This window comes from Aythya fuligula, chromosome 27, assembly GCF_009819795.1.
Source record: "Aythya fuligula isolate bAytFul2 chromosome 27, bAytFul2.pri, whole genome shotgun sequence".
In the NCBI taxonomy this organism is placed as follows: Eukaryota; Metazoa; Chordata; class Aves; order Anseriformes; family Anatidae; genus Aythya; species Aythya fuligula.
In genome coordinates this window covers 4,750,279-4,881,891 of record NC_045585.1, presented here as the reverse complement: position 1 = coordinate 4,881,891, position 131,613 = coordinate 4,750,279, and the positions used below count along the sequence as shown (strand labels likewise).

The 131,613-nt window shown below is 55.6% G+C and overlaps 16 protein-coding genes across 19 annotated transcripts in view; 11 read left to right on the top strand and 5 right to left on the bottom strand.

Annotated features, from left to right (window-relative positions):
* The window catches only part of NSD3 (nuclear receptor binding SET domain protein 3), a 37,852-nt gene extending 3,354 nt beyond the window's left edge, over positions 1 to 34,498 (top strand). Inside the window, exons 2-24 of one of the 4 annotated variants that reach the window (XM_032204030.1) lie at positions 1,799 to 2,526; positions 5,600 to 5,668; positions 6,166 to 6,325; positions 6,757 to 6,911; positions 7,681 to 8,184; positions 8,972 to 9,098; positions 12,292 to 12,392; positions 14,835 to 14,880; positions 15,430 to 15,560; positions 16,118 to 16,246; positions 16,665 to 16,791; positions 17,202 to 17,399; positions 17,762 to 17,932; positions 21,364 to 21,513; positions 23,841 to 23,997; positions 24,582 to 24,784; positions 25,241 to 25,353; positions 25,780 to 26,049; positions 26,531 to 26,647; positions 27,299 to 27,440; positions 27,890 to 27,996; positions 28,351 to 28,555; positions 29,404 to 34,498. In XM_032204030.1, coding sequence (XP_032059921.1) covers positions 1,843 to 2,526; positions 5,600 to 5,668; positions 6,166 to 6,325; positions 6,757 to 6,911; positions 7,681 to 8,184; positions 8,972 to 9,098; positions 12,292 to 12,392; positions 14,835 to 14,880; positions 15,430 to 15,560; positions 16,118 to 16,246; positions 16,665 to 16,791; positions 17,202 to 17,399; positions 17,762 to 17,932; positions 21,364 to 21,513; positions 23,841 to 23,997; positions 24,582 to 24,784; positions 25,241 to 25,353; positions 25,780 to 26,049; positions 26,531 to 26,647; positions 27,299 to 27,440; positions 27,890 to 27,996; positions 28,351 to 28,555; positions 29,404 to 29,645 — 4,308 coding nt within the window. In that variant the 5' untranslated portion in view covers positions 1,799 to 1,842 and the 3' untranslated portion in view covers positions 29,646 to 34,498. Of the gene's footprint in view, positions 1 to 1,798; positions 2,527 to 5,599; positions 5,669 to 6,165; positions 6,326 to 6,756; positions 6,912 to 7,680; positions 8,185 to 8,971; positions 9,099 to 12,291; positions 12,393 to 14,834; positions 14,881 to 15,429; positions 15,561 to 16,117; positions 16,247 to 16,664; positions 16,792 to 17,201; positions 17,400 to 17,761; positions 17,933 to 21,363; positions 21,514 to 23,840; positions 23,998 to 24,581; positions 24,785 to 25,240; positions 25,354 to 25,779; positions 26,050 to 26,530; positions 26,648 to 27,298; positions 27,441 to 27,889; positions 27,997 to 28,350; positions 28,556 to 29,403 lie in introns of those variants that run through there. The other 3 variants (XM_032204031.1, XM_032204032.1, XM_032204033.1) reach the window with 3 other exon arrangements.
* Positions 32,814 to 36,827, top strand: PLPP5 (phospholipid phosphatase 5). The gene is made up of 7 exons (XM_032204025.1): positions 32,814 to 32,818; positions 34,786 to 34,894; positions 35,251 to 35,341; positions 35,472 to 35,535; positions 35,858 to 35,982; positions 36,297 to 36,467; positions 36,582 to 36,827. The coding sequence occupies exons 1-7, from the start codon at positions 32,814 to 32,816 to the stop codon at positions 36,749 to 36,751; spliced, it is 735 nt and encodes a 244-aa protein (XP_032059916.1). The 3' UTR covers positions 36,752 to 36,827.
* A 952-nt stretch (positions 36,828 to 37,779) lies between these two features.
* Positions 37,780 to 47,791, bottom strand: DDHD2 (DDHD domain containing 2; the record flags this gene model as incomplete). The annotated part of the gene is made up of 17 exons (XM_032204164.1): positions 37,780 to 39,316; positions 39,478 to 39,596; positions 39,862 to 40,024; positions 40,299 to 40,475; positions 40,550 to 40,652; positions 40,730 to 40,885; positions 40,984 to 41,091; positions 41,441 to 41,536; positions 41,745 to 41,864; positions 42,012 to 42,082; positions 42,244 to 42,452; positions 43,041 to 43,176; positions 44,345 to 44,434; positions 45,449 to 45,569; positions 45,962 to 46,051; positions 46,775 to 46,965; positions 47,638 to 47,791. Coding segments are annotated over 16 exons (2,076 nt in total), but the record flags the coding sequence as incomplete, so codon positions are not given.
* Positions 47,792 to 52,138: 4,347 nt separating this feature from the next.
* BAG4 (BAG cochaperone 4) lies at positions 52,139 to 54,967 on the bottom strand. The gene is made up of 4 exons (XM_032204112.1): positions 54,911 to 54,967; positions 54,144 to 54,395; positions 53,615 to 53,848; positions 52,139 to 52,789 (listed from the first exon to the last, which is right to left on the bottom strand). The coding sequence occupies exons 1-4, from the start codon at positions 54,962 to 54,964 to the stop codon at positions 52,304 to 52,306; spliced, it is 1,026 nt and encodes a 341-aa protein (XP_032060003.1). The 5' UTR covers positions 54,965 to 54,967; the 3' UTR covers positions 52,139 to 52,303.
* A 148-nt stretch (positions 54,968 to 55,115) lies between these two features.
* On the top strand, positions 55,116 to 57,284 carry LSM1 (LSM1 homolog, mRNA degradation associated). Its single transcript, XM_032204237.1, has 4 exons — positions 55,116 to 55,221; positions 55,641 to 55,709; positions 56,115 to 56,230; positions 56,784 to 57,284. The coding sequence occupies exons 1-4, from the start codon at positions 55,176 to 55,178 to the stop codon at positions 56,952 to 56,954; spliced, it is 402 nt and encodes a 133-aa protein (XP_032060128.1). The 5' UTR covers positions 55,116 to 55,175; the 3' UTR covers positions 56,955 to 57,284.
* Positions 57,285 to 58,424: 1,140 nt separating this feature from the next.
* On the top strand, positions 58,425 to 64,969 carry LOC116499485 (G protein-coupled receptor kinase 5-like). Its single transcript, XM_032204236.1, has 16 exons — positions 58,425 to 58,476; positions 61,268 to 61,363; positions 61,552 to 61,664; positions 61,896 to 61,973; positions 62,089 to 62,189; positions 62,292 to 62,384; positions 62,476 to 62,539; positions 62,611 to 62,751; positions 62,816 to 63,006; positions 63,096 to 63,133; positions 63,296 to 63,385; positions 63,473 to 63,681; positions 63,764 to 63,901; positions 63,985 to 64,122; positions 64,201 to 64,332; positions 64,422 to 64,969. The coding sequence occupies exons 1-16, from the start codon at positions 58,425 to 58,427 to the stop codon at positions 64,539 to 64,541; spliced, it is 1,794 nt and encodes a 597-aa protein (XP_032060127.1). The 3' UTR covers positions 64,542 to 64,969.
* A 935-nt stretch (positions 64,970 to 65,904) lies between these two features.
* Positions 65,905 to 70,498, top strand: STAR (steroidogenic acute regulatory protein). Its single transcript, XM_032204139.1, has 9 exons — positions 65,905 to 65,922; positions 66,327 to 66,388; positions 67,109 to 67,262; positions 67,743 to 67,856; positions 68,131 to 68,258; positions 68,336 to 68,494; positions 69,083 to 69,267; positions 69,494 to 69,587; positions 69,678 to 70,498. The coding sequence occupies exons 2-9, from the start codon at positions 66,353 to 66,355 to the stop codon at positions 69,783 to 69,785; spliced, it is 978 nt and encodes a 325-aa protein (XP_032060030.1). The 5' UTR covers positions 65,905 to 65,922; positions 66,327 to 66,352; the 3' UTR covers positions 69,786 to 70,498.
* A 36-nt stretch (positions 70,499 to 70,534) lies between these two features.
* On the bottom strand, positions 70,535 to 79,684 carry ASH2L (ASH2 like, histone lysine methyltransferase complex subunit). The gene is made up of 16 exons (XM_032204168.1): positions 79,655 to 79,684; positions 79,469 to 79,538; positions 78,760 to 78,905; positions 77,873 to 77,961; positions 77,450 to 77,544; positions 77,213 to 77,308; positions 76,879 to 76,974; positions 76,670 to 76,745; positions 74,510 to 74,603; positions 73,940 to 74,157; positions 73,562 to 73,729; positions 73,009 to 73,202; positions 72,494 to 72,586; positions 72,073 to 72,171; positions 71,684 to 71,743; positions 70,535 to 71,186 (listed from the first exon to the last, which is right to left on the bottom strand). The coding sequence occupies exons 4-16, from the start codon at positions 77,943 to 77,945 to the stop codon at positions 71,079 to 71,081; spliced, it is 1,470 nt and encodes a 489-aa protein (XP_032060059.1). The 5' UTR covers positions 77,946 to 77,961; positions 78,760 to 78,905; positions 79,469 to 79,538; positions 79,655 to 79,684; the 3' UTR covers positions 70,535 to 71,078.
* Positions 79,685 to 79,795: 111 nt separating this feature from the next.
* On the top strand, positions 79,796 to 82,379 carry LOC116499339 (nodal homolog). Its single transcript, XM_032204024.1, has 3 exons — positions 79,796 to 79,811; positions 81,329 to 82,116; positions 82,227 to 82,379. The coding sequence occupies exons 1-3, from the start codon at positions 79,796 to 79,798 to the stop codon at positions 82,377 to 82,379; spliced, it is 957 nt and encodes a 318-aa protein (XP_032059915.1).
* Positions 82,380 to 87,407: 5,028 nt separating this feature from the next.
* Positions 87,408 to 90,289, bottom strand: EIF4EBP1 (eukaryotic translation initiation factor 4E binding protein 1). The gene is made up of 3 exons (XM_032204106.1): positions 90,117 to 90,289; positions 88,839 to 89,009; positions 87,408 to 87,811 (listed from the first exon to the last, which is right to left on the bottom strand). Exons 1-3 carry the CDS (start codon positions 90,262 to 90,264, stop codon positions 87,780 to 87,782), a joined length of 351 nt encoding a protein of 116 aa, XP_032059997.1. The 5' UTR covers positions 90,265 to 90,289; the 3' UTR covers positions 87,408 to 87,779.
* Positions 90,290 to 98,671: 8,382 nt separating this feature from the next.
* On the top strand, positions 98,672 to 100,783 carry ADRB3 (adrenoceptor beta 3). Its single transcript, XM_032204226.1, has 2 exons — positions 98,672 to 99,939; positions 100,744 to 100,783. Exons 1-2 carry the CDS (start codon positions 98,672 to 98,674, stop codon positions 100,781 to 100,783), a joined length of 1,308 nt encoding a protein of 435 aa, XP_032060117.1.
* An 815-nt stretch (positions 100,784 to 101,598) lies between these two features.
* Positions 101,599 to 104,102, top strand: LOC116499338 (nucleoplasmin-like). Its single transcript, XM_032204022.1, has 6 exons — positions 101,599 to 101,636; positions 102,967 to 103,061; positions 103,370 to 103,452; positions 103,544 to 103,663; positions 103,816 to 103,909; positions 104,005 to 104,102. The coding sequence occupies exons 1-6, from the start codon at positions 101,599 to 101,601 to the stop codon at positions 104,100 to 104,102; spliced, it is 528 nt and encodes a 175-aa protein (XP_032059913.1).
* Positions 104,103 to 106,921: 2,819 nt separating this feature from the next.
* On the top strand, positions 106,922 to 109,129 carry LOC116499291 (prolactin-releasing peptide receptor-like). Its single transcript, XM_032203965.1, has 2 exons — positions 106,922 to 107,328; positions 108,496 to 109,129. Exons 1-2 carry the CDS (start codon positions 106,922 to 106,924, stop codon positions 109,127 to 109,129), a joined length of 1,041 nt encoding a protein of 346 aa, XP_032059856.1.
* Positions 109,130 to 110,405: 1,276 nt separating this feature from the next.
* Positions 110,406 to 124,717, top strand: RAB11FIP1 (RAB11 family interacting protein 1). Its single transcript, XM_032204021.1, has 5 exons — positions 110,406 to 110,728; positions 113,959 to 114,407; positions 114,841 to 115,642; positions 119,613 to 119,718; positions 121,552 to 124,717. Exons 1-5 carry the CDS (start codon positions 110,406 to 110,408, stop codon positions 121,768 to 121,770), a joined length of 1,899 nt encoding a protein of 632 aa, XP_032059912.1. The 3' UTR covers positions 121,771 to 124,717.
* Positions 124,718 to 126,063: 1,346 nt separating this feature from the next.
* On the top strand, positions 126,064 to 128,778 carry BRF2 (BRF2 RNA polymerase III transcription initiation factor subunit). Its single transcript, XM_032204020.1, has 4 exons — positions 126,064 to 126,241; positions 126,885 to 126,944; positions 127,270 to 127,591; positions 127,827 to 128,778. Exons 1-4 carry the CDS (start codon positions 126,064 to 126,066, stop codon positions 128,533 to 128,535), a joined length of 1,269 nt encoding a protein of 422 aa, XP_032059911.1. The 3' UTR covers positions 128,536 to 128,778.
* Positions 128,779 to 131,485: 2,707 nt separating this feature from the next.
* Positions 131,486 to 131,613, bottom strand: part of ADGRA2 (adhesion G protein-coupled receptor A2) — a gene marked incomplete at its 5' end in the record, with an annotated part of 16,797 nt that continues 16,669 nt past the window's right edge. Inside the window, one exon of the mRNA XM_032204019.1 lies at positions 131,486 to 131,613. This exon is cut by the window's right edge and continues 1,142 nt beyond it. Coding sequence (XP_032059910.1) covers positions 131,537 to 131,613 — 77 coding nt within the window.

The following is a 131,613-nucleotide window of genomic DNA, read 5'->3' as shown; positions in this document are numbered from 1 at the left end:
AGGCTCCTCTGGAGCTCTGCAGAGGAGCCCCATGGATTGGTTCTGTTTTTAGTAACAAATAACAACAGCCTGGGGTGAAATTCCCAACCAGTGGGAGAAATCTGTGTGCTCCTCGCTTTGGCAGATGCAAAGCAGCAATTAATTTGCAGCTAGCACAGGCAGTTCCTCTTCCTCTTCCTCTTCCTGGAATGGGCGGGGGCCGTGGGGAGCTGTGGGGTGCTGTGGGGAGCTGTGGGGTGCTGTGACCTCGATAGGCAGTGCTCTCGCTGTGTGTGCCACCCCTGCCACCAGCAGCAACGCTTCACTGGGGGTTTTGTGGCTGGGAGCTGCCGTGGTTTCACTGCCCCAGGATTTGAAGCTGCTGCAGCTGGCAGGTCCTGCTGCACGGCCGCGTGCTCTTAGGTCGCTCCCCAAATTTCCTTAATTATGGTGCTGGATGTGCCCTGGCTGATGGCACCGGGCAGTGGGGATGAGCACAACGTGAATATAGCCCCAGGACGGAGCTGGCAAAGCACGTACCACAATGCTGGCCAGGTTCTCGTTGCTGCTGTGACTCAGTTTCTCCTGGCAGTCCCTGAGGAGGGCGGTGCTGGAGACAAAACCTCACCTGAAAGCCCAGAGGTGGGGGACGGGGCTGTGGGGGCTCCTGCTGTGACAGCGGGAGGTGTTGGTGTCACACCAAACGCTGGCCGAAAGGGCACAGCCACCCTGCTGCGTGCCCGCGGCGAGCAGAATAAATAACCCGGGGCAGTGTTTGCTTTGGAAGGGCTGAGCTGACCTTGCACGCTGGTGTTCGGACCTGTGCTCAGGTCACCGTGCGTCCTCCGTGCTGAACATCGGGGTTGGTTAGGGGAGGGCTTCGTTAATAATAACGAAGGTGAGAAGCTCCTCCTGAGCCTCTGAGTTTTGGCAATCTGACTGTGGTTTAGTCTGACTCTGGTGTTTGAATAGAGCTGGCAAATGGAAGGCGAGCGGCGTCTCCCCCCCCGTGATACCTCTGTGACCGAGCACGGGTTTGGGATCCTTTGTGCTGGGGCTGCTCCCCCTTGGACTGTGATCAGCCTTTATTTAAGCTCTGGGTGCTCGATGGTAAAATAAGCAGGGGAAGCGAGGGGGGCAGCCCTCCCCTCTGCCCGCCCGGAGCCAAACGGGGCAGGCTCGGCTCTGCTTTTGGTGAGGGGAGGGATGGGGGAGCCCCCCCTGAGCTCTGCCAGCAGCCGAGCTGGGTGCTGGTTGCTTCAGATGCTGAGCAGGGGCCCTGCCGTGGGTCTGTGCCATCCAAGGGCTCCTCCCCAGCCCCGAAGTCTGGCAGGGAGGACGAGAAATTGTTTCTGTGTCCTTTGGGTGCTCTCTGTGCCTCCCCTGGCGTGTTCAGCCTGCAGGGACCGTGGTGTGGGGGCAGCACGGGGTGTTCTGCGCGGTGGGGCGGGCTGAGGGCCTCCTCCCCCTGCCCTGCGGCACAGCCACGCGTCCCAGTGGCACACAAGGAGGGCTCCGTGGCGTGGTTTGCATTTGGGCACCACTGTTCGGCCTTCCCAACAGCCGGCCTCGGAGCTCCGAAGCACCTCTAGGTGCTTGTGCCACTTGTTCAGCTGTCCCGGAGAAGCAGGAGGGGCACAGGAGGGGCACACGGGAGCACGCTGCCCTGCAGAGCCGTGCGAGGGCCCTTTTGGGGCAGCGCCAGCCCTCGGCTGCAGGAGCTGCTCCCTGCTGGGGGGCGGGGGGAGCCCGGGGGTGGCCGTGCTCGGTGCCGGGGCTGCTGCTGTAACGCTGCCTCCCTCTGCCCCTGTGCCCGCAGGCCCTGTGAGAAGAAGGGAGAGCTGAGGATGCCGGAGCAGAACAATGGATTTCTCGTTCTCTTTCATGCAAGGGATCATGGGAAACACAATCCAGCAGCCACCTCAGCTCATCGACTCCGCCAACGTCCGCCAGGAGGACGCCTTTGATGCCGGCAGCGACGCCGCGGAAGACGCCGGCCCCGCGCCGTACGACAGCGCCCTGCAGCCGGGCTTCCAGTACCCCGCGCCCGAGGAGCTCCCGCCCCTCACCAACGGCTTCCCCCCCGCCGGCGGCGGCTACGAGCCCCCGGCCAAGTACCAGGCGTACGGCCAGTACCCCAATGGCTCGGCCAACGGCTTCGGCGCCGTCAGGAACTTTGGCCCCGCAGAGTACTACCCAATGGAAAACTCCAGCGCGAGGCCGCACGAAGTCCTGGACAAAGCTCCCCCTCCCCAGCCGCCTCCTCCTCCGCCGCCGCCGCCTTCAGGTTCGCAAACGGGGATCCCAAAGAAGACTGGCTCGCCAGAGATCAAACTGAAAATAACCAAAACTATCCAGAACGGCAGGGAATTGTTCGAGTCCTCCCTTTGCGGGGACCTTTTAAATGAAGTACAAGCGAGCGAGTACGCCAAGGCGAAACACGAGGGGAGGAAAGAGAAAAGGAAAAAAAGTAGCAAGCACGACTCTTCCCGCTCGGAAGAGCGCAAGTCGCACAAAATTCCCAAACTAGAACCAGAGGAGCAAAATGTAAGTGGAAAAAGGGTGTCAGCCGTCCGTGTGCCCGCTGCTGGTGCTGCAGCGTGCGCCTCGAGCCGTGCGTTCCCTTGCTCCTAGGTGTGCGCGCACCGAGAGCCCCGAGGCCGTGCCTGCTGTCAGGTGCTCTGTATTAGGTTGCTGGGAATGTGTTTGTAGAGCAACAGAGCTGTGGTGAGAAGCCTGCGAATGAAAAATAAGCATCAGAAAAGTTGATTTAATGCTTTTAATATTAGCACTTTAGCATGCTCAGAGTTGGCTGCGCTGTGGGCAGTGTTGGAGGTTGGAGCTCTCGCAGTTCCTGAAGCTGCCTCTCGAAGCACAGCTGGGCTGTTCTGGGGAGATGCAGGTTACCTGGAGCATTCATCACCACAGCTCCTAAATGTCATAGGAGCAGTCTGATTCCCCAGGGGTAATGATCGGCTGCTTCTCCAAAGCACAGATCCACCCAGAGCGCCGTCCCTGGGTCTGTGCGGTGTCTGAACGTGCTTGGTGTGTGACTGGTGTTGGCCATGGCCGTGAGGTCTTGGTGGATGTGTGAATGTTGTGATGTTGTACTAAAAGCCAGAGCTGTTGATGTGGCGCATGCAGGAGCTGGTAGAAAGCAGTGCTCCAGGCAAATCCGAACTAGCAGCTGGCTCAGCAAACCCTCAGAACTGCTGGTGCCGATGGACATCGCCGTGCCTTGTAACAGGGCTGTGCGGGGGTGTTCCAGCTTGGATTCCAGGAGGCAGAGGCACGGGCTGCTGCTCTTTGGTCCTCTTGGCCTTTTTCTTTTCCTCAGACCCTTCGGCCACTTCCTTGCTTCTGCTTCCTTTCCTCTTGCCCATTCCTGCTCGCTCCGTGACGCCCGTCTCTCCGTGTCCCAGGCTGGAGGTGCCCGCTGCTTCTGGTGGGCTTGGGAGAAGATCTCGCACTCCATATCAGGGCTCTGGTCTGGTGTAGCAGGTTCATAAGCTTGATTTATCATTATTTACTTTTAAAAGTGTTTATTTGAATGGAAGATTTGGCCCCTGCTAATTTGGCCCCTCTCTTACCAGGAATATTTACAGGTCTTAGAGCCGCTAATCCGGTGGGCAGAGTTCCCCCAGGGGTCAGCTCAGTGCTGCAGCAGGACCCCGAGCTTCTGCTTTATTTGAGCCTGGCGAAGTTCAGTGAGATTTTAAAATAATTAAATAAAAATAAACAAATAAAATGGACTGTCCAAGGCCTCCGGGGCTGTGTCTGTGCCCTCCATGATGTGGCGGTGGTGCTGAGGGCTTTGCTGCTGCGATGTCCCAAACTTTGCCATAAACCTCAGTGAGTGCAGTGCGTTCGGAGGTGAGGGGGCAGGCTGTTAGCACGGCTTTCTGCCCTCTTCTCCAGGGCTGCTCCCACGGCAGGCTGTCAGCTCTGCCCTGCTCTGCCTCTTACCAGGGCCGGGCTCTCAAAGCTCCAGCAGTGCCCGTCCCTTTGGCTGCTGCTCTTGTATTCTACAAGCGGGGCTGGCGCAGAGGACGTGACCAGGACGTCATCTTCGGTCTTGTTGCTGTGCTGACTTCCCCAGACCGAACCAAACCTTTGCCTCTCTAAAATTCCCAGCTCCCAGCCATGTGCTACATGTGTCAGCCCGGGCTCGCAGAAATCCAAGCCTTGCTTTTGTCCACCTGGCAGCTTCTGTTTGCCTTCCTCAAGGCTGCTCCCACAGCCCTCACCCGGCTTTCGGACAGCTGCAGGGATCACAGCGCTGCTTTATTTTAATCTTCATCCACATTCCTGGTGTACACCTGCACGATCCTTCTGGTATCGATGGGGTGAGACTTGTCCCTACCACGCTGATTTTAGTTTACAGCCAGGGCTCCTGCTGGAGCTTTCGCTGCCCTGTGCTTTCGGGCTCAGCAGTTCCCTGAAGGCAGGGTGCTGCACGGTGGCTTCCTCCTCCCGGTGCTGCAATCTCAGTGCCAAGCCCTGATTGTGGCAGAGCCTTTGCGCAGGGAACGCTGATTGGAAAGGAAAATGTTATACAAACACCGCTGAACTTTACGCCGTGAGGATTTGTTCTAAGAAGTTGTTCTGCTCCTGGGCTGCGCTCTGCGGGCAGCGGAAGCCGGCAGCGCGTCGTGCAGGCTTCCTGTGCAGCCAGCACAGAGCTTCTGCCAGAGCCGAGGTTTCCACGAGCTCACGGAGGGGAAAGGAGGGCAGAAGTCAGCGCCGTGCTCTGCTGGGCTGGGCAGGAGTGATTTCTGCCCAGCAAATCCAACGTGCTTGTTCTTAACGATTGTTTTGTGGGCTCTGAGTGGCCAGCTGGGGCCTTGGCTTTACACGAGCTGGGTGTAATTTGGGTTAACAGCACTGCTAGTTCCCCACTGCATGACTCTGGCTCCTCTTCCTGCTTTTCCCTGAGCCCTTTGGCTCCCGACATCTCTGCCGCCTGCTCTGCGTCCCGTTGAGTGCTGGCAGCCCGCCTCTTACCTCGGGGCTTGTCCCAGCGCCCTTCTGCCAAGCCCCTGAAGTAATCCTCCATGGGACAGAGGGCATGGGCTGCTCAGCCTGCCTTGGAAATGCCCTCACAGGTCTTTTTTTGCCGTTCTCTGATCCCCCAAACACTCATCAACCCCGTGCAGTCCAACACAGATCTTTCAGTTTCCGTATTGAATCTTTAATATCAGTTTTTAAAGCTCTTCTTGCAAGTCCCGGGTACGCGGTGAGGCTCACCGTGTTCCTGTGGATCTCCTCTGTCTGTCCTTCCCTGCTTGGAGCCGGTACGTTCCTTTGGGTGGGATGGCAGCTGGTTGATGCCCCTGCGTGTTTGCTGTCACCTGCTGCAGCAGAGCATTGCTCTGTGGAGGTGTGACGGGAACGGAACCAGCGGAGAGGGGAAGAGGCGTTTGGCTGCGATGCTGCTGTTGTTTTGAGCTGGGAATAAGGAATCCTCACGCTTCTGTTTCCTGGGTTCATGGTTGCTTTTCTCTTTGCTGTTTATTTTTCCTGTTTGGTTTCATTACTATGCTTTCTTTGGTTTTACTGCCCCCTTATCTTGTTTGTGTTTATTTTCCTTTTTTCCTCCTCATTCTTACCCATGTCCTAGAGACCAAATGAGAGGCTTAGCATGCTAGCAGACAGACCAAGAGAAGATGCACTGTTGGAGGAAGCCCCGGTTAGTACACCTACTGATTGACGCCTTCTGAACTTCCCTTGTGTTACTGTTTGTGTTCCAGTTACGATATGGGTACCTTCATTTGTCAGATAAATCAGTGGCCATTTTCTGAAATGCTCGGTAATCACTGCTGTGTCAAACCGTCTCTCACACTGTGTTTATTATTTGAGTCTACAACATTCATAATCAACTTACAAAGCAGAAACTTCTTACCTTTTTATTTTTTGTTTGTTCTTTTTTGTTTTGGTTTATTTTTTAGGTTGTTTTTTTTTGTGGCGGGCTGTTGTGGTTTGGTTTGTTGGTGGCTATGTGTGTAAACCCTAGCTGTGTGCAAGCCCTTCGTGCCACGTTGTTCAGCAATGTCTGTCCCACGTTAGATGACCAAACCCCGGTGATACCCAAGAGAAAAATAACAAATCCCTGCGGACAGCGTGTGTGTATCTGCAGGTGCATGGAGTTGTCTCCCGTGGCTGCTAAGCTTGCCTTGTTCTTTGTAGGTCCAGCAGTTCTTGCCTTCTCTTCCAACACAAGGCGCCCATGACGTCAAGTTTCAGGTTGGCGATCTGGTTTGGTCCAAGGTGGGGACGTACCCGTGGTGGCCTTGCATGGTTTCATGTGACCCCCAGCTTGATGTTCATACCAAAATTAACACAAGAGGTAAGGGAGGAGGCTGACTGCTAGAACGCCTCAGGTGTCTGTACTTGTTCCTTTATGCAAAATCTTCGTCTGTGAGCTCCCCTCGTGGGATGGATTCTGCTCGGTTGTATTCTGAGCTGAACGACTGCTGCAGTGCACAAAACCAGTGCTTTTTAAGTTACCTCTGCAAACGAGCCTGTGCAACCCCTGCTGGTGCACGTCTCCCAAGGCAGTGTGTTAGGAGAAGACGCTCGTGAGGGTGAGAGCACTCGGGATGGGCAGGGCACACTCAACTTCCCGTCTTACCCTGCCCTGAATCTGGGCCTGTCGTAGTTCTGAGCTCAGCGAGGTATTTCCGACCGCAGCAGCAGAGCGCTGTGGGGTAGGAGAGCGTAAGCTGAACGCAAGAGGTGGCGTTAACAAAACTGCTGACTAGAATTTCTCAATTTCAGGTGCCCGTGAATACCATGTTCAGTTTTTTAGCAACCAGCCGGAGCGGGCGTGGGTGCACGAGAAGAGGGTTCGAGAGTACAAAGGACACAAACAGTACGAGCAGTTATTGGCAGAGGCTGCTAAGCAAGCCAGCAACCACTCTGAGAAGCAGAAGGTACGGTGAACACAAACTGTAGAAGAGCATTAACGGTGCCTGTGAAAGTGAAACTCATGGGTGCAGCTGTGAGACACGGCAGTGCCTTACTGCGTGAAGGGTTGTCTGCGCTCACGAAGATACCTAAAATGTTTCCATGTTCCTCCTGAAAAATTTTGGTAAAATTCTGGTAGCTTAACTTTGTCTGCTCATCGTGGCAGTTGTCATCCTGGGCTTTGGAGATGATTTTACATCTCCGTCAGAAAATGAAATAAAAACATCTGTGCGTTCACTGTTAACCAGTTCTGTGGCAAATACATATTTTAAAGGAGACTCTTCAGCCCCTGCTACTAGTGCATATGTCCTTCTGCATTGCTGTATTTGAAAGGAAGTGTTAGTTACAGCAATTATTTTCTGTGTAGATGGATTACTTGAGTCAATATTTATGCTAATCAGAATATTGATGTGGAAAGGAAAGGATGTTTATGGAAAAACATGGAGAATTTGGAAGAAGGTAAATCAGGTTTCATTCTGTATCCCATAGCAGAATCGTGGGCGTGATTACTGCCTGCTCGTCTCCAGTGAATTTGTAATTTAGGGCAGACACTTTTAATGGTAGTGGTGGTACAATCTAGCTAGAGTGTCTGCTTGTGCTCCGAGTGGGGGAATTCTCAGTCTACCTTTCAAAAATACACTGTAAATGGAGAGTAACCGTAAATTTGCTGCCTGCGAGATTTGAAGAGCCTCGGGATTCTTCAGTGTAATTAGCTGCTTGTCTTTGTTCCTTAAGATCCGCAAACCAAGGCCGCAAAGAGAGCGAGCTCAGTGGGATATTGGTATTGCCCATGCTGAGAAAGCGTTGAAAATGACTCGGGAAGAAAGGATAGAACAATACACCTTCATTTATATAGACAAAGAGCCAGAGGAGGTTTTGTCAAAAGGCAAAAAGACTGCTGCTTCTAAGTCAGAGACCAAGAAGAACCGACGTCCAAAGCCAGCACTGAACACCCAGGCAGAGCACGCCAACGTGGTAGCAGCGTCGCCTTCCAGTGCGGAGTTGCGAAGACAAAGCCAACGGAGGCAGTCGAGCGTGGAAGAGGAGGAGCCACCTCCTGTGAAAATCGCATGGAAAACCGCTGCAGCTAGAAAATCCTTACCAGCTTCAATAACCATGCACAACCTGGATCTTCAGAAGTGTAACATGTCTCCAGTTGTTAAAATTGAACAGGTTTTTGCCCTTCAGAATGCTGCTGGGGACGGAAAGCTCATCGATCAATTTGTTTATTCTACTAAGGTATGTGCCTTGTGGAGTGACGGCTCCTGCTCATCGTTACCCCAAGCCTGACTGGCTGTGGAGCTTAAACTTGTGTCCACTGTACGTTACACTACGTGTTTCTTTCAGTGGAGAGATCTAACAAAAGCCAGGCTACGATAACAATCTTCTGTTGTGTTAAACCTCTAATTTCAGGGCATCCCAAAGTCTCTGGTAGTAACTACTTTGACTGCTGGCCAAGGAGCTCCCTACAGATGGTCATACTTTTGCTAATAACATGTTTGAAATACTAAAGTTGTTTAATTCCAGCTTACTAGTTAAAATAAGGGAACAATTCTCTGAAAATCTTAAAAGCAGTTTATTTGTGAGAAACAGATAAGGTGACAAAACTGTTAATAATATTTTGAAAAATAACTACGTTTTGCATAAGACTTCTAAAATGAGTTCTGCCTCCCAGCTTCCTTCAGGTGCACAGCAGCTTCTCAGAGTCAGTGTAAGGAAAAGGTTTAGGACTATTTCTCTGCCTCCTCCTTCTGCCTCTCTACCTGGAGAGTATTTATTTCATCCTAAGCATTAGAGAGAAGGTAATGTTTAGAAAAGTCACTGGAATATTTTTTTTTTTCCTTGTATATGAGGGGAGATGGAGAGGGATGGAAAGTTCTGCAAAGAAGCAGCTCTGTAGTACAGCTCATGACGTGTGTGTGTGTTGTATCGAAGGTTTCTGTTCTGGGACTGAGTGGTAGATTAGTACGGGTGTTAGCAATAACACAGATACAGGCTAACACAATCTTTTTTCTTCTTTTTAAAGGGAGTTGGTAACAAAACAGAAATAAGCGTCAAAGGACAAGAAAAACTTAATTCTTCATCAAATCAGAGAAATGAAAAAGCAACAGTGCAAAATGCGTCCTCTCCTGAAACAACTCCTGGGTCAACAGGTAGGCAAAATTGCCGGGGGTCTGCACTGTAACAACCTAGCATTTAAACTCAGATAGCAAACTGGCATTTTCTCGTTAGGAATAAAGGGATTATGGACGTTTGTGTTTACGTAGCAGCTGTACCAAACCTGGCTGATAAGCACGTGCTGAGCCCAGGTGTTTGAGAAATACAGAGTGTCTTTGTGATGGCATTTAGCTGCTTTGGCCTCTGAGCTTTGAGCGTCTGCAACTGGCAGGATCCAAGCCGTCTTATTAGAAGGAGGGGTGCCTTGTGGAGAGCAGATGGCAAGTTGTTTTAGAAGATAACGCAGTGGACGTGTGTTAGCAGGGTACCGTAATGGCTTTTGGCACCAAATGTAAAGTATGATGACTGAGATCAAAGGAAGAGAATCTGGAAGTGGGATGAGTGAGGCATGGATCTGAACCGCGGTGGGTGCGTGACCAAACTTTGCCGATGAATTCTGGTATGACCTTTGTAGAGGGCAGTGATTCTTCTTCTTTTTAACTGCTTCCGATCACTCTATCAACAACATGATGTAATGCTTGATTCTGCAGTTGTTCTAGGGGCCCTATCAGAAAACACGGAGTTTTGCAGTACTGTCTGAGGGAGAGCCACTGAAGCAAATATCGGAGCTTGAGGCTGAGAAGGGAAAGCCTGGAATAAACTATCTGAAGTTTAGTTTGTAGTACAGTAGTGGGGAAGAATGAGAAAGGACAACAGATTGAGTGCTTTCTAGACTTGGAATAGAAAACCAATGCTTTTTTCATGTTTTGGTTCTGATAAATAGCTAATGGGCATTCCTCCTTACGGATTGATCTCCCCACCAGCAGAAAATTCCTTCTGCAGTGTGTTCTCTCAGCATCCCCAGAAGGAGACGTACCCCTCTGGGGAAAGGATGGAGGTTCCTGAAAAGAGGCAGTTTTGAGTCATCCTAAACCAAGAGATTTTCACGTTCCTCCTGTCACTGTAGGGACTTCTATATCTCAACCACAGATTTTCTACAGTCCGTGTAAAAATCATTAACCGCTGTGTGTTTGTTGATGTGCTGTGTCCTTGGGATAGCCTTGAACATAAGTACTTCATTTTACATTGGGCATGCAGAAGTAATTTTTAGGTTGGAGAACACAACACTGATTTTCTCTCATAGCAGGATGAGCAAATGCTCCTGGTGTGGAAGAAAAAAAAAAATAAAAATGGAAGGCTCATTACAGTTAGCATGCCAAAAAAAAACCCAAACCGCAACATCTTTTCTTGAGAAAATCTTATAAAGTTACTAAGTGCCACTTCTGCTTTAACTGTTTGGTTATTTCTCCCTTTCTGGACATAAAATAAATGAGACTCCAAGTCAAAAACCTCAGTCACCATGGGTGGGAACACTCTCCTCTGCAAACTTGCTTCAGTTTCTGCACTTGTAGAGCTTTTAGGTAGGCTTTCTTATACGCTACTTTCTGGACTATTTAGGGACTTTACAATGCAGGCTGAGCAGTCCGGATGTTCTGGTGCGAGTGGGGTTTCCTGATGCAAGCGGGGTTTCCTCTGCTGTTGTCGACAGTGGTTCTTTTTTTCCAATTTTAGTCACTATGGTTACTTCAGCTTTTTCAAGCAGTTGTTACTTTAATTGCCTTGCAGCAGGAGAGGTGATCCGTTTGTTTTTCTCACCTGGGAACTAAAGGCTTCACCTTCACCATGGCTCTTCAGACGTAGGGGGTGAGAATTCTGAGCCTCTCTTTTCTCATTTTCTTAGGTTTTGTGGATACGTAAAACTCCACCTGGTAACACCCTATAGAGTGCATGAGCTTTACTTCAGTACACACTCCAAACAGTCACTTTCAAAGCCATTTCCAAAGTCCAGACAGTTATTGATCCCCTCTCGTGGAACATAACTGCGAAGTCCTTTTTTCAAATTTAAGGTCACCGGAACGTCAGAATACCTTTACGGTAAAGTATTTTACAGAATGACTCTGGGAGTCCTTATTAACAACCTGCAGCTAGATGTACACAGGTCCATAATGCTGGGAAAAGAATTCTGTAACTGGAAGTCTGGTCGTAGGACAACAGCCGTGAGAATTCGTAGTGCCTCTGGTTCCCACAATCAGCCGAAACAGCATTGGCCTGGCCTGGCCAGTAGGGAGGTAGATTGCTGGTCTGAAATCCGTCCTGAAACCGGATCAAAATACTTGTGAAGATGGGATAGGAGCATTGTGGAGGTGATGCACTGGATCCTCGGAGAGCAGGAAGAGGAAAAAAGTGCCTGAGTGCCTGTTAAGTTCAAAGAAACTGCTTTCAGCCAATGTTAGATGCACTGATTTGAGAGTTTCTGCTCTGACATAGGGCTGGTATCTTAATTCCATTAGTACAGCAAGGCAGCGTGGGGAGGAAGTACATTATTGATTAAATTAACTTTCTGGTCACGCCCGTGGCGTGGAGCCTTCAGGACATGGTTCTCAGTAGGGCCTAAACAGCAATTCATACTTTCTCTCTTGAAATAACATGATCTTCATTAATCTGAGTTTCTTTTCCATGGTAATATTTTTAAAAACTTGTTTTTCACTCTAATTATAATAACGCATCGCAATCACTGCTTCTGTTTGTGCTTTCTGTTTTCTTCACCTCTCCAAATCGTCAGTTGTCCATTTAGATTTCATACTGATGGCACGTGTTATAGCGGGGCTCTTGCTTGCAATGTTTGTGGTAGGCAGAGATGCGAAGGAAGAGCAATGCTCCCCGCAGAGCTGGGGCACAGGACTGGCTTTTCACTGGGAGTGAAAACGGGGAAGCTCTGGTTTGCATCTTGATTTTTTCTAGCTTGTTCTAGTTCAAGAAGTTCATTGTGGATACCTCCCCATAAGCACCAAAGATGGACTGTTTGGTTAAAAATAAACCAAAGCGAAGACTGATTGAGAGGTGTGTTACGAAAACCCATTTGCCTTAAACTGGATTCCAGCTTTTTGTTTTGTGCTCTTACTGGTGTCTCTTTCTGAAGCTGCTCCCTTTGTCTACGGACTCAGAACACGTTCTCTGCAAACCATAGCACCAGTTGGCAAACAGCTTGGAACTGAATTTTAAAATAAAACATTCAAAAGAGGAAAAAGTCTTGGTTTCGTTACTTTATCTGTTGATTTGGTGTTGAACATCTTTCTGTAGCTCAGAAATACAAGGAACCATATAATAGAAACCCTTTTCCTTCTTCAGGTTCTTTAGAAAAGAAGCAACAGAGAAGATCGATTCGAACCCGCTCAGAGTCTGAGAAATCCACCGAAGTTGTGCCAAAGAAGAAGATCAAAAAGGAGCAGGTTGGCTTCCTCCATGTAGAGAGTTAAAATATATTGTATTCATAAATGTTGTGGCTTATATTGGTGCCTTTTTATTTTTCTCCATTTTTCCCCATCGGGTTTCGTTTTGGACTATCCTTCATGAAATCCCCTTGTCAATACCATTGCTGTGACTCTGCTACTGGCATCTTCACAGTATCAGTCAGGCTATGGAAAATGGGAACTCAATGATGCAAGACTCCTAACGAACCTGCCATGTTTGCTATGAGATTTCTGTTATGAGCAAAGTGATTTTGTTTCAGTCACTTCTATTTGATGGAATTGCCACCAGGTTCCTTCCTTTTGCTCTTGATTTAGCTGCTGGTTTGTATTGAGGTTTTGTTTTTCAAATGAAGTTAGACTGATTAATCTGACCACTTCTGAAAATGGACTCTGAGAATGATTTAACTTAACGATGAATAGTCAGACTTTCTGTTGGCAGACATCAGCAAAACAGGTCTTCTGGGATATACGTTACTTTTCCTTAAGTAGATCTAACGTGTACAGGGCATTCCTTTAATCTGGATGTCAGAGAGACAAATGTTGTTGCTTTAAAACACACACAAAAAGAAAAAAAGAATTCCACGTGGAAATGAGTAGGAAAGTTCAGTGGATGGACATACTTTAATATTAAAAACTGAGTACACTTTTTAACAAGTTTGTCAAAGTTGTTGGTTCTTTTCCTTATGTGGTCAATTTTCACTCTCCAAGGGCCTTTCCACTTGAAACCTGAGAATTTTATACACAATGTTTCGTAGGATAGCTTTTTTCAATGAGGGTTTTTAAAAAGGGACAGTCAGGATAAAGATTTTATATGGGAAGGGGAAAATTTTTGTTTTTATCTCTTTTATTCTAATTTATTCTTTGCCCTTTACACTTTGTTTTGCACTTCATTCATTTCAGAGGTTGAAAGTAGACCCAGTTGCTTTTTTTCACGTTTTTCCTTTGATGCCATAGCATTTACATCTGTATTCAGCCGAAGGATGTTCTAGCTCTAGGAAGTTTCAGCGAGAAACTTGAAAGCAACTTAAATGTTGGGCGTGAGTTACCTGACACAGCCCCTTAAACCTCTTGCCATGGGGCGTTGCAGCCTCCATGTTTTCAGATGAGTTGTTTTATGTTTGTAAATGCTTCTTAAATTAACTAAGGTATAAGAACCAACAATATGAACTTCATGGATCCCAGTTAGCTTTGCTTGCTTATATTACCTAGCTAACTAAGACTATGAACATCAAAGTGCTTTTCTCAGGAAAAGTATATGACTGAAAATTAAACACAGATGCACTGTAATGCGCATAACCTTGAATGTATTAAGTTATATTAAAAGAAGAAAAACGTACTAACTCCTTACAATTATGCAACAATATTTGTTACCCAAAGTCAAGTTTTCTTGCAACTGATTCCCAAATTAGTCTGCAACAACTTGGTATAAAATTATAACTGGAACGAGTACAATTAATGGGAAAAACAAAATGTTAATGCTACTGTTACAGTGACTAGTGGAGAAATAAAAGTGATTGTTTAGATTTTATATTTGTATTACGAAATGTATCCTATACAAATCCTTCTATTGTATGTTTTTACCTATTGTACAACAAAATAAAATATTTTTTAAAAAAATTAGAGAATAATCCTTAAATATTTACTAAATGTGTTTCTACATGCATATGTAACCACATCGTAAAGAAGTAACTTGTAATTCCTAACCTTAAAACCAGGACCGTAGGCAACAACTTTCTCCTCTAATTAGTGTCCATTCGCCAAATTCTCACCTTACACGTGCATTGGCAGAACAGTTCCTAAACTTGCCCTTCTGCTGTAGGATCGAGGACTTGAAGTGCTTTTGCAAGACTGTAAGCTTGTCTGCTTAAGTGTGTCCTGGCATTGAGTTTCCAGCTGTATAGAGCTCTGCAACGCGCTGCGCGAAGCCCGTGCCTCCCTCCCCGCGGCCTTGCAGCACTCTATACAGAAAAAGTCTGTGTTCCCAGGAGCTGGAGAGTGCATGCTTGGTGGATGTGCCTTAAAATAGCGATGCATTAAGTGTCTCTAACCTGAGTGTCATGCCTGTTCAGGTAAACTTGTGCTCACACAGGTGTGGGGTTTCACAAAGGCGTCAGGGTTGGCTGCCCAGCTGAACCCCGCTCCTGCCTGCTGGACACGGCTAAAGTTTTCCTGTCATCTTCATGCCCAAAGGGAGCGATGGGGAAGGACCTTGCTAGTGACCGTGTGGCTGCCCTGTCCCGTGGCACCCAGCGTAGGCAGCTAGGATAAATCCCAGCACGGCAAGAAGGCTCGCGCTAAGAAGGGGATGACAGACTACATCTGAGTTCAGAGATGCTAATCACTTAAACGTTAATGCTTTCTTTTTAATACTAGGGGAAAAAATTCGTCTGTTTTTAACTATGGATTTTCCTATTCAAACAGGTTGAAATGGTTCCACTGACAGCAGTGAAGACAGGATTGCAGAAAGGTGAGTTGCACGCCAAACAAACCTTGTTGAAAGTTTCTGGCTCTGCACACATCGGCAATGGTTTTCATTCTGTGTGAGCTACAGAGGTCTTGAAACTTTCTGGTGATGAAGGTGTCTTTTCTTTTGGTTTTGTTTTGGGGTTTATTGCACTGCTAGTTGGAAGGATAGCCTGTGTTGTTCGTATGCTGTAAGTACAAAGTAAAATAGAAGATGGGATCTTTGACCAGACGTATTTTAAATAGGGACGATGAAGAGGAAATTTCCTAACAGCTTATCCTCTGTTATAGACAATTTAGTAGTTTCCTCTGCTATGTCAGCATATTCAGAATTTGTCAGAAGGACTTTCTGCGGTTATTTTCAGTTACTAAATTAGCTTTTAATAGAGAATTAAATATGTAAGTTGCAAACTGAAAATTAAGGCTAGCAAATAAGGTCCAGTTTCAGGCTGTCTCATCTTTGTTGTTTCTTTACTAATTTCAAGCAAAAAAAAAAATAATAATAATAAAAAAAGAATGTACATGAAGACTAATTTTAGTGTGTTGTGTTAAGGTGCCAGCGAGATTTCAGATTCTTGTAAACCATTAAAGAAGAGGAGTCGTGCCTCAACTGACGTAGAACTGACTAGCTCAGCTTACAGAGATACATCTGACTCTGACTCAAGAGGACTTAATGATTTACAGGTAAAGGCAAGTTGTTGCTCACAGATACCTGGTTTTTAATTGATCAGTATAATAGACTCCTCAATTGACTTCTACTAAATACACGAATGCTGTATTTCCTACAAATCTTGTAATTTTTATTGTCTGAGAAATAACTTGTAATCTTATTTCTAACCCCTCACATCATATCAATGTAAATAAGATACTTTTTTTTTTTTTTTAAAACAAATATTTATACTTTGACAAAACCTTGGTTTAGGTCAGTGACTCACTATGCCCTTTGAAAAGCTGTTAGATTCCTTGGGAATTTGAGGATGCTGCTTGGTGTGCAACTAAGAGGTGTCTGGAAAGAGTAAAATTGACAACTTTTATTTTTTTGCTTGTACAGGTAAAAGTTATGTCAGTAAGGCAGCAGTTCTTGTAGCGTTGTAGTGAAGTCCGGTGTCTTCCAAGGATGTTTGTATCTCTCGGCATATTGAATGATCTTTTAATCAGCATTGATGTAATTATTTTTTTCACAATGTGATTGTCCTTTGGAAGTGTCTTGTTTGAGTGTCTTGGATTTTTCCTCTTTGTAGGGTAGTTTTGGAAAACGCTCAGACAGCCCATCAGCGACTGCCGATGCTGATGCTTCTGATGTGCAGTCGGTAGACTCTAGCTTATCCAGGAGAGGAACTGGAACAAATAAAAAAGACACTGTTTGTCAGGTAAATGATGGTACTGTGAAGAGATGAATGCTAAAGACGTATCGATAGTTTCTGTTAATTTGGGATTGTAAATTTATGATATATCAGACTGGTTTGTTTTCCTCATGTCTCATAATTAGACATCTCAGAGTATCGAGGCTTTTAGGACTCTGTGCTCTGGAAATAATTCATAAGCTCTGCTACATGCTGGAAAGCTCAGGTGTGATATCTAACCTGTACCTGCTAACAGTAACTGCTGGGGTTGCCTCCAGCTCGTAGGTTTTGTCAGGTCTGCTGTGGGACATGGGGCAGTTCTCCTGGTGTACTGTAGCTCTGAAGAGCTTTCAGCCCATTTCTGTTCTTCCAACATCTCGTAGTCAGTCGTGTTTCAGTACGTCAGCTACCCGTAGTTCTCTGACTGGCTGTCTGCTTGTTTAAGATCTGCGAAAGCTCTGGCGAGTCTCTGGTGTCCTGCGAGGGCGAGTGCTGCAGCGTCTTTCACATGGAGTGTCTGGGCCTGAAGGCGATGCCAGAGGAGAAGTTTTTCTGCACAGAGTGTAAAAATGGTGAGTGTGCTCGCACGCCCAGGAAATGGGGAAGGATTTCCTGCTCTGCTGAGGTGCCATAGTATGGTCAGGCCGAGCTGAGATAGAAAGATTACAGGTTTTACAAGTGCATTTGTGCTATTCTGTTACTTTTTTTAACTTCTGAGGCCAGATTCTCATGTTCCACTTAGCAAGTGCTTGATACGAGAAAAAGTAACAAACCATTGAGGGTACGCTCAGCATAAAGCAATTTTGGGTTGACAGCAATGAAGTGGTTACTGTGAATTATCGTGACTGACTGACCTGTTTTAAGGGGGGAGCCTGCGTTTCTCAGTGATGTAGCTCTGTTCACTTCAGATTTTTTTTTTAACAGCATCCGTGTCCCCAGGTATTGGCAGTTACATTCAAGCTTCTTTTTCTTCTCTTACAAGGAGAACATACGTGCTTCTCGTGCAAGCTCCCTGGCAAAGACGTGAAGCGCTGTTCTGTCAACACGTGTGGTAAATTTTACCACGAGGCCTGTGTTCGCAAGTTTGCCACTGCTCTCTTTGAGTCGCGGGGATTTCGTTGCCCGCAGCACTGCTGTACGGCCTGCTCAGTGGACAAGGATATCCATAAAGCAAGCAAAGGTGAGAACAGAGCTGGTTCTGAACAGGAGGAGGAAACTCAAACGCGTCATCACAAAACAATGAGTATAACTCTGCTCTCGGTAATGCAGCATGCAGCAAGGAACGAGGGTTTCATTTTTAGAAATGAACCGAAAGATGTTAACAAAAAAAGTTGACTCTGGAATGATTAAACCACGTTTTTTTTCTTAACAGAGCTTTGAAGTGAAATTGAGTAAACTTTTGTGAACCTTTGAAAAGATGTAAATGTCTCTCTAATCTAGCGCTCTGGAATAAAAATCAGTCCTGCATCTGTCTATGGTGTCTTCTGCCATATCCTGACTCCAGGGTGACACGGTGCATTTTTCTGCATTTATATTGAACAGGTCGCATGGTGAGATGTTTCAGATGTCCCATTGCCTATCACTCAGGAGATGGCTGTATTGCTGCAGGAAGCTTGTTTGTGTCATCCCACATTCTCATCTGTAGTAACCATTCCAAAAGGAATCACTCCTCATCAGCTGTAAATGTAGGCTTTTGTTTCGTTTGTGCAAGAGGTGAGCACACTTGTTTTTTTCCCCCCTCTGTTTTATAGTTCTTCTATTGTCACTTGTGCAGTGTAGTGATAAAAATAATGTATTTCATTAAAGAAAAACATCTCTTAGGGCTCTGAAGGATTTTAATGCTTCCTGGGATTTTTGGAGTAGTCAGCAGTTCTCATTAAGCTTTCCGTGTGCTATTTTTGGCCTTAATATTCAATATTCAGAAATACCCAGGTGTAGCTAGTCGGAAGGCATGCTTGTGTTGCCAGTAGGAAAAGCGGATGCTGAGCCCCCAGTTCCTGCCATTGCAATGAGAATGAATGTAGTGGTGTTATTCAGTCTGTTAAGCAGAAGGGGATTCCTTCACACCTCACAAACTTAAAGCCATTTAAAGTAAGCCTAGAAAGCAGGATTTACTCGTGAGCTAGAAAAATTCATTTTAATTTTTAACTACCATCACATCTGAGAACTTCAAAAGGAAAACATTTACAGTACCATGCAAACAAGTTTCATGGTAGGATTTTCCATGTGCCAAACTTTTCTTTTTTTCTTTTTACTTTCTTTCTTCCTTTTTTCCTTTCTTCCCGCTTGTTATTCTTAGGGCTCTCCAGTCACCTGACTCCTGCCAGATAGCAGGTTGAAAAGTTTCGCTGCACCAATTAGTCACACAACACAAAAACATCGTTATTTTCTCAGAGGAATCAAACTGTCGATATTAGGTGTTTGCATAATAATAATACATATCTTATACAGTATTTCAGAAGTTTGTTGAAAAGAATATATCCAACATAGCTTTGAAGGTTACTAATAAGGAAAAGAAAATGTGACAGAAGTCCTGGATCCACTTGTTTTTGTATGTGTTCGTTGAGTCGTTGGTTTAGTATGGGAAAGATTGTCTTGACTTTGCAGGAGCAGAGTAGCAATTAAAGATCTCTGAATGGGAAGGGAAGGATGGTGCCAGAGTCATTTCTTTTCCACCTCTCTCTTTTCTTCCCCTTTCCTCATTTCCAAGTAATTTAGGAGCCATCACAAAGGATCAAGTTTAAAAAAAATATCTTCAATAAAAGTGTATTTTTTTTTCCAGAGAAATGATAGCCAGAAATTCAAAGAGGAACAGTAAGTTTTAGAATGAGTCTTAGAGAAGTTCCTCAGAATGTGTAGAAAGGTGTTTACGTGGTTCAGTATTTTCCCTCTTGTGGACTTACTCAAACGTATCGTGGGCGCCCAAAACAAGACACACGTGCTGTGAGTCACGTTGGCATTGCTTAAATTCACATGAGCAAATATGACCTGTTATGTATCTTCTATTTTAGGTTTTTAGGTAGTGTTACATATGTCTTAAGATTAATTTTATTTAATACGTACAAATGCCCAGTCTGAACAATCCCAAGCCAGTTGCTGTGTCTTTGAAGTGGAGCTAGCTGAGAACACCTCTCAGTTATCCGGGTCAGTCTGGTAGGGGGGTCAGGTACAAGTTTATGACAGGTGAATTTCTGTGGATTTCCCCTGGTTTGGCAGTCGGATTAGAAATGCCTCTTGGCAAGGTCCAGCCGTGGCTTTAGTCTGCCCCGTGGGTGTTAACAGGAAGAATGCTCAGTGGCAGGATGAGGTCTTGTCCTGCTCTGCTCCTACACGAGGTAGGTCGCTGGGTCTTAGCCCTTAGGGAGCTGCGTTGATGTGAGAGTCGCTGTGGAAGCTGTGTTTGTACAATATGAATTTACAGCGCTGACAGTCTACTAGAGCTGGGTTGATCCTAAGCAGTTTTTTCTATCAGTTTCAAAGCACTAGTGAGCTCCAGTGAGTAAGTACGTTACGTGATGTAAAGCTGTTAAATAAGTCTCTTTGAAGTTGCATTTCAATTGCCCTGTGGCCAGCATCCTGTGCATTCACTGAACCTGAGGAGAACTTCAAACACTAGGAACCTGCTGCCACTGACTGAGCCCTGTGTTTGGTAGCAGCTGTGCACTTGCTCCAGGAAATTTTTGTGGGGTTTGTTTCTACCAGGCATAGCTGGAGTCAGGAGCCAGTGAGCTTCACCGAAAAGATTGGGCAAGGTTTACAGTTAGCAAACTACAGGGTGGCTGAATTGAGTCCTGTCCTGTCGTGTGTGGGCAGCATGAGGGGCATCAGGTGAGGACAGCACCTGGGGCAGCAGCACTGGGAGCACCTGCCCAGAGAGAACTGGGGACATGGATGCTTTAGAAATACTGGGGCGTCTGGATGTGGGAACAGTTCCCTACTTAGTTTTAGTTGATGGTAGGAAGGAGAGACTTTGTGTTTAGATGCAAAACATTGCTGGTGTGAGAAAGTGCAATAGCAGATTATCTATAGAATATTAAAACTTGCTTATCATGAGATACTTTCTGGAAAATATCTTCCTTATGCACTTTCCAGCTCACATAACTTCATGCGTAGATCCTTCTTGTTTATGAAATCTTTTGAGGACATGCATTTCAGGTAGACTGATGCTTACGTGAGGTTTTTTAGGCACCCCAGTTCAAAAACTTGTTTGCAGCACTCAGCTTTGTGCCCCTCTCCCAGGGGAAAGAATCTGTGGCTGTCTTGGTAGCTCATCTTCCCTGCTTCTTTGGGTCTCAGCTGTGATGCTGTCCCCAGGAATTTCTGGCCACGTGCTTCTGATCTGCAGCTGGGGCTCTCTGACCTCCGCTGCCTGACTGGTTGGAGCAATGTGGAAGAACTCTTCTTAGTGGAGACAGATGGAGAAAAACAAGCACACACCATTGGAGGGAAAGGCAAACGTACAGCAGAACTGAGTGCTTAACTGCTCCCAAGTGTCTCATTTGGGAGCTGATGTGGCTGGGCTGGTGCAGCTCTGCTCACCGCAGAGAGCGTAGGGCACTACTTCCATCCGTTCCTTTGCCCCTGGTGCCTTGCAGAATCGCTGACCCCTAGGTACATTTCTCTAATGCAATTATGAAGGCAAAACACTTCCATAGGTAAGATCTTGGATTTCTAGTGAGAGGAAAGTGGGCTCTGCACTGTGTGGGGCCACGGATACGTCTGTTCTTGCAGCCCATACCCCCAGCATTACCTCTGGGCAGTGACTGTCATCACCCAACGTCTCAAATCCGCTTGCTTTTTTCCACTGGGGAGGGAGGGTGGTTTGGACAGGATTAAAATTGGTTGCTTTTCTTGTGCTTTCCTGGAAATGCACAAATTAAGAGTAAAAGCACTATTGAAATTCCACCTAGAAGCAGCTTATTCATTGTAGGATTTTCCAGTTACAACTGAATTTAGTCTCTCCAACACATAACCTCTTTCTTAGTGAAGAAACTTTGCCAGACTCTTTCTTTTTCTTCATTTTATCTTTTTTTCATTCGCACATATATGCATTATAGGTGTTCATTTGGTTTATTTTATTTTCTCCTTTACGGAATCATGGGTAGTTTCATTGCAACTCATCTCTTTCTGTTTGTTTCGTATAGGGCTGGTAGTGCAGGATCATTCAGACCCCCTGTTCAGTTCATATGCCTATAAGTCCCACTACCTACTGAATGAATCAAATCGTGCTGAGTTGATGAAATTACCTATGATTCCTCCTCCTTCGTCAGCTTCCAAAAAGAAATGTGAGAAAGGTAACCAAAATAGTTTCTTTCTCTTTAATTTACTTTTGCTTTTCCTATTATTTCTTTACCTTTAAATCGAACGAGGAATGTGTGCTTGTCAAGCATCACTTACTGCTTTTCAGTAAACTTCACTCATTGATTATTGTGAGCGTGTTCATGTTGTTGGCAATTTTTTTTTTTTTTAATTATAAAAGGGCTTAAAATAATTGCTGTCACCAAATTCTCCTTGAAAGAGGCTAAGTCGTTCAGTACCTGGCTACTCCAGCGTCAGGGAGCGTTTGCACAGAACAGGGAGAGGTGGCAAACAGAGCTCAGTACTGCGCAGGTCAGGGCCTACCTCAGTGATGTAAAGGCAACGGCTCCTTAAATTGATTTTAGGACCAGAAGAAGAGGGGTGTGTGGTTCAGATCTTACGGGTAGCTGAGGCCAAGCCCAGAGGAACAGCAGATCTTCCAGGTGGGACACTGGTGGGTGCTGCTGCCGGTCCAGAGGAGACCCGGAGGGGGAAGGCGGTGTGAGGCTTTGCCTGTGTCTGCTGCAGTCCGTGGGCCTCGCGTTCTGCTCCCGTTCCTCGGGGACAGCCCGAGCTCCTTCCTCTCCTCCCGTGGCCGATGCTGCTCGGGGCAGGAGGTGCTGGATCTCGAGGGAGGGGGGCTGTGTCCCGAGAGGAAAGCCCCGCTGTCCGGGAGGGAACGGAGGCCCCACGTCGCGGCGGTGCGGTAGTGCCAGAGCATCTCAGGATATACCTCGTGGGGAGGTAACGGTTGGCTCTGTGAAATGCTCAGGTGTCACGTTTTATTCTTCACAAAATTTGATTTCCCAAGAGCGTTCAGAAACGGTGCCCCCTTAACCATTCCAAAGTTAGGTTATTTTCAATGCCGATGGCTTTCAGTAGTTTCTGTAAGTCCTGAAAACAAAAATTATTTTGAGCCCTCTGCTTAGCTTGAGCAATATCTAACTAATGCATCCCGAGAGCAGTTTTGTTTCTTGCTTAGCACTGAAAGTTTTATGTTTGATTTTGTTTTGATTTTCGCATCTCTTGGCATTTTACCATGTTGGATGATGCTTCGGTAATTGACATTGGGTCTGTATTTCCTCTGAAATAACAATCACAAAAATTAATTTAAAAGTTAAAATTTTACTGTGGGTTTGGGGAACTCTGGAAAATCCACGTGGTTGGATTTACAGATTTTAGCAGAGGAAATACAGTATTGGTTGTGTAAATGATTTGTGGAATGCTTATTGCAACATTCAACTCTCAATTAATGCAATGACGTATTTGAAAGTCTATAGGTGGACAAGATTTTCTGATACATGCTTGAAAGTTATCATTCCCATTTCTTTTGATACTGTGATTGAAAACTGCTTTCAATCGCCTCAAATATCTCCTGGGTTTTCAGTCTGGCACCCAAAATTTTGATGATTTTTTGCTGTTGTTGTTGTTCTTGCCCTTTAATTCACATACCTTGAGATATATATATATATTTGAATATATATATGGTATAAAATATTACAGCATGTATATTTTAACAAGTCTTACTGTACGAGTGGCTTTGTTTGCTGAGGGTGGCTTAGAGCTGCGATGTGGTTCTCCACATTTAATACATCCACCAGGATATAAGCCAGCCAGAGCAACTTTTGTCCAAGTAAGTGTAAACTTCAGCCACCCTGCACAAAGATTTCCTTTGTGCACAGAGGAAACTTCTGGGATGGGGACAACTTGAGTGTCTCATTCTTCATTATATAGCTGAATTCACATTGCTGGCAGAGGTAAATTATTTTTTTTTTTTTGGTGAAATAAACACATTGATCACGTATTGATCATTAGAACCCTTTTATAATGCTGTTACTACAGAAAAGTATTGATCAACCTATAGGCTGTGGGTTTTGGTTTTTGTGCACACTAACTGATTGCTAAGGGATTCAGTCATAACAATGTTGACTTAAAAAGCGTTTCTTAAAATTTGGTTATTTGTCATGATTAAAGGTTTGGTCATCCCCAAAGAAATTAAAGCTAACAGCACTGCTTTCCTAGGTAGTGCTTCATGTGGGAATATTGCATCTACTGCCAACGTTGCTCTTGTTGAAAAAATACTATTTGCTTTTTAGTATATTGTTGATGCAGTTAAGAGGCACAACTTGCACACTGGAAAAGTGCACTGCAGTCTTTTTTTAATCCAGCATTGTAATTTTGGCTCGATCCCTTTCTTTGCCGTATTTTTGCTGTGAAACAAACCAAGGTGTAGAATGTCTGACTTAAAACTATTATCGATTGCTACGCGCAGGGGGAAGCAAATCCTTACTTCTATAAACCAAGCAGGGTTTCTTTGTTTAAGGTGGAAAACTGCTGTGCTGTGAGTCGTGCCCAGCTTCCTTTCACCCTGAGTGTCTCAACATAGAAATGCCCGAAGGATGCTGGAATTGCAATGACTGTAAAGCTGGCAAGAAGCTACGTTACAAGCAGATTGTTTGGGTCAAGCTTGGAAATTACAGGCAAGTTTGCTATTTTTTTGGTTTTTAATACTTGAGATGTTTTTAATGTACTGTAGAATTACAGGAGGATAACTCAAAGCAGCTCAGTCCCAGCAAACAAGAACTAGAAATGCGGTACTTTGTTTACTTTGTGTCAGACGTTGATGATGCCTTTCAAATTAAATTCTCCTGCTTTTTCCAGGCACTGATGGATACTTGATTGCACTCACGCTGGCTCTGTAGAATGGCATAGCTCTATGGAAAACCAGGGGCTGTCTTAGAGAGCCACCATGTCCTAGCTTGTGTTTGCTGTGGGTCACCTGCAGGAATACGAGCATCTGTAGGTGATCTTAGAAATCCACTCTTGTGCCGTGTTCTCACGAGGCTTTTCCAAAATAAGGAGTAAGAACACTGAGAGCCAAGGGCTGCTTGTGTTTTGTGTGGCACTTCCCAAGTGTTGCCAGAAGGAGCCTCGATTGCATAAGGGAGGAGTTCATTTCTTTGAGAAAGGAAAACTGTCTTTTATTTCTCAGTCAAGCTCAGCACGTGCAGCAGCTGAGGCTGTGGCTCACAGAACTTACATGCTGCTTTTTTTCTGCTTCCAGGTGGTGGCCAGCAGAGATCTGCAATCCCAGGTCTGTGCCTCTCAACATACAGGGCCTCAAACATGATATCGGGGACTTCCCAGTATTTTTCTTTGGTTCACATGACTACTATTGGGTACACCAGGGCAGAGTTTTCCCTTATGTTGAAGGAGATAAAAGCTTTGCTGAGGGGCAAACTAGTATTAACAAGACCTTCAAGAAAGGTAAAATCAAACAAAGTTTATAGTGGTTTATGACAAAAATTCCACGTGTTTGTGTCTCCATCACCACTTAACCTGCATGGGAATATTATATGCCTAGTGTTCTGTGTTCACATAAAATTGCAAACATTATGCAGATCCCTTGACCGCAGATAAAGATATCTTTAAGTGCCTACTCATTGTGTATTGTTGTGGGCAAGTTCACTTCTTCCACAAACTGGGAAATGTTAAGATGGTGCTTGGGCTCTGCTGCATGGGATCATTGTTCAACATCTCAGTACTGCTGAAAAGTATCTGATGAAATAGATTCATGATGTACTGTAATAACTCATTTTAGCTTGTGTTTTGTTTATAGAGTTCTATTCCTAGCTTTAACAAATAAAAAATGTAAATACATGTATGTATTTGATTAGCAGCAGCTGGTGCTAATTGCTTTCTATTTTCAACTCCCTTGCACAGCACTTGAAGAAGCAGCAAAGCGCTTCCAGGAGCTGAAAGCACAAAGAGAGAGTAAAGAAGCATTAGAAATTGAAAGGAATTCAAGGAAACCTCCACCGTATAAACACATTAAAGTGAGTTGGCTTCTTTCTTTTCCTTTTTTTTCCCTCCGTATGAGTAAGCTATGTATTTAAACAGCCAGTGTTCGCAACAATTCCGGGGTAGCAAAATTCAAATAAATCAGTTTGCTTTTCTTTTCAAGAATCTTTTGTTCTGTCTTCTGGTACCATAAAACATTGTTTTAGCAGAGGATCAGCAAAAGAGAGTAAGATCAACTTTACCCAAGGCAGAACTTTGCTGGTCTCGTCCCTCTTAGATACAGGCTGGCTATTAAAACTTAGTTTACTTAACTAAATGTTAATATGAATACAGACTGCTTAGCCTACTGAAGACCTTTAGAGCCTTCTCACATCAGTTGATGATGGGCTTCAAATAAAGTTGTTCTGAATCTTTGTACATCGTCTTCATCTTTTATTCTTTCTTTTCCCTTTGTTCCACAGTCCAACAAGGTGATAGGGAAGGTTCAGATTCAGGTAGCTGATCTGTCGGAAATCCCTCGCTGTAACTGCAAGCCATCTGATGAGAACCCCTGTGGCCTCGAGTCTGAGTGTCTGAACAGGATGCTCCAGTATGAGTGCCACCCCCAGGTGTGCCCAGCGGGGGAGCGATGTCAGAACCAGTGCTTCACCAAAAGGCTCTACCCTGATGCTGAAATCATAAAAACGGATCGACGTGGATGGGGTCTCAGGACAAAACGGAACATTAAAAAGGTAGAATTACAACAAACAAAGGCTGTGATAGCCATCAGTGTGGTTTTATGTGAAAACACTGCAACTTGGTGCACCTTAAGCAGACGTGTATTAAAATTTCAGCCCTCTCCAGTAAATGTTTTGTATTAAAAAGTCTTGAGACTTCTGTAGGTGCAGCATTAAGGGTGAAATCCGTTTAGCTGTTTTGACAGAAGTGTCATAACCTTGATCTTTACTCACAGAGCAGAAGTTAGCTTCAGGTGACTGTGAATTTGAATTCTATTGGTGGAGGGGAAGAGGTGACCATATCGTACTTCTAGGAGGAAAGTGTGTGTGTTTGTTCTCTCGTATCAGGAAAGCAAAGAGATTCTAAATTGATTCTTTTGCCATTAAGCAGTGTATTTTTTAGCTATTGTACGTAGGTGTTTAGGATAATCCACTCAAGAGATCTTTTGTCTTAGTAAGAAGCAATAAGCATGGATTTCTTATTTTTATTTTTCAGGGTGAATTTGTGAACGAATATGTTGGTGAGCTAATTGATGAAGAAGAGTGCAGATTGCGGATTAAACGTGCTCATGAAAACAGCGTGACCAATTTTTATATGTTAACTGTTACAAAGGTAAATACATTTTCATTCAATATAAATTGTTTGCAGCTGAATGCAAAGTGTGGGAGGAATCCTCCCTCTGTGTTTGATGTGCATAGCTCAATTTCTATACATGTGAGAAGCAAAGCTCGTGAGATTCGGTTCAGGCAAAAGGTTTCCAAGTCTTCTGTTTGTAGTGTGCATAATTTATGGCTTTAATTTGCATCAATTTTGATTTAGTGGTGTTAGTTTTGTGTGGAGTGGAAAAATGAATGTGTGGCTTGTTCATAATGTCTCTGAAGAGCTCTGCAAAGACGTATAGTGGGATGTAGACAACCGCTAGGAGTTCATAGCAATGTCAGCTTATTTCCAGCTGGCACTTGGGTGCCGGTAGGAGGATAACATCTCTATTTTTCTTGAATAGAATGGGTAAAGAGATGAAACCTGTATCTTAGGTTATTCGTTCTGTGCCTGTTTCACTTCTGTAACCACAAGTTTTCAAACGCTTCTGCTTAAGACTAACCCTGTAGGGAAAAGTTCCCTATTTTCATTAATTTAAAATGGGCATATTTTTTTCCTGCCTTGGCCACAGCTCGTCACATGTCAGCAGGAAACATCTGTGTGTTTCGAAGTGCTAAGTCTGATCTATGATGCCTAAGATATGTCTCTCTTTTTTATTTGAAGGATCGCATAATAGACGCTGGTCCAAAGGGGAATTACTCTCGCTTTATGAACCATAGTTGTAATCCAAACTGTGAAACACAGAAATGGACAGTGAATGGTGACATTAGAGTTGGACTATTTGCTCTTTGTGATATCCCCGCAGGTAAAAAGATGACAACTATTTGAGTTCTAGTTTTAGCAGGGATCATATAGTTAGTAGCTTTCAGCCTCAAACTGTTTCTGTTAAAGCTGAATACAGAGTTTGCCACTAAGTACAATGTTAATTCTGTGTTGTGTAAGCACGTACAGTATTGATCCTTTCACCAGTACCTGTCTGGTTGGTAGTGGGTTTCTCTGTTAGGTGTTTTTACCCGAATTGTTATTGTAACCCAGTCTGTATGATAGCATAACAGCTGCTAGTTAAGCCTGAACTGGGTAGAATTTGCTACTTTGAAAATTTTTAAAATCAGTGCACTATTGCAAGCTTGCCCTTCTGAAACATACTGCTAATTCTCACAGACTATGAAGAGAGAAGTGCTAATAAAATGTCATTGTCACAAGCCTGTCTTCCTCAACGTATGTGTGGGTGAACTGTGTTTCTTTTCATTTTAGGAATGGAGTTAACATTTAATTATAATTTGGATTGCCTTGGCAATGGTCGGACCGAATGTCATTGTGGAGCAGAAAACTGCAGTGGTTTCCTAGGAGTGCGTCCAAAGGTACGTGGATGCAAACTGAAGCTGCTTCTCCCAGATCCGGAGATCTATTGAGAGTAGGGCAAAGAGAGATTTTTGTTTTTAACTTCTTACTTTAGTCTGTGTAATACTTTCCTCCCTTGAAAGTGTCCAGAGACTTCAGTTATGAAACGCAGAGCTGCTGGCTCTAGGTTGCAGTTAATTTTCCAGGTGGTTACTTCAAATTCATGTGAATGTGCATTCCTGGCTCTTAAAGCTTAAACACTTATTTGAGCAAACTTAAACGTAATTTGTGCAAATAACAAACCAAAGTTGATTAAATTTATTTTAATGCAAGAGACTTATAAAGTGACTGCTGTTATCTTTTGTAATTGCTAGACAGCATTTGCAACAGCAAATGAAGAGAAGGTGAAGAATGCAAAATTAAAGCAGAAGAAACGGAAAATAAAAACAGAACAGAAGCAGATGCATGAAGACAACTGCTTCCAGTGTGGAGATGGGGGAGAACTAGTTATGTGTGATAAAAAGGACTGTCCCAAAGCATACCACCTCCTATGCCTTAACCTGACTCAACCACCTTTTGGTAAGAGCTTTCATACAGATTCCTTGTCCTTCCTGCAGTAAGGCAATGTTGGAGCTGAGCCGTAGTATCCATTTACGTTAAAACCAGCATATTTGCTTTTGGAGTACCACCTTTTTTTCTAGAAATATATTGAGTAGCAGTGTTCCTGAATGGGAACCTGCAGAGAAGAGGCATTGTAATGCTTTCTAACATTCTTCTTGATGCTTCTGTTCCTTGGATAACTTCCCTTCTTTTATTTTGGTTGAAATGCAGGCGTCGTCTTGATGTGCCAAGCTTGTTCAAACTGCTGACAACACTGAGCACAGCATATTAGGGCTCAATCAGAAAATGTATTTAAATTATCTGTGGTATCCTGATGCATTATCTTCCATTTGGCTGTTTCTGTGTTAAGGCGTAGCTTTTTGCAGCCAGGGTTCAAATTATTCAGTAACACAACATCTTAATCCAATTGCAAGATTTTGTAGAAATCCTTATCTCTTTAATCTTCCTGATCCCAAAGCCTTCAATGAAAATCATTGCAAGTCCAGATTAGGCTATGATTGAATTAACCAGAAGGCTGCCATAAGCAGAGCTGAATATGCCACGTGCCTTTTTGCCATATTAGAAGCATAGCAGCATTCCCCAAAATAGCTTACTGGCTGGAGAAAGAAGTGATGGCATCTTATCACCAGAGCAACCTGAGCAAGAGTTCTCAGTGTGGGGTTTTGTTGTTGTTGTTTTTCTGAACTTTCTTTGCATTCAGCTGAACGGTTACTACATGGAATAAGGACTGGAGCCCAGTGCTGTCCCTAAAACGCACTAATTGCAGCATCCTGTCTCTCTCTTCTCCCCTCCCCTTCCACCCTCAGGAAAGTGGGAATGTCCGTGGCATCAGTGTGACATCTGTAGCAATCCTGCAGTTTCATTCTGTGAGTTTTGCCCTCATTCATTCTGTAAAGATCATGAGAAGGGAGCCTTGGTGGCATCAGCTTTGGATGGCCGTCTCTGCTGCTCCACACATGACCCCAAATCTCCTGTGGCACCTGAGTACTGGAACAAGATAAAATGCAAATTGGAACTTCAGAATCCTGTAGAAGAAGCAAAGGAATAAGTTGGGTTGGAAAACAAGGGAGAGAAGACGGGCAAATAGGCGATGAACTTGAAGAGACTGCTACCACGCATTCAGTCTTTATCATCGGAGCCGTCTTGTGTGAACTGCGAATGGGACCATTCAATCTCAACAACAGGAGCAGGCAGTGGCATTTGTTTTTTTTATTGTTGGTCTTTCTTTTACCCTTGAATGTGCTACAGCAGCTCTTACTGTTGGAAAGCAGAAATGTCTCGGCCTTCTAAAGAAAACAGTAGACCTTTCGACAGTGAAAAGAATATTCTGTTTAAATATGTTCTTTGAGTGTAGAAAGCAAAGCATAGCAACATATTTATTTATTTAATTTTTAAAGGGTGTTGAAGATCTGGTTTTGATCAGTCAACGTGTCTTTAAAAACAGCAAAGCCAATGTAACTTTTATGTCTAGTTTATGGAAAGAATAAACCCTCCTCACTCTGTGTAACATTCAGATACCGTAAAGGCAAATGTGGGTTTCAGACCAGGTGACGGTGAAATGCCTCCATTCCAGTACTTATTTTTAAAGGCATTTTGAGAAGGTAGGTTACGTATCATCTTAACTTGTGAATATTATTGTAAAGCTTTTCCTATGAGAAATCAGGCGGGTGATTCTTTGGAAGTGCTCGTAGCACGAGATCTAATATTTTAGGGGAAGAAATCATGGTTCCTTGCTGGAGAGCTGTAACTGGAGGTGTCTGCAGACAGGTGGAATTTCAGAAAGAGCTTAATTTCACAATGGTAATTTCTTTACCCTGCCTAATTTGGAAAACCGTCCTAGTTAGGGGAGCATCCTGGCCTTGGTCACGCACTGCAGCACACGCAGAACTGGAGGCTGGATCCTGCACTCCCTTTGGCTTCTTTAGGTGGAGGATTGTTCTGTGAGTACGTGTTGGTCATCTGCCAAGGCTGCACTAACCTCATGGCAGTTGTATTTCTGTGGATCTCTATGGCCTTCTTTTCAGACACCCTTTAGCTTTAATGAAATTGGAGCGCTTAAGGAATCCAGCCCCTATTCATGGGCTTTTTGATTGAACGTTTAGGGGTTTTATTTCTGGGGAGAGAGATCTTCTAGCTTTAATGTTCATTGCTATTGGAGCAGGGCAGGATGTTAGTCCCCTACAGCACTCCTTCAGTGCGCAGGGTATTTGCCCTGTCTTGGTAATGAGAGGTATTCAGAGCAGCCAACTTCAGCCTCGGGAGATGTTTCTGCCTTGTATTTCTTTTGTTAATCTGCAGAGGGACGGGCTGCTACGGTGAAGCGTTTGAAGTGGCTTAGGTAGGCTCCTGCTCCAGATTTTGTTTTGGAAACCTATCCTATCCTGCAATCCTTGCACAAGGAGCTTAGGGGGATTAGTGTCCCCAGGCTGAAGTTAGTCTTGGGCCAATCTCCTCCCCTAGCCTGCGGTCTTAAAGCCCTGTGCGTCTGCCCTGGTGTGGTTACAGCATGCTCTTGGTTTGTATGCTGATGCTGGCCAGCTTCAGGGTAGCTTTTTGCTAATGGGTGTTGAAAATAACCCTGAATGAGAAGAATTAATATTAAATGTTGCTGGTATCTGGCTAAGTTAAGCCTTTGATTTAATTCTCAAGAACCCTCTCTCTGGAAAGCTCCTCGTGTAAACCTAAGGAACATGCTGACTTCTCAGCTCAAGACAGTGGTAGGCTGGAAAAGTTCATGTGGGGTTTGGAACGTGTCCTGCTTCTGGCTGGTGTCCTCCTCATTCTCAAATTTATGTGCAGGGGAAAAATTGTGTGCAATTGCAAAGTTAGGAAATACACTACAGTCTCTTTAAGCAGCTGCTGTGCCATTTAGCTGCTCTGGCAGTTCATCTCCAGCACAGCCTGCAGGTGCCTTTCCTACAGACTTGAGGGTGTCTCGGGGGCAGAACTGTGCCGATATTTCTGGGGTCAATTTATGGTACAGAAGGCTAATGGGAGATACAAAACACTTGGTCTCGTGGTCCATACTACAGTGAATGTCTGAAACACTAATCTTGCTTGAAAGCAGTGCTATTTTTGGGTATTTTTTACAAAAAAAATTTACAAGAAGGATTTTATTTTTCTTAACATTTTGTGTGACAAATGTCTCTTTTTAAGCTCTTACTGGGGGTGTTTAACCTTTCAGAAATTCCAAACATAGCTCCTGCTACGATGTCTGTAGGGCCTGATGTGTTCGCTTTATGTTATTTATTAGGCTTGGTAATGTTCAGAGGATTTTCTCTTGGGAAGTCAGAGCGTTCTGAGTACTGCAGACACGATGCAGTGTGAGTGTACCCACGTGCTTCTCCAGCCCTGTGTCCGTGCTGACTTCCCAGTGAAGCAGCAGGGAGCGAGCGTTAGTTGCCACGTGCGAGGGATCGCTGTGCCGAACCGGTATGCTGAATAGCACAGAACACGTGAAGGTTTGCAAAAGGCTTTTAAAAATTTCTAAAATGCTGTGAATTGAGGCCTGCTGCTACTCTTGTGCCATGCCACTTGATGTCTTGGTTAACTTTGTTTTCAAACTTCTTACAGGTGCTCCTTTTTCCACCAAAAAATAATAGTAGCCAACAGGTGGGCTTGAACTCAGAAGGGAAGACAGGAGATTGGTGTATAAGCGTGTACAATTTATGAACAAAAAGTCTGAACTGGATTTCACACTGCTGGGGTTAAGGTGAATCTTTCAAAAATCTTTAGGATTGAGATGAGAAAAGTCGAATCTTCTGTTCCGAACTCCGCTGTTCCTTAGCTGGAACACGCAATCACACTTTTCCCTTATTTTGTCTTAAATTTTGCAGTAGTACCGTGCTTCTGGTGAACACCTGTCTCTAGCTCAGTAGCCTGTGCTCTCTGTGTAGTGTGCAGCCTCTGAGCTGCTCTGCAAAGTTAACGGGACGTTGTTGTTTACTGGAGCTTTTACTCTACAGTACGCACCTTAGCACAGTGCAGATGCTCTGCAGACCATGGCCAAACGGTGCAATGGCGAGTTCCTACAGATTTATAAATACATGGTGCAAGCATTAGTTATCGTAGTTTTCTGATTATTAGCGTAGATTTGTCTTATCGATAGACTGTAAGAATTGAAGGCATTTGCAGCTCAGGAAGGATGACATTAAAGGCAATTTTTGGGCAAATTACCTTCTCTGGTCACCACCATGGTCTTAGAGAATCTGATAGAATGGAGTAATAGGGCTGGAATGTTAATTTTGGCCTTTCTTCTAAGAACTTGTTATCTTAATTTCAGGATAGAATGGGAAAGACACAATTACTAGACGTAATTAACAATGAGCATAAAATCTGTATATATTGAAACTTTACAGAACTATTCGGGTGGGGTGGGGGAGGAGGGTGGGAGGGGGATGTCCGACGCTGGTACGAAGTAGTCACTTTAACATTGAAACCTCTGCCTCATTGAATTCAGGGTTTAATGTACTTGAAGCTCTGCAGTTCCTTATACAGCTTTTTGTTTTTTTCTTTTAATTTATACATGAGTTTTTTGTATACTACATTGAAACTGTCTTTAACATTCCCGCAGTTACTTTCTGCTCCCAGTGTACAGTGAATCTATGGCAAAAGGGAGAGTTTTTCCGAGCAGATGTCTCAGAGCTGTGTGCTCGGGGCGTGTAGTGCATGAGCCATGGCAACCCTTGGGTGACGTTGTCTGTTTGCTTTCAGTTCCACATCAGCTTCCCCCTGCCATTATCTTTGTGTAGCAAAACCATTTGCACTTACGATACACTCCTGTGTGTTGGATGTATTCACAATGTTGTTCTGAGAAAAAGAAAAAAAAAGAAAAAAAAAAAATTCCCTGTTCTGTTCTGTTCCTGAGCGGCGAGCTCAGGTCCTTGCTGCCCCCGGAGGGGCTCTCACTGCTCGGGAGTGGGGAATCGTGAAGCTGGAGACTTTGGGAATCAATGGGCAAGCAAAAAAGGGAAATCACGCACGAATTCGCCAAAGCCATTCGCCCACCTCCTGCGGTGCTGGGCCCTCGGGGCACCCCGCAGCGCGCGCTTTGGGGACTCCTCGGTCACTTTGCTTTGTGAAAGGACTGGATGGGAGAGCTTCACCTTCCTCGCTCGGACTGTATCTCACTCTGGCGTCGCTTTTCCTTTCCACCCCGATCACGTTGCCACAGGACGGGTGCTGGGCCCCGAGGCCGGGTGGGCGCCCGGCGCAGACCCCCGCAGGCTCCGTCTCCATTTCCACCTGCTGTCTGTAACGATGACCTTTGTAGAGTCGTTATTTCTGTAGATTTTGTTTATCTGTACCAAACTTTGTAGATCCTGTGAGATGTTATTTTACCGAAATCACTCGAGTCTTTACTAGCAGCGTGTCGCTCTGCGGCGGGCGCTGCTCGGAGCTGGCGGCGGCTGGCTCGACGCTCAACACTAAGGAGGTGGTGTTCGATTTCCCTGGCGATGTTCCACGGGGGCATTACTGTATTATGACTTGATGTTGCCGCATAGACTTTGAGATATACGATATTTTGGGGGGTTTTGTTGTTCGGCCTACGTTCTCTTGCATAGTGTGAAACCTGTAAAGCTTGGGTAACCTGTACATAGGTAGCTTACTGTCCACTAGGTATAGTGTACTTAGAATTGCCTGTAATATTTTAGCTTCTTACTGAATGTGTGTGACGGTAGGACCATATAATTTTTGTACATTCTATTTACCGAGATGTTGGCCTTTTTTTTTGTTTGTTTTTTGTTTTTTTTTTGTTAATTTTCCGACTCCTTTGGAATTCCGATGTGGTTTTTTCGCTTCCGTGGAAGGGTTCATTTGGGAAGGTTTTTAACGACATTCCACTGATCTCGATGAACTTTTTTGCTTGAGGTTTGACTTCAATAAATCGTTCTGAATGTTCCGAGGCCCGGCAGCTTCCCGACAATTTTGGGGGGGGGGGGGGGGGGAGAACCGGGAGGGGGGGGGAACCGGGCGGGGGCCGCTCCGCCCCGGGCTGAGGCGGAGCCGGGGCCGGCGCCATGCGGGCGGGCGCGGGGCTGGCGGCGGAGGCGGCGGCTCGGGGGGTGCTGGGGGCCGCCCTGCTGTGAGTCCGGGACGGGGGGGACACCGGGGGGACACCGGGATGCCGGGGGGGATACCGGGGGCCGCCCCCCGAGCCGCCCCGAGCCGCCCCGGTGCCCCCGCAGGGTGCTGGAGGCGCTGCCCCCGGTGGAGCGCGCGGTGCCGCCCGAGGAGCTGCGGCTGTACCAGAAACCCTTCCTGGAGGCCGAGCGCGTCCCCGCCGTGCCCATGTTCGTAAGTGGGGCTGGGCTGCAGCGCTGCTGGGCTGCCCGTGGCCGTACCGGAGCTCCGAGGCAGGGCTGGGGGCCAGCGGCATCCCCAGTGCTTGGGGTCCCTCAGTGACCACGCTGGAAGGGCGCTGTGGCGTTGCCAAAAGGCACCGGTCACGCTCAGGGGCTCTGTCCTCATAGCCCTGCCGCCCAGCGTCGCCTTCTGGGTCTTACCTGAGCTCCTAAACGCCAGCGAGGCTGCCGTGCGTTATCGGTCACGGGGCTGGGTGACAAGGTCCACGCTGTGTGGTTCCTGTGAGCAGTTCCTGCTGCGTTTAAATCTGCTTCGGCCCGACAGATCTCGCTTTGGTTTTGTGGCAGTTCATCGCCTTCCTGTCGCCGCTGCTGCTGATCGGCCTGGCGAGGCTGCTCCTGGGCGCTGACCACGAAGACACGCGGGAGGCCTGCCTGGGTGAGCTCCTGCCTCCCCTTGCCCTCCTGCTGCCACCCCGGGGCCGTGCTCTCGCGGAGAGCCCTTGGCTCTTGCCAAGGTTTGTTTGGGGTTTGTGCAGCACTGACGCGAGCTCTCTGCTCTCTCCTAGCTGCCAGCCTTGCTCTCGTCCTCAACGGGGTCCTCACCAACACCCTGAAGCTCGTGGTGGGCAGGTGAGATGGTTGGTCTGCTCCTAGCTGCACGGAGCAGGGCTGGGAGGTGTGTGCCTGCACGGTGGCAGCGCTAGGAAGAAGGAGTAAGGGCTGGAAGCAGAAGCTGGACATGCTCAGCCTAGAAACAAACGTGTGTTTTTCCAGCTGTAAAGATAATTTAGTATTAGAACAGATATTGGCAGGGATCTGCTGTCCTCTGAGCATCATTTAGATGGGGTGGCACAGTGCCACCCGTGCTGCGTGGCGTTCCTCGGGCTGTGAGGGGGCACATTGAGGCCTCCCGAGCATCCTCTGGGCTACCTGCTTTGCTTCTCTGCCCCAGGCCACGGCCGGATTTCTTCTATCGATGCTTCCCAGACGGACGAGTGAACGCGGAGCTGACGTGCACGGGCGACCCCAGCATCGTGGCTGAGGGACGCAAAAGCTTCCCCAGCGGCCACGCTTCTTGTAAGTCCTCAGCATCCCCAGGCAACGAAGCGTGGTGAGCAGAAACCTGGGGATAGGGGCTTGCTTTCATGCACCCCACAGCTCTGTCTGCATTCATTGGCCTCCTAAAGGGTAACCTGAAGCTGTGTGTAACTCCTGGGAGGATTGATGCTTGCCAAGCACCGGCTGCTGGGGCTCCCCCCTTGCTCAGGAGCTGCTGCTTCCCTTGGCTTCCCTGAGCAGGGCAGACATCCTCCACCAGCCCTTCTGCTTCTGCAGGGCAGAGGGCACAGCAGAGCCCAGCGCCGTTCCTGAAGCAAATCGTTCTCTTCCAGTTGCCTTTGCTGGTCTCGCCTTCTCTGCCTTCTACCTGGCCGGGAAGCTGCATTGCTTTGCCCCCGGGCAGCGTGGCACAGCTCTGCGGCTCTGCGCCTTCCTCCTCCCCCTGTTCCTTGCCTCCCTCATCGCCTTGTCCCGCATCTGCGACTACAAGCACCACTGGCAAGGTGGGTCAGCAGGCACCGCTGGGTGCCCCGAGCTGAAAAGCAGCGTGCTGGAAAACATTGCCGAGGGGCATGAGGGCAAAAGGAAGCTCACTCTTTCCTGGTCTCGCCTTGCAGATGTGCTGGTTGGCTCGGTGATCGGCTTCGTGCTTGCGTACCTCTGCTACAGGCAGTATTACCCCCCTCTGACGGACTCCATGTGCCACAAACCATCTCTCTCTAAATCCAAGCAGCTGCCAGCGCACCAAGAAAAGGCTGCGACTGCCAGCTTTCACCTGGACGTCTAACGCTGGGCTCTGTCCTGCTGGCACCTTTGGGAGGCTGGAGGAGGTTGGTCGTGGCCCACAAGAATTGTCTCAAAGGGGGATGAGCCTGAAAACCAAACGGGAACTCTTCTCTGCGGCGTTGGTAAGTTGTGCTGTCCAGGGGCCTGTGTTTAGTTTCTGTGAGTTTTGTAGGTGTCCCTTCCTCTGGACCCGATGGAAGGCGAGGTTAGCAGCCCGTGTCAGCAGGACAGCCCTGCGGAAGGTCCTGAAGCTGGAACCTGGAGCAGTGGGACTGTGCCGTGCCCTCTGGGGGTGTTCCTGGGCCAGACAGCTCGGTCAGATGTCTCCCTTCCACCCACCTCACAGGAACTGTCCCACTCCTCCTCACGGGAACTGTTCTAACGAGTGCCGGGCTGCCGTGCATCTTCCCAGTCAGAGCTGAACTAATTTAGAGTGATAAGTGCAAGGCTGCAGCCTTTAACCACGGCTTAAGTGCGGGAGAGAGAAGATGCAACGAGCGTGATTGTTCTGTGCATTATTGTGCTACCCTGGTTTTTGTTTTTTGTTTTTTCTCCAATTTGGTGAATAAATGAGTTTAATTTTTCAAATGAACTGTGGTGCTGAAAACTTCACTTCAGTGACTGGGCTTATGGCTGTATAAACAAACCATTTACTCTGGTATGTCGGCGTGGGTCTCTAGGTGGGGATTTCTCTGCGGCTTTAATCGAGTTGTGAAGAAGCAGAAAATGCAGTAGTGTCTTAGAGCATCCTTTCAATGGTGTTCTCTCCCTATGCCATGGTTTGCTTTGTCATACACTGGAAAGGCAGAGTGCTGCTGAGAAATCCAAGGTATGACCCTGCAGCTTTAGTAAAAGTTACAGAAATAGCTTAACTTTCCCTTAAAATTAGACAAATGTAAGTTCTTCAGCCCACTCCCTCTCCTCCAAACATGAACACACCAGAGTCATCTATTTATTTATGTTTGCTTTTACTGGAAAAGACATTAAATAACATTTAAAATTCTTTTTTTTCTTCCTTTCTGTTTTTGTTTTTTTTTTTTTAAACAAAGTGCATAACTTAAAAAGCTGATCATGAGTTGAATGTCCCATGTTAAGACTGTTCCTTTTCCTACTCTTGTAGGAGACGCTTTAGCAATCAGTAATTCAGGCTCTGACTGAGCAGCTTGTCTGTTGCTGCCGTCAGGTAAAAGAACAGCTTCAGTCCCTTTGGGGTAGGAGGAGGTTGGAGGCTGCAAACAACACCTTTCAAATAGTGCAAATAACGTGGTACAACAGAGGACAAACAAACCGAGGCTGTGGAAACAAGGCTTATTACCCCATGCAGGGCAAAAGTCAGGGGGAGGGAAGGGGGCTTGGCTCTTCCCAAAGGCTGTCCCGTATTATCAAAGCAATGGCCCTACACGTCACCGAAACATCCGCCTCTGCCCTGCTCTGTGCTCCAGCTCCAGCCCAGGCAGTGAGTCAGCCTGGATGCTTTTGGTCACAAGGCATGGATCACCTGGGGCTCTGGCCCCGCTGCCCTTAGAGCAGAGCTAACAGAGCAGCACGCTGCAGCCTGCGCTGCACGCAAAGCTGCTTTTGCTTCTTCAGTTTTGCGTGTTTGCAAACAAAAACAACAACTGGAGCCTGGCTGGCGTGAGATCTCTGTGGGATCCCCTGCAAAGCACGGGAGGGAGCTGGCCCTCCAGGCCTCTGCAGTGCCTGGGGCAGCTGCTTTCCCCCAGCCTAGCTGGAGCTTGGAGCTGGAGGTAAAACTTCCCTCATGCATGGTTACACCTAGCTGCTAGCTGTGGTCCTGTGGGAAACGCACGCGGTGCCTGGGGGGGTCCTTGGTGTGCTGGGAGGCTGCTGCCACAGTGTTACAGCAGGCAGGAGCCTCAGTAGGTCAGGTACTCACAAACATGCCACTCTCACCACTTGTTGATGGGGCAATCCCGCCGGGCACAGCGCAGCATCAGCGACAAGGGAATGAGGACAGCTGGCACACAACCTCCGACCTGTTTACCAGGTGCCCCTGCTCCTTGTCTGCGCCGCCCAAAGGCTGCAGCGTGAGCCTAGTGCCCTGCGCTGCGGCAGGGAGAAAGGCAGCGCCTCGGCCCTCTCCCAGGAGAAGGCAGCATCTCCTTCCCTCGGCAAGGCTGCGAGAGCTCTCTCCGTGCTGCGTGTTTAAGGCTTTTATTTCGCAGGGTTGCAAGCTCTCAGTTGTGTCGCTAAGCCCGCAGCAGGGTTCAGGCCCCTCCTATGTCAATTCCTAGCCCAGGCACCTGGTCTGCATCAGTGCTGCAGAGCTGGTGAGAGAACCTCAGGGTGGGCAGACAGAGCTCAGGGCTGAGGAGTAGTTATTGCACAGGGAGTCACAGTGTGAGTGCTGTGTGTGTGTGTGTGTGAGCAGAAGTGGTTTCCTTTAATTATTTTTTTTCACCCTACCCAAAACGGAGGAAAATCGTCCTTATCTCCAGGTAGCAGCAAGTACTGGGGAAGCAGCATGCGGGACACAGCAGCAGAGGAGAGAGGAAGGCAGAGAAGAAGTCTGGACTTTCCTGGTGAGTACTCGGTTGAATCATATCTAAAAAAGCCAACAGAGAGCACAGGAATAAACTCAAAAGCCCAACACAGATCCCTGCCTTGGCTGCAGGGCTGTAAGTAAGGAACATCATTCCCTCAGATGGACCCCGTGTCCTCTGAGGTGGCCCAGGAAATCTGAAAAGCACAGCCAAGGTGACTTACGACAGGCGGCCAGAACAGCCCAGGTAGGTCATTGGCTTCCAGGCAAAGGTTGATCCAGTGTAACGCCTTGGGTCTGGTAGATCTCCTTCAGAACCAGCAGGACCGTGTCCTCTGACTCCCTGGAGGAGGGGGACACGGGCATTAGAGGGGGACACTTCCCTCTGCTCTCAGGACATCATGATGGCCACGGGGTAGGTGCAGCCTCTGCCAGTGCCAGGCAAGAACACAGCAGCCTCCTTCCCACCCCCCAACCTGCGTCGGTATGGACAGGAGTGTACCTTGCTTCCTTAGTTAAAGCTTTTCTTATTATGTTGGCTTCAAAAATGAACCATTCTGCTGATATGGGACAGAAATTTGAAGCTTGACAGCTATGCAGAAGCTTACCAATAGCAGAGGTGCCCTTGTAGTGCAAATAAATACTCGTTAAAGCTCTCGATGGGCTTCTCCTGCAGCACGTAGTCGATGCGATTCCCTCCGTTCAGCCTCCCCACGTTGATGGGGGAGGCCTCCTCCTTCGCTGCTGGCGGGGGCTCTTCTGGCTTTACATCTGGAGGGGCGAAGAGGAGTGTGCTTCAGCCACAGGGCACCAGCACCCAGCAAAGTGCAGCCCATAGCCGTGCCCCCCCACGGACAGAAGGAGGAGGGAGAGGTCACAGCATTTGAAGACTACCACATTGAAGGCAATCTGCTGAGTGCAGAGGACAGCAGCAGCACCTGGCTTTGGCACCAGGACGGGTAACGGGCAGCCCCGAGGAGCCTCTTTGGGGGCTGGTGGTGATGCTGCATCCCTCGTTCCCCACCGCCCCGCGCCCCCCACCAACCTGGTGGACCCGTCTGCTTCTCCACGCTGTCCTCGGCCTCCTCTGCCTCCACGTCGGTGCTCCCGGCCTCCACAGCTGGCAGCGGGGCGCGGGTGAAGGACTGCCAGGCCACCCGCAGGGAGCCCAGCAGGTTGTTCTTCAGGTCCACGCTCATGCGCGTCAGCCCCTCTTTCAGCTCTGAAAGGCAGGGGCTCGGCGTCAGCCCCGGGGCTGCAGCTGCGGCCGGCTGAGGAGGCAGCCGTGCCCCTTACCTAGGTGCATCCTCTTCCTGCCTTTGTGGTGAGGCAGCAGCATGGGCTCAAACTCCACGTCCGGGACAATCATGGGCTCGATCCTGTACGCCACCGGGTCGAACTGTGCGGAGGAGGAGGGCAGTGAGCGAGGCGCACACCGTGCCTCCCGCACAGGAGGGCTCTGCCTCCTATACCTACGGGGTGGAAGATGTTGAAGAAGCCTTTGCAGGTGGGCAGGCTGTAGTTGGGGTTGATCCTCTTCACTCCTCGCACCGTGAGAAACATCCCAATGGGAGACCCAAAAGCGAAGAAGATGGTGGGCTTGTAGATCAGCTGGGGATAGTTTGCCGAGACCTAGGGGAGGGAGATTTGGGTTTGTTTCGTGAGACAGACTCCATGCTGGTGCTGCAGGTGCTTCGTTGCTCGAGGACAGCGACGAGCTCAGCCCTTACCTGTCCTAAGCCGATGTCCCGGTACTGGCAGTCCCTGCTGTCACTTGTGCCATCGGGGCCAGCCTGCCCACTGTGCCCCGGCGCTGCTGCGCCCCGCTCGCTGACGCCCTGCAGCAACACAGAGGGAACCCTGCAGGGGCAGATCCTGCAGCGAGGCCGTGAGCTGCCCTCACCCCTACCCCTCCAGAACCAGGGCTGGCGGTGGTGAAGGTGAGAAGCTCCTCCTGAGCACCTTCCCTGTGTCAGAGACCCTGTGGGAGGGCCACATCCATAACACTAGCTCCAAACGTGAGCCCCTGAAAGCTGTCTGAACAGAAACAGCTGGGAATGAGGCATTTGGGGTGCTCAGGGACTGACACCTCACATCCCGCATACCGCAATCATCAGTGGTGATGCTGGTCCTTGTGTGAGTGAAGGGACCTGGCCTGGGTGAAGGTAAGCCACCCAGACAACATACCTGCCTCTCCTTCTTGGAGCTGATGTAATTGAGGATCTTCATTCTTGGTCCTAAGGGAATTCCCACTTCTTTAAGGTTTTCCTCCGTGCACAAGAACTAGAAAATAAGCAGCGCAGCCGTTAGCCCCGGAGCAGAGAGGTGTGCACAGTTCTGTTCTGGTCTCTATCATTCTGCTCCTGCTGCGCTCCAAAGAGAAGTTTCATGTGCAAGTGACTCAGTACCAGGAAGACAGGTGGGAGGACTGGCAAGAAAAACAAAGAAGAAATACAAGAGATGGAAAAAAAAATATAACAGAGCTCCTTACCAGTGCTTCCCTGTCCATTTTCTCCTTCTCAAAAACATCGCAGTATTCAGACAGCTCCAGCTTCTTCAGAATTTCTTTTAATTCCTCAATGCCTGTGTTGCTCGAGGCTGTCCTGGAGCCCTGTGAATAGAGCAACCAGGGACTGTGCTTTCTGCTCATTTATTTTCCTGCAGTTTGGACCTTCTCCTCCTTCCCCCGCCCCAGCACAGCTCCCCACACGGTGCTGTGGGAATGCCCTGGCTCCCTGCTCAGCCAGCGAGCTCCTACCTCTCTGCTCTGCTCATCCTCCTCGGGAGCAGCCTTCTGGTTCGTCAGGAGATCAAACAGAATTAGTGACCCTGGAAACAAAGCACAGATGGATCGAGCATCGGCATCTAGTCAAGGAAAAACCCCGAGCCATCTCCCTTCTGGGCTGGGAAGACCAGTGCCCTCCCTGCTGCCATGCTTTGGGGACACTGTGGTGACAGCCACTTCGCTGGGACCGCGGGGAATTCCTTACCCAAGCTGTGACCCGCGATGGAGACCCCCCCTTTGAAGTCGGGGTTCCTCTGCAGGAAGAGCTGGTAGAGGCGGTTCATTTCGGACGCCACCGTGTCCACGATGGTCTGGCAATAGGTGGAGCTGTTGTAGAAGAAAACGTCCAGGATGGTGTCGTTTATGAAGTGACGCAGGCGATTGATGCTTGGCAAAGTGATTCGCTCCAGGTCCCTGCAGGGGCCAAGAAGAGGAGAGGAAACTGCTGTCAGAGGTGCCCCTGAACCCTAGCACATTTCTAAGGCAAAACTGAAGCTGAGGGAAGGACTGCCACGTCGCAAAGGGTGTGATGTTGTAACCCAGATTCCTTAGCAGAGGCTAAATCTGGAGCACAGCCTGTGCTCTGCCTGAGCACCCAGGAACCTCCCTAGGCAGGAGCACAAGAGCCTGTCCGTCCTTCCCCAGGAACCCAGCCTGCTTTCTCCCCTTCCTAGGGCACTGCAGAGCGGTCTGTAAGTGCTGAAATGGGGTATTCCGTTTCCAGAGGTCCTATTTAAAGAGATGTGGATGCCCCTGGCCCCTTCTAATCTTAGCTAAGAAAAGGCAGAAGCTTCTTCCCTCTGGCTGTGTGCTGATCAGATCAGACATCTGCTGCGCTCTGCAGAGCCGGGCTGGGCAGAGGGTGGGGGTGTGCACGGGGTGCTCCTTGCCCTGTTCACCTGTGCGCACACAGCCCCAAATACTCACGGCTTTCCTTTTGTCTGCAGCAGCTGCCACAAAAAGCAGCATTTCGGTGGGAGGGGGCTGGCTGCGGACACTTACACGTCCACCCCGGTGGAGTGGAGGGAGCTGTGCCAGTTCACGGGCAGGAACTCCACGCGGCCGATCTGCTGCTGCTCCTGGGCTTTCTTGAAGTGTGCTTGCAGCATGCTCAGGGAAACGTTCCTGAAGTCGTTCACTGGAAAAAAAACAAACGTGAACTCTTCTCAAGAGCAGCAGGGCTACAGGACAAGCCTGCTGCATCAACAACACTTAATAAGATAAAAGAAAAGATCATTACCAGGGGAAATCCCACCAGGGTCTTTAAGCTGCTGCTACCCTAAGACCTTGAATCTTTAACTACAAGATCAGGGGAAGGCTCCATGTCCTTACATGTGTGTTTACTGGATCTTGCTGCCCCATCTGTAACAAGCCTCCTTCCCACGTGTGCAGGGCTTTAACCCGGCAGTCAAGATAAGGAAGGTACTTGTAGGAATTTAGAAGAAAGAAACCCTTGTGAAGGTGCACACGTTAGAAGGGGAATCCTAAGAGAGGAGACAACTTGAAATTACTGTTTTGAGGAGGTGAGAGGCTGATTTCCCTGATTTCAAATGAGCAGCCTTGGAAATAGTTTCACTGGATGAACGTATAGAAGAACAGACTGCATTAAAGACAGCCTGCTGTGAAAAGTCCCAGCTGCCTTGATTTCTACAAGTTAGGTGGTGTTGGGCTTCCAGGCAGTTTCGGTGATGACCTCTCATCAGAACTGAATGTCTCGGAACTACAACTACAAAACAGGTCAGGCTGGAGTTCGTTCTGCTTAGTGTCCTGCCTCCAGTACTGATCAGTGCTGGATGTCTGGAGGAGCACACGACAGCAGCACTCAACAGCTTCCTCTTACACTCCCCTAGCCTGCAGGGATTTGCACTTCAGGGATTTCCTGAGCCGGAAGCAGCGTCCCTGGGGTTTTGTCCAAAATCATGCCAGAGGCTGCCGGGCTGGTGTTACACCCAGCGAGATTAACCTGGAGCAATAAACTGAGCAGGTTACTAATTAGTTTAGCAGGTTTAGACAGTTGGAAAATCTGTATCCAGTTTGGGAAGCTCACTATTTTGAGCGGCAGCGGAATGCAATGATGAAAAGTGGTTGCCCAAACCTTTCCAGATGGTAGGATTTAATGGATTAGCAAGCATTGTATTCACACTCCCCATTGCAGTCAGCAAATTCAGCAGTGCAGCTTGCCAAGATGAGTGTCAGGATGGTTTGAATGCGCTCTGACAGCGATTCCCACTGTCCATGCAGAGGGTGTACTCGCTGTGCCGAACGCAGCGCATGGAAGGAGCTCCCCGGCCAGGCTCACCACCTACCACACTGGACGATGCTTCTGAACCGAATGTCGCAGGCTGGGCCGATGCCGTGCACCACGAACACCAGGTGATCGATCTGCAGAGGCTCTCCTGCGGATAAACAGGAGAGGTCAGGACACAGACCCTGCCAGAGACCACCACTGAAGGAGGAGCCGACCCGGTGACACCACGTGCTCTGCAGGACAGTGCCAGCCTGCCATCCTCATCTCAGTCCAGGTTAAAAAAAAAATAATTTAAAAAAGTGAGTTGGTGCCCAGAGCGTGTGCCTTAAGGCAGTGGCACTTCTCGAGTTTCTGAACTCCTTGTCCTGCTGAGTTCTGGCCTGCTGAATTCCCCTTCCCACCTGGGATGGGTCCAGATGGAGGGGACAGTGCAGGAAGGTGAGGTGGCTCGAGGAGCTTCACCCATGCTGTCACTCTCCACGTTTGGCACAGGGAGAGGGCACGACCCCGAGGACTTGTTGCAGCTGCCCCGTGCACAGCCTCGAGTCACCCAGCCTGAGCCCGGCCGAGGCTCAGCGCTCGGGCAGGAGCTGCCTCTCAAGCATTTCGGTCCCGACTTCCCACACACTTTAGTTTGCATAAATGCTTTCCCAAAGGCATACGCACATGGAAAACAAAGGTGTTAGATGGGGAAAAATGCCTGTCCTCACCAACAGGACAAGTCTTGCAGCCTGACAGCAACTCAGAGCTGATCCACGGCTGCAGAGACAGGGAGAGCACACGAGCCAGATTCCAGCACGGAAGGCTGGGTGGTAAGCTTTGGTGTCCCCAGCACGGAAGGCAACTCCCTCCTTTAAGAACACACCTGCCAAAACCTCAGGAGTAATTTCAGGCACCCCGGCGCTCTCAGCAGCTCTGGTTTCAGAGCGCAGGAGCTGGGAGCAGCTCTCTTCCCACGTGTCTGCCTCCTCTCTGCACTGATGTGCACTGGGGGCACTACGAAGGTTTCTAAAAACCTTTCATATCCTTTTGGCACAAAACTTTTAGACGTGCACTTCATTGATCACGATTATGGATGTTTCTAATGGTCTTTTTGAGAAATTGTGTGGAAAACAGACTCGCTAGCTTTGGTTGGGCCTAAGGGGGGGAGAAGCAAGCTCACCGCTGGGGATCTCAACGGCGATGTTTTCTACTCCTCTCTTCACAGTCCGAGGCCGACCTTGTTCTGTAGGAGTTGAGCCCCAATCATCAGAGGTGGCAACCGGGTGGTAGTGCACCATCAGCTGTAAACAAGGAGAGCCTGTCATTAAGCTGCAGCACACGCTGTGGTTAAGCAGAGGGGACGTTTCGCTGCAATGGCTGATACGGGAGGTATGGAGAGGTCCCAGGTCACGCTGCTGTAACCGAGCTGCTACGAGCCCTTTGCACAGAGTGAGAGGTGCCTGGAGATAAACATTACAGTGTGAAACACCGCTGGCATCGCCCTCGGCTCTACAGCAGGCAGGAGAGGGGAATGCCATTCAGACAAAATTGATTTCTAAGCAGAGGTGGTTAAAAGAAACCGCATAAAAGCAGAATGACAGGCTCCCAAGAGAACTAAGGGGAGGCACGTGATGGCTTTCTCCCATCGCTGAGGAATGTCCTCACCAGTCCGCAGAGGGATCACTCTCCTCACCTTTGGGTTGTGCAAGATGATGATCTCCCTGCTAGGGGACTCCAGTTTCTTCTTCCACTCATCCAGGGTTACAGCAATCATGTAAGCTTCCTGAGGAAAAGAATGCCCCCGTGAGTCAGCTGGAGGTATGCCTATGAATATTCAACCACTTGAGACATTTCCCATTCATTTTAAGGCATCACTTTGTGAAAGAGGAATAGAAACCAGCTAGGTTGAATTGGGGAAGCAACAGGGTTATCTAAATATCACCTCCTAGGAAGTCTCTAAGATGTCCCCATCTCCATGGCAGCAACTGACTTCCCCATCAGAATCAGTTCAGAACTGCGTTTTTGGCACATCGGGATATGGACAATTGTAAGTAAGTGCGTAAATAAATACTCTTACATTTACAACTCCTTTGGGCTTGGTGGAGCTATGAGTGTGGCGAGGGTGATTCTCTCAGGGAGAAGTTGTAACAGGCAGGGTCAGGAGAAAAAAAAAAGAACAAGGATGCTAGGGAGAGGCTGCAAGCAAGGCCCGAGCTGCACGGCTCGCGGAGAACAAGCGGGCTGTTGAGGAGAGGGATGCAGGATGCTGCTGGGTGGGGGCAGGAGGAAGGGGAGGCCGCCGAGCTCCAGCAGGCCAGAAGGGAGACAGTGGCAGTATTTACAGTTATGTTAATCAGCTGTGAAAATGTCCTGCCAAAGCCTCTTTTGAGTTCATGTCCTCAGGCGTGACCGCGGTGCCAGTAGCCCCATATGGAGTTTGGGATGTCAGGGCCAGGGTTTGACAATTAGAGGGCACGGTGGATGCTGTCAGGCAAGGCGTGTTTACCTCCAGCTCCTCACTGAAGGTCTCCGAGTAGGGAATGTACTTGTTGTCCTTGTCTCCCTTGTAAAACCAGGTGCAGCGGCGCACCTCGGACACCTCCTCCTCCCAGTACACCGCCACGCGCTGCCTCTGCTTCAGGTGAACGTCGTACCGACCCCCCGACGTCGGGACAACCACAGCTTCTTTCTCTCTTCCTGCAGGAACCAAAGCCCGAAATTACTCACGAGAGGCCCACGAAGGCAAAATACCAGAAAGCTTTGTGCTGTGCACAACCAGAGGGCTGCGACCGGAGCACCTTCCGTGGGCAGCACACGAATACCATGGATGAGAAGCGGCAACAACCACCCGTGTTCCCAGTACTCGAGCATGGGGAACGGTGCTGGAGAGCATCCCAGGAGGGATGTGCCCCACGTCAGACATCCCCCAGGTGAGCCGAAAGCACCGAGCCCCTGGCCGAGCACGAGGGCCCTGTCCTGAGCCGTGCCGTTCGTGCCAGGCACCGCCACCAGCCCACACGGGGACATCTCCCCGGTGCCATTTGCACCATCCCACCCCCGAGAGAGGGGGGCCCTTCGCAGTGTGATTACCCATCATTTTAATCAATTACCCATCATTTTAATCAATTATACATCATTTTAATCAATTATACATCATTTCGGGCACATGTCACCGCACTAGGTCGGCGCACCCGCTGCACCCAGCACCCGGCCGCGTTGGCGGCTGGATCTGTGGGGGTGCCGCCACCTCCCCGGGGGTCACTCCGCACCCCCACACCTCGGGACCCCCCCAAATCCCCCTGGCGTGCTGCAGCCCCCCCGAGAGCCCGGTGGTGCCCGGGACCCCCGCTGGGACCCCCCCAACCCTACCTGCACCATGCGCCTCCTCCAGCCGGGCCGAGTCCTGCCCGCTGAAGGGCACCCAGCGCTCCCGGGGCTCGGCGGCCTTGCGGTAGAACCAGTGCGGGGCCACCGGCTCGTAGCGGGGCTCGGCGGGGCCGGGGGGGGCCGCCACCGCCACCGGGGGCTGCTCCGGGGGCTGCTCCCGGCCGGCCATGGGCACCGGGCACCGGGCGCCTACCGGGCCGAAGGGCGCGGGCCGGGCCCCGGCTGCTGTCGCCCCCCGCCGCCCCCGTTCCCGTCCCCGTCCCCGTCCCCGTCCCTGTCCCCGTTCCCGAGGCGGCTCCACCGGCGGCGCAGGCCTGGCCCGGCCCCGCTCCCGGCCCGGCCCAGCCCGGGGCGGCGCTCCCCGACCGGGCCCCGCCCGCCGCTGGGCCCCCGGTTTGGGGTCGGCCCCACAAACGCGACCCCCCCCCGGTTCGGTGGGGCCGGAGCCCGGTGGGCCCCACGCTGTGGCAGCGGCTGAGGGGAAGCCCTTTTAGAGGCGGGGGGCCCGGGGGCTGGGGGGAGGTTCGCCACGGCCCCTTGGCAGGAGCACAGAGCTAAAAACACCAGTGCAAAAAAACCCCAAATCCTCGTTTTTCCACCCACTACGAGCATCACCCATGCAGCCGCTCTGCTGGGCACCCATGGGTGCTGTGACCCCGCGGGGAGCAGCCTGGGCCCTGCTCTGAGGGGGTGGAAGGCACCGGGAACCCCACGGGGACGGCAGCAGGGGATTTCTGCAGGCTGTGGCACTGCCGGTGTGCCCTAATCCCATCGCTGCCCCCCTGTTGGGCAGGGATTTGGGGAAAATGAGGTGACCCCATCTGCACGAGGGCCACGCCGGCTGCTGCTGGGCTGGAGGCGTAATTCAGAGTCACATCTTCAGAGAGCTGCCCCGATAACCAGCCCTGCAGGAACACGCCGCTGTGTCAGCACGCTTTTCAGTTTTATTTCGTGTGATTTTGATTGGGGTTTACATAACCCCCTGCCAAGTCCTTCCCATACACAGGGACTGAAGCTCCGGAAGAGGAAATATCGTGAAGGGATTTGTTACCTGGATGGGTTCGGCACCAAAACACCAAAAACCAAAACCACCTCCCCTCCTCCAGGCGTTGTCTGCTGGCATGCCACGCGCATACCTCCAGTTTTTCTTACGATTAGATAAAGTTATCGTTCCTACCACATCTCCGCAGCAGGAAAACCTTTGCACCAGTCCACAGAGCGCTGGTGATACAGCGGCTGCGTGTGCAGCTCTGTGTCCTCTCCTAGCTGACTGCATTGCAGTGCTAGAGAGGCTGCGAGGTACCCGGGGTCGCTCCACGCGCCTCCTTGCACAGGTGGAGCCGAGCTGCCTCTTCTGGGCAGAGACGTGAGCAGGAGAGCAAGCAGGATGCAGTAAACAAAGCGGCTTTGTGATCGATGCAAATCTGGCTGCTGGGAGCGAAACCGGTGTCGAAAACAAAGTTGCAGCCAGCTCCAGGCTGACTGCATCTGGCCGATAGCTTCTGCCCTGCACCAGCCTTCAGGTCACCGCCGCGTCCTCCAGAACGCAGCAGCCGCCCGTTTGTGGCCACGGTACTCAAGGGGCAGTGGCAGAAAGAGCTGTGAAAGCTCAGCGGTAGTGGGGGGAGACCTCCCGAGGGCTGGCGGCCTCGCTGTGCTTATTGCAAGGATGTGTTGGGGGTGAAGGCGAGGCTCCAGCCCTGCCCGCTCCTCCTGGTGGGTTTTGCAGGGGCTGATTCGGCATCGTGGGGGCAGACCCTGCTGTGAGGGGCTGGGTGGGGGCAGGCTGCGGGCACCCCTGCAGCTCTCAGTGCCGTACAGGGCACCGGTTCAAGAACCGAGTGATTTCACTTTATTTCATCTTCGTTGAGGTGTGATTAACACACCACCTCTTGCGAGAACAAATTCCAGCCCGTGGCTGGATCCTGCTTGGAGGGAACCCAGGCCTTTATTTCGACACCCACGCCAATGAAACAGAAAACGAATGTGGTAACGGGGAGAAACGAGCTCTTTGGTAACTCCTTGGAGAGCATTGGCAGCCTGGGCCTGGACGTGGAGCTGAACCTGGGAGGGCAGAAGCGAGAAGAAGCAGCGTGAGGTGGGCAGGCTGAAGCACGAAGCCAGGGGAGCACCGGGGGCAGCCTTGGTTAGAGCCGGCCCTGCTCCCTTCCAGCTCCATAGTGCCCCGAGCAGGAAGGGAAGAGGCAGCAGAAGCTGTTTTTCATCGTCCTGCCCTCCCAGCTGCACGGCTCGTGCTCTCCTTCCAGGCTTCCCTCCTGTCCTGCAGCCCTCGCCTGCAGCAGCGTGCAGTGCGGTGCGGTGCTGCCCGGCCGGCTCCGCCAGCTCGCCCGGTGTCTCACCCACACGGCCTCAATTACCAGGAAAGCTCCGTGGGCCGTGCTGGGGAGGGATTTCCAAGCGCTTCTGACCTTTGCTCAGGGGATCTGCCCTTCCTACAGCTATCCACGTTGACGCACGGTAGCGTACCTGAGCTGTTAACCGGGACTGAAGGCGAGCAAGCTGCTGCAGAACACCGAGGAGCAGCCTCTGGGGCTGTCGGTGATGTGCGACCCCTTCTTGGGGGCAAAGCCCCCTCCTCCCCGCTGCGGAGCACGTCTGTGTCAGCCCCACACCTCGCTGCCTTGCAGGCTGTGCCTCTCGGGTGGGAAGGGAGCTCACCTCCTGCTTGGCCACCTCTGATCCAACAACTCCGGCACGCCGGGTGCCGATGTTGTTGCCCCTGTTCCCTTCCAGAAAACCAAATGAAGTTATTGCTGTGTCCAGCTCATTCAGCGAGCCTGCAGCAGGCTCCTGGGAAAGACTTTGGGGCATTAGAGGCAGCGTTTACCAAGACTTTCAGCCCTAAGATGAACCGATAAGGGTAATGACACCGCAGCACTGCTCTTCGTTCCTCTGGGGGTTGCGCGGAAATCATCCCCACCACAAATAATCTCACCAAAAGAATCACGGAACAGAGCCACAGATTAATGCCTGGAGAAGCTGCAGGCACTGCTGCCTTCAGCAGGGAAGAAGGGGGCATTCACTGGGGCTCCCTTGCTCTCTGCACCCCGTCCTTGGTAGCACCCCAGGGCATCACTCTGCTGGTCGTGGTCCGTGTTCTCTCCCCGCAGAGCCACCGATCCTCACGTTTCAGGCTGAGGCGCAGATGGCTCGGCCCGGCTGCCCTCTGCCTGACAGGAGGACGGCACGAAATCGCCGTCAGGCATTTACCAGTCCCAGGACATTCGGCTTTTTCCTGGCTCGCCTCCAACCGGGCCATTCCTGTGTGCTGCCCGCCGCATGTGATCCCAGGCGCATCCAAAGAGCCCCAAAGGTCAGTCCCGTGCGCGCAGCCCGCTCCGTCACCGACGTGGCATCTGCCGGGCTCCTTGGGGACAGCAGCTGGCCGCCAGCCTGCGGAGCACAAGGTCGGGGCTCCTGGCCTCAGGCAGGCTGAGTTCCCTTCCAGATCCCTTCCGAAACACGGCCACCACCCCTGGAGCAAGGCGAGGGCTCCTGGAGCCTCTGCTTGGGAGCAGATGGGGGCCCCCTAACCCCAACACCCCCCAAAAAAACCACCCTCGGTGCTGCTGCTGAGCTGCGTTCATCCCTAACCTTCAGCTGCTGAGACAACCCGGCTGGTATTTTGGTCACAGGCAGGTCTCAGTTACGCAATCGTGCACACGACTTCCCTTTAAAAGAAGAGACTTCAAGAGATCGTAATTACAAAACAGCATTTAAAAGTTGTCAGGGTTTATTATCTCCTTACACGCAGTAATGATTCACTGAACGTGGTGTAACCCGAAGGTCAGTGGCAGGCTGAGCTCCTCCTGTCCCTGCCCCGTCCAGTGCCACTGAGCAGGGGGTTTGCAGCGGGACACAGACCTCGCAGTAGGTGGGAGGACGTTACAATTAGAAAGTGGATTTTTACCCGAGTGACCTGAAAAGCATTCCTATGCCTCCCTCTGTCCAGGGCTGCCCTGCGAGGACACTTCTGGCCGTGCCCGTCTTTTCCATCTGCAGAGCTCAGAGGGCTCCAGGCTGCGTTCCTGCAGCCACACAGGGCACCACGCAGCAGCTCCCCCCGACAGAAGGAACGGAGCGATGCGATGGGTGCTTGTGCTGCCGTGCTGAGCACGCTGCCAGCAGGGTCACGTCCTGCAGCACTGACAACAAGCAGGACCCCGAGGACACGCACCAGCTTTTATGGCAAGGGATCTGAAGCTGAAAGTACACGCAGTGATCGGCAAGCTCAGGGGCTCACGGCTGCACGGTGCCTTTGTGACGAGATCTGAGGGGGAATTCCAGCTGTTCCCAGGGCTGTGGCTCCAGGAGGTGGAGAATTTTGCTCTGTGCAGTGATTTTCTTCTTGTTCAGAGGATGCAGCCCCCCAGGGACCTGTGCAGGGGTTGGTACCTCAGGTGGTGCTGCTTTTCCAAAGCCTGGAACACATGATTTGTTTTGCTGCTTCCATCTCCTCTTAATCTCATGGGGCTGGGCTTTTCTGTGGTTTTGTTTTTTAAATCAGGGCTTATTGCTTTCCATTGTCAATAGTGCTTAGCAGAAAGAGCTGACATTGAGCAGAACTAAAACTCTTTGGAACCTCAGCAGCAGGCTGTGTTGTGGCTGTGTTGTGGCTGACAGGCTCTCACAATCCCTTTCTTTCCAGTATTTCCAGAATGGCCTGAATTCTGTGGACAGCTTCTTTCCTGGCCTGCCGAACACCATCCTGGCCACCAGTCTCAATGGAATCCAGTTCCAACAGCAGCTTGGTCAACATCTCCTCCAGGAGCCGGTAGGATTTATCTGTCTTTTTCCCTACAAACTCATCCACCTCTTGCTCCAGCTGCACAGCCGCCCTGGTGATGTGCAGGATCCTCTGGATCTCCGGCTGGGTGGCTGCGGCGTTCCCTGCAGCCTGCTCGCCCCCTCTGAGGCCTCCCTCCTGCTTCCCAGCCAGAAGCTTCCGAGGGGCAGCGCCGTACATCTGGGGCTGGGCGCTGTACTGCACCCTGGGGGCTGGGGGCGCAGGGGGTGCCTTGTGGTCGCTCGTTGCCCCAGCCTGCTGGTGGCTGACATCGGAGTAGTAGTTGTGTTGGCTTGGGCTCGGATCAGGTTTGTCGTAAGCGGTTTCCTACAATCAGAGGGGAAAAAAAAATAAATGCAAGGAGATATTTAAGCGTATTTCCCTTAACGCCAGGTTCTTGGTTTCTCGCCTTGCTCTGCAGAGGCAGGCAAGCGTGCCCGAGGGGGGCACTGCAAACTGCCTGGCGTTACGGGGGGCCTGGGCAGTGTCACTGCCACACGTGTGATGATGGCACAGCACAGCACGGCACAGCACGGCACAGCAGCAGGGACCATGCTCAGAGCATGCCCCGTCACACCCAGGGGGTAAATGCTGAACAGATCTCAGCAAGGTCCCCCCTGGCCCTTCCAAAAATCCTTCTCCCCAGCTGACAGCGCTGAACCGTCACCTAACCCCCCCCCCCAGGGCTGCTGCTGCACGTGGCAGCCTCGGGGTCAAACCCAGAGGGATGCGAGGGGACAGCCCCCGCCAGGTGCATCATTTCCCTGTGTTTGCTGCCTAAAAGATCTCTTATTTAGGGGAAGCCTGGGCAAAAAGCACTTGCAGAGGAACAGCAGAGTCTGCAAACCGACCCAGAGGGCTGCCCCCGCTCTTTGCCTGCTCTCAGCTGCTCCGACACCGTGAGCTGCGCCAGAGCGAGGTGTGAGGTGAGAGCTGCCCCATTTTGGGACCTGTCCCCAGTGACCTGGTGCCTGTGGGGCTTTCTGCAATTACAGCCGCGGATTTTGATGCACAAAGAGGAGATCTGATACACAACCTTTGCTTCTACGCAGAAACCAGCTGGGCTTGGAGACAGGGGCAGGTTTGGGGGAAAACACCGGGATCTGAGGGGTCTGACCACAACCAGGACCCGACACAAAGCATCCCCCGTACCTTGGAGTCCCGGGCGGGCGGGTAGGATGTGGCCCCACTGCCACCACCCCACACAGGGTGCAGGTCGGTGCCAAAGGGGTTCCCGTGCGCCGTGGTCCAGGCGTTCCGTGGCTGCGCCCCGTAAGCGGTGGGGGGAGCCCAGGCGTCCTCCTGGGGCCGGGGCTGTGGTCCCTGCGGGGTGGCCCCGAGGTGGCTGTCTCCGTACGGGTACTGCGGGACCGGCATCCCGGGGGTCTGCGGGAGGAGAGGGGGGACAGGCGTTACCCCGTGGGTGCCCGCAGCCCCCCCATACACCTCCGGTGAGCCGCAGCATTGGGATTGCCACCCGCTGCCTGCTGCCCCCCAAATTGTGGTGTGAATGGAGAGAGGGGTGGTCACGGGTATTTATAGGGACGAGCTTTTGGGGACATTAAAGCCATTTAAGGCCCCAAAATCCCATCAGAGGGGGCACTGGGGGGGCCTCCCCTCCCCTCCCCTCCCCTCCGCCGGGGTCCCACCAAACTTCTCGCCCCCCACGGCTGCCTCTTACCTGCGGGGGCGAGTACCCGGGGCCGTGCTGCCGCCGGAGCGAGGCCCCTTCCAGGCTGTCCGCCGTGCCGTAGCCCCAGGGAGCAGCGGGAGACGGGGGCCGGTACCTGGCGGGGGGCTCCCCGGGGTAGGGGCTCCGGGGGGGTCCCGAGGAGCCGAACCCCCGAGGAGCCTGGGGCAGGCCGGGGTAGTGCGGGGCGGCCGGGGGGTGCGGGGCGCTGTAGGCTCCGGTGCTGTACGGGGAGTCCATGCCCTGCCGAGGAGAACGGGGACAGGCGGGGGGGAGCTGCCGGGAGGCTCAGCCCCGGGACCGAAACCGGGAGGTGCCAAACGCCCCGGGAAGCGGCAGGTTTCCGTTTCCTCCTCCCGTCCCCACGCACGCACCGCGGGGCGATGCCGCCCGGGGGGCGCCGCTCCCTGCGCGCCGTGCCCGGGGCGCTCCCGGGACACTCCCGGGACACCGGGGCCGCCCCGAGCCACCAGCGAGCCCCCGGTAGCACCTGGGGGGGAACCCTCGGCCCGGGAGCTGCCGCCGGGGGGGAGGCTGCGAACCCCGGGAACCCCAAAAACCCCCAAAAACCCCCAAAAACGAGCGGCCCCGGGCACCGGGCACAGCCCCGGGGGCAGCGGGCACCGGGCCGGGACCCCCCGAACCCCCCCGGTCCCCCCGGGACCCCCTCGGCCCCGCCCCCCGGCCCCCGCCTGGCCCCGCCCCCCGATCAAGGCCCCGCCCCCTTCCCCCGGTCCCGGCCCCGCCCCCCCCCGTACCTGCCCCGCCGGCGGCCCCGGGGCCCAGGGCGCGGCGCTACCGCGGGGCTCCATGACCGCCGCCCGGCCCCGCCCCTCCCCGCGGCTCAGCCAATGAGCGGCGGCGCCCGCCGCGGCTCGGCCAATGGGCGGGCTCCCCGCGCGCAAGGCTCGGCGCGGTTCTTAAAGGCGCAGCGCCCCCCCCCGCTCGGTGCCGCGGGGCGGTTCCGGGGCGGTCCCCGCGGCGCATGGCGGCGCTTCCGCTCGGCGCCGAGGCACCGGCACCATGAACTACATGCCGGGCACGGCCAGCCTCATCCAGGACATCGACAGTGAGTGCCGCCCGGCAGCGGGCAGCGGGCACCGGGACGGTTGACCTCTAGTAACCCCCCGGTTGACCCCCGGTAACCCCCCGGTAGACCCCCGGTGTCCCGCAGTAACCCCCCGGTAACCCCTCGGTGCCCACCACTTAACCTCTATGTGTCCCCGGTAATCCCCTGGTGCCCCCCGGTAACTCCCCGGTTGTCCCCCGGTAACCCTCCGGTGCCCCCCGGTAACCCCCCGATGCCCCCATCCCCGGTGCCGGCTGCCCCCTTCCCCCATAGGCACCGCTCCCCGTGGGGGCAGCCGGGTCCCTGCCCCCAGCCCCGTCCCCAGCCCCCGGGGGGGGTCCCGGTACCGGGCATTGCCCCCCGCCGTTACCGGCCCCCCCCCCGGTACCGGGTCTCCGCCTGACTCCCGTTTCCCGCAGAGAAGCACCTGGTGCTGCTGCGCGACGGCCGGACGCTGATCGGCTTCCTGCGCAGCATCGACCAGTTCGGTACGGGGGGGACACGGGGGGGACACGGGGGGGACACGGGGGGGTGGGGGGGTCGTGCCGGTCACCAGGAGGTGGGGGGGGGCACCCGGTGTCAGCGTCCCCGGGGTCACCGATCCCGGACCCGGACGGGGCTGCAGGGTCGCCCCTTCCTTCCCTGCCAGCCTGCACGGTCCCCATCTGCTGGGGTTCAGGGTTTTTGGGGGGCTTCCTGTAAATTGGGCAATTTTCGGTATTTCTCTCCCTTCCCAGCCCCTGGGCTGAGGCTGCTCCCGTGGCACAATTTGGCCACACAGCCCGGGGTTCGCTGCCCAGGGCTGCTCTTTTCAGCCCGAAAATGCAATGAAAACGTGATTTTTATTTTTTTCTCATTTTTTTAATTTTTTTTTTTCCTCGTAATTCCTGCAGCGAACCTGGTGCTGCACCAGACCGTGGAGCGCATCCACGTGGGCAAGAAGTACGGGGACATCCCCCGGGGCATCTTCGTCGTCAGGGGCGAGAACGTCGTCCTGCTGGGGGAAATAGTAAGTAATAAGTAAGTGATGGGGGTGAGGGGGGGGGGATGGAGCCGTGGGGACAGCCTGGGGACAGCGCTCACCTCCCTGCTGGCCCCGAACTCCGGGGAGCCCCGAGGGGTGCTGGGGGGGCGGCTGCTGTCCCGTCTGGTGTCACTTTGTCCCTCTGTGTCGTGCTGGGTGCTCCCCAGGAGCCTGCCCCAAAATCCAGGTGCCCCCAGCTGCCGGCACTCGGTGTCACTGGGGGTGGTTCCCTGCTTGCCCCCACCCCGGCGGTGCCTCCATCTCTGCCCTCGGACCTTCAGGGGCTGCCCCGACTTCAACCCTCCGGGCACAGCAGGGCTCGCGTGGAGGTGGCTTTGCCCCCAGCATCAAATCCGAGGTTGGGACCCACCATGGAGCCCACCCCGGGTTTGGGAGGCAAACCCTGCAGTGGCTGCTCACCCCAGGGACCCTCCTGCTCCAGATGGAGCAAAACGTCCCGGGTGCAGCAGCGCCCGCGGTGCCGGGAGCGCAGAGCCCGGTGTCACCAACGGTGCCAACCCCGCGCTTTGTGTTGCAGGACCTGGAGAAGGAGAGCGACACGCCGCTGCAGCAGGTCTCCATCGAGGAGATCCTGGAGGAGCAGCGGCTGGAGCTGCAGGCCAAGCAGGAGTCGGAGAAGCTGAAGGTGCAGGCGCTGAAGGAGCGGGGCCTCGCGGTGCCGCGCGCGGACACCCTGGATGAGTACTAACGGGGCCGCCACGGACGCGTCCCCCGCGGCGGGGCTGGGGGGCCGCCCGCCCGCGTGCTGATGATGGAGCTCCCCGGGAAGGCTGCCTTTATCTCAGAATTGTGTTTTCTGTGGCGCAGACAACTTAAAAAAATCATGGTTTTGGTTCCTCCGCGTGGAGAAGGAGGAGTGATGGCGTTGGGCTGCCCTCTGAGCAATGAAATGCTCTGGTGAGCGAGGGAGGGTCTGTTCCGAGGCGATTCCCTCGGGTCTTTTTGTTTGTTTTTTCCTCATGTGACTCTGGGTAAGAGTTCCCCCCGACGTGTAAATAAATCCTGGATCTCAACAGCAGCGGTTTGGGCTGTGTTTTGGGCGCGTTCCTCGATTTTTTGGATGCTGGCACGTGGGACCTGCCCCGTGCTGACCTCAAGCAGGGTCCCCACCCCGTGGGGTGCCGGGGCAGCGAGGGGACCCCTGCTCCTGTGGAAGCTCCAGGTGAGACCCCCAGGGGCAGCACCCTGAGGGCTCTGCCCCTGCTCCCCGGGTGCGGCTCCTTCCCAGCAGCTGCAATTAATTCCCTGCTAATGACAGAGCTGCCTCACCTGGGCTGCCCCCGCCCCCAGCACCATCAGTCCCTATTCCTCCCGAGGCATCTCCAAAATTCGGTGCCTTGGTGGAGCTGGCACAGGTCGGGCAGGTAGGAGAGGTGGGGGTCGAGCTGAGTTGGGTGCTTTTGGGTGCCTGGGGGTAAGGCAGCGCCCTCCCCACGCCGGGTTTTGGGCAGCAGCCGGGAGCTCTGCTGTGTGCGGGCAGGGAGAAGCAGAGCTGGGGGGCGAGGGGAGCGGATTTCTCCCAAACCCGCTGCTTCCTTTGTGAGTGGGGTGAGCGCTGGCACAAAGGGGGCTGGAAAAGCCCCCAGCATCGAAGGGGCTGGGGCTGGGTCCGGCCGCTCTCGGGCAGCCCCCCCGGGGCCGTTTGCACCCCGAGGCCGTGGCCGTGCTCCGAGGGCTGCAGGGGGAGCTCGGCCCGAGGGAAGGCGCAGACACGGAAACGCCGAGGGCTGGGGGGGAAGAAAACAAACCCGGAGGCACCGCGCGGCTCCCGGGGCTCGGCTCGGGGACGGCACCGGCCGGGGGGTGACCGGGGGGGGGGGCGTCGGGCTCCGTGGCACCGGCCCCGGTCCCAGTGCCGCGAGGGGGTCGCCGTGCCCGGAGGGGAGGGAATTTGGGGCAGGGGGGCGAGGGCTGCGCAGCCCCTGGGTGGGGGTCCCCGAGCTGCGGTGCCGGGAGGAGCCCCGGTGCCGGGAGGGGGTCCCGAGGGGGGGGGGGGCGGCGCTGCCCTTACATAAGGCGTGACGCCAAGGGGCGGCCCGTGACGTCACGGCCGTGACGCAGCCCGGGGGCGGCGGGAGGCGCCCGGCCCGCCCCGCGCCGCCGGGGCCGGGGCTGGAGCTCGGGGGCTCCGCCGCCCCCTGCCGCCCCCCGCCGCGCCATGGAGCTGGAGAACATCGTGGCCAACACCGTGCTGCTGAAGGCCCGCGAAGGTAGCGAGGGGCGAGCCCGGACCCCCCCCTGGTCCCTCCCGGTCCCCCCCGGCCCCGTCCCGGCCCCCTCGGGTCCCCCCCGCCCCGCCCCGGTCCGGCCCCTCCGCTCCGCTCCGGCCGGGGGGAGGCGGCGGCGGGGCCGGGGGCGCGTCCCGGTGCCCCCGGGCGGGGCGGTGGCGGGGGGGGGAGCCGCGTGTCCGTGTGTCCGCCCGGCCGGTTGCGTGTCCGTGTCCCGGGGCAGGGCTCTTGGAGCGGTCCGGTGCCCCCCACCGCTTCTTCCCGGTCCCCCCCCCCAGGGCTCAGGGCCGCTCCGTCGGTCCGTCCGTCCGTCGGTCGCTCCGGGCCGGGAGCAGCGCAGGGGGCGGCGGGTGCCTGAACCCCCCCGCCCGCTATGGGTCCCTTTGGGGGTGGCGACCCCAAACCCGGGGGGGCGAGGGCCGGGGCCGGGCCGGGTTGTTCCGTACCGGGCTCGGTCCCCGGGGCGCACAAGCGGCGTCGCCGCCGCCCTGGCTCGGCGCTGCCCGGTGCCGTCGGGTCTCGGGGGGGGGACACCGGGGGCTGCGCTCGGCGAGGCGGCGCCAGCGGCCCTGGGGGGCGGCTGCGAGCGGGGCTCGGCCCCTCGGGAGCGCCCGCCCCGGGTTCACGTCGGGGAAAACGGCGCCGGGCCGGGCGCTCCCACGGTGCTGGGGGGGCGAAACGGGGCCTCTGCGCCCCGGGGGCTGGAAGGTGCCGGGGTCCCCTTGCCCCGCGCCTCCCCACACCCCGGGGGGGTTCGTCCCGGCAGCGATCAGCCGATGGAATCGCTCCAACCCCCGGGTGGGCGCTGCTGGGGAGGGGGCTCGGCAGGGTGGGGGCCGCGGGCCTGGGGGCATCTCTGCACCTCCAAAGGGATGGGGACGGCTGGACCTGCCCCGGCTGTAGGTTGGGGTTGGCCTCGTGGCCCTGCTGCCACCCAGCAGAGCCGAAATCCCCGGAGGCTCCCAGCGCCGGGAGGAGTTCCTCTGAACCGCAGGCTTGGCCGCCCGCGGAAGTGCCCGGGGTAAATAACCCAGGAGTTTGTAAGCAGCGAGGAGATAACAGGGCAGGGAGGAACTCTTTATGGCTCGCCCCGAGCCGGCGACGTCCTGCGTGCGGAGTCCCTTGGAGGAGGTCGGTGCCAAGACGCAGAGGAGCAGTGAGCGGGGAGGCTGGGGCTGAGCCGCCTGCCCCTGGGGGTGCCGGGCAGAGGGGTGCCCGTGGTGGGACCCCAACCCCTTGGGGCTGCTCGGGCAGGGGCTGGGAGCTGCGGGGCCTTGAGCGTGGGGCCGGTTGGGGCTTTCCCTGCCGGCAGCTTTGTTGGTGTAACACCCCTCCTGGTGCGTATGCCTCGCCATGTGGTACGTGGGCTCCTTCCCGCAGGGGAGCAGTTTGATTTTGCTTTCGACAGCTTTTCGCATGGCGGAGGTCAGCCTGGCAGCAGGGAGGCTCCTCGTGGGCTTTCTCGTGTGCCCGGCGCTGATTTCTCCTCTTATCTCTGCTGCCAGCTGACGAGGTCCCTGTGCAGCACTGGGGCCGGGCACCTCCACCCCGGGACATCCCCACTGAGCGGGGTGTGGGGAGCTGTGGGGCCACCTCGCCACCTGCCCGGCTGCTCCCTGGCCGTGTCCTGCAGGCGTGCAGGGCTGATCGCAGCCCCTTTGGGCCGCTTGCCCTGGTGGGAGTCAGGGTGGCCGTGCCCCGGTGCCGTCCTGTCGCTGTGGCCGTGGTTCTGTTGGACGTGGGGCTCTCCACGTGCTCCCTGGCTGTCCCCGGTGTGTGTCCCCTCCTGATGCCACCCTGCTGGACGCAGTCTGTGCTGTGCACAGTGGCAGGGCAGGTGTGCCCCGTGCGGCCTTTCCCATTCAAAATGCACCCAAAACATGTAAAATAACATAACTTCATTATGAGACGAGGCACGCACACTCTGCCCAGATCTTTGGGCGTTTTTCTCCCCTCCTGGCCCTGGCAGGCGGGGGGACAGAGCCAGGGGGACGCTGCGGGGATGCGCTGGGTGCGCGGTGCCGGCTGCCCCCTTCCCGCTGGCTGACGCGGGGCGATTCCTGCCGGAGGAAGCGCGCTGATTCCTGCAGGAAGCTCTGCCCGGCCGCCTCCCCGGGGCCGCCGAAATGCCGGAGCCCGGCGCAGCGGCGTCCCGCGGGCTCGGCTCGGCGTCACCGGGGCGGGCGGCGCTGGCCGGCCACCAGCTGGGAGCCGCGCTGATGTCAGGTCCCTGCAGGGATGACTTCACGCGCCAAGTATCTGCCCGGGAGGAGCGGCTGCAGCGGGGCCGTGCCGCTGCCCCCTCCTCGTCCCCATCCCCGTCCCCATCGGGGACCGAGCGGGATCTGGCCGGGCGCTCGCAGGCCCCGAGCGCTGGGGAGAGAAGGAAACCAGATGTTTACGGCAGGGAGCCCGCGCGGGACGCGGCATTGTTCAGGGAGGAAGCCTGCGCCCCTCCGGGCCCTGCCCGCCCCACCGAGGTGGGCACGGGGCCCCAAACCGGGCAGGGGCCGGGAACGGGACCGGGGCTCTCTGCTGCGGTCAGAGCCCTGTCTCTGGTGTCAGGGTGCCCTCCCCGTGTCCCTGGTGGAGCACAAAGTTTTGTTTTTCCCACGTGAATTTAGATTTTGCGCGGCTTTTGCTAAGTGTGAGAGCAACGGGGCTTCGTGTCCCCCGAGTCTCCAGGGCGCAGCAGCAGCGGGACGAAGGGAAGACCCCAAAATGGTGCCCGTGCCCCCCAGCATCACCTCCTCTCCCTCCCATCCACCCGCAGGTGGCGGCGGCAAGCGCAAAGGCCGGAGCAAGAAGTGGAGGGAGATCCTGCGCTTCCCCCACATCAGCCAGTGCAACGAGCTGCGGCGAGGCCTGGGTGAGCTCCCGGGGGAGCGGGCGTTTTGGGGCTCGGCACGGAGCTGTCCCCGGCGAGGGAATGGGGGGGGCGTCCCCAAAAGCAGCGGCACAACACTGGGTCACCGCTGTGCTGGATGAGCCAGGGGGCACGCTGTGAGGCCGCGCTGGCACCGCGTGGTGGTGGCACGTCCCCGCTGTCCCTTGCAGAGCCGGACTACGGCAGCCTGTGCGAGAAGCAGCCCATCGGGCGCCTGCTCTTCCGACAGTTCTGCGAGACGCGGCCGGAGCTCCTGCGCTGCATTCGCTTCCTGGACGCTGCGGTAAGGGGCTCATGGGGGGGGACCTGGGGGTGCTGCGGGGCTGGGAGCGATGCCAGGAGCGACCTCAGGTGCTGGGGAATCAGAAACAGGAGCATCACCAAACGGGCTGTGCTCCCCGTTGCTGGGATGGTTGTGGGGTTGGTGGGTGCCTGCAGCGGGGTCGCTTGTCCCAGGGCTGCTCCGGGGTGCTGGGGGCTCGGTGCTGCCCGTCCCCAACGCCCTCCTTCCCAGGCGGACTACGAGCTGGCCCCGGATGAGAAGCGCAAGGAGATGGGCGAGGAGATCATCCGCAGGTTCCTGCACCAGGAGGTGAGCCTGGGGGGGGGTCCCTTGAGCAGGACGGGCGAGCAGGGGCCAGGAGCAGGGCCGTGTGTCCCCCGCTGGCTGCGTGCCCGCCCACCCCAGCCCCGTCTGCTCCCCACAGTCCCCCGATTACCTGCCCGAGATCAGCCAGGCCCACGTCAGCCGGTGCCTGGAGGAGCTGCAGAAAAGCCCCTGCAAAGAGCTCTTCAGCAGCTGCCTGCAGTGAGTCCCAGCCCCGCTGCACCCTCCTCCCTCCGTCTTGGGGACCAGCCTCAGGGTGGGCGTCCCCATGGGGGCTGCTGAGTGTCCCTGGTGTCCCCGCAGCCCCCTGCGCCAGTACCTGAGCCGGGCACCCTTCGCCGACTACCTGGACAGCATGTACTTCGACCGCTTCCTGCAGTGGAAGTACCTGGAGAGGTGAGCGGGGGGCACCCAGGGGGGCGAGGGGCACCCAGGGGGGGTGAGGGGCTGGCACCGAGCGGGGCTGACGCACGGGGCCGTGTTGCAGGCAGTCGGTCACCAAGGACACGTTTCGGCAGTACCGGATCCTGGGCAAGGGCGGCTTCGGAGAGGTGCGGCCGGGGTGGGAGGAGGGCGCGGGGCCGGGTCCCCGGGGTGCTGACCCCGGTGCGCCCTGCCCCAGGTGTGCGCCTGCCAAGTGCGCGCCACGGGGAAGATGTACGCCTGCAAGAAGCTGGAGAAGAAGCGGATCAAGAAGCGGAAGGGGGAGGCGATGGCCCTGAACGAGAAGCAGATCCTGGAGAAGGTCAACAGCCGCTTCGTGGTGAGTGCGGCACCCCGGGGCGCGGGGCGGCTCGGCGGGGCCGGGGGCTGACGGTGGCGCGCAGGTGAGCCTGGCCTACGCCTACGAGACCAAGGACGCGCTGTGCCTGGTGCTGACCATCATGAACGGCGGCGACCTCAAGTTCCACATCTACAACATGGGCAACCCGGGCTTCGAGGACGAGCGCGTGGTCTTCTACGCGGCCGAGATCTGCTGCGGCCTCCAGCACCTGCACCAGGAGGGCATCGTCTACAGGTGGGGGCGGCGGGGGGCACGCGGGGCTGGATGGCCGGGGTGCTCCCTGCTGAGCCGTCCGTCTGGCTGTCCGTCTGTCCGTTCTGCAGGGACCTGAAGCCAGAGAACATCCTGCTGGATGATGATGGTGAGGAGGAGACCCACGGGGTCAGGCTCTGCTTGCACTCCTGGCTTTGGGGCCGGGTCTCCGTGCGCCCCCATGGAGGCAACGTGGGGGCCCCCGGGTGTTTTTTTGGGGAGGGCGCACAGGGGCCGTGGGATGGGACCCCCCAACCCCTCCCTGCCTCAGGCCACATCAGGATCTCCGACCTGGGGCTGGCCATCAAGATCCCCGAGGGCGAGACGATCCGGGGCCGCGTGGGCACCGTGGGCTACATGGGTGAGGTGTGGGGCCGTGGCGGGCACGGGGGGGGCCGGTGGCTGTGTATGGCCACTGAGGGTGCGGGGCCGTGGCCGTGCCTTGCAGCCCCCGAGGTGATCAACAATGAGCGCTACGCCTTCAGCCCCGACTGGTGGGGCCTGGGCTGCCTGGTGTACGAGATGATCGCGGGGCAGTCGCCCTTCCGCGCCCGCAAGGAGCGGGTGAAGCGGGAGGAGGTGGAGAAGCGGGTGCAGGAGGAGCAGGAGCACTACTCGGATAAATTCAGCGAGGACGCCCGGGCCATCTGCACGCTGGTGAGCTGGGGGCACGCCGGTCCCCGTGGGGCTGGGGGCTCTCCGCCACCCCCACCCCTGACCGCCCGTCCCCCCTCCCCAGCTCCTGGCCAAGGACCCCCAGCAGCGGCTGGGCTGCGGGGCGGACGGGGCCGCCGAGGTGAAGCGCCATCCCTTCTTCAGGACCATCAACTTCAAGCGCCTGGAGGCCGGCATCACGAAGCCCTCCTTCGTGCCAGACGTAAGGCTCCAGGCCGTGCGGGTGCCGTGGGGCTGGGGGGGCGTGGATGAGACCCCCAACTGATGGCACTTTGGGCCCCCCAGCCCCGGGCCGTGTATTGCAAGGACGTGCTGGACATCGAGCAGTTCTCCACCGTGAAAGGCGTCAACCTGGACCAAGCCGACAACGATTTCTACGCCAAGTTTGCCACCGGCAGCGTCTCCATCCCCTGGCAGAACGAGGTGTGGGGGGGGTCCCCAATGAACAGGGGGCTCAGCTCTGGCTCCGCAACCCCGCTGAGCCCCCCTCTGCCCCCCCAGATGATCGAGACCGAGTGCTTCAAGGACCTCAACGTCTTCGGACCCAACGGGACCCGCTCCCCGGACCTGGACTGGAGGCAGCTGCCCGAGCCCCCCAAGCGCAGCCTCCTGCAGCGCCTCTTCCGCCGCCACGTAAGCGCCGGGGTCCTGGGGCTGCCCCGGGGCTCCCCGTCCCCCTCATCTCACCGTCCGTCTGTCCCCTTGTCCCTCTGTCCCTCCAGCCGGCCGACTGCCCCATCGGTGCCCCCGTGCCGTCCCCGCAGCCAGCAGCCACGAACTCGCACCTCCCCGCGGCCGGCGCCGCCTGCCAAGCCCGGAGCACGGCACCGGCACCGTCCTGACCCTGCTCTTCCATCCCCAGGGACCCCCCGAGCCCCCTCCTCACCCCCTCCTCGCCATCTCAGGGCCACCTCGGACTGCAGCGGGGGCTGCCGGGGCCGGGGTCTCGCGGAGGAGAGGTTGGGACAGAGGCTGCCCGGGGCTGGTGAGCGCGGTGGCCGAGGGGCGCAGGGGGGAAGCAGATCCCGGCCCCTCTCCCCCAGCCCCCCCAGCTGCCTGTTTTTTGGGGGTCAGCACCTGCCGAGGACACCCTGGGGGCTCCTCTCCCCCCACCCCAGGGCTGGGTGCAGGTGCCGTGAGCGGCAGCACCCATTTTTGCTGCGTTTGAGCCCGGGGCAGTGCCGGCCTTATCTTATCGCCAGCTCCGAGCGCGACCTCTGCGGGCGCGGGGGGGCCGCGGGTTTATCTGAGCTCTCCAAATAGAAACAAAGCAGCCTTGGAGCGGGGGGGCTGGGAGCACCCCGGGGTCCTGCACGGGCTGGGGACGTGGGGAGGGACCTTCTGGGGGGGGCACAGCCTCGTCCCCCCTTGCTTGAGCCACCGACGGCCGCCAGAATGTGAAACGGGCTCAGAAAAGGGAATTTTCGTGCGGGGGGGCAGCAGCGCACGGGGTGTGGGGGTGCTGCCAACGTGGGGCTGGGCCCCACAGCACTGGGGGGGGGGGGGGCCAGGACCCCGTGCAGAGCCGAGCCCCCCAGCAGAGACGTCCTTTATTTTTGTACGGTGCGCGGGGGGGGGCCCCCCATCCCCTCCGGCTCCTGCGCCTCGGGTTTGCGTTCGGTTTGGGTTTTGTACATTTGTAAAGAGCTGTAAATATTTGTACGCTGAGCGCCTGGACCTGCGTTTTTGAGTGAAAAGCTGCGATCCGAGCTGTGTGGTGCCTGCGTGTGGCGGTGTCGGGGGGTGGGTGAGCGAAGCCCCCATCCCTGGGGTGGGGGGCTCCCAAATGGTTGCTCAGGGGTGGCTGCCGTGCGGCTCAGCTCCCTTTTTCCTGCACCCCACGGGGGTTTGGGGGGGGTCTGGGTGCTTTTCCCAGCTCAGGATCCATCCCAACATCACCAGCCGGGGGCCTGGGCAGGTGGGGCTGTGGCTGGGGCCGTGTCCTGCGTGGGCAGAGCAGCTCTGCTCCTCCTGTCCCGAAAGAGAGCTGCGGCGAGGGGGGTGCTGGGGGCAGCAGGCACGAAGCCCGGCCCTGCTGCTCCCCTTCCCCGCTGCTCCCCTTCCCCCAGCACCCTGGGGGCTTTCCCATCCCGGTGCCTCTGGGGCGCGGGGGGCTGCGGGTCCCTCTCCCTCCCTGCAGGCTCTGCTGACCCATGGCATGGTGACACCGTGGGACCCCCAGGGGACATCCGAAGGAGATGGTGACCCGGCATCGGGGAGCTGGTGAGCAGCCCGGGGACATCCCCAATTCTCCAGGTCCCCCCCAAGGGCTCTCGGTGCCCTCCTGGCACAGCCCCGGAGCCGAAGGGGTGGCTCTGCCCGGGCTCTGTTTTGGCTCTTCTCAAAAACAAGAGCGCGTCCTTGTGCCGAGGCCTTGTGTGCGGCAGCGGCTGCTCGGGCTGGGATAACAACAGCCCCGGCTGCCTCCCGGCACGGGGGGCTCCCTGCACCCCCCGGAGGGGGCTGCTGCTCCCCAGCGGCGCTGCCTCGTGGTGCGGTAACTGGGGAGGGAGGCGCACGGCTTCTGGCTTCCTCCCAGTGCCACCAGTGCCTCCATCCAGTTACATGACCACAAGGTGCCTCCCGTGGCATGGGTGGAAAGCAAATTTGTTCGCTCCTGCGTGCAGGTGGTGGCCGTGCTCCGCACGTGGTGATGGAGAGCAGCCGTCCCGGAGCTGACCCAGCGCAGGTAGGGAGGGACCATTAGGGCCGACCACCCCAGGGGCTCTGCCCAGGGCTCCCCGGGTGCCCCCAGCCCATTTTGGGGGGCTTGGGGTGTCCTTTGCTGGCGCAGCGAGCGGCTGACCTCCCCCTGGGCCAAGCTGTTGCAACAGCGAGGAGGAGGAAGGTCAGGTTCCCCGCAGGAGGGTGCAGGAGTTGACGTCAAAGGAAGCAGCTGGTGATTCACGGGGGCTCGGGAGCGCTCGTCTACGGGGCCGTAACTCATCCCAGAAATGTCATTTCATCCTTGAGTGTTATCGCTGCTCCGCCGTTGCCCACCCGCAGATAACCGGCCCTGGGGGGACCCGGGGCTGCCCCTCGGTGCAGGCAGGGGGCTCAGGGCTGCTCGGGGGCTCCGAGCTTGCTGGGCTGTGCCCGGCTTGGAGCCGCGGGGTGCTGGAGCCCGGGGGGTGCCTGCTGCTCCCCGCACAGACCCCTCAGCAGCAGTCCCACAAATTCTGGCCCCGGTAACGGGTGCGAGGTGCCCACCCCGTGTCGGGGGGCCGGGCACGGTGGGCTCTGTCCCGTGGCCCGGGCTGGGTCTGGCTGCACGAGGCTGCGAGCGTGCGCCTGGTGCCCGGCCCATGGGCGACCTGCAGCCCCCGGCAGCTGTGCGGGGAGGGGGCTGGCCTTGGCCCCCGGGGCCCTGCCGTAAGTGACGGCTCTTATCTCCCTGCTGACAAGCCAGCATCCTTCAGCGGGCGTATTTAAGGCCGAGCATCCAGAGGGCTGGGGCAGAGGAGCTCTCGCCGCGCAGACGCCAGCCCCGACCGCGGAGATGCTGCCTGCCACCTTCAAGCTGTGCGCTGCCATCTCCTACCGCCACCTGCGCAACATGACTGGTGAGGGCACGGGGGGCTGCAGTCCCCGGGTGGTGCATTTTGGTCCCCGGGACCCCTTTTTGCTGCTGGCTGTGTTTCTGGGGCTGATGGAGGAGGGCTGGGCGCTGTTTCCAGCGTGGCTGCGCCTCCGCTCTTAGGGAGCGCTGCGGGAGCATTTAGCCCACTGCAGGCTTCTTGCTCTGGAGCCCGGGAGGAGCAGCTGTAGGTAACAGCCCCTTGGCTGTCAGGATCTTGTGCTCGTATTCCATTTCCTACAGCCTTTCCTGGGCACCTGTTCGTGCCATCAGCTCCCCGTGCACAGCTTGGGCTCGGAGCAGAGCCTGCGCAGCTCCTGTGCTCCCGTGGCACGGGGGCAGCAAGCGGTGGCGGGGGGTGAAAGGAGTCACACAGAGGGTTGGTTCTCAGGGCTGTATGCTTAAAGGAGAGAAGCACAGCCTGACAAACGCCCGGCATGGCTCAGTGATGCCCTCTCTGCCCCAGGTCTCCGCCGACAAGCCGCGGTCGCCATCAGCCAGGAGCTGAGCCGGCTGGCCTGCCGCAGCGCGGGGCCCGGCGCGTGGATTAACCAGGTCCGACGAAGGAGCTCCCTGCTCAGTAAGTGACAGGCGGGGGGGGACTGCCTCCTCCTGCTGCATTTTGGCCCTTAGGGGTTGGTGCTCGGGGTCTGGCTGGAGCAAAGCTGCTCGTGTGCAGCTCGTGGGTGCGCTAAGTGCACGGCAAGCGCGGGCTGGGGGAGCTGAGCTGAGCCCCTGAGCCCCTGGGCACTGCGAAGTCTATTTGGTGTAGATAAAGCTTATCTGGTATTAGGACTCTTAGCCCGTTGTAATGTTCTTACGCTCCCTCCTGGCTTTCGTCCGCCGCCTCCCAGGCTCGAGGCTGGAGGAGAAGCCCTTCAGCGAGGCGGAGATGTCTTACATCAAGCAGGGGGAGGAAGCCCTGCAGAAATCGCTCAGCATCCTCGGGGATCAGGACGGCTGGAAGACGGAGACGGTGGTGGTAAGCTGTGCCGGGGTGGTCCTGCTGCAGGCGGCGGTCCTGTCCTGGTGGTGCTGACCCTGCCTTCCCCTCGGCAGGACAACGGAGACAAAGTGCTGAGCAAGGTGCTGCCTGACGTGGGCAAGGTGTTCCGCCTGGAGGTGGTGGTGGACCAGCCCCTGGACGCGGTGTACAGCGAGCTGGTGGACAACATGGAGCAGATGGGAGACTGGAACCCCAGCGTCAAGGAGGTCAAGGTAGGGAGCGGGTGCCTGCACGGGGGGGGTGCCAGGCTCCGTTCTGACCCCCTCAGATCCATCCGCTGCTCCACGTGGAGTTACAGGGGCCGGGGAATCACTTTGCACAGCACAGCAGGGGTTTTTCCACCCGTTCCTTGGGGATGGACATCAATTTTGGATGTTTCCCACTCCAGGCACTAAGCCTGTTTTGCAGTAACCACACTGCTAGAGCAGATAGTCTGCGGAGGGAGGGAGGGCTGTTGTTTCTGCAGGAAATGCACTTGCTCTTTGCTGTGTGGCAGCAGCCCAGCTCTGCTGTGGTTTGTGGTGTTAGTGGAGGAGAAATAGCAGCACCCGATAGTAGGGACGAGCACCTTGCTATTCCACAGCTTGTCTGAAAGCATTAAGAGACGTGCCTGCCTGTTTTGGGTATTGAAATCTGGCAATAATGTTCTATATTCCAGGATACAGCAGGTGAGAGAAATTGTAAGCTGAGCTGCTGCGAGAGAGTGCCTCTGGCTACAAGCAGCCATCAAAAGCCATCTTTTAGCTACCTGTAGCCCTTTTTTGCCATAAATGCCTCACATTACGATTTGTACCGTCCAGATTCTGCAGAAGATTGGAAAAGACACGGTGATCACCCACGAGAAGGCGGCTGCCACCCCCGGGAACATCGTTGGGCCGCGGGACTTTGTCAGCGTGCGGTGCGCCAAGCGGCGCGGCTCCACCTGCGTCCTGGCCGGCATGGCCACCACCTACGGGGCCATGCCAGAGCAGCAGGGCTTCGTGAGGTAACCGCCTCTTGTGCTCGCTTAGCAGACATTTGGAGTGCTTCGTGAATGTTAAATCCACATCCCAGCATGGGCTCGGCCTTGCTGTGGTGCATGTTTCAGTAGTAAAGGGAGTTTTGTTTTAGGGAAGGCAGAAATGGTGAAGGAAACCCTAATTTATAAAGTGCTTCAGTGCTTTTTGAGGTTAAGTCAGAGGTTGGTTTTTAACACGCTGCTGCCCTTGTAGAGCTGAGAACGGTCCCACCTGCATGATCCTGCGCCCGGTGGCCGGCGACCCTTCGCAAACCAAGTTGATATGGCTGCTTAGCATCGACCTGAAGGTAAGCTCCACGGGGAACTATTTCCCCCTAAAAGCAAGAGTTACATCCGTGGTGAGTCCCACTAACAGGCTGCTGTCTGCTCCTCCCTAGGGCTGGCTGCCGAAGACGATCATCAACCAGGTTCTGTCCCAGACACAGGTGGACTTCGCCAACCACCTCCGGGAGCGCCTGGCCCGCACGGTGGCCGTGAGCTGCTGACTGCGCCCAGCCCCAGGCAGCAGCCGCCCTCCTTTCTGCACGGACTAGTATTTAATGCTTTGTTCAGGGGTAAAAGTAGGGATCTTGGTAATTAGGTAAGTCAGATGCAGTTTAACTCCAGCCTGTTGTAACAAGCCAGGCCTCTAATAGCAGACATTACTAATAAAGCTTTAACTAATTAGCTGGGAGCTCCCAGGAGCCTGATTTAGAAGGCGAGCCCAGCCAGCACAGGCTCTGAGTGCACGTGCAGGACAACCTGAAATTTTACTCCCTTCAGGTATCGTGTTTGCACATACAGCATGTGCTGGCTTGGCCTTCTGCATCAGTTAACACTTTATTAGTAATGTCTGCTATTAAAGGCCTTGGCTAATTAGTTATTAGGGAGGTCCCAGGAGCCTGATTCAGAAGGCGGGGCCAGCCAGCACCTGCTCAGTGTGCAAACACGGGACTTAACCTAAAATTTATTCCCCTCCTTTCCCCCAGTGAAGCAGCTCTAACTTATTTGATTATAATTATGCATGTCTGTACAGGAAAACTATTTATTCAAAGCTCTGTAATGATGGTCATTGGCAGGAGTCCCTGTAAAGACAGTCAATGCTTTCATGCAGTTAGCTGGAGGAGAGCTTCAGATTTGAAGTAACTACTTTGAGTTTACAGGTTACGAATGAAACTAGATACCTAAACAGAAGAAAAATCACAAGACAAAAATGTAAGAGTTTAAAGAAAGGTTTATTTTTAAACTGGCTGCCAGTTTATGTAAAAAAAAAAAAATACAGTTTGGGCAGAAGCCCAAATTTCAGTCTTACATGCAGTAGTCTTGTTACAACACAATCCTTCTGGATGGAAGCTGTTTACAATTAGCCAAACAGGGGTGAGCAGAAGTGTCAATGTTGCTTCTGCACGTACACAGACAGCAGGTAGGTCCAGCTGCAGCCTGCTCTCACTGCAAAGTGACTGTTACAACCCCAGTACATCAGGTGAGAAGTTATCTCAACACAATAGTTGCTTCTTCAGCTAGCTATGCCGTAAGTTACTGAAGACTCCGGGAGATGCTCACAAATAGCACAATACATACTAGACCTGCACTCACTTAGACTCCAGCAGAGGGGTAGCGCGTGAACCTTCAGCAGGTAACAAATATACATACAAAACACCTGCCACCAAGAGCTGCATTGGTTTCATCGTGTTTGTTCATTGACAGATTGTTCTGAGTGATGCACCTTCTCCTAGAATAAAACCCACTTGATTTGATAGCCACCGTGTCCGTGGTCTGTTACAGCTGCACCTATTTTCTTAAGGCTCCCAGGGTGGGCTTCGTCTGCCATCAACTTCTGTCTCTACATGATAGAGAACATCTGCCAGCGTGTGTTCTACCACAGCACCCCAGCCCATGTCACTCATCTGCAAGGGGAACAAAAGGCAGTTAGCTCGATTCACGACACGCAGGCTCAGGACAGAGGGACAAGCCCTGCTGGCCACTGCTGTTTGTACAGCAGTTGGGGCAGTGCCACCCCTGTGCCTGTACTCGAGGACTGTGTCCCTCCTGAAAACAGTAACAGAGACAAAAATACTGCAGTTTCCTTAAACAGCAAGTCAGGCCTTGTACTAAAAAGCTATCACAGGCATAATCAGGGATTTATAGTCTGCATATGAAATATTTAAAGTTATTCAAAGGTGTTTTGTTTTGTTTTTTTTAATGCTATTTGTCCTTCAAGATTTTTACATACATTCCTTTCAGCTGCAATATCAAGCTACAAGTGCAAAACCTGAAGAGGCTCAGATCCGGGCTTGCTATAAATCTACTCCTCCCCACCATAGCAAATTTTCAACCACATTTAGTGATAGCCCCAGGGTATTTAAACAAAGTAGGGGCGAACAGAAGTTCAGTCATTACTTACTGGCCGGTAAGTGATATCTCTGGGTGGGTACTTGAAATAGGGTCCAAAGTTTATAGAAACCTATGGAAGACATTTGCATTGGAAAAGTGAGGAAAAAAGAGAGGCAAAATTCTTCAGGCCTCACCCTCTTACACTCCTGAGCTTAACTGCACCCTGTGCAAGAACACGTGGACATACATCCTCACACCAAAGGACAGCACTCACTCAGTAAAATAAAGTTAAATCCCACATGTGAACAGCTGCATTGCTCTAGACTGGTTTTAATAAAACAACTCCCCATCCTTGTGCAGTTAACTGGGCTTGCTTGACACCCTCCCAACATGTCCATTCCATGCATTAATAAAACTATGGCTGGACGTAGGCAGTTTGTTTGACAGTACGTTACTTACCGTGCAGCCTTTATACAGAGAAATAGCAGGAAAATAAACGCCTTCAAAAATGTCTTTAAAAGCAACGCCTTGGCTGACACCGTTCTTGAAGAATATTATCTGGAAAGTAAAATGAGAAGTTTTTTCCACTGATGCTAATGTTCAGGACCTTACTTGTAAGCCACAAAGTAATTGTCAAAAGGCAGCTTATCAGTGACTCCCCTTCTGCCTGATGCCAGACATTTTTAACATACTTAAGTGACAGCAAGAACACTACAGGCAAAGCACGCAGCTGGTTTGGTCAGTTCACTTGTATTCCTTTTGATGAGCAGCCTCCCTTTGTGGCCGTTAAATAGAAGTGAGTAACACACAGAAAACCCAGTCCCAGCAGGCTCACCACTCTTCAGTTCTGCATCGTTCCACTCCACCTCCCAATGCTTACCTGGCTTCCAGGTGCTTGCTTTAGGCTCTTCTCTGCTTTGTCCACAAAGTCCTTCTCTTCAAAGTACAAGTAGCTTTTAAATTTGATCAAAGCCTGAAATATTAGGAAAATAATTCAGAAATAATCCAAAAATCTGTTACCTACAGTGACATTAAAGAACGGCAGACCTACAGGAGCCCTGCTCTGGGATGGGTGTGCCTATTGTGCCAAGAGTACCCAAGAAGAGTGATTCACACAGCTCAAATATTTGAGAACCAGGAGGGGAAGAGTAGATGAAACAAGATGTGAGCGATCTCATTCAGTAGGCCACATGCAGCATTCCCCTGCAGAGCCTCTGGGTGGGGGTATTTTGTTTTCTTGAAGTCAACACTTCAGACTTCCCTGCTGTGAAGCAGAGTGACACCCAGAGGTAGGCTGGGAAGGTCACACTCAAGGAGAGGAAAAACGAGGTTGCGCAAGCCGTTTCCCTCTATTCCCCACAGTCACCTCTTCAGTTAACGAAGCCCACATCTCACCTTATCTTTGTAAGTATCGGGCAGCGATTTGGCAGTCTCAGTATCTTCCGGAAGACTGATGTAAAAGCCCAGGATATCTCCCTGGCCATAGCCAGACGAATAGTGCTTCCCTATTGACTGATGAAACTTGGTTCCCTTCTTGCTGCGCCAGGAGTAACTGAACTTGTCGTATCCCAGAGGTGCCTGGAGGTTCCCTGCAGGAACCAATGCATTCAGATCGCATCAGGAACACTTCTATATGCACAACCCTTAATGTTTTGGCCTAATAATTACATTCAGTTAATAAATACAACTGTCATTAGCACAAATACAGTGACTAAAGCGTTAAGCAAGGCCAAGCATGCAGCAGCATAAAGGATCTGCCAGTACTGCAGTTCTGCACAGCTCAGAGCACCTACAGGAAGAGTTTATCCCTTGGTAAAGCAGTGACAAAATAGTCAGGCTGAACACCACTTCCTCTTCTGAGGCTTAAATTACTGGGAAAAACAACAACAAAAAGAAGGAACTAGTTAGAAACCACTGCCTGCTACAAGTAGTTGGTACAATTATTTACCCAATGGCTGCGACCAGCCTAATCTGGCAGCTGTGTCCGGAGGCATCTCATCCATGGATATTTCAAAGTACCACGCTCCTTTCCTCACTCCGTGTGAGGCTCGTACCATGGAATAGCCCTTCTCGCCAATGACAGTCAGTCTGTCATCCGAAATCTTCAACTGAGGAGCTGCAGCAGATAAGAACATATTCACAGTTTAGGATTTGTAATGCCTTTTGATATCACTGCACAAGTGACCACACAGAAGTGGATTTAACGTTCACAGCACCTCTTAAAGCAATAATGTGCAACCTCAGTAACGTGTAACATGAGGTTAGAGAGATGGCCCCTCGTAAGAAGAGCTGGCTACACCACGTGTCTGATCAGCCAGCTGCGTACCTCGGTCGTGCAGGGCCAGGAGGACTCGTTCGTAGAGGCAGGCTCTGTAGAGGTCCCCAGGAATTGGCTTCCCTGCCCAGCAGTCCAGCTCCAACTTCTCTGGGTCAGGAGCGTGGGGGTCGGGCTCAGCCAAGATGTAACGATAGCCATCTTTATTAAAGGGGTGCTCCAGAGGATAGCCATGGGGCGGTAGCCGCTGCGCAGAGAACAACGGGTCGCTGTGAAGCACAGAAACTACAGGTTGGCATCTCCAAGTGGCTGCAGTCTGGCTACAGGACAGCCCGGTACAACCTTACAGAGCAGTACCTGCAGTGTCACAGCCTGCACAGCACTTTGCTCCCAAGAGAGCTGGCATGAAATGAGCACGTACTCAGCTACTTCAAATATTTCTAGCAGGTGACGCACAAAAACATCACAGGGTTATGGTGTGACTCCCCACAGATCTACTAAGGGCAGAGAGAGACAGATGGGAGGCAGACTGAGGCATCAAAACTGCAGCTGTCCCTCTGACCAACGTACAACTTGCTAAAGGTGCTCATCATTGTGTCACTATGCCCTCTTTCCTCTTACCTTCTGGTTTTCTTGGCTGTTCCTGTGGTCCCTCCGTCCTGCTGCTTGCGTTTTGCTCCCCGTCCCTTCCCACTGCCTCCTGCAGCAATGCCCCCTTCAGAGAGAAATGACAGCATGGTAAGCAACCGGTGACCAGAGAGAGCCCGTGAGTGTGGAATCTCCATGAACAGAAGAGGCAGAAGCAGCCAAGTTCACATCTGTTCACTAGCTCGCGTGCCTTCTTCCACACAGCTATGCTGGAAACAAACTTCACCGAGCACAGAAACACCCAGAACTTTTTGTAGGTTCCAGTCAACTTGTCAAGTGTCGTAACTTAGAGTGGAAGCGAAATGAGATTTACCAATACAATGAACTCCACTCCAGTTTTTACAATAAGAATTATAAAAACCTTTTCTCTTGCAGAAAGATCTCCAGCCAGCAGCAGCCAGGTTCCTGTTTGAAAGCATTATTATTTGTTTTCATGGAGATTCCAGCCACATAATTCAGATTTATTTCTGCAAAAGCAGCAGAAAACCCAACCTACAGCATACGCTATCTGATTGTAAGCAAAGCTGGCAGCCCAGTGACACACGATGCTGGAGAAACACTCTGACACCAATACCTGCACACGCAGTAAGCACTGCACAATGTATTTTAATCTATAAAATACAATACATCGAAGTTGGGTAAAAAGGAAAAGCACTACAGGTGTTTCTCTTCAGTATTACCACAATTAGTACTATGATTAAAGCATGTGTCATTTCATGTTATGGCCCCCAACTTCTAGTGATAAATAAAAGTGTTACAGGACAAGCTATGTGTCAAATTTTTACCAAACTACTACCAGTATTAATATTTCAATATGCTAAATCGCGTATGCGTTTTACCATTACACTATTTCAAAAAGCATTACTATGATTTACAAGGAAAACTAGAATTTCTCTGTACTGCAGATAAACACCTTTAAGAACCACAAACTGGGTTGAAACTAGAAACATCGCAAGCTTTGAATTATCAGCATTCCCCTTGCAGTGTGAGGGGCTCAGACCTCTGAAGGGTTACCATATTCTGCGCACACGTGACGTGATCTAAACAGCAATTGCTGGCTTTAGTGCAGATACTGGGACTCCCCAGGTTGTCACCACGTATTTACCTAAGCAATCAGGATGTCATAGACTCAGATCTCTTATTTACAATTTTAAATCACAAAAATATCAGGTTTAGAGTGATAACACAGACTAAAAAATAAACTTAACTGAAAATAAAACTTTAAACCAGTCAGGCGGGGCAGAATATGATGAATTAAAAGCTTCTAATTGCTAAACATTACAAGGTGAAATTGTTGGTTTGTATTAAAATATTCTTGCAATCACATCAGGGCACACTTTTGATTTTTAAATTGAATATAGCTTCTAAGATAACTGAGCAAAAAAGCTTTCCAAACCACAATAATACTTAAGTTTTAGAAGCTGAAAGGTAAATATTCACCACCCAAAGAGGCTCCACCTGTAAGAACAGAAGTGGCACCACACATTTGAGAAACTTCCAAAAGTTAAAGGAAAAAACAACCAGTGCATGAAACGGAGACAACGCAGCCTTAAATCCTATTTTAAAAAGTGCGAATCACCCCCTGCTAGGTAACAACTCAGCACGTTTCACATGGAATGGTCCAAGGAAATGTCACCAGCTCTTAATACTACTACAGCAAGATCACTAAAATTACTTGTAATGAGTTGGGGAAAGTTCTTTGCACAGCTGTCACCCCACAAAAAGGAGTAACAGTAAAACACAAACAGTGATCAGAAGGGAACACAATACTTATACCTTCCCTCACTACTTGCAAATCTCCAGGGTGAGGAAAACAGGAAATCCGAGTAATAGAAGTATGCAAAATAAAACACTTATGTAAGGAAACCATGGAGCTCAGCTTTCTTGGGAGCACCTTGAAGTAGCTGGGCACCACGAAGAAGAAAGCTGAACCTTTACCGTAAGTTAATCTCTATAGAAAGGGATGGTGAGGCTGGCTCGACGTGTTTCAAACATAACAAACACGACCTCAGTCCACACAACAGGTTTATCTGTTGCATCTCAGCTGATGTAACTGCACACGTGCTAGGCTACAGGAGTGGGAAAACGCAGCTTCAAACCAAATACTGGAAAAAGAAATAGTGAAGAACTTGCCGTTTAAGCTTCCACTTGTGGACACAGCATTGTTCTGCTTCTGGTTGTCGTACGCAGGACCAATATTGGCAAGATCCTGAAAAAGGAAGGAAAGAAAGAGCTGAAGTACAGGCTCAGACAAACTTACAAGTCCAAACAGGGCACTAACACCTCTCCCTCCCTCCCTTCCCTCCCAACAGCACATCTTCCTTCCAGATCCAATTCCGTACTTGGTCTAGAAGTCCAAATTTTGGGTAGTCTTCTTCTGGATCTTTACTCCCAGGGTCCGGATGCTCTTTCACTAAGAACACATCCCTTTCTTTACACTGAAACAGAGAACAAGGGTAAGCCACATGGAATATGATCACAGCAAATTCATTAACAAATGCTTAAGCCAAAACACGTACTATTAGTATGTCCTACCAGTACCAACTACATAAGCAGCTGCAGGAAGAAGCACTAGAATCTTCAGCATTTAGCTCTAAGTCTAGACCTCAAAGATGAATGTCAGACAATTGTATCGCTCACAGAAAATCCCCCGTGAACTTAACTCCAATTACGTACCATGGTTTTGACAATATTATTAGGCCAAGTCATTTTCCCAGGCCTCTGTCTTGTTGTCATACACTCCCAGTATTTATCAATAAACGGGATAATATCCTGAAAAAAAAAAATAAAAATCCTATCAACAGCAGTTAACAACACAAGTCTGAAAGTCACACTGCCCGTATTTGTTTGAACTTGCTCTTCAGCGACATCATAACTTACTTTGGTCTGTGATAATTCTTCTAGCAGCCTTACCTTATCTTTTGAGAACATGGTTTTTGGGTGCTCATCTTGTGTCCTTGACTGCCACGTCAAGTTGGCCAGAGCACTAAGGCACATTTCCTTGAGATCTTAAAAACAAAGATACACCACAGCTAGAGTCAGGCTTCACAAGGAAGATCAAACACCCGAGCACTCAGAGTGATAACAGAGCACAAAGCACCCGTGCTATCTCGAGTAATGACGAAACCACCACAAGTTCCATCCCACCCCACCAGCCCACACCGAACAGATTTTCACTTTTACAAAGTTAGTGCCCAAATGGCAATACATGTTTTGAAAAAGCTGTGCACGCTTGTGGCTCAAGTTTTTGCAAAAACTTTCCCGCAGACTCTAGATAAAATGAAGTCTCTAGGATTATCCAGCACAAAGTTCCAACGAGCGAGCTTTTACACTTACTTGCTTGTTTTCTTAAGAAATACGTGTTCCCACTGTGATGGCAAACATTGCAATGGAAACTGTAGTTGGTCATGAAAGGCAAACACGATCTGGAAAAGAGCAGGTTAGGAAACCAATTACTCTCACGCTCTCACTACAAAAAGAACATCTTACAGGTTCCATAAAATTAATTTGATGAAAATACTATCATGAGCAGTAACAAAAGCCACAAAACTCATTGGAAAACTGTAAGCAAAATAAGTGTCATCTTGTTTGAGACAAGTCCTGGAATTCACCCAGCAAAAACAGACCAACCCAGAAGCTCTAGCCATGGAGCCCAACCAGAGTCAACCAATTAAAATTAAGTGGAACTCTGGGGAACTTTTTAGGCACAAAATACACAGTCCTTGTCCTTGAGAATCCCACTCCACGTTTCCATTTTTCCTTAAGCAAACCAATCATCAATTTAGCCCCTGACAGACCTGGTAGCAGCCCTTCAAAACTCATTGATTTGAGCAGACTGGAACAGAACCCTTTAGTGAAAAAAATTATTTCCTCCACTGCCTCCTTGACTAAGGATTGAATTCTACCTAACAGCACACTATTAATTAAAGCACTGCACAGAAATGTGAAGGGTTAATGACTGCACATAACGCTGTGTTCAGACTGCCCAAGCACATTAATGACATTAAACTTTTAGCTTCCTCTGGCTGCAGCTTCTGCACCGATTTCTCTTACTGAGCCCCGAGCAGCCTGTCACTGCTTACAGGGGGTGGACAAGGACAGCGCAAGGTGAAACCCACACATAATTTATGCAGACTTATTGCTTTTTTTAAAAAAAGAATACGAGGCACAAATAAAAACAGACACCACAGCTTCACGCCCAGCCCTAAGCAGAGCTTACGCACGTGGTATCGATGCCAAACGTGTCTGCGGTGAACCACTTGGTGCAGATCCCGCACTGCAGCTCGATCTCGCCGAGCTGCCGCCCGTTCTCCTCGTCCACCGAGCCCGCCTGCGCGTCCAAGGCTTCCGAGGCATCGCCGGCACCTTCCTGCAAGCAGAGCACGGGGCTGACAGCCTGACCCGGCCAGGCAGCGGGGGGTTGTGTGGGGGCTGCCAGACTGATAACTGGCAAGATAGGGGAATTTGGGGGGAATCTCTGCACCACCCCCCTCCCCGATATAAAGCCAAGCTGCGAGTGAGCCTGAAACACTTTGTGGCTTGGGGAAAAAGCGATGAGGTGCGTGACGAGGTGACTGCAGGGATCACACAGAGCCCCAAAACAGCTCCCATCGGAGGGGACCCCCAGGGATCACCCAGACAGGGCCCCCCCGGGCACGGTGTGCAGGGCGGCATCCCGGGGGGGGTGGATATCTCTGAAAGGGGCTCCGCAGCCTCTCTGGCAGCTGGAACCGTAAGGAAATGCCCCTCACACCCGTTATGGCCCCCCCCTCACACCCCTGCCCCCCATCCCGCCGTGGCCGCCCCCCAGAACCGCCTGCCCCCCCCCTCCCGGGCACAGAACCGCGGCCCCGCGGCCCTCCCGGTGCCCGGTCCGAGCCTCCGCGGGCCCCCGGGGACCGACGGACGGACCGACCGCCCCCCCCCCCGTACCAGGGGGTCCTTCCCGCTGCCGGACTCGGCCTCCAGCGCCGCGGCGACGTCCCCCGGCGCCGCCTCTCCCCTGAAAGGCACAAACGGGGCCTGAGCGCGGGGCCTGCACCCCCCGGTACCCCCCCCGGTACCGGCACCGGCGGCACCAGCACCCCCGGGACCCCCTCCCGGGGCCCGGTCCCGCACCCGCTGTCGCCGTCGGCAGCGCCGGGCTCGGGCGGTGCCGGGGTCTCGGCGGGGGGCGGCGGCTCCGGGGCCGCCTCCGCGCCCTCCCCGCCGGGGGCCGCCATCGCCGCCGCCGCCGCCGCCATGGCCGCCGCTCTCGCGATGCCGCGCCGCTCTCGCGAGATTTGCCGCTTCAAAGGGCGATGACCGCGGTGGGGCCCACAGCCAGGGGGGCCGGCGGCGCCCCCTGCCGGCGGCGGGAGGGGAGGGCGGGGGAATGGAGCGTGGCGTCAGCGTGACGTCAGCGTGGCGGGGCGTGACGTCATGCAGGCAGCGGGAGAAGCCGGGCTCGGGGCTGGGGCTGAGCGGGGAGGGGGAAAAAAAGGGGCTGGGCGCCTGCCGGCACCGCCCGGCCGCTCCTTTGGCTGGGGGGGGCGCTCCTGGTGTCCCCCCGGTGTCCCCGTGCCCCCCCCGCTGTCCCCGGGGTATCCCCGCGGTGTCCCCGTTCACCCCCCGTTGTCCCTCCCGTGTCCCCAGGGTGTCCCCCGGTGCCCTGCTTCCCCCCCGGCATCCCCCCGTGTCCCCCCGGTGTCCCCCCGCTATCCCCGTGTCCCCCCCGGGGTATCCCCGCGGTGTCCCCGTCCCTCTCCCGTTGTCCCTCTGGTGTCCCCGGGGTGACCCCGGTGTCCCCACTTCCCCCCCGTGTCCCTGATTCCCCCCCCGGTGTCCCCCCGCGTACCCCTGGTGTCCCCCCGGTATCCCCGTGTCCTCCCCCGGGATGTCCCCGGGGTATCCCCGTTCCCTCCCCCCTCATCCCCCCGGGGTCCCCCCGGTATCCCCGTGTCCCCCCCCGGGTGTCCCCATGGCTATCCCCGCGGTGTCCCCGTCCACTCTCCGGTGTCCCCGGGGTGCCCCCCGGTGTCCCCGCATCCCCCCCCGGTACCCCCCGGTGTCCCCCCGGCTCCCGCACCCCCGGGAAGGGGCCGAAGGGCCGGGAGGGGGCACACCGGGGGGCGGGCGGGGAGGGCCGGGGAAGGGGCCGGGGGAGGGGACCGGGCGGGGAGGGGGCTGCGGGGGGCCGGGGGGGGCCGCGGCCGCTCGGGGCGGCGCTCGGGGCCGCCGTACAAATAGCGGGCGGCGGGCGGCCCGGGGCAGCCATGCGGCCCCCGCTGCGCTCCGCGCTGGCTCTCTGCGCCCTGCTCCTGCTCCGGGTGGGCTGCGCCCCCCGCGCCCCCCCGCGCTGCCCCCCGCTGATGCTGCAGCTCCTCCGCGCCCCCCCAGCCCCGCTCCGCGCCGCCGCCGCCGCCGCGCTCAGCATCGCCCCGCACGGTGAGTGGGACCCCGGCCCGGAGCTGTCCCCCCCCGGGGTCTTTGCGCATCCCCGTCCCCGGGCGCTCCTATCCCGGGACCGGCTCCGCTCCCAGGTGCCCAGTCCCGAGTGCCCCATCCCTGAGCATCCCCATCCCGGGACCGGCTCTGTCCCCGGTTGTCCTGTCCCTGAGCATCCCCATCCCAGCACCGCGCTGTCCCCCGGTACCTTTGCACATCCCCATCCCCAGACAGCACCGTCCGTCCCCAGCCTCTCCTGTCTGGCTCTACCCTCGGGTGCCCTGTCCCTGAGCATCCCCGTCCCCATCCCATCCCCAAGCACCCTGTCACCCCAGGGCCACCCTCACGTCCCCTCTCCTGCTGCAGGTTCCCGGCGGAACGGCTCCCGCTGGGCGCTCTCCTTCGACATGTCGTCCCTGCGGGGCAGCCAGGAGGTCAGCCTGGCCGAGCTGCGCGTCCACCCGCCCGCGCTGCCCCCGGCCCCCAACCTCACCCTGGACGTCTTCCACAGCCGGCGGCGGTGCCCGGCCGGAGGGACCTGCCCTGGAGAGCTCTTTCTGGGCAGGTTTTCCGGCAGCCCCTCCGACAGCCAGGCCGCCTGGGAGGTGTTCGACCTCACCGGCACGCTCAGGTCCTGGCTCCACCAGGACGCGGCTCCTGGCAGCCCGGGGTCTGCGGAAACGGGGCTGTGGGAGGCGAGCGCGGTGCCTGCCCTGGCCACCACCACGCTGAGCTCGTGGGACACGAGTGTCCTCGTCCCCGAGGAGCCGGCCGTGCCCCAGGAGCTGGCGGACAGCGCCCTGCTGCTTGTCTTCTCCAAGGACAAGTCTCCAGGAGACCACAGCCTCATCAGGACGGTGGAGACCTCCAAGCACGTCATGCGCGACGGCGGCCCCAAGGGCTCAGGGAGCCGGCGGCACCGCAGGAACAGGAAGGAGAAGCAAAGGATCAAGGTGAGCGACGCTCCCGGCCCCGGGGAGGACGCCAACGCCAAGTCCTTGTGCCGGAGGGTGGACATGATGGTGGATTTCGAGCAGACCGGCTGGGGCAGCTGGATCGTCTACCCCAAGAAGTACAACGCCTACCGGTGCGAGGGGCAGTGCCCGTCACCCGTGGACGAGACCTTCAAGCCCACCAACCACGCTTACATACAGGTAAGAGGGGTCCCGCTGTCCCCGCTGCCCCCGTTGCCCCGTGCTCCTGCCACCCAGCCTGGTGGCACGGGGCATGGAGCTGAGGCCGTGCCCTTCCCGTGTCCCCGCAGAGCTTGCTGCAGCTCTACAAGCCCCACCAGGTGCCGTGCCCTGCCTGCTCGCCCGTCAGGATGAGCCCCCTCTCCATGCTCTACTACGAGAAGGGCGAAATCGTCGTCCGCCACCACGAGGACATGGTCATCGAGGAGTGCGGCTGCAACTGAGGCGAGCTCCTCCCGTGCTGGGGAGGGGACGGCGGGGCTGCGTGTCCCCGAGGACTGGCTGCCAGCCACGAGCAGCACACGGATGGGGCATCCCTGAGCCCCCAACACCTCCGAGACCCTCGTGCCTGGGGGTTTGGGACACGAGAGAGGAGACAGCACCGAGACAGGACTGCGGGAGGTGGATGGTGGCGGGGGGGTGACGAGGGGAATGTCCCTTGTGGTGGCAGTGCTGTGGGGCAGGGACAGACCCAGGCGATGCATGGGGAGGCTGCTGGGCTGGTGCTGCTCCTCTCGTGCTCGTGGAGCATCCCTCCTCGGTGTCGGTGCTGCCCTTGCACGCCCCGAGCACTCCTGGTAGCCCAAGGCTCGCCCAGGGCCACCTGCAGCACCCACACCCGACCTCGCTCAGCACCCCAACAGCTGAGATTTGCAGCGTCCCCCATGGGGTGGGCATTTCTCTTACATTTCCTATTGTATTTCTATGAAAACTCTATCGGATTTCTATTAAAAGTTCCTACTAAGAGCTCGCACGGGTAAGCTGGGTGCCCCTGGATGTAACGCAGCCCTGAGGTCTGCCGGGGTACGTCTGAGCCCCCCCAGCCCTCCTGCCTGCCCTGGAAACCTCAGCTCACACGCTGCTTTCATCTGCTTTCTGAACAGCCTTGCTCACACCTTTTCAACCCCTCACTGGATGGGGCGGTAGGGAAAGGGCCGTGTTTGTACCATTCCTCAATAAATTATGTATTTAAGAAACGCCTGCTGCATGCTGCCTGCTTCCACCCCCTTTTTGCTGCTGGGTGGTCTCTCGGGACGTCCCCCCCAGCCTCCAGCTGGGGTCTGGTGTGAGCAGCTGGGTGGCGAGCACTTGGCAGCCCCCTCCCGATGTGACCAACATGCCACTGTCCTTAAAACAAGGGGCTAAGGCCCCTGAGCAGCAGCACCAGCCCACCTGCGGGATGCCCTGTTGGTACAAATGGACTTTCTGACCCCCCAGGAGTAACGCACCCATGCTGCCCCCCACCCCGGCCACCCTTGGGTGCTCTGGGCCACCCTGCCTGGTCACCACGAGGAGAGCTGGGCTGCTCGTGCAGCTTCCCATGGGATGTTTGAGGCGGATCGGGGCACGGGGGGTGGATTTGGGAGCCCCCAGCACTAACACAGCACGCAGAGGGCGCCGGGCTTTGTGGAGCAAGGGGACCCCAAATCAGGAAAAGATGTGACCCCGCTCTGGGGACGGTGAGGGTGCCATTCCCACCCTGATCATGCAGATTTTGGGTTGCTCAAGAGCAACTGTGGAAGCACCTGTGGCCTTTGAAGCGAGGAGAGGAGCTAAGTGGATTTCCACCTTTATTTGCCCCTGGGAGATAAGGGCAGGGCATTCCCTAACAGCACTCATTTGGGGCAGGCAGCTCGCTTTTGGGGCACTGCTGCCGGGGGTCCCTGCCCGGGCAGTGCTGTGGGGCCGAGCGGGGACCTGGGGCTGAGCCTGGCCCCCCCGTAGGACCCCCCTGCCCCGACTCCACATCCCCGGCCCAGCCTGATGGGCCCCAATCCACATCCCTGGCGGTGGATAAACAAATCTCGTCTGGTTCTCAGCCCCCTCGCCTCCCCACCAGCACCTCGCCCCCGCAGCCGTCATTAGAGGGTCATTTGCGGGGGCTGTTAAACGTTGGGAGAGGGCGGCCCTGGTGCTAACCCCTGGCAGGGGGCAGACACCTGGGGAGCGGGGCTCTTTCTGAAATAAAACCCTTTTATTTTTATTGTATTAATTATTTTTTGTGCCTTTTCCCTCGCAGGCTAGGAGCTCACTCTTAAAAATAACCACAGGGAGCACAGCCCAGAGGGCCGCTGCCCTTTTCCCCCCCAGCCCCCTGCCCTGCCAGGGACCCCCCAGTCCTCCTTGGGGCCATATCTCGAGATCTCGGCCCCTCCATCGTGTGTCTGAAACCCAGCAGCGGGTTCAGAAGCGACCCTGGGGAAGGAAGGGGGGGGCACAGCCAGGACGGGATTGATCCCAGGCTGGACGGGAGACATCAAAGCTCCGTGTGGGGTGGGCAGGTGTCTGCCCGGGAGCCCTGTGAGCAGAACAGGGCCTGCTCGGGGCCTGCTGGGCCCAATACACATCGGCTGCGGGGCACAGGGACCCCCAGACGGGGTCAGTGGTGCTGGGGGGCAGCTCCAGGCCCTGCCCGCTGTGGGGTCCTGTGGGGCCAGGCCAGGGCTTGGGGGACGTGAGCCCTTCAGCATCCCAGGGCCTTGGGATGGGAGGGAGGGCAGGGACCGTCCGTAGGCACGTGCCCTGGGGAGCCTCAGGGCTGGGCAAGGCACGGCCACCATGTGCCTGTGGGCCAGTGCCCGCGTCCCTGGGAGCCGCACGTGCTCCAGGAGGCGCAGATAAGCGAGGTTTGCTTTGGCTGCGTGAGGAAAGAGCGCGTGAGAGCAAACAGAGCAAGGGCTTATCGGGCACGGTAACAGCCCTCCAGCTGGCTGAGCGAGGCACAGCTCGGGGCAGAAGGCATTGCTCCAACCACCAGGACATGGACTGGTTGGAGGCCCTCCGGGAGCACTGCTCTGCCTTGCCCCAGACAAAATGGGGTGGGAAACGCCGTGACAAAGCCAACACTTGTCCCCCCAGACCTCCCTGAAGCACCCCAGCTGTGCAAGGCCACCACCCACGGCTGCTTGGCTCCCCGCTGGGTGCACAACTGCACCCACACAGCTGCCGGCCCCGGGACAAAGGCAGCTCCAAGCGCAAGGTGTGGGGCGAGGACCAAATGCCAGCACGGCAGGGACCTGCCCCGGTAGCCCGAGCTGCTCTTTCATATGGCTTCGGCAAGCCTGGAGCCCCACAAACTCAGCACAGGCAGGAGACGGAGCCAAAAAACCCGGCTGAGGGATGTGGCATTGGTCAGGGGTGGGAGGAAAGGAGGAAAACTGCAAAGGGAGCAGGGGCGGCTGTGGCCGCGTGGTCCCTGCAAGGTCAAGGCCTGGGCTCGGGCTGGATTGCATCAGCGCAGAGCACCCCAGGGTCACGTATCTGCCACGGGCTCACAGCTTCTCCAGGTGAAGGCATTGATGTGCCCATGGCCCCAGGGCGCTCCCTCTGCAAACCCCGCAGGAATCCTGACCTGGATGGACCCCGTTTGACACCTGGCCAGGTGCTCCGGGTGGCTGCTGCGGGCAGCCGGGGCTTTGATGCCCCCCCGGCCCTACATATGCACGCAGATAGCGATGCACCACGGCTGCCACAGGCATGGACAAAACACTTGGCACTTAAAATAATCCACGACCCTCTGGGCAAGGGGGGTGGGATGGAATTTAAGGGCATTACTTGCAATAGCCGACACTTGCTCAAAAAAAAACAACCCACAGAGTTGCTTTTGTGCTGACAAAAAGCTGACATCACACGGCTCTCGCTTTGGGGATGCTGACCAGGAGCTCAGATCCCAGCAGTTTTAGAACAGCTCCAGCCCCAAATCCCACCCCGGGGAGCACACCACGGCTCATGCATGGGTTAGTTTGGTTAGGAGAGAACATGAAAACTCGCTTCAACACCGAGTGCATTAATTTAATTATTGCAACTACCACTCCAAGAGCCTGTCACGGCTTTTCTGGTCTACCCCTAAAGTAACCAGCTTCAGAAATTAACCTAAGAGGGTAAGGGCTCTCAGAAACAAGGCTCCTGCTTCCTCCCCCAGACAGCACAGCCGCAGAGCGCTCTGATTTTGCAGTGACCAGAAAAAGCAGGATGGCTCCGAGCACACCGAATCTGCAACCGCTGTGCAGGCTGTCAGCAGCCGAGCAGCTCAGTGGTGCTATTTCTGAAAATATTTAGCTGGAGAGGGGTCGGTGCCAGCTGCAGCTCACAGCGCATGCTCCTGCAGCGATAGCAGCTGAGTGCACGCAGCAGAACTCGGCACTTGGTACGGAGCTGCAAGACTGATAAGGGGGCACTGGGAGGCAGCTTCGATCTGTTCCCATTACGGGTTCAGAGAAACACTTCACCTTATCGTTAAAAATGCAAGCTTTATCAGCAGCAATTGCTTTGACTCTTTCTTCTGTTACTCATTATTAAAGGCTTGCATATCATAATGTCACAATTGGGCTTAATTAGCGGGTATTTAAGTATTATCTGCTAAGACAGACTCGAACAGACACTTATTGTCTGTTAGGAAGCCCCGAGTTCAGGCCACGTCCTAATACGCTTTCTTTTCCTTTGAGGCACCTCCGCAGCCATGGGCAGGACCAGGCACCACCAGCACCACCTCTAAAGCAGTACCCGCAGCGTGTTAGGGACTGCCACGCAATACACACTTGTTAGGATGTATGGAGGCTGGGAATTTGAATGCCTTCTTTGGAGGGCCGAAGTTGAACAGTAAAACACCTCTCAGCTGAAGTTTTCCCCCTCAAAGCCAAACAAGTTTACTTTTGGCTTCCCAGTTAAAACTCCCAAGATTTAGTTCTTGCTCGTTAAATTATAAAAAGGAGAGCAGAGCGTAAAGGCAAGGATTTCAGCACAGATCACAACGAAACAGTAACCTCACCTGCAGGCTGGAGGAGAGCAGCTCCTCCGGAAAGGCAGAGGCAGCAGCACGGGACCCGGGCAGGGCCAGGGGACCCCCTGGGTGCTGCTCAGCAGCAGGCGGCTCCCATTGCCTTCCTCTGAGCCGCTTCCAGCTGTGGCCTGACTGAGCCCTGCCCCTCTTGGGGGATGATTTGAAGCAGGGCTTTTAGAAAAAAGGGCTTGTGGACACCTGCACCGTGACCTAGCACGAGAACCATCTGAAAGCAGGTGGCAAACAGTCTGGGTTAACTATTTCTGGAAGCAGACTTCCTGCTGTGTTGTACCAGGTGTCGCATGTGGTGCACACAGATGTTTTCAGAGGGCTGAAGGCAGCTCAGCTTTCATCTTTGGGTGAAACCCAAAAGCACGGTGCTGATCTCGACCCTGCACACGAAACCGCCCCACCAGCTCTGAAATGGGCTGGCGGTTCCCTTGCTGGAACGAATAAAGGACAGACGCTCGTTTTATTGCATTGATCTCCATACCAGGAGAGTCCAAATGATTTATTTCTCCCGTATATTGCATTTCGGTAACTCTTACGGTATTAAAATGATTAACAAAAGCATAAAACTGGAAACAAAAACAATCAGTGAGACTGTCTCCCCTGGCGCCCCAAGGCCCGCCAGCAGGGGCTGTTCTCGTGTGCTCACACCCACACGGAGAGGCTGAGGTTCAGTCCTTGGAGCAGGACACGCTGTGTTCTCGGCAGGGAAGGAGCTGCCTTGCCCGGGAAGCAGGGAGGCACTCAAGGCACGGGCTGCTTCAAGCCTGGCTGGTGGGAATCCTCAAAATAAGGTCCTGGTTCTTCACGGATGAGCACTCTCAGGGCATGTGCTTTAGATGTCCATGTCAAACTGTTCTTCTTCGCCTGTGGAGAAGGACAGAACCTGAATGAGTCCTCGAAGCTCCAAGTTAAACACCAAGCATCGTACCGAAGCAACAGCATCCAGTTGTGCATCAAATGTGTCTGTTGGGGCTTAAAATCTGCACCCAGGCATCAAGTTTGGCACCAGAACAGCCCGTGCGAGCAAAAAGCAAGCTCTGTCCTCAGAGAGGATCGTATCTGCAAAGAGCTCACAACCCAGCGGGCACCCAGCACGCAGCCAGGGCTCAGCCTGCCAGAGAACCCAGGGGGGCACGAAAGGTCAGCAGAGTGTGTGCAAAAGCATTGAGCAACACTGACCCTGCCCAGATTTCCCTGGAGTAAGCAGGGAAGCCAGCTGCTGGGTACTCGGAGCTTTATTTTTAGGGACAGGGTCGTTGATCATACGTGGCATTTGCAGGTTCCTTCAAGAAGTGAGCTCAACTTTTTATTTTTAGACTGTTTGAGAGCAATCCTGGCGTTTTTCCTACTACGGTGCCTTGGATGTGTTTGTGTGCACTGCGGGCAGTGACCCCTGTTGTGCCGTGGGCTAACTTTTACCTTCCTGTCTTATAAACAGCCACAAGCTTCTGCAGGAGCCACGCAAGACAGCGGTGGGTACTGGAAAACCGACCTACATAAAGCAGTCACTGTGTGTTGCAAAAAAAACCCTAAATTCCCAAACAAATCCTGCTCTGAACTGTAACCTGATCGCTTTCAAAAAGGGCAAAACAGCTGCAAAACGGCAGAGGATAAGCAGAGGCAAGAACAGCTGCTGCCATTCCCTCACCACCGGACTCTTGGTGCAGTGGCATTCTGCTAAATGCCAAATTAATGAGAAAACTGATAACAGGATACAAATTACACCAAAACGAAGACATTTTCACATTACTGTGGGCCACAGCAGAACCTAACAGCCAGGGGAACCTCGCAACCAGGTCCCACAGCACCTCGGGGGGATCCGTGTCAGCCCCCACGGCCCTCCTGCTCCCTCTGTGGGACCCAGGGGTGGGCTCGGGCCTCGGGCACTCACCGACGCTCGGTTTCTCATCGTCGTTCTGCACGTGGTTGTTCTCAACCTTCAACTCCTCCACGCTTGGGCTGGTGACGCCTGGAATGTCGGGAAGGTCAGAAGGTGGTGTTTTGGCAACCGGAGAGTTGCGGCACTCCATCAGAAACTTGCGGTCGTAAATAATCCTGGTACCTGCGGGGACGAGGCAGCGCTGTCAGGAGGGGGCTGCAAATACCCTGGGTCACCCACCCGGAGCCCCTCGAGGGGGGTTTGGGCCACGTCCTGCTCCTGGGGGCACTGCAGCAGGCTCGGGGGGAGCCGGGGCTGCGCGGGGATTTCTAGGAACTGGGCTGAACGGCGTGTTCCCTGCGAGGGAGCTGCTGGACGAGGCTCCAACCCACAGGCACAAAGGGTTCCCTCCCACCAGCCCGCAGCATTAACCCAGGAAGCGCTGAAATCCTCGGCTCCTTCCCCAAAAGCAGCGCTGCAAACCGCTGGGGCTGCCCCCTGCCGCTCTGCCTCCCCTCAGCCAGAGGAAAAAAAAAACTTTTTGGGCATTCCCTGAGATTTTTGGGTGCTTTCTGTGGGGCGAGGCTCGGTGCTCCCCCCTCCAGGGACTCCCGTCTCGGCTCCCTTCGTTCCCTGCCCCCAGGGGGGTTCAGAGCTCTGGGCAGCCCCCCAAAAAGGGGACACCCAGCCCCAGGCACCCCTCCCCGATACCCCCCGCCCCAGGTGGAAGCCTCCCAAGGACCCCACCGCGTCCCAGCCCCTCTCCGAAGGGGGAGGCAGCCTCAGCCTGCCTGGAGCCGGAGCCCCCCCCCACAACGGGAGCCCCCTCCCCAAAAAAACTCCCCCAAAGATCCCTCTGGGGAGCCACTCACCCAAAAAACGCCCCCCTGGGGACCCCCTCCAAGGAGAAGAACCCCCCTAAAGAGAAGAAGACCCTCCAGAAAGGGGGAATCCCCCCCAAAAAAAGAGGGAACTCCCTCCAAAATGGGGGAGAACCCCCCAAAAAGAGGAGAAAGTCCCCCAAAACGGAGAGACCCCCCCAAAAAGAGGGGAAAACCCCCCAAAAAAGAGGGAGACTCCCCAAAAAAGAGGGAAAAGCCCCCCAAAAAGAGGGAAACCCCCCAAAAAAGAGGGAAACCCCCCAAAAAAGAGGGAAAAGCCCCCCAAAAAGAGGGAAACCCCCCAAAAAAGAGGGAAACCCCTCCAAAAGGGGGGAAACCCCCCCCAGCCGAGCCCCTCCCCCTCCTCAGCGCGTTCCCGGTCCCGTTCCCGTCCCCCGCGGCCGCTCACCGCCCGGCGTGGTCCCGAAGACGGTGCCCCCCGGCGTGGTGCTGTAGTCCCCGGGGGGCAGCGGGGCGCCGTCGGGCAGGGCGAGGCGCTTGCCGGGCCCGGGGATGTCTCGGCTCGGGGTCTGCCCCTGGCAGCAGCGCCCCGACATGGCCGCCGCCCTGCCGCCCCGCCGCCCTGCCCGCCGCTTCCGGCGCGGGCCCCGCCCCTTCCGGTGAGGGCGGCACGGGGGAAAAGGGGGCGGGGCTTCTCATGGGGGCGGGGCCTGCGTGATGCTGTGGGGGTGTGGCCTGGCGGGGCGGGGTGAGAGGGGGCGGGGTTTAACGGTGGGGGCGGGGCCAAGCGCGGCCCGGGGCGCTGGGTCCCTGTGCCCGCCGCTGCCGGTGCCCGGCCCCGGGGCTCTGCGGGGGCTCCCAGTGCTCCCAGTGCCCCCAGTGCTCCCAGTGCTCCCAGTGTCCCCAGTGCCCCCAGTGCTCCCAGTGCTCCCAGTGCTCCCAGTGCTCCCAGCGCTCCCAGTGTCCCCCAGTGCTCCCAGTGCTTCCCCAGTGCTCCCACTACTCCCAGTGCTCCCCCAGTGCTTCTAGTGCTCCCAGTATCCCCAGTTCTCCCAGTGCCCCCAGTGTCCCGGCGGTGCCACCGGCTGTCGCTGTCCCTCCACCCAAGGGAATCGGGGTCCCGGCGGCGGGGCCGGGCCGTGGCCGTCAGCGGCCCGCAGGGGTCAGCCTGGCCCAGCCCCGGCGGCGCCCCTGGGCCCAACAGGCGGAGCTCGGCTCCCGCTGGCCCCGGGCTGCGGCTGGAAACGGCACCGGGAGAGGAGCTGCGAGCGCTGCCCTGCGGCACACAGCCCTTGGCTAGGCTGGGCTGCCAGCGGGGGCTCCCCGTCCCCATCCCATATCCCATATCCCCATCCCATCCCATCCCATCCCATGCCCAAACCCATCCCATCCCATATCCCCATTCCCTTCCCATCCCATCCCATCCCATCCCATCCCATCCCATCCCATCCCATCCCATCCCATATCCCCATCCCATATTCCTATCCCATCCCCATCCCATCCCCTTCACCCCATATGGCTCCTGAACGGATTCCCAGGCACTGTGCAGGCTGCCCCGCTGCTGGGCACCCAAAGCCACAGATTGGGGACCAAGAGGGGGCGCAGGGACCCCATGGGTGTCCCGGGGGTGCTCCTGCTGGGGCTTTTGCCCCCCCCTCGCAGGTTTCTGGCCCCGCTGTTTCAGGCTCGCGTTGGCAGCACCCGCTGGTGCCAACGTGTTCATCTCCGGGGCGCTTTATCTGCTCTTTCCCCGGCCCTAAAAGCCCTTCACCGTCCTCATGTGACACCTTATCACCGCGCCGCCTTCTAAATCGGGAGCGATTTAGCCCCCAGCAGCCCCCGTTCGTCCCCGAGCCGCTGGCACAAATCCCGACCGGGGGCGGGGGGGGGGCATTTGTGAAACGTTTCCTCCTCCAGCAGCCTCCCAGCGGGGCAAAACTCCCCCGAGGCAAACCCCACTGGGGTCCCAAACCCAGCCAGGATCCCAAACCCACCCAGGACCCCAAACCCCAATGGGATCCCAACCCCCTCCAGGACCCCAACCCCTCCCGGTGCCCGCCGCGACCCCCGGCAGCGGGGCGGCAGGGATGTCCCCGTGCCATTTCCCCGCCCGTGTTTACATTCCCCTCCGATGCCGCTGCAGATAGGCGGCAGCCCACACCCCCCCTGTCCTCCCCGGAGCTGTTCCTGCAGATAAAGCCGCCCCCGATAAACAACCCCATCCTGCAGGGAAGCGCCGCCGCCCTGCCGGGGGGGGGGACGACCCCCGGGCTGTGTCCGTGCCCTGTGCGGGTGCAGGCGCTGGCAGAGGATGCTCAGCGCCCCCACAGCCACCCCCCCGGGCCCTGCTGCTCGCTTCTGCTGCTGCCGAGGGGGTTTGGCAGAGGCAGGGATGTCCCTGCAGGCTGGGGGGGGGGGCGCACGGGCAAATCCCTGCCACTGGTGTTGTGCTCGAGCCTTGTCCTGCGTGGGGAGAGCCCCCGCGAACCCCTCCGGGCACCTCGGGGTTCTCCTCGTTTCCCCCCAAAATAAAACACCCGGCTCCTGCTGCTGCCCTTGCTCGTGGTTCGGGAGGGGGCTCGGTCCCCCCCTCGGTGCAGCGGAGGCTGGCAGGCTGAGCTCTCTTACAAAACCTTTCCTTCGCATCCAGCCGCGCCACCGCTGCCCCACAGAAGTGCCCGGTGTGGGGCGAGCCCCCCAGCCCGCTCCCACATTTAGGATTTCGCCCCCAGCACCCCGCCTGGGGCCGCATGGACTCGGGGAGCCCTGGTCTGGGGCTCCAGCACGACTCCTGTCTTCCCCTGAAAGCCAAAGTTTGGGAACTGGCTGGGTTCCTGCCTCCTCCTCCTCCTCTTCCTCGCTGCCCTGCACCTCCTTGCTCCCCGAAAAACAGCCGCGGAGAGCTCATTGCACAAGCGCAAGAAGCGGGCTCTGGGAATGATGCGAAATATGTTCCGAGGGGAGCCCCAGGCTGCCCGGCACGCCAAGAGAAACAGCGGGGCTTAACTGGGGGCAGGCACTGGTACGAATGGGGCCGTGCCCAGCGGCTGCAGCATCCCCGAGCCCCCCACCCGCACCCCCCGGACCCTCACGGGGCGTCCTTTGGGGGCAGCCGCCCCTCTCCGGCACCCGGGGGCGCAGCGCTCGGGGCCGGACCTTTTCCCCATTTGCCTCCCTGCTGCAGTTTCTGAGAAAGAAGCGGGGAGCGGGAGGCGTGCACGGCTTAAAAATAGCCGTGGTGACATGGGAGCCGCGGGCCTGACGTGGCTGCTGTCGTTGTCCCCGCCGCTGTTGTTGTTGTTTTCTTGTTTTTCCCCTTTCCACGAGCACAGCCCCGGCCTCGTGGGGCTGCGGGCTCCGGGGATGCCCCGGCTGGGAGCTGGGGCTGGATGGAGACGGGGCTGGGGACGCCTGCGTGGCAGGAGACCCCTGAGGGTCTGGGGGACCCTCGACGGCAGGAGGCGAGCAGGCACGTGGAGCCTTGGCCAGCATCTTGCAGCGGGGACGCTCGCAGCCCAGCACCAGGATCTGTCCCAGCCCTGCTCCGAGCCCCGGGGACGCTGCCCCGCATTGCCCAGAGCTGCCCTTCCTCCCCAACCACCGCCAGGATGCTCCTCTTCCCCCCCAAAAAAAAACCTGTCTGGGGAGCCCAACTGCTTTCAGATGTTATTTTCGTTGCTGACATTTATTTTTATTTTTTTTTTCAGAGGTTTCCACATTTTTTTTTGTGAAATTTGTGTCACTGTTGTTGCAAACTTGTCCCTCCTTCCCCCCTGCCTCTGTTTTTCTTTAGCAATAGCTGCTGGAAAAGCAGTTAGCGGAGGGAGGGAGGGAGGAGCACCCGTGAATATGTCCCTAAAACCTCTGCAGATGAGGCGAATCCCCTCGGTCCCAGGAGGTGGAAATGTCCTGGAGGATTTTCTGTCTGCTCCCCTGTTCTGCTCCTGGCCCCAGAGCAGCTTGGGGCTCTGCACCCCCGGCCCCTCACCTGCTGGTGCTGGGGGGCTCCCGGCCTTTTTGTCCCCTCTGATGAGGTTTTGCTGTTTTCTGTGCCTTTTTTTTTGGGGGGTGGGGGCAAGACAGGAACGTCAGACCCTGCAAGGTGCAGTGAAACCAGCGGGCATTTTGGCCTTGCCACTTTGGGACTTCCCTGCAGCTCCATGGGAAAGAAAACAGCCTTATTACCTTCTTTCGTCCTTCTTTTTTTTTTTTTTTTTTTGTTTTTCTTTTTCTCAATGCAGAGACGTAATTGCGCAGGGATCTGGGGGGCAGGAGAAGGACCCGGGATTGCTTTAGCGCAGCCTTTGACACTGGCTGTGTTTCAGGCCCCGGCTGCCCCTTTCCCTGATTCTCACAGGGCAGAGCCGCGGCCGTGCGCGGGCTGCGGGGCAGGGGCAGCCCCGAGGCTCCTGGTCCTGGGGGGCCCCTCACGACCCCGGGGGCTGCCCGGAGATGGGCAGCGAGCTGTGGGAAGGGGCCGTTGAGCAGCACGATGGGGACCTCAGCCCCGTGTGGGCATCCAGCAGCGGGCTCCGAGCTCCCGGTGCCCTTGGCACGCTGCGCATCGCTCGCCCCTCTCCCAGGAGCATCGCTGGGAAGCGGGACCCGAGCGTGCGAGGTCGCCGCTCGCCTGCCCAAAATTGTGGCAGCCCCCAAGGCTTCGGGACCGAGCCTCACCCGCAAGCTCGAAGGTGCCCCAGGGGCACGGAGCATCTCCGGGCAGCGACGGGACGGGCACGAAGGGCAGAGGCATGGCCACGGCGTGCGTCCCGCTGCGGGGACGGTGGGTGTGGAGCACGGCTCACCAACCCGAACCCTAAAATTGTCGAAGTCAAGAGCACATTTTTGTCGTTTTTTTTTTTCATTGTCCCGGTGCCGGGAACGCTTCCCTTCCTGTGCCCGGCCCCGGAGCCTCGCAGGAGGGGGGCTGGTGGGGAGCCCGCAGTTTATGGCCAGCTTCCTCCGGGCCCCCCCGGGACAGGCAGTACCCAGCGGGTTAAAGCTCCATCGCGGCGTGTTTATGTGCTGACGAGGAAGCACGATGACAGATAATCCCAAACAACTTCAAAGCGAGATTGGCGAGGCCGATATGGGAACTATTCCCCAGTCCCGGCGCGGTGCCCCAGCCCGGTTACCAGACATTAAAGGCAGAGCAGGACCCGCTGCAGCGCAGTGCCCTCGCCCTGCCCCCCCCCGCCCACCCACCGAACCCCAGGGCCCCCTCCCCACGCTGCAGCAGGAGGATTTGGGGCAAAACCCCGCTCCTTGAGCAGCTCCTGCTTCAGTGTGCACGGCCCTGGGAACGCACAGCCAGGACCAGCCATGGGGGGGGCGGACAAGGATGAACCAGGGGCCCCACCCCAGCTGCGAGGTGTTTGGGGATTGGGGAGGGGGCAATAAGGCACCCTGGGGTACCTGGTGGGGCCCTGGGGTGCCTGGTAGGGGTGGTGGTGCTGGGTGTCCTGGCAGGGCTGGTGCCTTGCTTCGTGTCCCACCAGGGTGGGCTCCCTGCAGCACCGTGGGGTGGGGGCACTGGGGGTCCAGGCAGGGCTTGCTGGGGGTGGTGATGTGGATGTGGGCACGGGGGGGCTGGGCTGGCAGCATTTACGTGCTGTGTACCTGCAGCTCGCGGGGCACTGCACACACCTGGTGCAGGTAAACTAATATTTGGGGCTCTGAGAGCTCTCCCCGCTCAGCTCCGTGCAGGGTCCTGCTGTTTTTTTCCCCCCGGGGAGCTGGCAGTGCAGCGAGAGGCAGTGCTGCCGCAGTCACGCTGCGTTTATCGCCCGTCCTGTACTGGTAAGTATGCAAACAGGGTGCTGGGGGACAGCGAGAGTTCCCAGCTATAAAAAGGGTTTGTTTTATCCTGGTGTGGCAGCAGCCTGACTCAATCTTGGCACGGCCTGGCTGTGCTGTGCTTAATGATGCCAGGAGGAGAAGCCAGCCCTTGCCCAGCCCTGCCTGGTCCCCCCGAGCCCCTGCCTGGTGTCTTGGGGTGCTGCCAGCCCCGGTGAGCTCACAGATGTGACTAGGAACTCAAAATGGGGGAGAGGATCAAAACCGTGCTTAATACCCGCGGTGGCACGCCACGGGAGCTTGGGCAGCGATCTGATAGCTCTGCCTACCAAAAACCTCCATCCCTGCCGCATCCCTGCCTCCTTTCCCCTCTCAGGCTGCAGGACGAGCACCCTGCGGGTCCCCCAGCTGCCCTGGGGCTCTGCCTGGCCCCAGTGAAACCCCAGTAAAACCCCAGTGAAATCCCAGCCCTGGGCTGAGGGAGGGAGGCCAGAGCTGCCCGCTGCCTGCCCGGTGCTGCTTTATCTGCTCGTGCTTTATCTGTGCTAACACCTCATCCGCTCGCTGGGCATGGGGGATTAGCAGGACCTGAGCCCTGTGTGGGAGCCTTCAGCACCTGAGGGTGCTGTGCGTGCAGGATAAGGGGCGGATAAGGCTTTGGGGCAGGGATTAGATGTGCAGGGACTTTGCACCCACTGGGGCAGGAGTGCCAGCGTGCTGAAACTCTGCGGATCAGGCCAGGGAGATTTGCACCTACTGCAGGCTCAGCACTGCCAGGTGGACAAACCAAGGCTCTCCTCACCCTGTGTGGGCTGGGAGGGTGCAGGCCTTGGTTCTGGGGGGGATTTGGGGCTGTGCAGGCATCTTGCTGCAGTGCTGGGCTGCTGGAAATGAAAAATACCCCATGATGAGGAGCTGCTAAGCGCCCTAGGGGAAGAGGACCACAGCTGCTGCCTTCTGAGCCACCTCACCCCTCCAGCTCCCGGGCAGATGCTGAGCCCCTCGGCTGCTGCCTGAGGCCAGCTCCATCCGTTTCCATTCTCCAGGCACCCGGGGATGCCGGAGCTCCAGGAGCAAGGAGCTGCTCCGCGCCCTCCTCTCGTACCCCAGCTCTCCCCCAGAAGGGATCTTCTCTAATCCACCCCGCCTCTATATATAAAGATGTATTTTTAAATACCCATTGTTTATTCTGTAGCAACAGCCAAAGGAATGGCTCTGATCCATGGCATAAACATATTTTCCCAGAGTTTTCTAAACAGCCACTTGACCCGTTGGCTCCCTGCAGGGTCTGTGGGGCCGGGCTCCTGCCTTCTCTTTCCTGGGGCAGAGGAGTTTGTCCCTGGCTGCTCAGGTGGTGCTGGCGTGGGGCAGGCGATGGGGACACGTCCCAGGGTGGCTCCCAGGCTGATGGGCTGGGAGGGAGGGCAGCAGGGAACGGGGAGCAAAATGGGGCAGGAGGAGAAGGCGACAAGGAGCCTCGCAGGAGGCATTTCCAGCTGCTTCAGGGTCTTCACAGCACTCCAGGGGTGTTCCTGCTGCCATGAGCCGAATGCTGCCCTGGGGGAGCGGGGATGTCTCCCTGGGCTGGGGTGCAGCCCGATCCCTGGCACCTCGAGGGCTCGGGGCAATGCCCATGGTGGGAGCAGGGCGCTGGACGTTGCGTGGCTCTGTGCAGGACCCAGCACCTCTGCTGCAGCTTTCCCAGCTGTAAAACTGGGGCAAAGATACAGAAGCACGTTACTTCCCCTGCCGCAATGAAAGGACTGGGACTCTCCCTTCCTCTCCCCATTGAAGTCATCTGGCTGGAAGGGAGGGCTCCGGGCCCTGGCTGTGGGGGAGAGAGGAAGGATCTCTGCTCGGTGCCAGGAGCAGGGCTCTGGGTGCACCCCGGGGAAGGCTGGCTGTTGATCGGCAGGAGGGTTTGATGTAGAACACCCAGGCTTTGTCCTGCAGCCCCTCCAGAGCCCAACTCCCTCATTTTGGGCATTCCCGCAGTACCCCTGCTTTGTTCTTCGGGCACAACCCAGCCGTGATTCCTGTGTGTGCAGTGGCACTGAAGACTCGTACACGTGCACATTTTGTCCATGCCCATTCAAGCAAAGTGACAAATCCTCCCTGGAGCAAATACGCTCAAGACTCGGCCCGAGCCAGCCATTAGTGTAAGAGCTGGGAGCTGAGAGGGGTTGCATCAAGCACGCATCCGACCGCTTTGAAGAGCCAAAACAGGCTTGTAAAGATCAAGCTCGTAAAAAGCAGTCCCTGTTTTGCTAGCTCATGAATGGGAAGAAATGCCAACTGGATAATTTTTTACACATTTTTTTTTTTCGTCTTTGTCAACATTCCCCCATTTGGCTGAAACTTCAAATGCCATATTTGGAGAGTGGCTGTCTTAGAAGTCCCAGTATTTGTATAAATAGCTGATAGTGAAAAAATTACCCGCCCTGGAGCCTGCCCAGGGGCCTTCAGGAGGAGCAGGGCTGGGGACAGCGATGGGGCCACGGCTGCTCGGGCTCTGGAGCAGGGACTTGGGCAGCCCGGTGCCTTCAAGCCCGACGTGTCCCGCGGAAGGAAGCGTTTGGGGGCCTCCAAACACCGGCACCCACCCAAGGGCAGGAGGGGAGCAGCGGGGGTCTCCGTCCTCAGCCGGGGAGGGGGTCGTGCGACAGACCGGGGGGTGAAAAAACGGCCGCGGGTGTCCCCCTTTGGAGGGGGGCCGTCGCTTCGCCACCCCTCTGCAGTCGTTTTGCCACCGCCCTGCGCCGGGGGCCGGTGCCGCACCGGGGCCAGCCCGCCCCGCCCGGGGGGCGCACGGCGAGGGGCGCACGGCGAGGTTGCCGGGGGCGCGGTGCGGAGCCGGGGGCCGGCGTGGAGGCGGTGCCGGCTCCCGTTCCCCGTCCATTGATCCCGGGAGCGTTGCGGGAGCCCGGGGCCGCCCCGAGCCTTTAAAGGCTCCTCCCCGAGCGGCGGCCCCGGGAGCGCCGCCGAGGGGAGCCCGGCGCCGGTGCAGCCCCGACGGCCGGTCCGGTGCGCTCCGGGCGGCGGCGGCGGCGGCGGCGGGGAGCCCCCAGCCCCTCGCCGGCCCCGAGCCCAGCCCCGACCCCGACCCCCCGACCCCCCGACGGGGCGCGCCCGGCTCGGGAGCGCGGAGCGGCGGCAGCGGGAGCGGGGCGCGCCCTGCCCGGCCCTGCCCGGCGCGTCCCGGCGGCGATGAGCCCGCTCCCCGTCGGCAACGGCAGCGCCTGGGGGGCGGCAGCCCCGGGCCCCGGCCCCAATTGCAGCGGGGCCGCCATCCTGAGCCGGCAGTGGGCGGTGGGGGCCGCCCTGAGCCTCACCGTGCTGGTGATCGTGGCCGGGAACCTGCTGGTGATCGTGGCCATCGCCAAGACGCCGCGGCTGCAGACCATGACCAACGTCTTCGTCACCTCGCTGGCCTGCGCCGACCTCATCATGGGCTTGCTGGTGGTGCCGCCGGGGGCCACCATCCTGCTGAGCGGCCACTGGCCCTACGGCACGGTGGTGTGCGAGCTCTGGACCTCGCTGGACGTGCTGTGCGTGACGGCCAGCATCGAGACGCTGTGCGCCATCGCCGTGGATCGCTACCTCGCCATCACGTCGCCGCTGCAGTACGAGGCGCTGGTGACCAAGGGCAGGGCGCGGGCCGTGGTGTGCCTGGTGTGGGCCATCTCCGCCTTCATCTCCTTCCTGCCCATCATGAACCACTGGTGGCGGGACGGCGCCGACGAGCAGGCGCTGCGCTGCTACGACGACCCGCGCTGCTGCGACTTTGTCACCAACATGACCTACGCCATCGTCTCCTCCACCATCTCCTTCTACGTGCCCCTGCTCGTCATGATCTTCGTCTACGTCCGCGTCTTCGCCGTGGCCACGCGGCACGTGCAGCTCATCGGCAAGGACAGGGTGAGGTTCCTGCAGGAGCTCCCCAGCCCCGGCTCCAGGGGCGGCAGGCGGAGGCGACCCTCTCGCCTGCTGGCCATCAAGGAGCACAAGGCGCTCAAGACCCTGGGCATCATCATGGGCACCTTCACGCTCTGCTGGCTGCCCTTCTTCGTGGCCAACATCATCAAGGTCTTCTGCCGGCCGCTGGTGCCGGATCAGCTCTTCCTCTTCCTCAACTGGCTGGGCTACGTCAACTCGGCCTTCAACCCCATCATCTACTGCCGCAGCCCCGACTTCAGGAGCGCCTTCCGCAAGCTGCTGTGCTGCCCGCGCCGCGCCGACCGCCGGCTCCACGCCGTCTCCCAGGACCCGCAGCACTGCCCCTGCGCCTTCAGCCCCCGGGGGGGCCCCTCGGGGCACGGCAAGGCGGCGGCCCCCCTGCGGCACGGGGAGGATGGCGAGGCTCGGGGTGCCGGCAGGACGGAGGAGACGGCCCCGTCCCACGGCAGCGCCCACCAGCAGCGGCCCCTGGGCGAGTGCTGGCTGCAGGGCACGCAGACCACGCTGTGTGAGGACGAGTGAGTACCTGCGTGGGCTGGGGGGGGCCGCTGGTCCCACGGGAACACGGTCTGGTGAGCACGGAGCTGGGGAGCAGGAGGTTCTGGGGGGGCTGGGGGTGCGGGCTGAGAACCGCTGCGCTCTGCCCTAAGCCCCAGCCCCTCTGCTGGGCTGCAAAATTGGGGTCCTCGGTGCCCCCCCACTCTGTCCCTTCCTGGGGAATGCCCCCACCACCAGAATAATTCATTCTCTCACATAACACCGGCTGTAAATAAGGAAGAAAATCAGCCAGGCAGGAGTGTCCCAAACCCTGGGATTTTGTCCCGTTTCCCCCCACTCCCGATTTCTTTCAGGGAACCCCCCCGCGTTAGGGCGGGCCGGGGGGGGGTCTCTGGCTGCCGGTCCGTGCTCCGTGTGTCCCTTTGTCCCCTGGTGGCTGCAGTTTGGGAGGGGAATTTATCCGCTCGCCCCCGTCCCTGCAGCCAGCAGCCCGCGCGGGGCTGTGCCCTGCCTGCGGTGTCACACTGCTGCGATGTATGGGGTGTATGGGGTGGTTTTCTCCCCCGAGCTTTTTATTAATGTCCCAAAATGTGAATGTTTTTCAGCACGGGGGATTCCAGCTGCCTTCCTGTGGCCAGAAACCGCTCACCTGGGGGCAGGGAGGCTGCTGGCAGAGCCGCTGCTGGGGGGGGGGGGGGTGTGGAAGGAGCTGCGGGGAGGATTTCGGGGGGTGGGTTTCGGGAAAGGATCGGACCCCGCGGACCCGGGGCAGCAGCTCCTGGGGACGGTGGCGGCTGTTCACGCCCTGTGCTCTCCCGTTGAAGGTTCACCGGCAGCGAGACGCCAGCAGGTCCCTCGGTGTGACCGGGAGCAGCGCAGAGGAGGGAGCACAGTAAGTGCGCTTTGCCTTCCCGGGGGGGGCAGCCGAGCCGTGGGGGCCCCCCAGGCGTGCAGGCGGCCGCCCCTCGTCCCTGCAGCAGTCTCCTCTGACCAGCTTGGCCGTCCCCTTCCCTGGGGGAGCGCAGCTCTTGGCTGGCCCGCAGGCATGTGCCACTTGGGGCGCGTGAGCCTGACGCAGGCATCTGCTGACCGTCGGGGGTGCTGCAACCCCCCCGGAGCAGCGGAATCGGCTGTGATGGCTCTATGGGGACCGGCACTTTGGGGCTGGCTTCAGGGCAGGACCCCCTCTTTGCACGCTCCCCTTTTTGGGGGTTGGTTGTGACCCCCAGGGGCTGGGGGTGCCGCGACGGGTGCGCCCCGAGCCCCCCCCACCTCCTCTCGCCTCCTTGCAGGGCCGGGCGCTGCGACGGGGACGCTGCGTGGGGACAGAGGAGCAGCACAGGGGGTGGCGGCGCTGGAAAGACCCCCGGAGAGGAAGGGGGGCACCCGCTCGGGGAGCACACCGCGCTCCTCCGCTGCCGGAGAGCTGAAGCCAGCAGGGAAAAAGCTCCCGAGCCTCCTGTCCTGAGGCTCCCCACGGCAGCACGGCCGCCAGGGACGGGGGGGAAGCTGCCCCCGTGCCCCCCGACGTGGCCGGTGCTGGGACGTGGCGGCCAGCGGCTCTGCTCCCCCGCAGGACCCTGCCCTCCCGGCCGTGTGGGGAGAAGGGTGCCCTAAAAATGAGACCCCTCGCCGGGTCCTGCCCCCACCGCGGTTGTGAAATTCCCGGGGCCGCCGCGATGCCGGGAGCTGCAGCGACACCGCCCGCTGGGGAAACGTGCGGGGAGCGAGGGGACCCCCGGGTTTGGGGCAAAAGATGCGAACCGAGCTCTTGTGCGATGGACACGGGGCGGTGCCGCGCGCCCCGAAACCCCGGGGGTGCCCGGAGCACGGCCGAGAGCAGCCGGGGCTGGGCAGGGATGGGGAGCCCTGCAGGAGGGGGGGTCACACTGGGGGTGCTGCGGGTGCAGGGGGTGAGGGCAGCGGTGCTGTGCTCTTTTTAAAGCCTCCGTGCGTGGCCAGGAGGGCGACAGGAGGCGGCAGCACCCACGCAGGGTGTGCGCAGAGGTGCCTGTGGGTGTCCGTGCCTGTGCCACCCCGCCTGGAAACGCGGCGTGGTGACCGTGAGGTTTTTCTGCCTTGTTTTCCCCCCCCCCCCGCTGTGTGAAATAAATCTTGGAAACCCCTCCGTGATGCCTCCAGGTCTGTGACAAGCAGAGGGATGGGGCCGGGCGCAGCCTCTGCGGTGGTTGTGCTCCCACCGGGGGGCTTTGTGCCCCCTCCCGGGGGACTGTCAGCCTGGAAAAGCATCCAGAAAACAGCCACCCCCACCCCACCACCATTTGGGGACTCTTACAGATAATTTGGGAGAGGCCGGGGTGGGGAGAGGCTGAGCACGGGGGCAGTGCTGGGAGGGATGGGGCAGCACCGGGGGCATCGCCCCCGTTCCAGCAACCCCCGGAGCTCTGGGGGGCGCATTGATGGCACCTGAGGAGAGCTGCCGAGCACCTGGGCTGCATTCCCAAATTGCCAGGTCCCCTTCCCTTTATTTGCGGCCAGCGGGGGCTGCTTGGGGTTGGTGCTGGAGGAAGGGACGCGTCCTGCTGTCCCCGGGGTGTGCGGGGCAGGGGCAGCTCCCTCCGAGACCTCTGGGTTGTGCTGCTGCTTCAGGCACTGCCCCTGACGAAGCGCTGGGTGAAAATCGAGGCTGCGGGGCGCAAATTGAGGCTGCGGGGGTGCTGCCAGTGCTGGAGGCTTGGGCAAAGGCTGCCCTGGTCAGCGGGAGCCGCTCCGTGCTGGGGGCGCACCGAGCACCCCGTGGGGAGGCTGCTGCTCCTCGGAGCTGGTTGTGTCTGTGCGGGCACTTTGCCGGCTCCTCCTTTCCCCAGGGGATGCCCAAGCTGTTGGGGGGGGGTTTTTCTCACTTAGCCCTCCTCTCCTAGCCGAGGGGGTGCGGCTCCAGCTGCCTTCACCCCTTGCAGACGGCAACCTGTGGTCTGGGGGCATGGGAGTTTGCTCTGAGCACTCTTAAGTCCTGTTTCTTCCAGGTGCTGCTGTTGCGGACCAGTTCCCCTGTTTCACTCTTTCCTCCCCTCCTTATTTCACAGGAGCCAGCTCCCGGGGCTGGACCAGCTGCAGAGGATGAGCTCTTCTTTCATCTCCAGGTCGCTGTTGGAGGAGAGGCCAGTCACCGCCCTGTGGGGTGAGCAGCAGCAGCCCCCACCCCGGTTTCCCTCTTCCTTGGCTTCCCCCCAGCTCTCCATCCCAGCTGCTCTGCTCCCTTTGAGGCCAATTTCCCTCTGCACCGCAGCAACCTGTGCTCCCCTTGCTGTGCAACCCCCGGGGGGCTGAGGGTTCCCCATGGCACAGGGGCACCCCATGGCCCCGGGAGGTGCCAGCCCTATGGGACCACCCCGGGGACACCTGGGGACACCCCCTCTGCCTTCCCCACACCTGGGGCTCGTGGGGGAAGCAACTCCTGCGTGCAGGGACGAGTCTGTGTGTCTGCAGGCTGCGAGCTGGGCACGGGCACGCGGCGCTGCGTGCTGCAGGAGGACGACAACTGCCTGGAGCACCTGGTCCTGCTGAGGACGGTAAGGCGCACGGCACAGCTTGGAGCCCCCCTTGGCTGTGCTGGCCCAGGACTGGGCTCTGTGTGCCACGGGGCTCTGCTGGGCTCCGCAGGTCTCCCTGGGGGCTGGCGCCAGGGATGAGCTGCACGTGGTGGCCGTGGAGTCGAAGAACACGTACGGAGGCTGCAAGCCGGTGCCCATCGCCTCGCTGCGCGGCTCCGTGCTCCCCATGGTAAGGGCAGGGCAGCGAGGGGGGGGGCAGCACCCTGAGAGCCACCCAGCCTCGGCAGGGGGCTGCACAGGGGTCTCCAGAAGGTGCTGGGGGCTTTTTGGCTGTGTCTGCAAATCTTTCTTTTTTTTTTTTTTTTTTTTTTTTTTTTTCAGATCAACCTCAAAGGCCTGGAGTTTGTCCCTCCGGTCACCTTCGTGCTGGAGTGTGGAGCTGGGCCGGTCTATCTCAGTGGGCAGCACGTCACCCGTGAGTCCTGCTTGGGAGCGGGGCCAGGGTGGCACCAGGGGTGCTCACTTTGCCCCGCGGGGCTTTAGTGGTAGCAGTGTGTCTCCTTGTCCCAGTGGAAGATGACCACAGGTACGAAGCCCATGAGGAAGAGATGTTGGAGGAAGATGCAGATGATGAGGACGATGCCAGAACAGCGCAGGATGGGGACTAACCACAGCTCGGGGAGGATTTCTGCGTCTTGGGAATGCCTCTGGTGGATGGCAGGGCCGTGGCAGAGGCTGTTCTGTGCCAGGAGCTGCGGGTGCCTGGCACCAACCAGGCTGGGCCCTTGCCCAGGGGTACAAACTGCCTCTGCTTTGCATCCTTGCCTCCTCTCCCTGCCCGCTCTGTTCATAACGTGCTCTCAGAAATGCTCCCCCCTTCCTACCACTCCTCCCACCAGGCTGGGGTCACCCCCAGCTCCCCGCGCTGCCCTGGGGGCTGCTCTCCCCCCCTCCTCCCTCCCAGGGGCATCGCTCTGACGGGTTCCTGCTCAGCTGAACCGAGCAGCAGCACGTTGCCGTCTGCACAGCAGCCCAGGGGAACGCAGCCAAAGGCTGCTCAGAACCAGCAGCTGCCGAAATAATTCAATTAAAGCCCCTCATGGAGGAAAATTGCCCCAATCCATCATGTGTGTGACGTTAGCTGGCAGGGGATGTGTCTGGAAAGGGGAGTCCTGAACCTGCTGGGGGGGTGGGAAGGGAGCAGGGGTGTGGGGTGGATGTGAACCCATCCTGCTGAGCCCAGCAGCATGGGGCTGTGTCTGGCCCAGCGCTGTGGTGTGTGGCTGTGGCAGGGCAGCATCGCCAGCAGGTGGCTGTGGCTGGTTATAATAATAATAAACCCAATAATAAACCCCCCTGCCCTGGGTTTATTTCCCCAGCCCAGTGCGAGTGACATCCTTACTGCTTTGAAAAGTCAATTAAAAGGTGAAAAGTTCCCTCGTTGTGTGTTGGCAGGAGAGGAGGGTCGCTGAAGGGCATGCCAGGGGTGATGCAGCACCTCACAGGGGCCAACTTATGGAGCTCACTGGGTGCAGGTGCACAGGGACAGAGCTGTCACCCCACACAAACCATGACCCTATGCAAACCCCAAACCCTTGCTGGCCCCAGCTCTGTAGGACAGCCCGGACAGCCCCGTCTGTGAATGCTGTGTGTGTCCCTGGGTGCTCACAGCCTCCCTGCACGGGGGGGCTGTGCTTGGGCTCTGCCTTCACCCCCTCCCTGTGGCTGCGGAGCGCTCGCCGTGTCCTGCACGCCAGCATCGCGTGGAGGGCTTTGGCATAACCATGGCAACTGCCAGGTAATTAACAGACGGCTCTCGATGTCATGGGAACAAACCAGGAGCAAACAGCGGGTGCTGGGCCGCACGCCTCCCTGCCCCCCGGTGCAGGATGTGGCCCGCAGGGCTCCATCTGGCCTGCCCCAAAACTGGCTCCGTGTGTGCTGCCCCTGGGGTGGCACCGGGCAGCCCGCATCCCCTGGGTACCCATGGCAGGTCTGGCACGAAGAGGCAGCCCCCAGCTCTCTGTGCCATTAATGCCCAGCATGGATATTTAATTTTTATTAAATTAACACCAGCCCGTGACACAAAACCAGGATCTCATGTTCTGAGTGCTGGGGGGTTAAAAACTTTCTGTGGAGAGTGGTGGAGAGTATTTCTGGCAGGGAACGGGATGGTAAGAGTGAAATTTTAATACAGAAGCTGCTCCATTTGAGGTAAAAGCTCCTCTAAAACTGATGAAAACAACAGATTGTGCCCCAAAAGCTTGGAGGAGACCACGGTGCGAGGCATCACCACCGGTGCAGGGAGCAGGGCTGCCTTTTGTTCCGTTTCCAGATGCTCCCTTCGTGGCGGGGTGCCCTACCAGGGCGTGGGGCTCACGGGAGCTGACCTAAACCCACAATTAATGCAAATTCGGGCTGCCGAGCTTGCGGGGGGCTTCTGGGCAGCCCTGCAAAGCTCTGAGGCTGGCTGAAATTCTCTGCTCGTTTCCACTGGAGACTCGAAACCTGCGGCGGGGTTTGCGCTGGGGAAGTTGGGCACGTAGAACAACGGCTGGCACAGAGAGAAAGGAACGCGGCTACGAGTCCTGCGCTGCCAGAGTGGGAGATAATGCATGGAAATAGCTCGGGAAATTAAAGTTTGCCTGCAGCGCGTTCGGAGATGATTCAGTGGGCAGCAGGGGAGGGAGGGGACGCGTGCGGGAGGCAGGGCTGCGCCTGGGGCGCACCGGGACCCGCTCGTCCAGGGCTCTGCCCGCCGCCGCTCTGCTTTTTTGCCCTGGATTTTGCCTCGAATTCCCTCCTCGCCCCCTGCCCCTTCTTCAGAGCGGATGAAATGAGAGCGCGGTGCTGTGGGAACACCTCGGTGGAGCCGCTGGAATCGCAGCAGAAAGGCGATTCCAGGCGGGCTGCTGCCGGCGCCGACCTCGTAGGAGAGCGCGGCTGAGCTCGTTAGGGGCGCACGAGGCTTCAGTGAGCGCAGAAGTGGCAGAGCATCCGTATTCATTTCCCCATTAACGTCCCCTGCGATTTCCAGAGGCATCAGGAGCGACTTTCGGGCTCGGCTGCTGCTGCCGGGAGCTGCCCGTGCGCAGCGGCTGGGCGCAGGAGGGGCAGGCTCGCCGCGACGCTCGGGCTGCAGGGCTGCAGGTGAGTGCCTCCTCCTCGGGGCTGCTGCTTTTTCCCCCTTTTTCCTTCTCCCCACAGAGCCGTGGGTGCTGCTTAACCCCGTGCTGCCTCTCCTAGGGGGCCGTTTGCCAGCGTCGCCTCCTTTCTGACCCTCGTTTCCCATCTCCCAGGGAGCTGCAGCGAGGAGCCACCACCCCGGGGAGCCCCCCTGGTCCCCAGCCTGGTGTGGGGCAGGACCCCTCGGGGTGGCACAGCCGTGAGGAGGAGCAGGATGCGCCCCACGGCCACCTGAACCCTGCGACCAGCAGGTTTTGGGGGGCCAGGACGTCCCAGGGAGCTGGTTAGGGTCGAAGGGGCCATGGAGCCCAGCGGGGACGGGGCCAACGCCACCGCCTCCGAGCTCGCCCCGCAGAACCGCCCCAATGCCAGTGCGCAGTTCACCGGGGTGCAGCTCATCCAGTCCTTCAAGCCCCTCATCATCCCCTGCTATGCCCTCGTCGTCCTCGTCGGCATCTTCGGCAACTACCTGCTCCTCTACGTCATCTGCAAGTCCAAGAAGATGCACAACGTCACCAACTTCTTCATCGGGAACCTGGCCTTCTCGGACATGCTGATGTGCGCCACCTGCGTGCCCTTCACCCTAGCCTACGCCTTCAACCCTCAGGGCTGGGTTTTCGGGAGGTTTTTGTGCTACTTCGTCTTCCTGATGCAGCCCATGACCGTCTACGTCTCCGTCTTCACCCTCACGGCCATCGCGGTGGACAGGTGAGGTGGGTGCAGGGGGTGGCAGGGGGGGGGCTGGGGTCTGGCAGGTCCCACAGCAGCCTGCTGACGTTTGGTGCGGGCACACTTCTGGTGTTAACCCTGCTGGGGACATTCCAGCCCCTCCGCTGGTCCACATCAGGCAGTGGGCAAGCTTTGCCAGACTACGGACGCCTTTCCTGGGGGCTGGCATCCAGGGGGCTCTGTCTGGACCAAGCCCTCCCTGCTTCAGGGGATGCTGCTCTCCCCGGTGGTGCTCGGTTTGGGAACGCGAGCCTCCTGCCTCCCCCCGCCGTGGTTTTTTCTCCCAGGTTTTCATCCTGCGCTGTGTAAATTTGCATCAAAATTACCTCGTGGCCTGGCACCTGGATGGAGAGTGCTTGCGCCTGCTGAAATGGGCAGGGGCAGGACGTGGCAGGGGGCTTGTTTTAGGAAATCTGAGTTTCCATAGATACGTCGTGCCATAAAAGCGGCCTCGGGCCCTGCGGGGACAGAGCAGAGCCCAGAGCAGCAGCCCCAGGAGGGGCTCGGAGCCTTCCGGGAGGGTTCCCCTGGCTCTGGCTGGAGGACGAGAAGGGACTGAAGTGGGGAAGGCGAAAACAGGGCAGATTTAGCTAGAAAGCTGAGAAAACTTTGAGTGTTTGTGAGCCAAGCTTCCCTTGGTGGTGGTGGTTAGGCATCCAGGAGTTTTTGCGCTCCAACAAAGCTGCTTTTTTGGGGTGAGAAGACCAATTCTGTGTTTTCCCCACCAAACAGGCACCCACAAATCACACTGCCCTCACCCCTCTCATACAGCAGCCTCGGGATTTGCACCCAACGATGGCTTTGGCACAAACCCTCCGGCTGGGGCTCAGCTTTGCTGCAGCTCTACCATCTATTAACGGGATATTAACCATAACGGGGTGTTAATAACGGGATGTGAACAATATCCCATTATTGCTGCTGAGCGGGGAGCTCCCCGGACGCAGCCGCTCGGTCACGGCCGCAGGGAGAGGAGCGGGGGGCGCACAGGGGAGGGGAAATTGGGGGCTGACCGGGGGGGTTGCTCGCTCGGTGCTGCCTCCAGCCAAAATGGTGTTACAGGAGGGGTGCCCTGCTCCCCAAAACCACACAGCGGGGCACCCCCGACCCCATGCCACGGGGGGCTCCCCTCCCCCCCTGTCCCCGCAGGTACTACGCCACCGTGCACCCCCTGAAGAGGCGCCCGTCGGTGGCCGGCTGCGCCTACGTGGTGGGGGGCATCTGGCTGCTGTCGGGGGCGCTGGTGGCGCCGGCGGTGGCGCACACCTACCACGTGGAGTTCCAGCAGCAGGGCTTCGCCATCTGCGAGGAGTTCTGGGTGGAGGAGGAGGCGCAGCGCCTGGCCTACGCCTACAGCACCCTGATCCTCACCTACATCCTGCCGCTCTCCGCCCTCTCCCTCTCCTACCTCTGCATCTCGCTGAGGCTGCGCAACCGCGTGGTGCCCGGGCACCCCACGCAGAGCCAGGCCGAGTGCGAGCGCCTGAGGAAGAGGAAGATTTTCCGCCTGGTGGCCCTGGTGGTGGCGGCTTTCGGGGTGTGCTGGCTGCCCATCCACGTCTTCAACGTCATCCGGGACATCGACATCGGCCTGATCCACAAGCGCTACTTCCTGCTGATCCAGCTGCTGTGCCACTGGTTCGCCATGAGCTCCTCCTGCTGCAACCCCTTCCTCTACGCCTGGCTGCACGACCGCTTCCGCGGCGAGCTCAGGAGGATGTTCTCCTGCCAGCACCGCGTCCTCCCCGCCGCCACCTGCGCCGCCGCCGGCGCCGTGCTCTGAGGGTCCCCCACGCTCCGCTCCCAACTGCGGGGGTCACCCACGCTCGTCCACGTGGAGCCCGATCCTTCCCCGCGGTGGAGGCGAGGTGTCGCCCCCCGGCACGGCTCCCCCTCTCCCCGGTGCCCCCCAGGGGGGGTGAGACCCCTGGGCTCTCTGCCGATGCCGCCCCGAGGTCCGTGCGCCCAGCCCCGGTGGCCAAGGGGTACCCGGGGAAAAGGGGGGGGGACGGGGCTGGGGTGGGCAATGGGGCTCCGGAGAGTGCCCGGGGAGCTTCGTGCTCGGTTTTGGGGCCGCACAGGTGTAATTATTGAGAATTAATCAAGGGAATGGGGCCGTGTTCGGCTGGAACAAGCTTTAGGGTGGCGGTTTGGTGCCCCTCGTTAAGCGTGGCCTGTAATTAAATCCACTCCTGGTGTCGGAAATGGGGATTCTCCCGCGAGGTTGCTTTCAGAGGGACGGCTGCTTTGGGGTGACCTCAAAACGGGCGAGGGGACGGCACCAGGGACAGCACCCCTGTGGTGGCAGTCCCCAGTAACCCCCAGTAACCCCCAGTAGCCCCCATAAACCCCAGTAGCTCCCAGTAATCCCCAGTAGCCCCCAGTAGCCCCCTTCCACACCGAATGCCCCCCTCCGAGCAGTGGGGGCGATGCGGGGGGTCCCCAGCACCCGTCCCCTGGGTTTGGGCAGGGGGTGGTGGGAGCAGCCGGGGGGGCACAGAGGAATGGGGGGGGGGGGGGCTGCACCCATGGGTGGGGGGACAGGAGGAGGAGGGGGCTCCATGCACACCCCTGCACACACACACACCCATGCACACCCTTGTGCGTGTGCATGCCGGTGCACACCCCCACCCGTACACGCACAGCCCCATGCACACCCCCCCCACCACCCCCTTGTGCACCCCCCCGTTCATTCACCCCCCTCATCCCCTCATTCACACCCGCACACACTCACGCTCCCCCAGGCCCCGCCCAGTCCACGAAACCACGCCCACTCCACCAAACCACGCCCACCATCCTTTAACCACCCTTCCACAAACCCCGCCCACCATCAACAACCCCCGCCCACAGACCACGCCCCCTCCCTAACCCCGCCCCCCATCCAGACCCCGCCCCCTCCACCCCCGCCCCTCCCACTCCCTCTCGCGAGAGGGGCGGGGCGGGGCGGGGCGGCTCCGCTCGGTCCCAGTGCCCGCCGCTCCCGGTTCCCCCCCGGGTCCCCGCCGCTTCCCTCCCGGTTCCCCCCCCCTCCCCGGTCCCGTTTCCCGTCTCCCCTCGCCATGGCGGCCCCGGGCTGGGCCCCCACGCACGTGCAGGTGACGGTGCTGCGGGCGCGGGGGCTGCGGGCCAAGGGGGCGGCGGGCGGCAGCGACGCCTACGCGGTGATGGCGCTGGGCCGGGAGAAGTTCTCCACGTCGGTGGCCGAGCGCTGCCAGGGCCGGCCCGAGTGGCGGCAGGAGGCCACCTTCGAGCTGCCGCCCGCCGCCGCCAGCCTGCGCCTCACCGTGCTGCACCGCGCCCTCGTCGGCCTCGACAAGTTCCTGGGCCGGGCGGAGGTTGACCTGGCGGCCCTGCGGGGGGACGGCGGCCGCCGGCATACCAGGTGGGGGCTGGGGGGGGGGGTCCTGAGGGGAGATCGGGGGGTCCTGAGGGGCTGGGGGGGGTCCTGAGGGGAGATAAGGGGGTCCCGAGGGGCTGGGGGGGGTCTTGGGGGCAGCTGGAGGGGTCCTGAGGGCAGCTGGGGGGGTTCTGTGAGGCTTGGGGGGGGTCCTGAGGGGTTGGGGAGGGATTTTAGGGGGCCTCAGTGGAGCTGAGGAGGTCCTGAGGGGTTGAAGGGGGTCCTGAGAGGAGCTGGAGAGGTCTTGGAGGCAGCTGGGGGGTCCTGAGGGGAGATAGGGGCGCCCTGAAGGGTGTGGGAGGGTCTTGGGTGGGCTCTGGGGGCTTGAGGGAGAGCTTTGGAGAGCCCTGAGGGGAGATGGAGGGGTCTTGAGGGGTTTGGAGGGGTCTTGAGGGGATCTGGGGGGTCCTGAGGGGTTGGGGGAAACTTCAGGGAGCTCTGGAGGCTTGAGGGAGAACTTTAGGGAGCCCTGAGCAGAGATAAAGGGACCCTGAGGGGTCTGGAGGGGGCTTTGAGGGGTCCTGAGTAGAGCTGAGGAGCCCTAGAGGGGTTTTGGGGGGGCTTTAGGGGGCCCTGAGGGGTTGGAGAAGTCATGGAGGGGAGCTGGGGACTCCCAGAGGTTGAGGGGGACCCTTAGTGGGCCCTGAGGGTTTGGGGGCAGGGGGCTGCTGCCCGCCATGGGGGCTCAGAGAGGTGGGGAGCCCTGTGGGGAGCAGCGGGGGCTCTGGGGGGAGCCCCTCATACCCTGCTCAGGGTGACCCCAGGGGAAGGTGCCCGGTGCCTTTCCAGGCTCTCCTTCCCCACGCTCAGGTTTCCTTTTTAAATATTTACCTGCCGGCGCGAGCGATTTACGCTGGGAACAATGAGGTTGTCTGAGGAAGCCTGATGTGTCTGAAATGCCCTCTTGTTGGGACAGAATGCGAGCCCTGCCCTGCCAACTGTTTATATATTTTTCTTAATAACTGCTCAGCGGAGCCTGGTGGCGTAGGAGCAGGTACCTCAGCGCCGTTCGGGTTCGTTTCCCTGCTGGCTGCGAGGCGCCGAGCTGCAAGACTTCTCCTTGAGCACCGAGTGCCAGACCCGGGTCACGCTTGCACCTTGGAACGTAAACACTGGTGCAGGGCCCTGAAATCCCAGGGCGGTTACTGGGAGCGCTGTGCTGGGAGCCAGCAGCGCCGGGAGAGCCGCGAGGCAGCCCGTGAGTCAGCTCCTCTCACCCACCCCAGGAGCTGGTGTTTATTCACAGCGAAGCCAGGATCTGCTTCTCAACAAAGCCCTGGCTGCCTGTGAAGTCCTAATTACAGCGTGGCTGTCATTAAGGGCTTCGAGGCTGGTGTCAGGCCCTAATGTGTTTACTCTTGGAGGCCAAGTGCCTGCAGTCAGCAGAGGTCAGCGAGTCAGCGCTGTAGGGCTGGCGAGGGGCTTCTCCCAGGTTTCTTCACGTCTGGGCCCAAGGAAAATTGCAGAAAGATGTAACTTTGATGCTTCTGGGGGAAACTTAGGGTATTTCCAATTGTTAGCATCCCCCTTGCCCTCAATTTCCTGCGTGAAGCTTGTTCCTTCCATCACCCTCCTGTGAACGCAGGGTTTACCCACAGCACGTGGGCTGATCCCTCCTTGTGTGCCACGCCGAGGCTTGAAAATGTTGGCTGTCTGCAGCTCAAACGAGAAGTTAAAAGTTTGCCTCTAGTTTTGGGTGGTTCTGCCAGTAAATCATTTACTCTCTCTGCTCGAACTGCGGTGGATGTGGTGGCGTGCTCCTCAGAAACAGCGGCGCGCTGCGCTGCCCTTTGCTGAGCACGGGGTTTTTGCTTTGTTTGCCTTTCAGACAGGGCCCTCATTGCCCCCGGGAGGCTGCGCAGGACAGCACTGACGCTGAACAAATGCAGGCGTGCGCCTGGAAAGACCTCGAGGCAGGACAAAAGAGCCCAGCCGTGGCTTGTGTGTGCCTGGATCAAGCGTGGCAGGTGCCTGGCTGGTGCTCAGGAAGGTTCCAGCCGTCACTGCGGGACTTCAGGGCAGGATGAACCTGACAAAACATCACATTTTCTGAAAACCCAACCCTCGTAGCACTGCTTGGTGCTGCTGTCCTGTACCCTCGAGTCAGAGCAGTGACTGAGCGTGCTGCTTGTGCCCGCATCCCTCTCGTGCCATCCTCCAGAGCAGGCTTCTGAGCCCCTCTTCGATTAACCCCCCTCTGGTTTTGTCTTTCTGAACAAAATGGCTTTTTCCTATTCTCTTTCATTGCTTGCAGTGCACGATCAGAGTTTTGAAGTGCAAATTTGCTGGAGAAGCGGGTTTGCACGGTCTGGTTCTGTTCCTTCATTTCCCTTCGCTAGCTGCGTGGAGCCAAAGCCAGCCTTGTCCACGCATCCTTCCTTCCCTATCAGGAGTCAGCAAGTCTGTGGCTCTTGGAACAGCCAAAAAAAACCCAACAAACCCCCCCACATTGGTATGCAGCTGATAATTTTTCTTCCCTGGCACTAACGTGCTGAGGAGGATGTAGGGGCAGTAATTGAGCAACTGGAGTGGTGGCAGGCAGCGTGGTCTCCCCGAGCACTCGCTGCTCACAGTGTTCACTGCTCACTGCTCCTATTCCGGGCTGGGTTTCAGGAAGGGATGAGGCTCTGTCCGTAGCAAACCTGGCTGGTTCAATCCAATCACCAGCGCGGGGTTGTGGAAATCCCCGCGAGTTCTGTAATGCTTGTTTTGGTTCTCGTGGCGCTGATTAGGGGTTCCTTAGCTTAAGAAGCATTAAGATAGCAGCTGAGACGAAGCTGGAATGAAAGGTATGAGGGTGTGGGCTGTGTGCGTAAGCTCTCTGGTACCAGTGTCACCTCTCTGAGGCTCCCTTAGCACACACTTCAAAGCTTTAATCTCGGTGAATTTCAGGGAGGCAGAGAAAAGTACAAAAAAAAAAAAAAAGAGTGGCTGAGCTGACCTACAGGAATTCCATGCTGTGTGGGTTTTTAACCCTTTCTGGTTTTAGTTTAATAAAACAAATTTCACAGATTTCACTTTTTCTGTTTGCAGTAAGAAGTGTTTTCCTGTGGTATCTGGGGTCATGACTGTGACGTAGTTGTAAGACTGAAGGTTTTTCTTTTTCTCTACACAGAGAGGTTTCAGATTCTTAAAACACGGAGATCCTCTGCTGTTTTAAACTATTTGTGAGTCTCGAGAGCTTGTTGGTGAAACGAATCTCCTTGTTTTGGCAGGTGGTACAAGCTTCGCTCCAAACCGGGGAAGAAGGAAAAGGAGAGAGGGGAGATTGAGGTGGACATCCAGTTCATGCGGAGCAACATGACAGCCAGCATGTTCGACTTGTCCATCAAAGACAAGTCTCGCTCTCCGTTTGGCAAGATCAAAGACAAGCTGAAGGGGAAGAGGAGCAGCGGGTTTTCTGACACGGCCTCCGAGATCGTTCCCAGCACGACTCACTCCCCAGCTGATAGCGAAGATGAGTCAGCCGAGAAGGAGAAGGAGAAGAAGAAATCAAAGTTCAAAACCCTGTTCTCCAAACCTGGCCTGCAGAAGACTTCCCTCTCCCAGTCCATGTCCGTCCTGCCTACGCCCCAGCCCGGGGCTGAGCGGGTCAGGCTGAGGCCCAGTGACTTCCAGTCACAGTGGGATGACGACGAGTCGGAGACCTCCCCAACCTCAGAAAGTGAGTATGAAGCATGAGGCCTTTCCCCAAAGGCTTGCTTGCACTTCTCACGCTCCTCACAATATTATTAAGTTCTTCTTAATGAACAAACCCCTAGGAAGTCACTTCTGCCCATGGTGGTGTGTGGGTGTGTAGGGTACTGGGCACGGACAGCTGAGCTTTCCTTGGGAGAGCTCAGAAGCCGTGAGCAAAGCGTGTACCCGGTGGTGGTGCAGTGTGGCACTGAGCATCTGCGGTGCTTTTAGGCCACTGGGAGGCTCGTGTGATCCTGCCTGCTGAGGGCAGACCCTGCCAAGGGACACGGGGGATGTGGAAGCAGCGGTGCAGTCACACTTGTGTCCATTGCTGTGCTCAGTTAGTGAGCTGTGAACCATTCAGGCTGTTAGGAGGTGTTCTTAGATCTTGAATTTCTCCCCATTGTTTTTTTTTCCAGGAGCCTTTGGAAATGCCCTGGAAGAGAAGTTTCCTTCTCCTGTATTTAAATCTCGTAAAACAGCGACTTTGGACAACAGGCAACTAAACCAAACGACCACTAGCAACACCAAGAAAGAAGGGCTCTCCTTATTCAGTGGCCTTAAATCCAAAAATGATCCGGTCTCCAAGTCCAGCCTGTGCATCAACGGCAGTCACGTTTATATGGAAGAGAGCGCGCTGAAGGACAACACTCCAGCTTCTTCCCCCTCTCCTCTCAACTTCAGGAGGAAGCAGCTCTTTGCTTCGGAAGAGAACCTGTCTTCCAGATCTGCTAAAGGACATGAAGAGGTGGGCAGAATGTCTCCCAGCCATGCTTTGTCTGGGTCTGCATCCCTGGAGACCTTTAAATCGATGACTTTGCCATCATACAAACTGCTTAGCGGTGAAGAGAACCTGGAAACCAGCACTCCCCTGACCATCGAGGTCATTAAAGAGACCAAAAAAACGGACCACAAAAAGTCTGCCTTGCTTTCCCTGGTGACAGGGAAGAAGGAAGCAGCGAAAAACAGTGATGCGGAAAGAATTCCAGAGAGGAATTCTGAAAGAGTTCCGAAGGAAGAGGAAACCAAGGCTGCAGAAGAGAAAAGCGAACAGGAGGCCAAACGGCTTGAGTCCTCAGCAGACTTGAGCAGAGGAAATCCTCCAGAAGACAGTCACCTAGAAGAGGTCCTCACGAATAAACAACCACACAACCCTTTTGAGGAAGAGCAGAAACCTGAAAAGGCGGCTGCAGCGGCAAAGACCAAAGCTGTGAAACCCAGGTCAGTCGTGTTTGCTTCAGATGTTGCTACGATAGCAGCACGCTGTGGTTGTAGGCTTGAACTAGACAGCTTCCTACCGCAGAGCAGCACCTGGGGACTTGGTGAGCTGCACGCAGCAGGACTGTGTTACTCTGGGGGTATCTGGTGGCTTTGAGCTAGGTTTTGGACCCAAATAATAATTTTGAGGTCCTTCTCAGTATGAAAAACAGATGATACAGGGCTGTTCCTGTTAAGCAATGCCAAAAATACTGGTTTTCTGGGTGCAAGCATCTTTCAGATGCTGCAGGGGTAATTCTTCTTGCTGGATCTCTTGCACAAACTAACATTCTTTCAGAGCTGTGTGGCTTGAAACATACCCAGGGGCTGACATACCAGTTCTAACATCTCTACTTCTCCCTTCTCTGTTTTGCTATGACCTTCAGAGGAGTTAACCTTGGAGCCCTTCTGCTTGTGGCGTTGTTCACAGCAACACGAAGTACGTCTGTGGCAGTTACACACAAGGCTTTTTCGGAAATTCTGCTCATGTGTAATTATGTATGTGATTTCATATATATATTTTGATATATATGTCTAAATACATGTGTCAATACATTCGTCTTACTAATAAGGCTGTTCCGTGTCCTCCTCCCACCCTACTTTCAGCGCTTCTTCACGCTTAAGCACCTTGCCTGTGCACTGCCCTACTAACAAAATCGCTTGGGGTGCATCAGATGAGGTAATTCCTGCGATGCCTGCTGCTCAGCGCTGCTTGTGCAAACTACAGCCAGGGTGTTCGGACATAATGGAGTGTTTTGTGGAGGTGCATTCAGGTATATTAACTCGTCCATTAGGTAGGCTCAAGTCTCTTGCCGTGTGATTTGTCTCCAGCGTTAGGCGTTGATGGAGGCTGGTGCTAAAGCTTGCCTGCTCCTGCCTCGTGTTGCATCCGCAAGTGACGTACATGCCAGTTTTTTGTCCCTTTTGCAGACTGGGCGTGCCTTCACAGGAGGAAACCAAAGCCACGCTTCCTACTCTTGCACCTGACTCCCTTCCCGCTTTTCTTTCCCTACCCCGCGTCAGCAGTGGAAATAATCCCTTTATTTCTAAAGCGGGACAGAAAGTCCCAGCACCAGGCTCTGACAGCATCCCTAGCTCTCCTGCATCTCTTCCTTCTCCTCTCGCTGCAGAGCTTTTGAGTGGCAAGAACCCCTTTAGTCCCAGCTGGGAGAGGGCGTCCCCAGCCCTGGATCCTGAGCACGCTGCCCGTGTGCCCCATCACCTCGCAGCCCCTGCTCCCCGAGCTCCCCTTCCCAGGCAGGTGTCTGGCAGTGGCAATAATCCCTTCGCTTCTGCCTGGGGGCAGGATCCCGAAAGCTCTGCTTCGCGTGCTTCCTGGGCTGCCTCTTCTCCTCCTGCGCCTTCCTTCCCTTCTGCTCGCCCCCTCACTGCCAATAACCCCTTCGTGTCCCAGCTTGGAGGGGGACCAGGCGTGCCAGGCGTCCCAGCTGGGGCTGCTCCTTCCCCTCCCTGCGATGCAGGCTGCTCCTCCTCAGCACGCCCCGCTGATCAGAAACGCTCTGTGCTTACTGCTTCAGGGGGCTCTGCGCACGTGGCTGTAACTGGCAACGTAAGGGCTGCACCAAACCCTCCTGCCATGCTCTCTGTCGGTCCTGCTCCGGCTCCAAAGCAGCAGTGTGACTCCACGCAGGTCCAGGCAGACCCTTCTTTAAAGGGAGGCAGGGTGGTGGCTAGGAAATGCGTGTCCTTTCTGCTCGGGGACTCACAGCCTGCTCCGTCAGGGGACGAGGCTTTGGGTGGGCAGCAGCACGAGGAGCAGCGCTCTGATTTTTGGGGGGTGCTACCCAGAGATGCAGACACTACAGGGAGCAGAGCAGGGCTTGCTGACAGACCGGAGGCAGAGAGCTGCCCATCATCAGAGCTCTCCAGTGGCAGCACAAATCCCAGCCAGAACAGCAGGACCGGTGTGGAAGTGGGCAGTGAGAACACCGAGCCCTGCACGAAGGGTGGCAAACACCACGCACCGCTCTCAGAGTGCAGTAATAGCCTCTTACCAGGGAACGGAGCTGAGCGGCCGCCGTCCTCCGAGAGAGAGCTAAATGAGAAGCAGGAGATCTTGAGTGAAAAGAGGAGAGAGGAATGCACACCCACGTTAGAGCCCCGGGCGTCTCCATTTGATGAAAATGACTCATTTTCCCGAGCAGAATGTACGAAAGCAGCCCTGGGAGCTTGCACGCAGTCGGTCACGCCGAAGCCAGCACCACGGCTGTCTTTAACGCTGAAGAAGTGCCCAGCAGCCCCTCAAAACGATGAGTTAAGTGACGTGCCTTCTTCGGCTGAGGCTGTGAAATCTGCGTGTGGGCTCTCACCGCGTAACGAGGAACCCTCGGACGCTCGTGGATGCCTCCCCCCGCGGGGCTCAGTCACAGCTCTCGCTCCAGCAATAAAGCTGCGAGCTGACAGCAGTAACAGGCGCTTAGAAACCGAAGGTGACGATGATTTATTGGGCTGCCTCACAAATCTGAGGCCTGCCCACGGCTTGAAGCTGTCTGGTCTTCCCGCTATTCCGGAGGGAGGCTCGGATGACGAGCTGCTGGGTGACTGTCAGGGGAGCGGTGGTGTTGCTGCAGACGATGAAAATGTTCTGCAGGCTGGGAAGCTGCCTGTAGACACAGTGCCTCTGCGGGAGGAACTGGAGGAGAGCTCTGGTACTTCTCTGGCGGCTCAGGGAGGAGGAAATGCTCCTGGTGTTTGCATGCCACCTGTGAGGGTGCACGTTCACAGTGTCAATAGCCAGAGAGCTGACTCAGGCCTACGTCTGGCACCTCATTCCAGGGAGCGTAGTGGTTGTTTTGAGACACAGGGGTTAAAAATAGGTGCTGATGCTGAGGAGCGTGCCGAGAGTGACTTCTCTGAGCCTTCTGTTTCCTCTTCCTCTCTCTCAAGTCCTTCACAGCCCTGCTCTGCCTTTCGCTCCTTCTCCTCTGACACCCCAAGTCATAGAGCAGAGTCTCCGAAAAAGCCAACAGCAGAGGGCTGCGCAGATAAAGCAGGAATTTCTGGCAAGAAGAAGCTTCTTCAGGCATGGGTTTCACCCTCTGAAACGTATCCTAACCAAACTCAGCAGGGTGGTGAAACCATGTCTCCTAAGCACAGGTGAGAGAATAATCGTGGCTGTAACTTAGCAGACGGCACCAGATAACTCGAAATGTCCATGGAGGATGCAGAGAGCACTTGAGGGGGCCTGCTGTTCGTAACAGTGCTGCCCCTTAGGAAAACTGCTGGGAAAACACGGTCATGTTTTAAGAAATGGGGTCATTTAACCAGAGTCGAGAAATAGACTGGGAATGATCCTTCTCAGAAATGGGAGAGCAGTTGCAGGAAGCCCAATAAACTGGGATACTTTCTTGTCTACTGGAATCGGGCTGGGTTGGCACGTGCTGAGGTACAAGTACAATTTTCTTCCTTTGTTAAAGCTGGCAAAATGAATCCTGCCCGAGCAATTGACGATGACACATTTTGGCAGCTTCTGGCGCACGCTAAGATGGGATAAGATGTGACGCGCTCGTCACAGGGTAGTAGAAGTATTTGATATTTTGCAAGAACCATGACTGTGTGCTCATTAAGAATGCCAGGCTCAAATGCCAGTGCACAAGGGATTAGAGTAACTGCTGGTTATTCTTGCCATGCAGACTGACCTTGCTTTTCTTTTATGACACTGTTCAAGATATTTTTCCCTTGTTACTGTTTCTTTATCTCCAATGCCTTAAGTCAATAAAGGTAATAAAAAGAACTGGAGTGTACTTATAAAACACCTTCAGCTCAGACAGAAATGCCTTATCTTGGAGATAGAGAACGAGTAGGGTAGGAATTTTCCCTGATTTCTTGCTGTATTTGTTTTTACTCTGCAGATCTGTGTAGTGCTAGTATAATATCCACTGCCTGACTAACGTGAGCCTTTTTAATGTTACAGACTCCATCCTGTGAAGCCAATGAATGCCACAGCAAATAAGTCTCAAAGTAAAAACCTGAACGTCATCAGCACTATGAACGAAAAGCTGATTGAGATGAACGTGAAGGTATGGAGGAACGTGGCACTTCAAAGCCACGTTTAAGCAGCAAAATGAACGGAGTTTCAGATTCCAGATAGTTTGTCTGGGCTCCTGTCGCGTGTCCCAAGTTGTGCTCAGCCCACAGGGAACGCGGAGTTCCCTTTTGGCAGTCCCCAGGGGTGGGGACAGCCTTTGTTCTTGCAAACTCCTCAATGCTAGAATTAGCAGCTCCTGTTTGTGTGGGGGTTTCCCAGTGGCGAGGATGGAGGGGAGCTGTCTGACTCCCCAGAGCCGAGTGGGATGTGTCTGAGCGATGGTAGGTGCAGGAGGAGGGACGGGTGACTCACTGCCTGCGCTACCTTGGCACACAGTCGTGCTCGTGACGTGTTGGAGCTGCGTAACGTGGATCAGCCAGAAAGATTGGACAAATTAGTCACTGTTTATACGCGAGCCTGATTAGTCCCCAAAGCTTCTTTTCACCCCGAAGTAAGTGTGTGGCTCTTAAAGCTGAGAAGGAGGGAAGAAGTACCCTCAGGGTGGCTGTTGCCTTGCAGTGTGTTGCGTTAATACCCTGTGCCCTCTGAGAGACCAGGTGCCTGCTGTCGAAGCAGGGCTGGTTCCTAAAAGCAGAGCTGTGCAGCTTGCATAATCACTGGGATTTAAAGTGATTTTTTGCATAATCTTTGTCTCAGGAGACCTCTAAAGCGAATGCTGTAGTGCCTCCTCCTGGTGTAAGTGGAAAGAAGAAAATGTTTTATTTGCGCAATTTAAACTGCCTCATTGCTGTTTTCGTTGAATTGAGAACTTGTGGCTGGTGTTCTGGTCTGGTGCTCTGAGTCCACAAATGAAGTTAGGCTCGACGCTGCAGTCACTGGAGCCCGTTGAATGAGTACTCCCTGCAACAGAAACGTCTGGGCTGGCAATCTGGTCTTGCGTCAGAGACTGTTTGGACTGAATTGGCAGAAGCTGCGAAGTATTTGTCTAGTTTGCTGAAGAGTTAGAAGCAGGCTTCTCAGAGAAGCTGTGTTGTGATGTGTGCACTACAGTAGGAGTGAAATGGCAAGTCCTCGTTGAGTGGTTTGTGCTCTTTAACCTGAATTTGGCTGCCCAAGTCTTAGCTAGATTTTAAACCGTAGCTCTCCCCGTGCTTGTCAAAGTGCTTTTTCTTGTAGTTGGTGGTGCATGGCTCTAACTTCTGTGCACCTTCGCTAAGCTGGATGGGCTGTTGCCTGGAGTCAGCATGACATTCTTTCAGCATAAATTGCAGCAGAGAGTTGAATTACAGAACTGACGTTATGCAAAGCCTTTATGCTAAAAGCAATTGCCTGGTTGCTTTCTGTAACGGCTGACACGCTCTGAGCCTGCCTGCTGTTTTGGAGGAGTCTTGGTAAGCTCTGTTAGTTGGGTCTGTGCCATAAGTGAAGTACTACGCACCTACTCCAAAGCAGTTGCTCTCTTTCCCCCTCAGAAAATTAAAAAGCTATTCTGCGTGTGCATGAATGTACAGTGTTGTGTGTGAAGTTCTCTGGGCTGGGTTTGATAATGGCCCGACGGTGCTTTATTGCAGAGAGCTCGTCTGGCCTGGCCTGCCAGCCTCTCGTTTTTGCACAGCTTGGGTCTGGGCAGCCTGCTCTGCGCAGTCATAAAGCTTAATGAGCAATGTTCTGTAACGTCATTTGGATGGAGCTTACCTTTTAAGATAGCACAGTAATACTTCAGAGAAGCAGCTGTGTTTCTGCAAATGCTGTGTGTAACTGCTCATTGGTGCCTCAGCTCCCTGAACCGGCTACCAGATAGCATTCGGTTGCTAGTTTGCAATGCCTGTATGTCTGTAATAACCCTGCCTTTCTTCTCTTGAAGAAATACGATCCTTCAGATCCTGCCTATGCTTATGCTCAGCTTACACACGATGAGCTGATCCAGCTGGTCCTGAAACAGAAGGATACGATTAGCAAGAAGGATCTCCAGGTGCGGGAGCTTGAAGACTACATTGATAACTTGCTTGTCAGAGTCATGGAAGAAACCCCAAACATTCTTCGTGTTCCAACTTCGGGAAACAGGAAAGCTGGAAAGATGTAAAAGCTCTATGGACGTTGAACAAAGAACGGAATTCCCGCCAGCAGAGTTTGATTAATAACGAGACAACGTGAAGTAGGTGGTACCGGTTGTGCTGCCCACACAAAATGACCTCTTTCCTGTTTCTGCCTTGAGCAACTATCACTTCGGTTAGTGGTTACATCAGGTCTTGTACAGCGAGTCCAAAAGTAGAATTAACTTACCATATTTATTTTTTTGATCTTTTTCCATTATTCGGGAAGATTTGTTCAGGCATCTAGTCCAAAGGATGCTTGCGATAGGAAGGATGAAAGTTTTCTTTGACACGTTTTCCTTGCCAGCACTGCTGATCCTTTATGAAGATTTTTTCATAGTTCAGTTTTGTAGCTGCTTTGCTAGATCAGTTACTCCTCTGCCCACATCTGAAGTTGTAGTGCAATATACAATCTTGTACAGTAGAGTTTGAGGATTTGATTTTTTTCTTTGTTTTGAATAACTACACTGGAGAAGTCCAAAGATGTAAGCTTCAAAACGGGGCTGCATGAGCTGTACTTTAAAAGCAATTAAGGCCCTAAAAGTGGAATGCAATTTAAACCATAGACTGGAAAGTAAGGAACAAAGCTAAATTAATGATGTAATGTAAATCTGGTTTCAAAGCAGTTCTCCTAGGGGAAGGTTTACAGGTGGTTTTTGGTCAAGGAAACACTGAGATGTCATGGTACGTTTGTCTGCCATAGGAATAAGTAGTAGTAATGCATTTGGGCTGAAGGTACGTTAAATTGGAAGTTGTTCTCCTATAGGCTTCAAATTGCCTGATTCAAAGCTTGTTCGGATAAGGAAGGCAAAGGTACATCTGGTTTCTGTTCCCTATTCTCAAATAGGGATGGATTTCACTGTACACGTGCATGGCCTGTGTCATTTGCTGTATGAAAGTTTGGTGATAATTTTGGTATTATCCTGTTGCAGTTTAGTAAATCTCAGTGCCTTGGATTTTGGAGCTAGTGCTTACCTTGGAACAACCTTCTGAGGTGATCAGTCTTAACACTTTCTTATATTTGTTATACAGCTATGGAAAGTACCAAATTGCCCTTCCCTTGGGATGGGAACAGTTAAAATTCTTGTGCTGAGATCTGATTTGCTTTTCTTTGTGACTTGAAGCTCGCAACGGCATAAAAATTTATGTAGCTGAAAAAGAGTTCTGGTTTTGCAAGACAATCAGATACCTTGGTCTGCTTCCTTAACTTGTGGCCTCTCTGCAGCTCAATAGAGACAGGTACGTTCTCCCCATCTCATCAGGCAGAAAAGAACAGCATAGCACTATCCAGCAGCCACAACAGGCTTCCTCCGCTGAAAGTTAAATGTGGCTTTTCTGTGGCGAGCTCTTGCCAAAGATGACAAATCAGATGTGTCTTTACAGCTCTTAGATTCATCAGGGTTGTGAGAGTCCATGAGAAGTTCAGAAGAAAGCTGAAATATCAAAAGAGTGGGTAGCAGATCCAAAGTAAATGCTTCTGCCTTCTGGAATTGAGATAATCTATTCAGTCACTCCAGATGTAGCTCGAAAGGGGTGAATTTCTAACGCAGTTTTCCTACAGTAAAGCACTTTAATGAGGGACTAGCTGGATTAACTATTAACCTCTTAGTAGTCTTCTTACTGGTTTCATAAAACACTGAAAACTACTGGAGACTTCTCAAATACTGTGTTTTTGCAGTGAAGAGTAGTTTAATATATTTGCCTAGAGATGTACACATTTATTGGAAATTTCAAAAAATGCTGTTAATTACATTTTGGTACTGTAAACTGGCTAACTACCAAAGTCTGGCCTAGCAATCAAATCTGTTCTGACAGAGCTCTCCTTCATGGGAAGCTCGATTTGAAACAAGCCTTTTAAGCGTTAGGAGTCTTCTAAGACTTCAGGTACTTCTTTACTGTACCCTCTTCTGTGAATGAAGGGTCTGAAACACAGAAATTCTTAGTGGCATCTTCAGCTTTTGGCTGATGGTTTTAATTTTGAGTGGTACTGGCTGACATTACTGGAAATTGATGCTGCTTCTCGTGCCTTGAAATAATGAGGAAGTTGAAGAAATAATTTCAGTTTCCTCCTTGTGCCTCAGTGGATCTCTGGAAAGAAGTGGTTGCCTATACCTCATGAATGAAGTTGTCTTCTAGACTTTTTTCCACAACTTTCTGGTATTCTACTTCAATCAGAAAAACCAGCAGTACCTTTGAACAGTGGCTTAAAAGTTTGAAATCAAAAATGGTATTACTGGTGGTCATAACTGGACACATGTTAAGGAAGACTTGGCTTGGTTTTTGCTGCCTTTGTTTTAAAAGAATAAGGGTACTACCGTGTGGCTGCTGAAGTCACTGTGATGCTGCGTGTAATGCTCTTGGAGTATGGATCTTGTGAAGTTCTTACAGTGGATTGATTACGTGCATTCCTTTTGGCAAGAATATGCTTCTCGAGGTTGTATACACACAGACAAAATGGTAACGTGCTAATAATAGTCTCCTTAGAGACGAAGCCTTAAAACTTGTAATGTCCTCTCTCAGTAGCCTTCTGCCAGTTTCAGCTTTGTCCATTGAGGTGGGCTTCGTTGTCTGGCTTTTGCACCTTGGGTGGTTATCTCCTGTGGTCGCAGGCCTTGCTGCAGGGTGGCGGTCCTGTGCAAGCCACGCTTCTGCTTCCAGAGCTGTGAAAACACGGCACAGATCTTGTACCTCAGTCTTTTATCAGCAATACTGTTTAAAGCCTTCCTTGGGTGTAAGGGGGCCGGCGTTTTATGTTCAGCAGGGTGCTTCACGCTGACTTCAAGGGGCCTAAGAATCAAGTGTATTGTTTTATTATTTTATTATTGAAGGATTTGAATATATTTTTCCCTGTTTATCTGTCTGCTTTTAGCCTGGGTTGCTGTTTGTTTTTAAATGACCTTTGGTTTCATGGAACACTACAATAAAAGATACCTTAAATCCAGTGTCCTGATCACTTATTTTTTTTGCCTGAAACTGTGGTTTCAGAGAGTGCTGAAATACGGAGAGCTGGGGGATGTCTGGGTGCTGCTCAATAGGTGCCTTTGCCTCTTGCAGCCTTCCTGAGGGTTTTATTTATGCCCCTCGGTTGTCTGATCTATTTAACCTCTAACTGAAGTGTGAGCTGCTTGTGGTTTTGTGTGTGTGCTGTGGGCTGGTGCTTTGACCTCCGCAGTAACTCGCAGAGGTGTGGGGTGGGAGGATGCACTTTGGAGCACGTTGTCTGTATTGAGAACAGGCTGAAAATGCAATGGTTGTGCATCAGTGACCTGCAAAATGAAAATAGTCCTTGGTGCTGCAGCCCCGGGACCTCACCCTTTCCTCGTGACCAGCTCTGCTGGACGAAACTCCTCACCCTGCAGGTATTTTGGGGCTAGCTCCATCCCTGTCAGCTATCTGTGCAGGAAGTTCACGGTAAACACCTCATGGGGCGGGGGAACCTGATCGGCCAGCTCATCACCATCACGAGAACTGAGACTTTCTGTGAAGCAAAAAAAAATGTGCAAAAGCTCCTTGGCGGGCAGCCTGGCAAATTACCCCGGTGGCAGCAATGCGGCCCCTAATTGTAATGGCCCCGCAATTGTGGGCCTGATGGAGAGAGACCTGGTGGTAATCAGTCTCCCGCTGTCTCGAGAGCCATTTACCCCGAGACCTGAGCTCAGGAGCCCTGAGTGGCCTCAAACAGCGCTGGGGCCATGATGAAAGGCGGGGGGGGGACAGGGAGGGCCTCGGCCATGGGGAGCCCCTGTCTGAGGGGCTGAGGGGGGGGAGGCAGCGCCTGGTGCCCCGGGACCCCACAAACGATGAGTTGTGGGTGACAAGGCCCTGGTGGGGAAGGTCTTGGTGGGTTTTGTGGTGCTTTGGTGGTTTTTAATTTATTTATTTTTATTTTTTGGTGTTTTTTTTTTTGGGGGGGGAGGTGTTTTGTGTTTTCTTGGGGTGTTTTTTGTGTTTTTTTTTGGGGGTGTCTTTTTTGGGGGTGTTTTCTGTTTTTTTTGGGGTGGGGGTTTGGTGGTGTGTTTGGGAGCGTTTTATGTTTTTTATTTTTTTTTTTTCCTCTTTAATTTTTATTTTAGTTCTTTTAAGCGTGTGCTTTTTGTGTTTATCGTGCCCTTTTTTCCGTTTATTCCCGACTTTTACCCCCCCCCCCCCCCCCCGTTACCACCCCCCTCCCTGAGGGCGGAACCCTCGAGGCCGGAACGTTGCGAGCGGGGCCTGGCGGGAAGGACCCGGACGGACCGGGACGGACCGGGCCTGCCCCGGGCGGGCGGTGGCGGAGCGGGGCCATGGCGGAGCGGGGCCGGGACCGGGACCGGGACCGGGGCCGCTGCCCCGAGTGCGGCTCGGCCGCGCTGGTGGAGGACTCGCACTACGCCCAGCAGCAGCTGGTGTGCGCCGCCTGCGGCTGTGTGCTGGCCGAGGGGCTGCTCACCACCACCTACAGCGACGAGCAGCACCTGCGAGGTGCGGCCCGGCCCCGGGGAGGCCGCTGAGGGGGGCTCCAAACAGCCCCTGGCAGCGGCTGCGGTTTCATTGCTCCGTGTGGTTTAATTGCTCCGTGTGGTTTAATTGCTCTCGATGCAGTTTAATTGGCTCTCTGGGTGCCCTGCGTGGCAGGAGCCCCACTGGGTGCTGCCAGACTGAAACCCAGCGTCCCCCTGCCCTCCCCAAGCCAGCGAGCAGCGACAGGTTTTCTCACTATAAATTCAAATTGAGGGCACCTCGCAGGCAGGCTTTATGCCCAGAACACACAAACACACACACACACACACAAGGTGTGGGGCTTTTTGGCATCTGAACCACCTGTAAGTGCACTGCAGGAGCCCCCAGGCCATTTGCTGCTGCTGTTTTAGAGGAGGTTTTAGAGGAGCAGTGGCCTGAAGGGGATCCTGCACCTTAACATCATTCAGCCTCTGCCACCAGGTCTTGCTTAGTGGCCTCAAAGGGCTGGCGATTCTGAAAATTGGAATGTGGCACCGTGGCCATGCAGCTGCCCAAAATCTAAACGATCCCCCTGTTGATCCAAAATGATCCAAATGATGCAAAATCTAAACAGCCCCCTGCTGTCGCCATGAGGTTACCTGCCCTAACTGTTGCTGTTTTTCAGAGGTGGCCTATTCCCAGAGCACCGGCCAGAAAGAGCAGCTGAGCCGCTGCATGCAGCGAGGTAAGAGCGTGCCGGTCGGTTTCATTTGTACACGTTGATTCTCTTCTGCTGCTTTCTGCTTTGCTGCAATTTGTTCAATGCATTTCTGAAGCTCTCTGGAATGGGAAGAGCCTGTGGGGACTGGCACTAAACGAAGGCAGCAGTTAGTTCTGCGTCCAGTTTGCCTGAAGCAAACTGCCTTACCCGCACACAGGGCTGGGGGGAAAAGCCCTTGTGTCCTTGCCTGGGGCCGGGTGAATGCTGGTTGCACGGTGGCATTGAGGAGAGATGAACACACAGATAAGAAGCTGCATGAGCTGATCATAAAAGCAGTCTCTTCTCACAGGGATCCGGCGGGTCCAGGATCTCTGTAAAGTCCTGCAGCTCCCGTCGGTGTTTGAGGAAACGGCCGTGGGGTACTTCCAGAGAGCGCTGCAGCACCCCGCCTTCCACCTGGTCAGCCTGGAGAAGAAGGAGCTCCTGGGGGGCTGCTGCGTCTTCGTGACGTGCCGGCAGCACAGCTGGCCGCTGACCATGGGCACGATCTGCTCCCTGCTTTACGCCAAGCAGGAGCTGTTCGCCGGCGTCTACCTCAGCGTGCAGAAGGAGCTCGGCATCTCCGTGCCGGCGCTGAGCCTGGCGGATCTGGTGAAGACACACCTCAGCAGGTAACGTGGGCCCTTCTGCCACTTCAGCATCCTGCGTTGGGCACCGATGTGTGCAAAAGCCTCTAAAATGCAGCTGGGGGTGGAAGGCTGCAGTCAGACGCCGTTCTGCTGCGAAAAAGCATTCCTGTGGGCAGCTCGCAGCCCTGGGAGGCACTCAGCACCTGAGCCTCAGCGCTGTGGCCAGGTCTGAGGCTTCCCCGCGCTGTTTCTAGCTCTGAACTCTGTCCTCTTCCAGCTTCCACCTGTTCCGGCGCGCCGAGGACGTCCCTGCCCCGTTTGTGGAGGACGAGGAGCGGGTGGTGGCCCGCACGCTGCAGGTGGTGGAGCTGGCCAGCGAGACGTGGCTGGTCACGGGCCGCCACCCCGTCCCCATCGTCACGGCCGCGGCGTTCCTGTCCTGGCAGTCCCTGCGGCCTGCCGCCCGCCTCGCCTGCTCCTTGGCGCGGTTCTGCGAGGTGGCGGGCATCCCCCTGCCCCCGCCCGCCCGCTTGAGGCTGCGGGAGCTGCACGAGATCCTCCTGAGGATGGCATCCCAGCTGGCCTGGCTGCGGGTGTTCCACTTGGACAAGAAGACGGTGGTCAAGCACCTCGGGGACCTGCTGCAGCACCGGCTGGTCCTGCTGAAAAACGCCTTCAGCCTGCGGGATGCGGAGGAGCAGCACGGGGAAGCCCAGGGCGAGGGATCCGCCGGCTCTCCTCCAGCAGCAGGGCCAGGACAGGAGGAAGGCTGCCCTTTGGAAGGGAAACACAAGCGTGACAGCAGCCAGAGGCCCCTGCTGCCACCCTGCCTCATCCATCCGAGGAAGAGACTGCGGACGGCAGCCCTGAGCGAGTCGGACGCTGCCCTCACCGGGGACGAGCCCATCTCGGACAGTGAGATAGAGCAGTACCTGCGGGGCCCCCAGGAGCTCCGCGCCTTCAGGAAGGCCAAGGCGTGGCAGTGAGGAGGGCTGGCAGCAGGATGGCCCGGAGGGCAGTGCCACCGGAGCACCAAACTGGGACCAAACCATAAAACCTGGTGGTAAACGAGCTGCTGGACGCTGCGGGGACAGTCGGTGGTGGAAGTGGGACTGGGGAGGAGTAGGGTGCGTCCTGACTCATGTTCTGGACCAAAATGGGTCTTTTAAAGAGCTCCTCCTGCTTTGGGGTTTGTTATATTTTGTTAAATACAGAAGTACAGGAATGGTTTCTCGACTCTCTCTCATTGCAGCCTCTGCTAAAATGCATTTTGGTTAATCCAGGAGCTGTGGGGCAGGTGCCACGGGTGAGTGTGCTAACACACAGGTGAGGGAGCGATGTCGGGGTGCTGGGGAGAGCCAGCCCAGCCCAGCCCAGCCCTGCTCGCTCCTGAGTCGTGCTGCAGCTGGATTTATCCTGAAGTTGGCCTGGTTTTTGTTTCCTCGCAGCTATGTGGCTGGAGTTAGTGGATGTGCTCGGAGCTGGTGGCTTTGGCTTGCACATCCCAGGCCTCACAGCAGCTGGGATGAGGAGGACACGGTGCAGCAGTTGGTCCCTGCCTCAGTCGTGCCTGTCGGGGGCAGTGTGAAGCTGCTGCAGCGATTTTTGTGCTTTGGAGGGCAGAGAGGGAGCAGCGCTGCCTGTCCCTTGGTCACAGCGGGAGCGACGCGCAGGGTGAGGTGGAGGTTTCCAGCGCCTCGCCCCGCAGTGCGTTCCTGGAGCTTTTCCATGGGTTTCTGCAACTTTGTTCCAGCTTTTCCAGGGGTGTTCTCATGTTCTGAGCTTCAGCCGACGGCAGGGTGGCTTTGGGAGCAGGCAGAGGGGTGATTTAATTTGCTGCCCCGCGTTCCCAGGCTAAAGCAGCTCTGAGCAGCGTCCCTCTCACCAAACAGCGCCCGTCGCCTGCCCTGGGTCTGCGTGGAGCCGCCCGAGGAGGGACTGCCAGGGTTAGGGATTGCAGCCATCCCCGGGGAAACTCAGCCTGGCCCACGTCACAGAAAAACTACCCGGTTTCTCAGCTAAATAAGCAAGGGGAAGCTGCTGGAAATCTGTGGCAAAGGTAGAGCTGTGGCTCGTGTGAGCGGAACGGCGCTGGCTGCTCATTTCAAAGCATTGCACAACTCGGTGGAACACTGACCCCTGTGTGCCTCGCGGGCTGTTGTGTTTGAACGCAGAGGCTGCGAGAAATAACAGGAAATCTTGGCAGATTTGCAAATCTTTAATATATTAAACAAAACATATCTGCTAGAAACATTCTATTTATATAAAAACGCAAAAGACCCCTTTAAAGACATTTCTTTGGCATATTTTCCCCTCCCTCCCCCACGTATATTGCAAGAAGCTCTCTGTTGATATGTCATTTGCTTGTAATGTAAACAGACAAAAAAAAAAGTGTAATTAATAATACAAAGCTTTTTATATAATACTGTCACAGTGCAGCAAGCATATATAACAACTCAGCATCAGCAAGGCCATGTAGGCTGCGTATTGACATAAGGATTGAAATTGTATTAAATACCAATAAAATGTGTTTTTTAAGCAGGCGGTTGGTCAGAGAAGCGTGGCAGAACTGCAGCAAACCCAGCGGTAACCCAGCCCTGCGGGACGAGGGGCCCAAAGAGAGAGGAGCTAATTCTGGAGGGGAGAAAATTCTGGCAGTAAGTGCTGTGGGCTCCAACTTCTGGATCCCGTGGGCCCCTTGCCCGTGGTGTACACGGAGGACTGGCCTGGGAGCCTCCTAAGCGCTTCTCAGCCCCTGTCTGAGCCCTGTGACCCCGCGGGAGGTAGGGCAGGATCGTTAAACCCATCTGCACGCACAAAAACAGGCAGAGGGAGGCTGACGATGGCACAGGTGGCACAGGAGCAAGTATGGCTCTTCTGTTTGCGTGTTGGAAAAGGGGGACTTGTTTTCAATGGGGAAAAGTAAGTGCTTAGCCAAGTCCCAGCCCTTTGGGCAGCCCACGTCAGCGGTCCATGGGAAGCTCCCTGCCACCACCAAAACATCTCCCTGACTGACATCTCCCTGCCACCACCATGGGCACCATTCTCCCACCTCTCCCAGGAGCAGCCCCTGCCCCCACGGAGCTCTTTCCTCCTGTCTTACCCAGCACAGGCTGTGAGGCCGTTCATTACGGGGCTGCCTGGATTTTGGCTCTGTAGGAGCAGAGCGTGGAATCCTCTGAGTGTGCACAGCTGGGCTACGGCTGAGGACCTGCTCGGGTCTGCGCCCAGGGTTGGGCTCTTTGGTTTGGGGAGCTGACAGACGATCCACGTTCATTTAGAAGCCACTCTTAATTCTCTTACCTCGTGCTTGCTTCGAAATATGGCTTTCACTTTGGCAACTGAGTAACCCACAGGGCTAAATACTGTCTCTTAAGAACACACGGCTGAAAAGGATTGCAGGTGAAAACATTTCCAACTGAGCTGCTGCTTTCTGACTCGTTCAGAAAAAAAGCTCATCTAGGCTGGCAAGTGTCTGCAGGATGGCATCTTAACATCAAGGGCACTTGGTGTGGTCCCCTCGGCCCCGGTGGGAATATTGCAGTCGTGGCACGAGCGGACTATTGCCAAAACCCCCAGGGGCACGCTCGCCCCGTGGAGAACACTGGTAGGTAACACGGAGGCACTCGGGTCGGTTACGGCTCTGTCTATACATATATACATTCAATAATATAGAAATTCTGAAAAATAGACATTTGTTTCCTCTGTATATTATAAAATAGCATTTAGGATCAGTCCGAAGTGACTTGCAGGAGCGACGGAAGCGCGGCTGCCCTTCAGGCCGCTGAAGAGCAACGCTTGCCTTTCACCTCGAGCCCAGCGCTGCGGAAGGCCGGGGCCTCCCTGAGACCGACGGGCCCGGCGTCGCCCCCCGCCCTGGCCCCCCGTAGTGCACGTAGCGACGCTCCCGGCCCCCCGAGGACGCCCCCGGGCCCACCCGAGGAGGGCTGCGCTCCGGCGCCGCGGCCGTCGGGTCCTTCCCCTCCCTCACACCGTGGTTTCGCTCTTCCAGAGGCCGGTCCTCATCCCGGCCACGCCGTCGGCGCTGCTGGCGAGGTTGACGT

Bases quoted from the DNA above. Each gene is read 5' to 3' on its own strand.
- PLPP5 (XM_032204025.1), top strand. The intron at 35,342-35,471 runs GTGAGCTCCTGC...GCTCTCTCCTAG, and splicing joins CACGCGGGAGGCCTGCCTGG to CTGCCAGCCTTGCTCTCGTC. The intron at 35,536-35,857 runs GTGAGATGGTTG...TCTCTGCCCCAG, and splicing joins CTGAAGCTCGTGGTGGGCAG to GCCACGGCCGGATTTCTTCT.
- BAG4 (XM_032204112.1), bottom strand. From the start codon at position 54,964: ATGGAGCCCCGCGGTAGCGCCGCGCCCTGGGCCCCGGGGCCGCCGGCG. The intron at 53,849-54,143 runs GTAAGAGGCAGC...CTCCTCCCGCAG, and splicing joins CCGGGTACTCGCCCCCGCAG to ACCCCCGGGATGCCGGTCCC. The intron at 52,790-53,614 runs GTACGGGGGATG...CTCTGATTGTAG, and splicing joins CGCCCGCCCGGGACTCCAAG to GAAACCGCTTACGACAAACC.
- LSM1 (XM_032204237.1), top strand. From the start codon at position 55,176: ATGAACTACATGCCGGGCACGGCCAGCCTCATCCAGGACATCGACA. The intron at 55,222-55,640 runs GTGAGTGCCGCC...CGTTTCCCGCAG, and splicing joins CCTCATCCAGGACATCGACA to AGAAGCACCTGGTGCTGCTG. The intron at 55,710-56,114 runs GTACGGGGGGGA...TAATTCCTGCAG, and splicing joins GCGCAGCATCGACCAGTTCG to CGAACCTGGTGCTGCACCAG.
- LOC116499485 (XM_032204236.1), top strand. From the start codon at position 58,425: ATGGAGCTGGAGAACATCGTGGCCAACACCGTGCTGCTGAAGGCCCGC. The intron at 63,134-63,295 runs GTGAGGAGGAGA...TCCCTGCCTCAG, and splicing joins CATCCTGCTGGATGATGATG to GCCACATCAGGATCTCCGAC. The intron at 64,123-64,200 runs GTGTGGGGGGGG...CTGCCCCCCCAG, and splicing joins CCATCCCCTGGCAGAACGAG to ATGATCGAGACCGAGTGCTT.
- STAR (XM_032204139.1), top strand. From the start codon at position 66,353: ATGGAGAGCAGCCGTCCCGGAGCTGACCCAGCGCAG. The intron at 67,857-68,130 runs GTAAGTGACAGG...GCCGCCTCCCAG, and splicing joins ACGAAGGAGCTCCCTGCTCA to GCTCGAGGCTGGAGGAGAAG. The intron at 68,259-68,335 runs GTAAGCTGTGCC...TCCCCTCGGCAG, and splicing joins GGAAGACGGAGACGGTGGTG to GACAACGGAGACAAAGTGCT.
- ASH2L (XM_032204168.1), bottom strand. From the start codon at position 77,945: ATGACCAACTACAGTTTCCATTGCAATGTTTGCCATCACAGTGGGAAC. The intron at 77,309-77,449 runs GTAAGGCTGCTA...TTTTTTTTTCAG, and splicing joins CCATGTTCTCAAAAGATAAG to GATATTATCCCGTTTATTGA. The intron at 72,587-73,008 runs GTGAGATGTGGG...CTAATATTTCAG, and splicing joins CCGATACTTACAAAGATAAG to GCTTTGATCAAATTTAAAAG.
- LOC116499339 (XM_032204024.1), top strand. The intron at 82,117-82,226 runs GTAAGAGGGGTC...GTGTCCCCGCAG, and splicing joins CCAACCACGCTTACATACAG to AGCTTGCTGCAGCTCTACAA.
- EIF4EBP1 (XM_032204106.1), bottom strand. From the start codon at position 90,264: ATGTCGGGGCGCTGCTGCCAGGGGCAGACCCCGAGCCGAGACATCCCC. The intron at 89,010-90,116 runs GTGAGCGGCCGC...TCGTCCCCGCAG, and splicing joins CTTCGGGACCACGCCGGGCG to GTACCAGGATTATTTACGAC. The intron at 87,812-88,838 runs GTGAGTGCCCGA...CCTTCTCCACAG, and splicing joins CGATGAGAAACCGAGCGTCG to GCGAAGAAGAACAGTTTGAC.
- ADRB3 (XM_032204226.1), top strand. From the start codon at position 98,672: ATGAGCCCGCTCCCCGTCGGCAACGGCAGCGCCTGGGGGGCGGCAGCC. The intron at 99,940-100,743 runs GTGAGTACCTGC...CTCCCGTTGAAG, and splicing joins ACCACGCTGTGTGAGGACGA to GTTCACCGGCAGCGAGACGC.
- LOC116499338 (XM_032204022.1), top strand. From the start codon at position 101,599: ATGCCGGGAGCTGCAGCGACACCGCCCGCTGGGGAAAC. The intron at 101,637-102,966 runs GTGCGGGGAGCG...CTTATTTCACAG, and splicing joins ACACCGCCCGCTGGGGAAAC to GAGCCAGCTCCCGGGGCTGG. The intron at 103,910-104,004 runs GTGAGTCCTGCT...TCCTTGTCCCAG, and splicing joins CAGTGGGCAGCACGTCACCC to TGGAAGATGACCACAGGTAC.
- LOC116499291 (XM_032203965.1), top strand. From the start codon at position 106,922: ATGGAGCCCAGCGGGGACGGGGCCAACGCCACCGCCTCCGAGCTCGCC. The intron at 107,329-108,495 runs GTGAGGTGGGTG...CTGTCCCCGCAG, and splicing joins ACGGCCATCGCGGTGGACAG to GTACTACGCCACCGTGCACC.
- RAB11FIP1 (XM_032204021.1), top strand. From the start codon at position 110,406: ATGGCGGCCCCGGGCTGGGCCCCCACGCACGTGCAGGTGACGGTGCTG. The intron at 110,729-113,958 runs GTGGGGGCTGGG...TTGTTTTGGCAG, and splicing joins GGCGGCCGCCGGCATACCAG to GTGGTACAAGCTTCGCTCCA. The intron at 115,643-119,612 runs GTCAGTCGTGTT...TTAATGTTACAG, and splicing joins ACCAAAGCTGTGAAACCCAG to ACTCCATCCTGTGAAGCCAA.
- BRF2 (XM_032204020.1), top strand. From the start codon at position 126,064: ATGGCGGAGCGGGGCCGGGACCGGGACCGGGACCGGGGCCGCTGCCCC. The intron at 126,242-126,884 runs GTGCGGCCCGGC...GCTGTTTTTCAG, and splicing joins CGACGAGCAGCACCTGCGAG to AGGTGGCCTATTCCCAGAGC. The intron at 126,945-127,269 runs GTAAGAGCGTGC...CTCTTCTCACAG, and splicing joins GAGCCGCTGCATGCAGCGAG to GGATCCGGCGGGTCCAGGAT.